At 43.8% G+C, this 144,179-nt stretch overlaps 2 protein-coding genes across 4 annotated transcripts; both read right to left on the bottom strand.

Moving 5' to 3' along the window:
- Positions 1 to 1,423: 1,423 nt before the first annotated feature.
- rassf10a (Ras association domain family member 10a) lies at positions 1,424 to 7,230 on the bottom strand. The gene has a single exon (XM_074631481.1). The coding sequence runs from the start codon at positions 6,823 to 6,825 to the stop codon at positions 5,347 to 5,349; it is 1,479 nt and encodes a 492-aa protein (XP_074487582.1). The 5' UTR covers positions 6,826 to 7,230; the 3' UTR covers positions 1,424 to 5,346.
- Positions 7,231 to 21,207: 13,977 nt separating this feature from the next.
- On the bottom strand, positions 21,208 to 94,494 carry LOC141765487 (transcriptional enhancer factor TEF-1-like). 3 transcript variants are annotated; one of them, XM_074631485.1, is made up of 12 exons: positions 94,242 to 94,494; positions 72,713 to 73,207; positions 63,797 to 63,861; positions 61,772 to 61,834; positions 52,766 to 52,897; positions 52,620 to 52,669; positions 47,529 to 47,590; positions 43,177 to 43,304; positions 37,679 to 37,852; positions 24,379 to 24,519; positions 22,870 to 23,022; positions 21,208 to 22,112 (listed from the first exon to the last, which is right to left on the bottom strand). In XM_074631485.1, the coding sequence occupies exons 2-12, from the start codon at positions 72,915 to 72,917 to the stop codon at positions 21,999 to 22,001; spliced, it is 1,287 nt and encodes a 428-aa protein (XP_074487586.1). In that variant the 5' UTR covers positions 72,918 to 73,207; positions 94,242 to 94,494; the 3' UTR covers positions 21,208 to 21,998. The 3 variants fall into 3 exon arrangements, with proteins under 3 accessions (XP_074487586.1, XP_074487587.1, XP_074487585.1); XM_074631486.1 differs by lacking the exon at positions 72,713 to 73,207; XM_074631484.1 differs by lacking the exons at positions 61,772 to 61,834; positions 63,797 to 63,861; positions 72,713 to 73,207; positions 94,242 to 94,494 and adding an exon at positions 56,223 to 58,928.
- Between the last annotated feature and the right edge of the window lie 49,685 nt (positions 94,495 to 144,179).

Here is a 144,179-nt window from a genome sequence, read left to right on the forward strand (position 1 = left end):
TGAACACGAGACATGAATGAACAGCTGATTGCAAAGTGAAAGTGAAATGTAACGCACAGGACACAAACAGCGGTCTACTGGATGAAAGCCTTGTGTTTATTAGGCCCATCTACCTCACCTCCCACCCTACCGCTGTGTCGCTTTCGCTCTTTAAACTACATCACCACAATGACTCCCGCCGCATTTTCCTTGTGCGTTTACTGTTGCCGTGGATGGGTTTAAATTGTAGCTAATGGAATGCCCAGTACGTCACATGAAAGCAGTGACTTATGCGGCAATATCAAATGCAGACGGCCATGACAAAGCCATGCTATTTGTTGACCTGGGAATGGGGACTGGCTCGGCTGCCGCTCTGCACTGCGGCAGTTGAAGTTGATAACGCGGTCCGGACCTACCCACCCTCCGGTTCCCCCTCAGGTAAACACAGTCAGCTCTGTTAACGCTGTTAGCACCGTTAGCTGCGTGTGTAGCAGCTGCATGTTGAGAGCTGTGTGGAGGCAACAGATATAATATGCTCTGAATTTCAACTTTAGCACCTTTAAGTATATCCAGTCTAAACACACTGGAATAGCCTGCAGAACAATTGGCATGAACATTTAGAGTTGTAGAATATAAAGTTTATATTGTAAACTCTTCCTAACCCCGATACAATGGAGGTGAATGGAGCACGACCATTACAGACTTCGCTGTAAAACCCCTGAAAACTGTCCACAGTGAGTTATGACATTTATCCAGAGTCACCTGGACAGTGGTTCTGAAAAGGGATGTTAAATATTTGAATTGTCATTTATCATTGCTGCGACTGCTAAAAACTAGATTCCATTCACTTTCATTAAAGAGGACCTATTGTGCTTATTCTCAGGTTCATACTTGTATTTTAAGTTTCTACTAGAACATGTTTACATGGTTTAAAGTTCAAAAACGCTTTTATTTTCTCATACCGAGTTGGTGAAAATATGTTTTTTTGTAATTTGGGTGAACTAACCCTTTAAGACGCCACCTGAGGAACATGTGGAGGTATGTGTTACTAAATGGTAACTTGAGCTGTATAGCTTTGGCACTGTACATCCAGGTCTCTGTTTCATCCTGTCATAATTAATGCTCCTGCATTAATTATGACAGGATGAAACAGAGACATGCTAGAGCGATCAGGAAGCAGCAATTAAACACAACTATGCATGGCGAGTATGACAGGATAACACTATACACACTATACAAAAACACACACTTTTCACTGTCAGGCTGAGAGGTATGCAAACTATCTTTACATTCAGAAACCACACATGAAAACTATGTGTGGAAAAGATGTTTAGCCGCAGGGGGAAATCGTCTCTTAACTGAGGTGTGAGAACACTGAGATGCTCACACGTAAAAATGCTCTGACATGTCGGTCACGCCAAATAAAGCCACACTACAAGGTAAATCGTTTTTTCTCTTTATTTCAACACTAACAGTCATGTGTAATAATGTGCTAACTGGCATTACGATGCAGCCACAGTGCATCTGAGTACTCTTGCTGATCTACAGCCATCTGAATTGAATTGACCTTCTTGGGATCAATAAAGTTGTCTGAATCTGAATCTGAATCTGAATCTAGCAGGCTGAATGTCGTGGACTGAGAGTCCCAAACTGTCCCTGATCAAGCAACATAAATTAGCTACACACAGATCATTTGGGTATTTGGATACAGCTAACAGCTAGCTCCACAGAAACAGCATCATCAGTCTCTTCTAGGTGTTACAAGGTTATTCATTCTCACCGTTTTACACTTAGACAAAGTCAACCATGTCAAATTTGACATCAAAACAGCGTGACAAAAATACAGAGATTTAGTTGAAGGACAATCACAAAATAATGTATTCTGGTAGCTTCTGTTTTATTTTCTGTTGCTTATTGTCTATGCAGTCCCTGGAAGAGCGTACCAGGAAGCACAGCTTCTGCTGCTTTGCAGCCACTTTTTCCAGGATGTAAAAAGTGAACTGAGGCTTAAAATAGTTTCCCGTAATGTCACAGCGTTCAGCGTTCAGAGATACAGGGACTGTGGGATTAGTGAATGGGTCATTTCTCCCAAAAGCATCTTAAAATCCAATCTTACAGGTGTTTGTACTCAGATGGACTCAAATGTACAGGCCTGGCAACATTGTGAAGATTTAGATAAACGGATGTGTTTCTAAAGAAGTGTTTTTGTTACACTGGACATGAGAATAACTTCATCATCAAGTGAGTTATGTATGAAAAGCCAAGGAGGCCAAAACACGAGGCTTCTGATGTAAATTTGATGTGTTTTTGGTAGGGCTGTCAATCGATTCAAATATTGAATCGAGATTAATCGCGTGATGGTCCATAGTTAATCGCAATTAATTGTGAATTAATCGCACATTTTTTATCTGTTCAAAATGTACCTTAAAGGGAGATTTGTCAAGTATTTAATACTAAAAAATGCTTGCTTTATGCAAATGTATGTATATATTTGGTATTAGAAATCATTAACAACACATGTCAGTGTGCTGACTTGACTATGACTTGCCCCAAATTGCATGTGATTATCATAAAGTGGGCATGTCTGTAAAGGGGAGACTCGTGGGTACCCATAGAACCAGTATGTCAAATAAAAGCACTGAAGGGTAGCTTATGCGGCGATATCAAATGCAGACGGCCGTGACAAAGCGTCAGAGGTCCAGGGACCCCTTTGAAAATGGCCATGAGAGTTTTTCCTCGCCAAAAAGTTTGGAGCGTTATTTATCCTCCTTCACGATTAGCTGGTATGACATGGTTGGTACCGATGGATTCATCACGTTTTTTTAGTTTCATATGATACCAGTATTTTCACTCTAGCTTTAAAACTGAACCTGTTACAAACTAAAAATCGCAAATTGCGTTAATGCGTTAAAACAATTAGTGGCAGTAAAACAAATCTGTGTTATTAACGCGTTAACTTTGACAGCCCTAGTTTTTGATCTTCCTGGCTTTCCGTAGCTTGTTAAATACTTTTGTTAAATAGACAAGAAACAGAAACATATAATCTGAACCATAGACTACCAAACTGTAGATATCTAATGTGCAGTTTGTTTTTTCTTACACAATAACTTGTACCATCTGATAAAGCGTCCTGCTGATGGAGGAAATGAACGCTTGAGCTTTTCTTGTTTGCTTATTGATTATGGGTGAGTGAGATGCTTTTCAAGGAAACAAGCGACCATCAGAACAACCAAACTAATGTTAAATGTACTTGTCGTGAGGACAATACTCCAAAGTTTTCTAACAGAAAGCCTGCATTGTCAACTGTAAGTCTGGGGTTTGAAAGAAGTCGGCATCTGGGAGGCAGGAAGGGTCTGATTAAAGATCCAGTTGCATTATGGGAAATGTAGCATCTGGTGTTTTTGGAGCTTGACCCATAAGAGGAACTAAAAATCAGGATATCTCAGTCTGTGCTGCTTGAATTTCAACCATTCTTTATTTAATCTGTCTTTTGTGAGTCCATCACATTAACGTAAGTAAAACACAAAATTGTTGCTGTGCCCCTTTAAACAAGTGCCAAAACACATTTGCTTTTATGTCTTTATGGCTGTTTCACCAGGAAGATACCGCACTGAATCCTCTTTTTACCTGCTTTAAACCAGTGGTTCCCAACCGGGAGTTCAGGACCCCCCAAGGTGGAAAAAATATAATCTGAGGAATCGTGCAACACAGTCTCACAGCAGTTCGTGAAATAGTCACAACATTTTTTTTCTATTTGATTCATGTACATAGACACCAATTTAATTTTTTTTCCGTGACGCTCAGCACAACTTTCAACAACGTATTTTTCGCACGTTTTCCTACAAATGTCCAGCAACACGTGACGCACGTTTCAATTTCCCCTTCAGTCTTTTCAAAATAAAACCACTTAGTTAGGTTTAGGAATAGACCGACTTGGTTAGGTTTAGGCAGCAAACTACTTAGTTAGGTTTAGGAAAAGATTGTGGTTTGGGTTAAAATAACTCCAGAAGTGCCGTAATTTTAAATAAACTTTGTCTTGTGGTTTCACACGGGACATGAGATGGGCCAAAGTCCTGTGTTTTTTACCCACCATCCACCCCAACGTTCTCCCTACGCGGCGTTTGCCGCTCTTTGTACTTTCCGGTTCACAATTACGTAGATTACATCCGAATTGACTTCATGCGGACCATCATGAAAAATTTTTTTAATTTGTGTCTATGTACACAAATCAATACATTACATTTTGTGACTATTTCACAAACTGCTGTTCGGCTGAATCGTGAGATGATTAAAAAGTTGGGAGCAAAATAACAAAACAAATAATAATAATAGCAATTATACCCAGATTATTTTGTTATTTTTAGTCCTCTTCATGGTAGACACAAGTATTCCAATTAAACCATCTGGTCAATAAATCACTTGAAATACTCACAGCTCATAGAAATATGCAACAGTTGATGAGGGGTTGTGAGTTGACTTTGTGTTGTTTTTAAGGGTCAAAGGCCAAAAAGGTTTGGAACCACTTCCAGAAACAACAATGAAACAGCCACAGAAGAGCTGCCATGACAAGAAATGAGGATGTTTCATGTTTAAATCCAACCTATGCAAGTTGACCAGTACAGGACCGAGTACTAGCTCTCTTTATGTTAAATAAATAGAACTTTTTGTGCTTTAAGGACAGACACTATTTATACTGAAAACAATATGCAGTGATCTTCTTTGCTTAGCCAGCCCAGCAGGATAGGGATCAGTGTTTGATTGGCTAGGATTTCTGTAAATTCCAATCTTATTTTGAAGAGGCTGAGATGAACTCATCCCACCTTTGCATTTGTTTGATTGAAAGAGCTTTCCTAGCATGTTTGTAGCTGACCTAGCAGCACGTTACTGTGATGACCTGTCTGTTTATGGCCATTAGGCCTACTTACAGAGTACAACACTCAGCCTTACCTTTCTGTGGCTTTGGCAAAAAGTTAGACTGCATCCTGACAAAAGCTGGCTGTGATTAACTCTTTGTAAACCTGTGATCAAGTTTACCTTAAAGTTAGTTTCTTGTTGGAGACTACAGATTATAAGTGGCTAGGCTATTTCTCTTAATAAGTGGTGCTTTGTTGACTCTCCATGACTCTGGAGGTCAAAGGTCAGCTATGAAGCAACATGGCCTATAAAACCTCTCTAAGCATGCTATCCCTCCTAGCTTATTGTGCAACTACATATAGGAGTTATTGCTATAGAATGACAGTATCTGTACTGATGTGCATTTTGGGTAGGGAAGAACACCTCCCAGTATTGCCAACACTGATTCTCTGCCCCTGAGTTTGTGGCTTGCAACTGCATTAAAAGTCCAACATGCTTCTAAACAAAGTGAGTCTACACCAGGGACTCACACACAGGTGGGTTGTCAGAGTCCTGGCTGTGCATGGAGCTCAGGCCTGTGTCCGAGTCCTCATCATTTGTATTGCAGGCCTTGGACAGACCTCTGGCCTGCTCCACCCAGACACTACTCTTCTCTGCCGAGGCCGGCTCAGCCTCAGCGCTCCCTGCACCTAGCTCTGCCTTACCATCATCAGTCAGTGTGGCGTTCACCTGCTCTATCTCCATGGTCTCGACTTTGGCCAGTAGGTCCAGAAGTTCACTCTCCCTGGTCTCCCAGAGCGCCAAACTCAGGTCCAAGTCCCCCCTGAGGGCGTCCATGTCCGTCTTCAGCCGCAGGCCGATGTACAGACTGGTGTCCAGCTGCGTTTTGATCCTCTCCTCCTCCAGCGCGAACTCCTTCTCAGACAAACTTTCCACATCTGCTTCCACAGCTGGAGCACCAGACGCTGTCAGGCACATCTCCTCCGCGACGCTGTCTGTGTCCGTCGCCGCTTCCGCTTCCGCTCCTCTCTCGTCCCGCCGCCGCTTCATCCACCGCCGGTTGAGCTCCTCCTGGATCTCCCCGGTGATGCTCTCCACGAGCGCCTCGCGCTCCGTCAGCTCCTCCTGCAGCCGTACCACCTCCTCGCACCGGCGCGCGTACTCCTCGAACTGCGCCACCGCCTCTGCTGTGCAGCGCGCGTCCTGGCGCTCCGCTTTGCGCTTCCAGTCTGAAGGAGCCTCCGAGGACGAGTCCACCATGTATGTGTCCTGCACATAGTTCACCCCGTGTCTCTTGATGCGGTCCAAGTGCACTTTGGCCTCGTAGCGCTCGATCTCCCGGTCCAGCTCCTTGATCCGGTGGATCTGCTGGCGGATGGTGTGGTCCTGGGAGATCACCAGGTGGACCAGCGTCTCCATCTTCTCCACGGAGCCCTTATCTTTACAAACAGCCTGCTCTTTCTTTTTGTTCATCTTATCCAGCTTCCTGAAAGCCTTCCTGACGATGCGCCTCTGTTTGTCCTGGGACAGATTAGCGGCAGCGGCCGCGGCGGTCCAGCAGGTCCTGGCGGTGCCCTTCAGCCCCCCGCCCGGACCGCCGCTCTCCCGGCTCTGGACCACCCGGGCCTCGGCGCTGCGGGGCCCGTTGTTGGGCAGCGAAGCTTCGTTCTTCACCAGGACGAAGCGGACATTGTCCTGCTCGTCCCCCCAGGCGCTCCACAGCCGGAGGACTTTGGTCTTGTTGGGTAAAATCCTCTCGAAGCCTCTCCATTTCTCCACCACGCAGTAGGACTGCGGGGAGCCGGACAGCATCGCCGCCGAGGCGCCCTGCTGCAGGTTCTGGTCTTCCAGCAGAACTTTGACCACGTCGGCGCAGGTAGTTCGCTTCGTCAGCCCGGAGACCAGCTTCTCCTCCCGGCAGACCCACACGGAGATCTTCCCCTCCTCCGGCTCCAGCTCCAGCTCCAGCTCCAGCTCCAGCTCCAGCTCCATCTCCGGTTCTCTCCGGTTCTCAGACAAACAACTCAAGTTTAGTGGCAACTCAGAAAGTAAAGAGGACCAAATAAATCTTTCTCACTTCATCTGAAGTTCACTGCAGACCTGATGAGTCCTTTAGACTGAGAGACACACTGAAGCTAGACATGAGTGAAGCAACCGATCCTCCGCTTCCCACGTTATCGCGCTCAGTCCGAAGAACCTTCTAACGCATTGAAGGGCTGAGTTGTCCTCAGAAAAAGGACATCCAGTCTGTCCCCGGGCTGCCTGCCGGGACATCCTCTCCCTGTCCCCGGCACACTGATCTCTCTCAGCCCCGCGCACTGCTCCAGAGACAAGAGGAGCGTCCTCTGTCCTCTGCGTCAGGACAGGCGGCTCTCTGCGGAGTGAGGGACTAAACAGGAGGCTGCTGTACGGCTGGCTGGGACCGGGGACACGCCTCTCTCTCTCTCTCTCTCTCTCTCTCTCTCTCTCTCTCTCTCTCTCTCTCTCTCTCTCTCTCTCTCTCTCTGGACTGAGATAGTGAAACAAACAGTCTTTGTTGAGATTGACGTCAGTATGAAGGAAACTCCTCTTAAATATATAATATATATATATATATATATATATATTATATATATTAATGAGACACATTGTTTATTTGCAAAATTCAAGTGTTCATTTTAATCTGACAGTTTGTGTTTTAATCTCTTCCATTTCCACACTCATCACATCCTTTCACCCCTGTAACTCTCTCTCTCACACTTCTTCATCTGCCTGGCTGCACTTATTTGTTAATAAAAGTGTAAATGGTAGTGAAACTGACTAAACACTTCAAGCCAACAATAGCAGGGACCTATTGTTTATTTATATTATAATAAATACAGTTATTTATGAGAATAAAGATCTTAAGTTTTGTCTTGAAACCATGGTGATGTCTGGTGTGTGTTGTGGTTTAGGGTTCTAGGGGGTTGACCCCTATCCTTAACCCTATTCTATTATAATATTGTAATATTGTAATTCAGCGCAATTTTGAGGTACTTGTACTTTAATTGAGTATTTTCATTTGATTCTACTTTATACTTCTATTCCACCACATTTCATGGGCATATTGTAGGCCTACTTTTTACTCCACTATATTTTGTCTGACATTACTATTTTATATTTAGTTATGTTCATATTTAAGCCCTATATTTTAACTGCACTGCCTTAAATTATCATTTTACTTTGATTGTGTGATTGAGCATGTTGAAGGAACCAGAGACCAAAGGTTTTCATCAATGACTGCTTTGCTGGAATTGACAAATGATAAATAATTAACCTTGAACCTTGTGCAGTATATGGACTGCTATGGGATATAAAGTACCCAACTGTAACTGCACCACAACATGCTATGTGTGATAATAAACTGCATAATGATATTTAAGTGCATTTTCATGGTAATGCTTTTAGTTCAAGTTGTTTTACATTGCTTATTAAAGCTATATAACTATAACTATTACTATTACTATTACTATTAATCAGATTTAGTACCCAGGGAAAAAACCCTGCATCTGATTCAAATTCTGTACATTGCTAAAGCCGTTGAGAAGAGCACAGACTAAAACAGAAATACACAAACCTCTCATGTGAAATAACCCAAACTGTTGTAACATTGCCATTGTTCATTTAGGACCCCATTGCTCATAGTAAAAAGCTGATTTAGAAAAAAAAGGTTTAAGGGCCGAAAGATTCCAGTAAGTTTTCAACCTTTCGGTATAAATATACTTTAGTTAGCGCAACAGGTAAAGGATGTACCTTTTTCTTTCTGGGAGGGGGGTTATGGCCTCGCCATAGAAAGAGTTAAACTCTGGTCAAAACTGGTCAACACATTATCATCCCAACTAAAAGTCATAGTATAGTATACTTTACTATGTATACTATGGCGCCACTTTTTTAACGCCATATGGAACTTTAGAATTAGGCAACAAAACCATTAACTATAGTGGTTTTGTTGCCTAATTCTAAAGTGCGATGGAAGTTTAGTAAAGAACTACATGGTTGGGTTTAAAACTGCTACGTTTGAACAGTGAAAATGATGCTGGACGTTGTGAACACGGGACATGAACAAACAGCTGATTGCAACGTGACACACGGGACACGAACAGCGGTCTCCTGGATGAAAGCCTTGTGTTTGTTGGACCCATCCAGTGTGTCTCTTTCGCTCTTTAAAGGTCACCTATTATGCAAAATGCACTTTTCCATGTCTTTTAAACATCAATATCTGTCCCCAGTGTGTCTACAGGCCACCATAAAAGACCATCCTCTCTCTTTTTCTCCTCCTCCGTTTGTCCGGAAATGGGTGCAGAAAAAAAATTCGCTTTTTTCCTTGACGTCATTTGAGAAATGCAAGCCATGTAAGGGTTTCCTGGTCGAACCAGAGAGAACCTTCAGTAGCTGACCCCGCCCCACAGCGCGTCACTGTCTCTCCTCCTCAACCGAACTTGAGCAAAGTAGCTCCTACTTCTGCAAGAACCAGCAGAACCGTCTTCATGTACTCCCATCATCTAAATATAACATGTTCATTCACAAAGGCTTTATGTAATTACACTGTTTAAACAGATGATATTTATATATTATATATATTTGATGTCATGCATGTAGCAGAGTACAGGTAGTAAATAGTGACTTGTAAGCAACACAACACATTTCTGTTTCACAGTCAAACTTTATTTGAGTAGACAGATGACAATATTAATTATTCACAGCATTTGTAATCATCCCACCTGCAGTTATGTTAACATGGTACAGGAGAAAGTCTTCAGCTCTGGTAAACTATGGTAAGCTAAGCTCCGGTGGTCTGTAGTCATGGTAACACAGAGACAGCTACTACTGTAAATAATATACCATTACTCTGATCTTCCATACATTTATCTTTTAGCAGAAATAATGAACTGACTACTGTTTCACATCTTCTATTTTCCACCCTGATGGTCGCTGTGTTTACACACCGTGTCATAGCGGTAGCATGTAGCTAACCCGTTAGCATGTAGCTACATGCTAACGGGTTAGCTACATGCTAACGGGTTAGCTCTGTATCTCCATGTAAACAGAGCTAACCCGTTAGCATGTAGCTACATGCTAACGGGTTAGCTCTGTATCTCCCATCTGCCCACAGCTGTCTGCTCTCAGCTGTCTGCTCTCCTCTGGGATGATTCTGTCGGTCATTTCTCACAGATGGATCTGTAAAGACAGACGTAAAACAGAGTGTATGTTTACGGTTTACAGAGTTGATGCATAAGGTAAACACTGAGTTAACTAACAGAGATATAAATAGTATTATTTACCTGAGAGAAACCGTCAGGAAAACCTGGAATCTGGACCGCAGATGTTCATCATGTGTCGCCGATTTCTGATCAGATTCCTCCGGTAACGTGCGCTGGGTGAAGTTTCTGGTTTATAAACTTTAAAGTGGTTTATAAGCTCTATTCTAGCTCCTCTCTCTCCACTCCTCTCTCTCCCTGCTCTCAGGCCGCGAGGGGGGCGGGGAGGGTGACGCTGTGTTGTTGAGGACATTTGATTGACAGAAAACGCTGACCAATCAGAGCAGAGTGGGAGGAGACAGAGGCTACAGACACAGAAATCAGCACTTTTGGAAATGGGCTGAAACAGAGGTTATAGAGACATGCTGGAATGCATGATCTGATTGTTTTTTTGAAAAAAAAACTTCAGAGACATGGTTTGGAGGTGTCTGAGACCTATAATTACTAGTTTAAATGGAGTATAATATGTGACCTTTAAACTACGTCACCGGTGCACTTTCTTGGAGCGTTTACTGTTACCGCGGATGAGTTTACATTCTAACGGGACGCCCTGGTTCATTTTTTACTGCCGCTAAAGGGTACCCTGTGCGGCAGTACCAAACATGACAAAGCCTCTGTATTTAACTTCCTGGGAATGAGAACGGGCTGAACTGGTTCCTCGTAGTATATTTGTGATTTCCCCCTTGAATTTCTAAACTAAATTTATGTTTGAGTAGTCATATTTTCACAGGATTGAGCACATTTCTTGTTGCTGCAGTTCTGTGGACGTATTTAATCGTATTTTTTCATGACGTGCCACACAAAGTAGAACTAATGAGTCCAGGTTACAAGCCAAGAAGAAGCACAGACTAAAGCTAAAGCACAGATAAAGCTCTTACTCAGCAGCAGTGTTACACTGCAGTATGCATTGTTATACAGTTTCATCTTCATAATCCCCACGCAGCTGAAAGTCTCTGTATGCTAAAGCTCAGCTGGATTGATCATAAAGCAGAAAGAAATCCATCTATTACACCCTGCAGTGTCTGACCCCGTCATCTGTCAGGCCAGAATGTGGTCACTGAAACTCTTTAAAGGATTTATTTGCATTAAAAGTGTTTTGGTGAGTGTTGAGTATTCCATTAATGGCAAGTGTTCATCCCCAGCAGCCAGCATTAGTGTGTTGCGTACTCTAACCTTTCAGGCCACGTTTGTTGATAAAATAATGACATAGAAAACCATCTGGGAATGTGAACACACACTAATGCATGTGTGTGCACATATCAGACACAAACACAGTATTATTCACAGCACCATGTGCACCCCCGTTCGGGGCATGCATCACAAACACACTGGATCTGGGTAAAGAGGATTGTCTGTGCTGCGTCTGAGGCTTTTTCTTATCTTTGATCTCATTTCCTGTGAGGTCATCACATCTGTCTGGCCTGCAGACGTATTATTGGTTGTCAAGGGTTTGGTACTTCTGGTGTTACCACGAGGCAAGTCTGACTAAATGTAGCATGTACTGTCTGTCGTTGTTTAAAGGGACTATTTGTAACTTTCAGAAATGCTTCTTAACAGCCGGGAAATCAACGAAAGTCAGCGTCGAGCTCGCGCTTGCTCGCTCTAAATATACCTGAACGAGCATCGCTCAAAACAGTGAGGCGACACAAGTCAGCTAAAAGCACAATATCACTCTATATTTCAGCTGCTTGGCAGTAATGTTAGCTGACCAGACGAAGGTCTCTCCATGAATCAGTGCTGATCCTAGTGTTGGCTTTTCCTGCCTCAGCGCAGGCTGATGCAGCGGAGCTCTGCAGCGTGTCTCCCTGCTCTCTCCGCCCGCAGCCGGAGAGAACAGGAAGACACCGGCACCCGGTCGGTAACGAGATGGTAACGTTACTCGCTGAGGAGCTCCGTCACTTCACAAGACACGGGAAACCTCTGTTGGTCTGGAGGAGCTGCAGCAGTTATTTCTGCACAAACGTCCACTAGATATTCTCAGAGCTAAACTAACTCTTCTGCAGTGTGTAGTGAGCGCGCGTTCACGTCTAGAGGTGGAGCGAGACAGCGAGGACGCGCGCGCATTCTGAGTGAAGGAGAGCAGGCAGAGGAGGAGAGGCAGCGGCCACACGTGAACGCGCATATGCGAACGCACATGTGTGGCGACCCGCTACATTTATACGCTTAAAAAGTTACAAATAGTCCCTTTAATAGTAGATGGAAGTATTACGTGAGTGTTTCGCCTCTTTGCCTCTTTGTGATTGAAAACATGCATCCATCAAATATACAGAGATTTAGTAATAATTGCCTTATCTTAATAGCAAATAAATATGAATGATTGAGGCTGTTTATGCACATACGTGTGCATGAAAGTGATGCTTTAAGTTGATCATGCCATGAATAGAAATGTAGAGCTTGGGGTTTAATTCTTTGGGTATGGCTCCCTCTGGTGTTCATAAAGGAAACGACATCATTGGAGTCCCATTCACCTGCCGAAGCCCTCCGTGTGGCTCATTTATACAACATTCATTTAAAACAAAATCATTTGACAGTTTTTCTCAGTTGCTTTGGCAAATTTTCATAAATGCATTTCTTGTTGCTTCCATAGAGAATTGAAAGGTCTAATTTACTTCAGCTGACCAAGTAGGGTAGTCTTAGTAGTTAAATGGGTTACATTGCTTCTCTGAGACATGTTTAGTTTGGCAGTCGCTGAATAAATCCTCACATGCAAATATATGTGAGCCAACTGTCCGACCCAGTCTCACATCAATATGTGTAATAGCTACGATGGTCCACGGCTCAATAGATTGCTGCATGGATGACGTATTTTTGTAGGCCAACCCAGACCGCGCCCTAATAACACTACTTTAGGAGCAACGGAATTCAGACAATGGCTGGCTTTACCACAGTTTTCAGTTTTATTCTCATAAATTTACGGCTTTATAATCTCACAGAGCTTTTTCTCGTAAATCTGCATCTTTAATCTCAGAGAATATCGAAGTTTTTTTCTCATAAATTTACGATTTAAATCTCAAAAGGGTATTTCTTGGAATATTATCCCCCTCCCCGGCACCGTAATTTTTATTTTATTTTTCCTAAAATGGCCCAAATCGTACATACTAGATACTATGACTAATTTATAACTTTTTTATGACTTTATTTACTTACTTTTTTAATAACTTTTTTTATGACTTATGACTTCTATGACTTTTTAATAATTGTTTATGACACTATACTATGACTATTTTCATGACTTTTTTTTTATGACATATTATACTATGCCTTTTTTATTTTTACGACCTACTATGTCGTACCGTCCACAGTATGTGAGGACACGGGACTGTGTGAGGACATGGTGGTCTGCAGTACGGGGGCCCCATAGGGAACGGTCCTGGCTCCGTTCCTCTTCACCCTCTACACTGCAGACTTCTCCCACAACTCACCTACCTGTCACCTGCACAAGTTCTCTGACCACTCTGCAACAGTCGGCCTCATCACAGAGGGGGACGACAGGGAGTACAGAGAACTGAATCAGGACTTTGTGGACCGGTGCCAGCAGAACCGCCTCCAGCTCAACAAAACAAAAGAGCTGGTGGTGGATCTCTGCAGGCGCACACACTCCCCCCCGACACCGGTGAACAAGTACCTGGGTGTTCACCTGAACACTAAACTGGACTGGACTGTCAACTCAACGGCACTTTACAGGAAAGGCCAGACTGCTCTGGCCTTTCCTGTAAAGTGCCGTTGAGTTGACCTCAGGAGACTGAGGTCTTTTAGAGTGCAGGGGGCTCTCCTGAAGACCTTCTATGACACGCTGGTGGCATCATACATTTTTTACGGAGTGGTCTGCTGGGGCAGCAGCATCTCGGCTGCAGACAGGAAGAGACTCGATAGAGTGATCAGGAAGGCCAGCTCTGTCCTGGGATGCCTCCTGGACCCAGTAGAGGTGGTGGGAGAGAGGACTGCTCCCACTTACACACCAAAAACTGATATAACTGAATAACTGCACCACTGTGGATAGTACACCGACTGTCTATCAGTACTACTCCGGTGTAACTTCAATTCATACTGTGCAATACTTTCAGGTGGAATTTCATTCCAATCACTGTGCAATATCATTTTTCCACTTGTATAATTGTGTTAATAGTCTGGTAATAGTCAATACTGTTTATATTGTTCCTATTTTTATATTTCCTTCTATTTAAATTGTTTATATTTTGTTTCACTTTTGTTTTGCTTATTTTTTTACTGTGTTGTATCTTGCTTTTTGTTTTTTACCGATGCTTCTTGTTTTTTTTCACTATTCCCTGTGCTGCTGTACACTGCAAATTTCCCCACTGTGGGACTAATAAAGGAGTATCTTATCTTATTTTATCTTATGACATTTTCTTTGACTTATACTATGACTTCTTTTTATTTTTTTGACATACTATAATATGACTTTTCTTTGACATTGTTGACATTTTGTTATTTTTTGACATGCTATACTAGGACTTTTTATTTTTTCAAAATATTATTATTATTACTTTTTTCATTTTTTCGAAATGCTATACTATGACTTTTTTTTATTTTTCGATATGCTATATTTTTACTTTTTTAATTTTTTTGTGATAATATAATATAGCTTTTTCTCGAAACTTTATATATAGAGTAGTCTTTAGACCTTACTCTATAGTTTAGAGACCCAACAAGAGATCCCACCAAGAGCATTGCATTGGTATGCGCTGTGGCCAGGAAGAACCGGGCTCTGGGTGGGCGGCCATCTGCCTCAACCCGTTGGGTTGAGAGAGGGGGGGGGGGATGCGCAGCAACTACAATAATAGCACAGCAGCTGTAAGAACTAATAACAAAAATCAATAGCAGTGGATGTAAAAGAGTGATAATACAACTATCGGAATTAATAGCTGTAATAATAATAGAAATATAACTAATAATAATAATAATAAAAGGCTGGTAATAATGATGGTAGCAGTGGGTGTCAAGCAGGAAGCAGACGAGGCAGCAGATGTAACCCCAATCCAGGTGCAACCCCGATCCAGGTGTAACCCCAATCCATGGATACCTGCGAGATGACAAAGCACAAAGACTTCGGGGAAGAAATCGAGTTAGTAACATGCATGAATGCGACATGAATATATACAAAAGGAGAAAGGAGCTCAGTGTGTCATAGGAAGTCCCCCAGCAGTCTAGGCCTATAGCAGCAGAACTAGGGGCTGGTCCAAGGCAGCCTGAGCCAGACTTGGGCCAGCCCTAACTATAAGCTTTATCAAAGAGGAAAGTCTTAAGCCTACTCTTAAATGTGGAGAGGGTGTCTGCCTCGTGGACTGAATTGAATTGAATTGTCTACTATACCATTCATTATTTATTTTTGACATACTATAATAATACTTTTTTTATTTTTTCGACATACTATATTATGATTTTTTTTTTTTTTTTTCAATATACTTTACTATGACTTTTTTTTTTCCGACATACTACAATATGACTTTTTATGAAATAATATACTATGCCTTTTTTTACAACATACTATACTATGACTATTTTTACAATTTTTTTATGACTATTTTATGACATACTATACTATCACTATTTCTTTATGATTTTTTATTACATACTATACTATAACGTATTTATGACTATGATATGATCATTTATATATAATTCACTGACTTTTTTAAGACTTACTATAGTATCACTTTTTTATGATATAAAAAGGTCATATGATATTATGACCTTTTAATAACATTTTTGACATATTATACCAAGACTATTTTATGACTTTTTATGACTCAAGACCACTTAAACCGAGATTCAAGTCATGACTAAGACCAGAGACCAAGATAACACTAAGACTTTGAGGGGTTGAGACCAAGTCAAGACTAAGACCAGAACAGTGCATGACACATTTACGATACAATGTGGAACATGCAAACCATAGGCACTCCTCAAACTGATCTGAAAGATCCACAATCCCATAAAAACATCAAATAATCAAAAGAGGTGAATTTTACTTGGGGGGTTTTCCTGTTTTTTTATGAACAATCAAAGTAATGTTGTTAACAAATAAATAAGACACTCAGCGTCATTGGTCTTTAATTTAAATCCTGAGACCAAGGCTGAGTTAAAATGCTGTTGATTCCAAGACGACCTTCAAAAAGTGGTGTTGACCGTTCTTGAGACCTAGACCGATCATTGCTCTCAGCTGACTCCGTGGATAGAGACTTCAGACTCACATTGGACATTATCGTTAATGCGGACTAATGAATAAAGACAAAGGTCACAGTTTGGGTCACAGTTTGGAACTGACCATTTATTTAAACTGAATAGCATATGCGTACAAAGTCTCTACAAAGCTAGAAAATATCTAACATACTTTTAGCCATGAGGGGAAAAAAAGATCAGACCCTGTGCAGTACCAGTAGACAACAACCACTAGCTTTAAGATTTTCCTAAATGTACTCTCTTCTTCGCAAAATAGGATAAATATTAGAATATCAAAGATATACACAACATCTGTAATAAACGTTATTGTCACCTTTATATAAAGCACCTTATCAAAAACCCTCAGTGCACATACAGATGTGCTGCACATGCACCGGAGCGAAAAGATTCAAGGCCATTTTGGAATTGATTACAGACAGGATTTCTGTGCCAAACTTGGTTCGGAAAAGAAGATAAATATCCAACTTGCACATATGAGACAACATTAACACAGACGACGATGACTCGGAAACCTTTTGAATAACCTTTAGGCAACACGTATACACTGCTCTGTGTGACTTTATAACTGTGAGCACATTCTCTTGTTGATTATAATGAGCGCACATTTAACAGTAAATCCCTAAAGTTGAGTCCTGGTTAGGTTTAACAGATATCTGGGGTTTCCTGTGGCCTTCTCATATGGCTTCTTCACTCTGCCAACCAAGATGATAAGAGGTGTCCATATTTGATAAGGTCAAATAAAAAAATGTCTTTAAAGACAAAAACATATTAATGCACACTCTTCTAAACACAAGGTTTTTTAACCCTACTTACGTTACTTTCTGTTTATATAGTTTTACAGTGTAGCCCATGAGCTACAGATTCATAGTCCTTTTCCTTGAAACTATTTTTTGGCAGAAGCTTGTACTCTAGCTTGTAATAAATCCCTTCTCCTTTTGTGTCACATGATGGCCGTCTTTGGTAAGCAGGTGGTAGATAATGTCCAGACAGAGGGTCATTATGGCAAACTCAGCCCCTTTGAGGCTGTGTGTTGGGTTCTCATGTACATGTTACATTAGTACTGTGCTGTGAAGGTCTGGTAGTCCGCCTGCAAACAACAAGCCACTGTAGTGTGAGACAAAACGTTGGGAAAGTTGAAGGCAGGGGAATTTTCCCAACAGAATGATTCACCAGTGTGTTGAAAGGATTGTTGGACAGGTGTCTGTAACCCTGAGAGACGCCCACAGCAGTCTTAAGACAACTAGAGTCAAAATATAGTGCTTTTGGACAATGGCAAATCGTAACATTCTTTAACACCAATGTAGAAGACTGATGGTCGTTCCACACCAGTCAGATATGAGTCATCGTTAAAGGGGAACATGGCCTAGTAAAGTTCAATCAATCCTTGTGACCATGAGCTCTTCTCTCTCAAAGCCAGAAGCCAGAGAAGTAAGTGTCAAACTTGAGATGTCATCGGGTATAAAGTGTGGAGCTGCTCCATAGACAATGAATTGAAGACTGATTTCATGGACCTTTTTTAAACCCAAATTAGCTTTATTCTATTGTAGTGCTCTCTCAGTTGTGAAGCAGAACATGTTATCATATACTCAGAATTAGGGCTGTCAAAGTTAACGCCATAATAACGCAAATTTGTTTTAACACCACTAATTTCTTTAACGCTAACGCAATCGATCTTTTGAAGGTTGTAGCGGCTCAGTTTTAAAGCTAGAGTAAAGATACTGGTATCATATGAAACTAAAAAACCTGATGAATCTAATGTCATACTAGCTGAAGGAGGTTAAATAATGCTCCAAACTTACACTAAATGTTGTCGAGGAAAAACTGTCATGGCCAACTTCAAAGGGGATCCTTGACCTCTGACCTCCAGATCAGTGAATGTAAATGGGTTCTATGGGTACCCACGAGTCTCCCCTTTACAGACATGCTCACTTTATGATAATCGCATGCAGTTTGGGGCAAGTCATAGTCAAGTCAGCACACTGACACACTGACAGCTGTTGTTGCCTGTTGGGCTGCAGTTTGACATGTTATGATTGGAGCATATTGTTTTATGCTAAATGCAGTACCTGTGAGGGTTTCTGGACAATATCTGTCATTGATTTGTGTTGTTAATTGATTTCCAATAATAAATATATACATACATTTGCATAAAGCAGCATATTTGTCTACTCCCATGTTGATAAGAGGATTAAATACTTGACAAATCTCCCTTTAAGGTCATTTAGAACAGATAAAAATGTGAATAATTTGCGATTAATCACGGTTAATCATGGACAATCATGTGATTAATCGCGGTTGAATATTTTAATCGATTGACAGCCCTACCCAGAACATTCCCCTGAGTACTCTCAGTGTCATCTAGAACATCTCTCCCAATTCATTGTCTATGGAGCACTTCCACACTTTATACCCTATAACATCACAATCACAAGTTTGAGTTTTAGCTCTCTAGTTTTGGGTTTGGGAGAGAGTTGTTCATGTTACGTCTTGGACTGTCTTAGACCATAGGAATAAAATGTGTGGATTTTGAATATGGGCGTAGTTCCCCTTTAACACCAAATATTTAACAGCTGGCCAGTTTCATTTCAGTTGGTAAAATGCTAATACATGCCCTAAACACAAACTGAATTTGCAATGTCTTCTCTGCAAATAACTGAGTATTCTGGACACCACGTAGCATCCCAGCCGGTCACACAGGAAACATGTGATAATCAGCATAACGTATTCTTCATGCTGGTTCATTGTTCTTCAATATGTTCTCCAGATCTTTTCAATTATCTGACAGCAGCGATATGAAGTCTTCTCTAGCAGTAACAAGTCCAAGTTGTGTTTCATAAATGAGGCACCAGACAATACCTAGTGAGCAAGCGGTTTCAGCATCAATCTGTCACACATACATGTAATACACATGTAAATGGTGCTTTAAAAATGAAGTGAACAAGAATGTGTCTCATTAACATCCTGTGGGAGATAAGAACACCTGACTGTCTACAAAGTACAACAAGAAACAGCCATTAAATATGGAATTTGGATAATTAGCTCTCAGACACTGGAGCATGTGATACCTAATTATGCATTTCTATTCACTAAAATGCCTTTCTGTACACCATTTACAACACCAAATTATCAGGACTTTCATGAAACCGATTAGAAATGTCCACTGCTGTTCCCAACCAAAGGCACTTCATGCTGCCGAGCATGACACAGACGAACCACCGATCATCACCTGCTACAGTACACTTCATCAACAGTTTTTGGTTTTGGATTCATCAATGACTTTAATTCTGACATTAATATCATCTAACTGGAAGAAACAAGTCCTGGACTGATTAAAGGGAACTGTGTCTTAAACCACTTTTCTCCAAATGAAAACGTGTCACGGCTTCTGGTCAGCACAATCTTCAATTGCAATATGGGCGTAATAACGTTTCAGGCTTGAACACGTTTGTCAATATGGACATGTTAAAGCTCATGTTAGCTGGTGCAAGAATATGGAACTACGCTAAATTGAATTTGCAAAGTGAAACCTGATCAGAAAATTCATAGGTTTGTTTAATACAATTCCTTCCTGTTGTTGTATAGTTTAAAGATGCACAGTGCTTCCCAATGGACTGACCACAATATATTTGATATTTAAAAGTTATAATCCTTAAGATTTTCAAATAAAAAAACATTTTATGGTATATTTTTCCAGCAATAGCCATTAAATGTAAATTCTGTAATTACTAGGGCTGTCAAAGTTAACTAAATAACGCGTTAATGCAAATTAATTTTAACACCACTGACGTTAAGGCATTAACACAATCGATCAAATCACAATCGATCTTAAGTTTCGGAGGTTGTAGCGGCGAGTTTCAAAATTAGAGAGAAGATACTGGTATCATCTGAAACTAGTAAACCTGATGAATCCATCGGTACCAACCATGTCATACTAGCTGGTCATGAAGGAGGTTAAATAACGCTCCAAACTTACACTAAATGTTGGCGAGGAAAAACTGTCATGGTCATTTTCAAAGAGGTCCCTTGACCTCTGACCTCCAGATCAGTGAATGTAAAGTCTCCCCTTTACAGACATGCCCACTTTATGATAATCACATGCAGTTTGGGTCAAGTCATAGTCAAGTCAGCTGTTGTTGCCTGTTGGGCTGCAGTTTGCCATGTTATGATTGGAGCATATTGTTTTATGGTAAATGCAGTACCTGTGAGGGTTTCTGGACAATATCTGTGATTGTTTTGTGTTGTTAATTGATTTCCAATAATAAATATATACATACATTTGCATAAAGCAGCATATTTGTCTACTCCCATGTTGATAAGAGGATTAAATACTTGACAAATCTCCATTTATTACATTTTTCATTACATTTTGAACAGATAAAAAAATGTGGTATTAATTTGCTATTAATTGTGATTAAATATTTGAATCGATTGAAAGCCCTAGTAATTACCTCTCCACATGGTAGTTTTGGTTGTAATTGACGAGATCCGCCATTCCTGTGCTGGATTCAAACTGTCTCACAGGACACATGAATGTAATCCAGCCACTCTCCTACAGCTTTATCAGAGCAGTGTTAAGTTTTTACTAATGCTAACCCAACATTTCCTACTGCTGCCGCTTCATATTGAAAGCATTCAACTGCTTAAACATGGAGCGGCTTTTATTGTGAAGCACTGGCAGGAAGCGTTTGTCACTAAGGCCAAAACAGCCAGAAGGGAAATCATAAGGATTATTGTTTTAACATGCTTACTTCTTTATTTCTTTATTTCTTTATTCAATCTTGATGAAGAGTCACTTGTTGCACGAAAAGGTACCTGAATTGTTCAATTTCACTTATACGTTCTTATTAACATACATTTTAGATAGTGTTCCTGGAATTAAAATATAGTCTATAAGCTATTCTTTTTTTTTTTTTTTTAAAGAAAACATACAAAAAGGTAGAAATTTGATTTCTTTTCTTTGGGAACAAACCTCTTTTTGTGCAAGAATGCAGCTCACACAACTTGCAGTGGCTATCTGTACAAAACCACCTCTCTACTGTGCTATATGAGAATGCAGTGGTGTTATTGATGATACACAGGGTCTGACCTTCAGTGTCCGTCAGTATGTTGGCAGATAACACACACACTTGTCACATGGGTGGGTGGGTGGGGGGGGGGTGAGATACTTTTTTTTTCATCCCTTGGTTACTTTCCCAAAAGCGCATGACAGAAGTACCGCTTTAATTTCCAACTACAGAAAACTAGAACTTTCCTGGGAGAAAGAAGGGAAGAAACCAATTAGCAGTAGACGTGACATCTCCAGGTGATATCCCAGTCAAGATGTTTGTGGGAAAACCACCCAGGTCCATTCTGGTGTGTTTCATCATGCTTTTTACAGCTAATGAACATCTGATATTGGGGTTGGAGTTATGTGTGGAAATACTCCTGCTGAGGCGGATTCTGCAGCATTCTGCATCACATCTGATGTTAAATTAAAAATGATCCAATTATTGTTGAAAACGAAGCCATTTTCTTCTTCACTAAGTCGAGTTGTTTGGCTGAAAGACACTTTTGCAGAATTCAGTTTTTAGACAGTTTACCTCCAATGTCACCGTTAATCACCAAGCAAAGGCCATGTGTGTGTGTGTGTGTGTGAGTGTGTGTGTGTGTGTGTGTGTGTGTGTGTGTGTGTGTGCGTGTGTGTGTGTGTTATTCTTTGACAAGTCGATAGATGTGGTGCTGAGCTCCGTGCTCATTGTTGGACACTTCAAACACACACGCCATACACAGCAAGGTCTCCTGAGTGTCTCTGTTGCTCACAACCTGGACACACACACACACACACACACACACACACACACACACACACACACAGAGGAAAGAAAGAATAAAAAAGTTAGGTGTTAAAATGTATCTACATCTACAAAAAAAAAGGTTTTGCCAAGATAATCTTTGGAAGTTACTTACATTTTGTTTTTCATCTGTGAAACAGGTAAAAAAGGTTTTGCCAGGATCATTTTTCTAAGTTACTTTTTATTCATCTGTGAAAACAAGTGAAACAAAGTTTTTGTAGTTGTTGTAATGAACTCATTTTGGCCACAAGAGGCTGAAATGCACCACTATGCCGTGCACTAAATAGGAATAAAAGCATTCATGTTTTCCCCAACGGCAGATCAGCCCAGATTAAAAGACATTTAAGCCAAAAGAAAGACATGACATGTTACATAACTTGCTAACACACAATATATGTTCCTTTTGTTTAGAGTGCATGGAGAAATTAAAACTCACCTGGAAGAAAACATGAATGCTTTTAGTCCTATTTAGGACTTAGTGGTTATGTAGTAGTGGTGCACTTCAGCCTCCTGTGGCCAAAATTAGTATTACAACAACAAACACTTCCTGGCAAAACCTTTTCCCACCTGTTCTTAAGTCATAAACACAGGAGAGGAAACAACTTAGATCAGACTTAGAAAATAGATCACCACAATAGTTTTTTCCTTACTTGCCTCTCAGGGCTTCCTAAACATACACAAAAAAAAACGGTTTATTCATACATTCACACACAGACTGACTGACTCACCAGCAGAATAGTGAAGTTCTCCAGCACACTGTTCATCATGTATTTCTCAGGCAGGTGTTTGAGCTTGTGGATGAAGTTGATCATGTATTCACACATTGGAGAGCGACTGATTCTGTAGATGAAGCGCCCGTTTTCAAACCTTGCATACTCCGTCTGAGAGAGAGAGAAATCTGTTACCATTACTAAATGAAATGTGATAACTGACCACTAAAGGGGAACTCCAAATCCTTTTTTTAGTAAAGATCAGTTTACTAGTCATGAGCTAATCCTGTGAAAACCGTGATGTCTTCTGTGGCTCTGAATGTGTCAGGCCTCACAAAGTAACCCTAATGATGTCATCAGGATTGATATGTTTACACATTTAGAACAGGTACAAAATAGAACAATGGAGTTGGTAAGAAAGACGTGACTTTCCAAAGTAGGAAGGGTCTGATGGCGCAGCAAACTTCTCGCGCGGTACAGTTACATACAAGGTCAATGCAAAGAGGCAAATGGACGCAAATTCACGCTGGGAGACGCAAATGGTGCGAGGCAAACGCGCGAAATTCACGTCATTTGAGAAATTCACGTCATTTGAGAAATTCACGTGACGCTGTGTCGAAAGCCTATCAGCGTTGAGATTGTCCTCACTGACGTCCTGACGTTGATGAATCAGAAATGGAGGAAATAAATCTTATATGTGTCTGTGGTCACCCAGAGCTACGATAGTACCTCATATCTGTACAGAGATCGGACCAAACTCTGTGTAGAACCCACAGACGGTCTGTGGTAGAAACAACAACGTCTCTAGAAGACTTTATGTTGAGTGCTGATGGAGCAGCTGCATAGTCTGGCACTGATCCATCCAAACTCCATTCAGAAAACAAGCATTTTAAAAGTTGTCTGCTTGTTGTCATGGTAACAGACCTGACAAAGCATGAATTCAGACATTTTACTAATCAGCATCATTACGTAGTTATTTCAGCATCCTTTTGATCTGTTTATTGATATTAAATCACAGCACAATCTGTTTATTTTGGGTTCATACCGCAGTAGAGACGTGTGGCTGCTAGATACAGTCAGTGTGATGTCACTGTACGTGAATACAGCTCGTCGCTGGGTGATGTTATGAACCCAGACACGACAGCGTTTGGTTTTCTGACATATCTGGGACTTCCTCAACATGTACAAAGCAGCAACAGTGGTTATTTATTCCATGGTTGATGGAGGAAAAGTTGTTGGTATCCATGGAGACAAGCTCCTCCTCTAATCTTCTCTTCTCTCCAGCGTGTCTAGTGCGAATGAACACAAGCGGTCCAACTTGGGCGAATAAAGCGAGGCGAAATTCGCTTCGCTTTTGGTGTGAATGCAACATGACAAAGTAAAGGTATCAAAGTGCATTATGGGTAGGGGTACAGTGCTTTTTTGGAGTGTGTCCCATATGACGGACTAAAAGTCAGGATATCTATACTAAATGACTTGAGTACTTTTTATTAGACAGTGTCTGAAGGACTCTCAAGACATCCTCACCTCCACCTTCTCGACCACCTGCTTGCCGAAAGAGCAGACCTTGGTGGAGCAGGTGATGGTCATGTTCTCCGAGCTCTCATACTGGCTGGTGACACCGTAGAAGGCTGCTGGGTCGTCCTGCACATTATAAGTCAGGTCCGCCTGGCAACCACAGAGCGAAAAAACATTCCATTACCACCTTTAATGAGTAAGTAGAAATGTCACTGGTCAAAATCCAACAGTCAAATCTATCGACACTCCCAGAAATTTGAGAGCAAACATGAAAAGGAGAACTTTCTGCCACCAAAGTGAGCTAACAGTGCCCTCTGCTGGTAGCTGTCATCACTTGTTACCTTATTATTTGCTGCATGGGCAGCAAATAATAATCTCCCTACAGGAGAGAAAATCTCCGAAGGACCCCCTCATAATCGTAACACAGATTAAACATATGGTTAGTATCATTTGGACTCTTAGATGCATTGGAACTGTTTGTATTCTAAAAGTAAATCATTTAAACCTGTTTCATAGTGATATATAGAGCTGCAACGATTAATCGATTAGTTCTCAACTATTAAATTAATCGACAACTATTTTCATAATCCATTTATCTATTTGGATAAATAAAAAAAAAAAAAGTCAAAATTCTCTGATTGCAGCTTCTTAAATGTGAATATTTTCTGGTTTCTTTCCTCCTCTATGACAGTAAACTGAATATCTTTGAGTTGTGGACAAAACAAGACATTTAGGATGTCATCTTAGGCTTTGGGAAACACTGATCCACATTTTTCACCATTTTCTGACATTTTATAGACCAAACAACTAATCAATTAATCCAGAAAATAATCCACAGATTATCAACAATGAAGATAATCGTTAGTTGCTGCCCTAGTGAAAAACAGAAACATTTAAGTTTGAATCACGTTAATACCACGTACTCAACTGGACAGCATTTATAGTCTACATTTCAAGTAACTGATCTTAAAAGCTTTCAGAACATGAACAGTAACAAGACTGGCATAGTCCTGATAAATCCAGATGTTTAAACTCACCAGTGGAAAACTGACTGACTGAGAGTTTCTATTGGCGTAATGGACACAATATGCTTGTTTTAATGGTCAACATCTGTAGATATGCACTTTTTAATGATACAGCAAAATTTTATAACTCATAGCAAATGATTTGGCGGTCTGCCTGACAGAGTGCCAGCGAGAATCACTGACATAGATTGTCTGCACATAAGATGCATTAACTTGTATGTTTTCAACTGCTTTACTTTAAAGGTCACATATTATACTCCATTTAAACTAGTTATTATAGGTCTCAGACACCTCCAAACCATGTCTCTGAAGTTTTTTTTTTCAAAAAAACAATCAGATCATGCATTCCAGCATGTCTCTATAACCTCTGTTTCAGCCCATTTCCAAAAGTGCTGATTTCTGTGTCTGTAGCTTTAAAGGTCTCATATTATGCTCATTTCCAGGTTCATAGATGTATTTTAATGTTGCACTAGAACATGTTTACATGCTGCAATGTTCAAAAAACCCTTTATTCTTCTCATACTGCAGCCTGAGTCTGCCTGCCTCAGAGCCTAATTCAGCCTCTGTCTGAAAAGCCCTGATTCACAGCCTGTCTCCTCCCACTCTGCTCTGATTGGTCAGCGTTTTCTGTCAATCAAACATCCTCAACAACACAGCGTCACCCTCCCCGCCCCCCTCACAATCTGAGAGCAGGGAGAGTGAAGCAGAAGAGTAAAATAAACTACTTTAAAGTTTATAAACCAGAAACTTCACCCAGCGCACGTTACCGGAGGAATCTGATCAGAAATCGGCCAGCCCCCTCACACCATAAGTCCCATCGATTAGAAATTTGACAGACATGTGCTGCTGAATGTGATCTACAAAAAAGTCTCTTGGACCACGAAAGTCCACTGACTAGATTTTCCGCCATGTTGAATTCTTTGAAAAACACATTTTTGACATCTCCTCCTAAACCGTAGGTCTGATTGCTGGCATATTTTCTGCGAATCATTATTGGACCAGGCTCATCAAAAGTTGGATAAAGCTTGTTGATATGTCATTGTGTTGTGAAGTTATTGACCAATTCATTTTTAAGGGGTGGGCTCAGCACATCAATAGACCTAACTTCACAAGCCTTTGGCCCATCGTCTCCAAACTTGCAGCATACGTTCACAAGAGTAGCTGAAACATCCGCTGAAAGTTTCATTGAAATCGGCGACTAGGGGGGCGCTTTGAGCGCGAAAGGCTATAACCCGCGAAATGCCGCTTGCGGCTTTAATTAGGGCCCGAGCACCGACAAAGTCGGTCCGAGGACCTATTGTATTTCAAATGATTATTAGGGCCCGAGCACCGACAAAGTCGGTCCGAGGACCTATTGTATTTCAAATGATTATTAGGGCCCGAGCACCGACAAAGTCGGTCCGAGGACCTATTGTATTTCAAATGATTATTAGGGCCCGAGCACCGACAAAGTCGGTCCGAGGACCTATTGTATTTCAAATGATTATTATTAGGGCCCGAGCACCGACAAAGTCGGTCCGAGGACCTATTGTATTTCAAATGATTATTATTAGGGCCCGAGCACCGACAAAGTCGGTCCGAGGACCTATTGTATTTCAAATGATTATTATTCTTATTATTCTTATTATTCATCCTTGTCTTTGCGCCTAAAAATGAGGTGCTTGGGATAATGAACGCGTTTTCAAATTTTGCACACGTGTCAGACGTGCGTGAAATAAATATCTGATATGGGTTTCGTACTCGGGTGTGGCAAATTGGCTCGCTAGCGCCCCCTATTGAGTAGCCCCGACGACACGTTTCCCCTAAATTTACGAAATTTGGTACCATGTATATAATATGTACCATGACGAGACGTAAATAAAACCCTCTTGGAGGTATACCGTAAACCAAACCGGAAGTCGGCCATGTTGGATTTTATGGCGTTTTTTACCATTTCCAGGGGCTGTACTTTAACGAACTCCTCCTAGAGATTTAACCCGATCAACTTCAAATTTGGTCAGTAGTATCTTAAGACCTTTGGGATGAAAAGTTGCTCAAAGATCAAAAAGTTATCGAACTATGTTGCCGTGGCGTGGCGGCGAATAAGCGCCTTTCGCCAAGAAACAGGAAGTTGTTGTAACTTTGTCGTACATTAACCTATATGCTCCAAATTTCTCATGCCTGATAAAGGTCCATGTCTGACAACATCCATATGCAAATTTTGACTCACAGTCATAGCGCCACCTAGTGGTAACAGGAAATATCATGTTTTACACATTGATGTACACTGCCTCAGAAATTAATCAGATCTACCTGAAACTTGGTCAGTAGTATCTTAAGACCTTTGGGATGAAAACTTATCAAAAGATCAAAAAGTTATCGAACCATGTTGCCGTGGCGTGGCGGCGAAAAAGCTTCTTCGCCAAAAAACAGGAAGTTGTTGTAACTTTGTCGTACATAGTCCAATCTGCTCCAAACTTCACAAGCTGGATAATGGACCAGGCCTGAAGACATATATGTGGTATTATGCGTGATAGTCATAGCGCCCCCTACAGGAAACCGGAAATGGTTGTAACCCTCTCCTAAATTTATGAAATTTGGTGAAACAATGAAACAAAACACTGCCTGGGAAAAACTCTACATAAAAATACAATTTAAAATGAATATAATCTTTTCTTGTGGGTTAATCCGTGAGAAAAATACTAAGAACATATGAAGAAATACAAATCTTGTAACCTCCAATGATGAAATAAAACTTTTCCTTCGGCGGTTGGTTAGCTCAGTTTTAGCTCAGTCGGTAGAGCGAGCGCCTTAGACGCGGGGGATCGGGGTTCGAATCCGGCCTGTGGTCCTTTCCTCATGTCATTTCTCTCTCTCCTCCTTTCCAACACTCTATCCACTGTCCTATCAATAAAATACTTAAAAAATCACCCCAAAAAATAATAACTTTAAAACTTTTCCTTCTAACTTTTCCATATATATATATATATATATATATATATATATATATATATATATATATATATATAATATATACAATGTAAAGTTATATAAAAGTTAATGTCATGACGTTAATTGTAATATGTATAGTAAAAACACATCACGACAAGGACACATATTAGATTTGATATTAAAAGATCAAAAAGTTATCGAACCATGTTGCCGTGGCGTGGTGGCGAAAAAGCTTCTTCGCCAAAAACCAGGAGGCTGTTGTTACTTGACTTTACATAGTCCAATCTGCTCCAAACTTCACAAGCTGGATAATGGACCAGGCCTGAAGACATATATGTGGTATTATGCGTGATAGTCATAGCGCCCCCTACAGGAAACAGGAAGTTGTTGTAAATTGGCTGTACATTGTCCAATCTTCCCCAAATTTGACATGTTTTATAAGAGTCTTGCCCTGAAGACATGTACGTGCCCCGACGTGCGCGTTCCCCCGACGTGCGCGCATGGGCGAGGGCCCGATCATCGCTGCTTGCAGCTTTAATAAATATTGTCATCTGTCAACTCAAATAAAGTTTGACTGTGAAACAGAAATGTGTTGTGTTGCTTACAAGTCACTATTTACTACCTGTACTCTGCTACATGCATGACATCAAATATATATAATATATAAATATCATCTGTTTAAACAGTGTAATTACATAAAGCCTTTGTGAAAGAACATGTTATATTTAGATGATGGGAGTACATGAAGCCTGTTCTGCTGGTTCTTGCAGACTAACAGTAGGAGCTACTTTGCTCAAGTTCGGTTGAGGAGGAGAGACAGTGACGCGCTGTGGGGCGGGGTCAGCTACTGAAGGTTCTGCTCTGGTTCGACCAGGAAACCCTTATATGGCTAATTCTCAAACGACGTCAGAAGAAAAGAAAAGCTGCGCAGCGTTTTTCGACACCCATTTCCGGACAAACGGAGCAGGAGAAAAAGAGAGAGGATGGTCTTTTATGATACTATGGTGACTTGTAGACACACTGGGGACAGATATTGATGTTTAAAAGACATGGAAAAGTGCATTTTGCATAATAGGTGACCTTTAAAGGGACTGTTTGTAAGAATCAGAAATGTCTTGTTAACAGCGACACCTGTGGCCGTTAAGTCAACGAAAGTCAGCGTCGGACTCGCACTTGCTCGCTCTACATAGACATGAAGGAGCATCGCTCAAAACAGTGAGGCGACACACGTCAGCTAAAAGCACAATATCACTCTATATTTCAGCTGCTTGGCAGTAATGTTAGCTGACCAGATGAAGGTCTCTCCATGAATCACTGCTGATCCTAGTGTTGGCTTTTCCTGCTTCAGCCTCCCGACCGCGGCCGGAGGGAACAGGGGAGACACCGGAGTTTTGGTCGGAGACGATAACGTTTCTCTCTGCGGAGCCCCGTCACTTCACAAGACACGGGAAACCTCTGTTGGTCTGGAGGAGCTGCAGCAGTTATTTCTGCACAAAATTCCACTGTATATTCACTAGATATTCTCAGAGCTACGAAGTCTTCTGCAGTGTATAGTGTGCGCGCATGCACGTGAGGTGGAGCGAGCTGAGTGAAGGCAAGCAGGCAGAGGAGCAGAGTACAGCAGAGACTCCGGTCCTGGAGACCAAAGCTACGGTCTCCCCCGCGTCCTCCGACCGCGGCCAACACTGTTTAACAGACGGGTTTCACTAGATACAACCAAGAGGTTTTGGTGCTTCCGTGTAGTTCTTATCTGAACAGCGTAGCCACACTCGAGCGTGCTTATGGGAGCGCGCATGGGACACCGACTCGGATGATTTATACGTGTAAGAAGTTACAAACAGTCCCTTTAAAGGTTGGCTCACACAAATTACAAAGAAATATGCCACTTGCAGTAGTTGGTAGTTGGAAGCATCAGTCTTCGAGATTTCTGCCTCCACCCCAATACGACGGTTGGAACTACTTTCTACTGGAGAAATAGTCCCAATGGAAACTTTCCAAAGAGAGGTCTGTAGATTATCAAAACAGGGATTCTGATCCTGGAAAATATTTTCATTCTTTTTCTCCATATTGTAATTTTACTAGTGTTAGGTGTTTCTGTCTGCTTTGAACAAACAACATCTATTCACTGTCTGTCTGTCCTGGAGGAGGATCTCTCCACTGTTTATTCCTATTTTTCCCAAAGTCAAGGATGTTTTTGAATTGCGAGTCTAAAATGTACAATAAAGCCAGCATGACTGACCTCGTGGTGGGCAGCTGCTTGTAAAAGGGGTGAACTTAGTTTTCATTGCTGTGAGCACAGACAGTATATAAAGATGGACGACACGTCTCCACTTCCTCCCGCTGTACAGAAGTGAAGTTAAAATGTCCCAGATACGGGGGCTGCCATCTTGAGACTTTGACGTCTTTTGGAGCCAGAGTCTGCGTAGTAGTGATCAGGCGGTGGATCCGCGGTATCGAGGTAACCAAACATATTCGCTCCCTCTCTGAGATTTCTGCCTCCTCCCCAACACATTGAGGGGGAACAGGGTTCTGTTGGTGGTGATCACAGCCATAGACTATATAGAAAGATGGAAGCTCCTCAAAAGTGAAGCCAAACCATCTGGATGGCCCCCTGGTGGCTGGCTGCAGTATAGCTCATAACGTCCTCCTCCACGTTAGCAGATTTTTCTGATAACTTTGTTTTAATTAGTTATTTGATTCTATAAAAAGGGGGTGATATGTCATGATTGGCAGCTGTGAGTCTCTCTCGCTGACAAGCTGCGGCCGACCAAAACTCCGGTGTCTCCCCTGTTCACTCCGGCCGCGGTCGGGAGGCTGAAGCAGGAAAAGCCAACACTAGGATCAGCAGTGATTCATGGAGAGACCTTCGTCTGGTCAAACCAATCGTGAGCCGAGAACGGCCGCAGCTTGTCAGCGAGAGAGACTCACAGCTGCCAATCATGACATATCACCCCCTTTTTATAGAATCAAATAACTAATTAAAACAAAGTTATCAGAAAAATCTGCTAACGTGGAGGAGGACGTTATGAGCTATACTGCAGCCAGCCACCAGGGGGCCATCCAGATGGTTTGGCTTCACTTTTGAGGAGCTTCCATCTTTCTATATAGTCTATGGCTGATTTCAAAACCGCATACTATACTACTGATTTGGCCAAAATGTAGTATGTAGTATGCAGTATGCGAACAAAAGCAAAATCTCCAGTATGCCAGAAATACCCGGATGACGTACTGATTTGGAAAAATTCTCCAGTATGCATCGGACCAGTCTATCTCGCCTACTGTATCCCACAATGCAAAGCGCCGGAACAGCACAGTCTACGGTTACAACAACAGCAGCCAAAAGCTGCTCTTTTTTTACGTTTTCTGTAGCCATTTCAACACTAAATTCACTTCTGAAAGTTTTTGAGGCAAGAAATTAACTGTGTAGATTATTAATATCGGCAGTTTTACGAAGTTAGATGGCGAATCGAACATTTGTTCCACCGTTGTCGGAGTTTAGAAGCTCCACAGAATACCGTGACAGCCAGCGAGCGCCTGCCCGGGTCGCTGCCAGCAAGCCGAGTAGTCACGCTCAGAGACCGCTATGAGCTGCTGGAGCTCTCTAGAGACCGGTCTGTAGACGAGAGGCTTTGATTTCCTTGTTGACGGATAGTTTGTTTAAATATCACAACACAGATGTCCATTATAAATTAACAGGAACCTGTGTTTATTTGCCTTTTTTCGAGTTAAAAAGCTCCACAATCACCCGCGGGCGTAGCTCGCTGGAGAGCCGGCCAGTGACGCTCACAGAGCGGCTGCAGAGCAGCAGAGTGGCGAGGGAAGATGAGAGGAGAGGAAGAGGAGAGAGAAGAGGAGAGGGAAAGAGCAGCTTCTGACGGGGCAGAGAGGTTCCTGATGAGACAACATGACACTTTTTTAACATTTCTCTAATATCTGGAGGGAGATCAGTCCTTTTGCTGTAACTGAAAAAGCAGTTTGAGTAAAGTAAACGTTGTGGATGAATGTTTTATATTTCCCGTCTCTCCTCGTTGATGATCCTGTTTGTCGGACTTCTTTATGAGCTGTCAGAATAAATAGTTTAAACCTGCAGTATCTTATAAAGTAAACAAGCACAACATAAACAACAAAATCAAAGTTGTATTTTTTGATAATATTGTAATAGTGGTACAAGTTAGTTTTTTTGTCCTGTGCTTTAAGAGCTGGTTTGAAGGCTTAAGCCTCGTCTAGCATACTGCTAAATACATCACTTTAACTGTCACATACTGCATACTACTGAGGAACGCAGTATACAGTATGTACTGTATACTGCATACTGCGCTCCTCAGTAGTATGCAGTATGCGGTTTCGAAAACAGCCTATGGCTGTGATCACCACCAACAGAACCCTGTTCCCCCTCAATGTGTTGGGGAGGAGGCAGAAATCTCAGAGAGGGAGCGAATATGTTTTGTTGCAATAGCTGTATTTTTATCCAAACCTTTGTTTATGCTTAATGTAACTTTTGCAAATATATACAAACATCCATCCATCCATCTGCAACCGCTTATCCCGTTAGGGATCGCGGGGGGGCTGGAGCCGATCCCAGCCGACATTGGGCGAAGGCGGGGTACACCCTGGACAGGTCGCCAGTCCATCACAGGGCTGACACATAGAGACAGACAACCATTCACACTCACATTCACACCTACGGGCAATTTAGAGTCAACAATTAACCTAACCTGCATGTCTTTGGACTGTGGGAGGAAACCGGAGTACCCGGAGAAAACATGCAAACTCCACACAGAAGGGCCCCAAGCCAGATTTGAACCTGCAACCCTCTAGCTGTGAGGCGCCAGTGCTAACCACTGCACCATATATATACAAACAGTGAGATACTAATCTACTTTATGAAAATACTGCAAGATACAACAGGGCGAAAAACAATATTCTTGTGTCACTGAAGCAATGAGAACATGCTGCACCTGGATTACAGGCTGAGCAAAGTGGAGAAGGGTTTGTACTATTTGTAATGAGTTCTCTAAGGAGCACTGTGTGTCTCACACACACACACACACACACACACACACACACACACACACATCAAACTGTGCTCTATTAAAGCAGCAGATTATCAGAAACATGCTCCATTGTGGTAGATCAGAGAGCTTTTTAATTAAATTCAGAGAGAAGGCTCTCTACGTGACACACACACACACACACACACACACACACACACTTTGTTTATTGTCATGCTACAAGCACATCTCATCTTTTCTACATGTATTGTATACTGAAGCCACTTCACTGGCCTGCAGGCTTCGGTCCTCTCCTGCATGATTCTACTGTCGACAACATCACAGCTACATTCAATTCTATTTTGTTCAGCTTTTTAGCTATTCTTTAATATCCATTTTAACCGTTTAACCGATAGTGTTAATCGGTTAAAATTCTTAATGTCAGTTAACATCAAACGATTATTATTAACATTATTACAACATTACAACAACATTAACAACAACAACAAATTTCACCTGCCCAAACTTTTTTTTACCTGTTTTCACAGATGGAAAAACAGTAACTTAGAAAAGTTATCCTGACAAAAACAGATTTTTTTTTTCTCACTTGTCTTTTGGGGCTTCTGTACTTTTCGCTTGTAACATTAAAAGTGAAACATACCGTTTACAAATATGAACAATAAAGCCTAACTCTTGCTAACCTTTGTCTTGCTGGTCCAGGTACAGTGTAGTATGAGACTGATCTTAAATTTTTTTCCTGTCACACTTGTAACGCTTGGGCTAACTAGTTCTACACTGCAATACAAGAAGTGTCTCTTTACAAAGATCATTAAAGGGACTGTTTGTAACTTTTTAAGCGTATAAATGTTCCGGGTCAGGACACATGCGCGCTCGCATATGCGCGCTTGCGTGTGGCTGGCGTCCCTGCTCCTCCTCTGCTTGCCTTCACTCAGACAGAGCGCGCATTCTCGCGTACTTGCTCCACCTCTAGACGTGAACGTGCGCACACTCCACACTACAGAAGAGTTAGTTTAGCTCTGAGAATATCTAGTGAATGTTCAGTAGACGTTTGTGCAGAAATAACTGCTGCAGCTCCTTCAGACCAACAGAGGTTTCCCGTGTCTTGTGAAGTGACGGGACTCTGCAGAGAGACACATTATCGTTTCGTTACCGACCGGGTGCCGGTGTCTCCCTGTTCACTCCGGCTGCGGGCGGAGAGAGACGAGTTTATCGCTGTGGAGCCCCGCTGCTGAAGCCTGCGCTGAGGCAGGAGAAGCAAACACAGTATCAGCAGTGATTCATGGAGAGACCTTCGTCTGGTCAGCTAACATTACTGCCGAGCAGCTGAAATATAGAGTGATATTGTGGTTTTGAGCGATGCTCGTTCATGTCTATGTAGAGCGAGCAAGCGCTGACTTTAGTTGATTTCACGGCCACAGGTGTCGCTGTAAACAAGCATTTCTGAAAGTTACAAATAGTCCCTTTAACTGGTGAGGATGTTGACTTTCTGCCTGTGACATGCAGCTTTTAGCACCATATCATGAATATAGCCATCAACAATCAAAATTTGTTTTTGTTTTAAAACAAGTCATGGAGCCAATGTTAGCTTAATGAGATATATTGTGTTTCGCAAGTTATGTCAGTTAAAACACTGAAATGAGTATTACAACAACAAACACTGAGAAAAATGATCATGACAACAAATACATTTCACCTGCCAAACCGTTTTTTTTCACCTGATATTTTTTTTTCTCGCTTGCCTCTCAGGGCTTCCATACTTTCGCATGTAACATTAAAGGTGAAACATATCGTTTACAAATACGGACAATAAAGCCTGATCTTTTTTTCTTCCATTTTTCTTATCATACTTATAACGCTTGGACTAACTAATTCTACACTGCAATACAATAACTGTCTCTTTATTTCCACGTCCTACACAGTTGAGGATGCTGATTTTGGGGCACCATATCATGAATGTAGCCATCTACTTCCATTTTAAGACTGTTTTACAGGGTTTTTTGTTTTAAAACAAGTCAGCTGGAAATAAAATCTGCTAGTCACATCTGTCCTTTCACTCGGCAAATTGACCACCACCAGTTAGAAATGAGAAGCTGCTCTTCTGTCTGACATCAAGGACCCTTTGTTTCAAAGATTACTGTGAATTTGGAGTGGTAAATCTACCACCGTTATCATGGTAAACTGTGCAAAAACGGGAAGTTTGGCAGACATACAAAACAGTAACTTGGGGCATTGAAGTCCCTGACCAATTTGGAAGATCATAATAAAATCTGTCTTGTCACATGTCACCCACTTGAGACCCAGTCTGAAATTAGTTTGAGACTCTTTTGAGTCTCACACTCAAGTTTCTTTATCCGATTCGTTTGAGTTTATCACAAGTCTGATGAAAAATCACATATATGTTTCTTGTGTAAATTCTCTTGACGTTGTCTGTGATTGTTTTGCCCTTGTTGTGAAGCACCTTGAGATTTTGCTGTATTTTAAAGTGTGCTATATAAATTAAATTCATTATTATATTATTATTATCACAAGTCTGATGAATCACTAACTGTCAGCATTACTCTGATGGAAAAGAAATGTGTGATGCGTTCTATTGCTGTGATTTTTGAAAGTCCTTCGGTATACTGCAGCTCTGAGGAAGAACAGTAAAGTGAGACAGACATGCACGCACACACATACAGGTGGAGTCGGGGCAACCTGTGAGTCAGGAGGTGAGCAGGTGTTCAAACAAAGAGACTGTGCTTTCATCAGCCCACCACCTCCATATCCCAGGTGGAAAGACAGAACACACACACACACACACACACACACACACACACACACACACACACACACACCTGTAAGTAGAGACAAAGACATGGTACTGGGTGGAAAAATACAGAAAACAGTGAGGTGCATCCTAGCTCACTGATTAGGGCTGTGTATTGGCAAGAATCTGACGATTCGTATCACAATACAGGGGATACGATTCAATATATTACGATATATTGCGATACTGCAAGCAAGAAGATATATTGCGATTTTTTAAAATCTAATATTAGGAAAACTGCCATAGGATAAAAAAATACACCATATGCATAAAATCTCAGTGATTTTTGTTTATGATTTTATGCAATCAGAACAGCGGGATTTGCATTTATCAGAGTCCCTGTAACATCCCACATCATAGCACTACTTTGAGAGGACACATGTTTTCACTGAGTTAATCTTTGCATGTAAACTTAGTTAGTTAAAAATCAATACAGTGTTTTTTAGAATCAATACAGTATCCCAAAACAAAACATCTCAACATTTGATATTTCCGATATTTTCTTACACCCCTATCACTGATGACCAAACATTTTAAAAACTAAATTCAGAAGAACAATTGAAAATATCGGAAATATCAAATGTTGGGATGTTTTGTTTTGGGATACTGTATTGATGTATGCCAGATGGAAAATTCCAGACACTATCTGAGGCTTTAATTGTTTTGGATGAATGTGAAGTAGGGCTTCCCACAATTAAATGAGCATGATCCACTGCGATATTGACGCTTGTGTGCTCTGCTCATAGAAAACTCTGCAGCATAAATCAAGCGTTTCCTATACTAACAGCTTCGTCAGTCAGCGCCGATTGAAGCCGGACAGTTTTCAGCAGGCTCATATATATCCAGTTTTTTGCCGGTCACACACACATGTGCAAGTCCAAAATAAGCCGCGGAGGAACAACCATAAAAACATTTGGATCAACTAACTTAATCAGACACTTCTTATATTGTAATTCATTCCCATGATGCTGCTCAGAGTAATCACAGGGACCGGCTCGTCTGTTGATAACATTATGGTGTAATCAAACTCTGCTCAATAAAAATAAGTATTGGGCGATGGTAAATTATAACACTATCACGATGTGTTCAAATGCAATCTTGTAAAATGTAGTTTTTGACGAGAAACTTGAATAAATCCAGTAGTTTGAAGGAGATGTTTTCACAGCGATATAAAATAGATAATAGAGAGAGAATTATGACCTGTTTAACTTCATAACGCTAGCTCTAAGCAGCTTAGAATACATCATTAGAATCGAATAAGATAACATTACGTTTTTGGTGGTTGGAATGTAGCACGACATGGGAGTGAAAGCAGCGCTCTGTTTATTCAGATGTGAAATTGCAATAAAAACATTTTGCCCCTAAAATCTATGAAAAATCGTGATAAATAATCGTGATCTCAATATTGATCAAAATAATTGTGATTACCATTTTGGCCATAATTGTGCAGCCCTAATGTGAAGCTGGTATAAAGAGGAAATAAAAAGAAAACAACCTCCCACGTAAACAGGAAATAGGTAAGTGTGTCTGCTCACCCAGAACTTGATCAGGTAGAAAGAGTTTTGCGGGCCCTTGCCAAACAGCTCCTTGAGGCCGCCCTTCTTTTCGGGGAACTTGTCGTAGATCTGCCTGATGTCCACACACTCCAGCAGGGGGTCGCTGTAGCTCGGGCTGCTCTGGCTGATGTTCACAAACAGGTGCTTGTTGTACTGAGGGGAGGGGAAACTGAATTAGACAAGGATGGAGGCAGAGAAAGTGTAGACAGACAGAAAACAGCTGATCTCACCCTGGGTTAAACAACAGCAAAAGGAAGACTGACAGAGACGACACAGAGTTTTGGCCATATCAAACAGATGGTGTAAGTGCTGTTGCATAAATGTGTTCATAATACATAATTAATAATTGACTCCATAAGTTCATGCAATAAATAAATAAATTATTAATTTGATTTAAAGTAAAAAAAAATTATATGATGTGATACAAATTATTTGTCTCATACAGTGCAAAATGTGTAACAGGTAGAAGGGTCGTAGCCACTAGTACATCGGTCAGTCAGTGTGTTTTACGTTCCGCCCCAGAACTAATGTTCTCTGTGTAGTACCCCTACGACAGAATTTGTTGAGGCACTGTAAACAATCCAACGTGAGTGAAGGAGCGGATGCCTCTCTCGGGGCTCTGTAATGTGTTTAAAATGATAATTATCCAAGAACCTCTTTTCATGACAAGCAGCCAACGAGGTATTTTTTTCTACCTGTAAAATGCACTTTAATTCATGTTCGCACCAATTTTGTATTTTCCTTTGTTTTCATACTATGTTAAGTGTAATTTGTTGATATATGTTCATTCATAGTTTTCCCAGCATGAGTAAAGCGTGAATAAGGCGTGAGTAAGGCATGAGTAAGGCATGAGTAAGGCGTGAGTAAGGCGAGAGTAAGGCATGAGTAAGGCATGAGTAAGGCGTGAGTAAGGCGTGAGTAAGGCGAGAGTAAGGCATGAGTAAGGCATGAATAAGGCGTGAATAAGGTGTGAGTAAGACGTGAGTAAGGCGTGAGTAAGGCGTGAATAAGGCGTGAGTAAGGCATGAGTAAGGCGTGAGTAAGGCGTGAATAAGGTGTGAGTAAGACGTGAGTAAGACGTGAGTAAGACGTGAGTAAGACGTGAGTAAGGTGTGAGTAAAGTGGTGGGCACACATCCAACTTCAGGAGCGCATGGCGGCTGCGTCGCGTGGTGGCTGCGTGATGCACGCGTCTGGTGTTCACACTAGCTGCGTGTCGGCTGCGTGTCGGCTGCGTTTCTGCTGCTGCTGTCAGCCCTTTCTTTCTACATAGAGTTTGCCTTTTAATGGTCATGATAAATGTGATTTATATTTATTTTAGACAGAGAAAGGTAAAGAAACTTGTGGTAATTTGTAAATAATAGTAATAATCCACAATTAAAACTCCGCACTATATTCCTTCATGGAGCTCTCCAAGTCACTCTGTGTTCTAGAACACTGTCCGGCACATATTTCTGAATAAAAGCCTCGTGTTAACAAATGAAGGAATTCTGTGCAAAGAAAAAACGCTTGAGGGCCTTTATTTCGAAATGAAAGCAGGAAGTGTTGATTTAAACCCCAAACTTTATCAATTCATGGAGCTCTCCAAGTCACTGCAAGTTCCACAGCACTGAGTGCTCATATTTCAGAATAAAAGCCTCATGTTTACAAATGAAGGAATTCGGTCCATAGAAAAAACACCTGAGGGCTTTTATTTTGAAATGAAAGCAGGAAGTGTTTATTTAAACATCTCCGTAACATATTCTACAGATAGACTCGAAACTGTAGTAAAGTCTTGCTGGTATGATGTCAATATACGGTAAATAGATCACCTTCACTGTCTGTGACATATTCTACTGATGTCTAGACATGTAAACTGTACTAATGTTGCTGGTATGATAATAATATACAGTCAATAGATCACTTTCACTGTCTGTCGCTGCTGTGAGACGCGCGCGGCTCGCGTGAAAAATAGGCGAGCCCTCTATTCTATAAAATAGACACGCGTCTCATGCGGGCAGTGTGGCCACTCTAACCTGTTAACATGGACGCCGAAATGAAAAACAACACGCCACGCAGCTCCTGACATTGGTAGTGTGTCCACCACTTAATGCGTGAGTAAGGCAAGAGTAAGGCAAGAGTAAGGCGTGAATAAGGCGTGAGTAAGGCAAGAGTAAGGCAAGAGTAAGGCGTGAATAAGGCGTGAGTAAGGCAAGAGTAAGGCAAGAGTAAGGCGTGAGTAAGGCGTGAGTAAGGTGTGAGTAAGGCGTGAGTAAAGCGTGAATAAGGTGTGAGTAAGGCTTGAGTAAGGCGTAAGTAAGGCATGAGTAAGGTGTGAGTAAGGCGTAAGTAAGGCATGAGTAAGGCTTGAGTAAGGCGTGAGTAAGGCGTGAGTAAGGCGTAAGTAAGGCATGAGTAAGGTGTGAGTAAGGCGTGAGTAAAGCGTGAGTAAGGTGTGAGTAAGGCGTGAGTAAGGCGTGAGTAAAGCGTGAGTAAGGTGTGAGTAAGGCGTGAGTAAAGCGTGAGTAAGGTATGAGTAAGGCGTGAGTAAGGCCTGGAATCATCAGAGAAAAATCGTGCTGAAGCAATAAATGTCTGTTTCAAAGAAGCGACCTGTGTTTGTGTTGTTGTGCAGAGAGCTACCGATGGTTTGTTGCTCTTTTGGACAGGAATCCAACAGGGAAACATTAGTCAAGAGACCACACAGGTTGTAATGCTGTGTCCTCACATCTCAGAAATTAAAGGTACAGTGTGTGGGATTTGGCAACATCTAGTGGTGTAGTGGCAGATTGCAACAAACTGAGTAACCCTTTGCTCACTCCTCCCTTTCCAAGACTGCTGTAATGTGAGCCGCTGAGTGTAAAACCGTGGTAACGCCATCCATACCATAACAGCACAACTTAAGGAGCAACAGAAGTCAGGTGGCGGCTGGCGATACCACGGTTCTACACTCTGCAGCTCACGTTACCGCAGTTTCACAAGTGTGTCGGAGAACTACGGTGGCCTTCAGGTAACATAAAAAAACATGGAAGTCTCTCTCTAGAGCCAGAGTTTGGTTTGTCTGTTCTGGGCTACTGTAGAAACATGGAGGAGCAACTAGGAGGACTCTGCGAAGAGGACCTGCTTCCTATGTAGATATGAAGGACTCATTCTAAGCTTACCAAAACACAATTCTTAGATTCAGATGATTATACACTAATGAAAACATAGTTATGAATATTATATTCCATTTCTGCTAATAGATTCCCCACACATTGTTCCTTTAAAAGTGTCCCATGAAGTTTTTGACCACTAGTGGTAGTATGGAGCAATGTTTTTATAATGTTTTGTTTGTATCTCATACTCTACTAGCACACACATAGGTATGCAAATTTACACCCACGAGCATGCAGATAAATGAATACAGATTCCCGCCTATGGCTTCATGTCATTCCACTAATAAGAAATGCAGCAATGCACCAGCAAGGGCTGGGAAGAAGAAGCCTGCTAACTAACAAACACTGATGTGAGCAATAGGGGAGGAACAGTATGTGTATTCGTCCCGAACCGTCCCTTATGCGACAGTGTTTCGGTACACTCTGTGACCCAAACAGCTGTTTATGTCTCCTACTCGCACGCCCGGAACAGAAATTCTAGAAGGCAGGTTACCTGGAAAGTTTTGGCAGTGCACCAGTTGTTGTCTATCAGCTGTAGCAGCGCTGTAGCATGTTAGTCGGCTTAGCCCGGTTAGCCTGGTTAGCCAAACTCAATGGACATTGATTTTAATTGTATGCCAACATTTGTTTGTTTACAAGAAACTCCACACAGTATCTTTAACCTGGGGAGTAAAATGTTATTGTAACTGATAGAAATGGTGACCAAAATTACAAAACTAGACCCAGGTTCAGGGCTGATTGATTTAATTGATGCTTTCTCGTGAAGATTGTGAGTTTTTGTCGAAACATTGATTTAATTGCAATGTTGAAATTGCAATTTGAAAGAGTGCAGTTTTATATTACAAGAGCAACAATTAGAATTATAACATACATTATTAACAATGTCTTAACAAGCTGTAGGTTAAGACAGTGGTTCCCAATAAAGCGATTCAGTGTATTAAATGAGTTGGTCTTTTTTTAATCAACTATCTTCAGTGTGTGTCTCTCTGTGTGTGCAGCAAGAGGAAGAGCAAACCGTTTTTCGACTGCATAGAAAATATTGTTTTTGAAAGGCTAAATGCCAACAAATATGGATTGAAGCAAAATATTTTGTTAGATAAAAACATGAATTTTGGAAATAATTAAACCTATCTTTTTTCCAAAAATTTTGACTTTTGGACTTTACAATGCTCTGGAGTAATTGGAAATGTTTGGATCACACGAGTCGGAAACAATCCTACGCAGTCTGAAATCTATTTCTACAAATAGTATAATACTAATAATATTAATGTAGCCTGATTCACACTGTGCAGAAATACCGGGTTAATAACAGAATGTGGCCTACTAAGTAGCAAAAAAAATCATCTTTTAAAATTGTTTTTTATACAAACTTTTGTATAAATTATCCAGTAACAGTGTTATTATGATTTCAGTTATACATGTGCAATCTGTGATCTTTGAGGGGGTCCCGGACCCCAGGTTGGGAACCACTGGGTTAAGACATCAAATAAAGCCTTATTATGTCAAATAAAACACTATTATAATAATGTATTACTGAATCTGAGGAGAAGCAACAAGCTACTTCTTTATCTGACCAGATTTTTCACAAAAATCCTGATGAGATATTTGTCTCAAATCGTTCAGCATTACCTACTCGGGTTATAAAATACTTATCTGAATTTTCCAACAATTATCATGCTTGAAAACAGTATTCATCTTTGTCTTTGCCTACCATTTAAGCAAAATTATACATTTTCATTGCAGTGAGGCCCTGATTTACAGTAATGTAAGTTATGCAGGAAATGTGACACCTTTTGACAACAGTCTATTTCAAAGTCAACATTGAACAGTTCGAGGTTTCTAACTGTCCAAACAGTTGCAACAAGATGAATGCCAGCTGTCTGTGAACCCAAGGTAGAAAAATGAGAGTGAGTCCACAGTGTGGCAGCATGACAGATAGACTGAGCAGACGGAGAGATAGAGCTTCACAAAGGTTATTCAGACTAGGATACACACAAAGGGATCTAACGCTGTTCTCTGCTGTGGGGTTATCTGTCATCTCTGTTTATGGGACAATAGGGTGTGCTTATTGTAGACTGGTGCTGTGTGTGTGTGTGTGTGTGTGTGTGTGTGTGTGTGTGTGTGTGTGTGTGTGTGTGTGTGTGTGTGTGTGCGTGTGTGTGTGTGTGCGCGTGTGTGTGCGTGTGTGTGTTTGTGTGTGTGTGTGTGTGTGTGTGTGTGTGTGTGTGTGTGTGTGTGTGTGTGTGTGCGTGCGTGCGTGCGTGCGTGCGTGCGTGCGTGCGTGCGTGCGTGCGTGCGTGCGTGCGTGCGTGCGTGCGTGCGTGCGTGCGTGTGTCGTACTCACTGCCTCCTGGTCCCTCTGTGTCTCCAGGAAAGATGAAAACTCTACCAGTCGTAGTTTGGTGGTGCCGATGGAGCGACCCTGCCAGGCTGGCTCTCTGTGTGTTTGGGCTGCAGTGGGAGGCTCGTAGCCTAGACAACACACGCATGTTTACTTAGCTCACTTTTGGGGACATTACACAGGCTTACATTCATTTGCTGGATACTAATCCGAGCCATAGCCATAACCCAAACCTTAACAACTGACCCAAAAATAAGCGTTTTCCAAATCGTGGACACAGCTTTTGTCCCAATTTTACAAACTGTCCCCATTTAACTGGTCTTTAGTCTAAAATGTGTCCCTGTAGGGAGCCTAAGTCAGGAACACACACACACAGCTGTGTACTTCTATCTTTGTGAAGACACGCAGGCCAGAACGTACGTGGTAGTTGGCCGTTGGCTGTAGTCTTTGCGGTGTGTTCCAGTGTAACTTTTTGGCCGAGACAAAGAGGACGTGAGGCGACTCAACTGGTGGCCTTCGTCACAGCTAGTTCTTTGATGTCAGGTTGGTGTGTCTAGGCCATTTCCCTAACCTTAACCATCACAACTAAATGAATGACCCCAACCCTTACCCTAACCCTAACCTAAACCTAATTCCATGTTTCTTTTATTTGCACTAACAGTGGTTGATTTTATTCTATTATATTGTATTTATATTTCATCTATCTTTTACAAATTCCACCTTCTATTTATTTAGGCTGCTGTTTTAACATTTTTCTTTTAAAGAAAGGTGCTGAGTAGCCAATATTTCATGGGAGTCTTACAGCCCTTTTTTTAAACCAATCTCTCCTCTGTCCCTCTTGAGCTAGTGGACCCAACTGATTTTAGGGATTTCAGAAAACATTATATTTTTTTTTATTATGGCATTTTAAAGTATTTGACCTACCTGTCAAATAGTGCACCTCGTAGCACTCAATAAGAGTGCTGCGTTTAACCAAAACCTAATCTAGACCTAATTCCAACCTGAACCTTAAAACCAAGACTGAACCCTCAAACAGGCCTTTGAATGTCTGTCCGAGGTGAGGACCGGCTAAAATGTTCTCACTTTCCAAAAATGTCCTCACTCTGAAGGTCTAAAACTCAAATTGGTCCTCACAAAGATAGCTGTACAAGTACACACACACACACACACACACACACACACACACACACACACACACACCTCACTTAACCTCACTTCCCCACTGCCATCATGTACAATCAGGGTTAGCAGTAATGCTAACATTATTCTTTGCTACAAACGTGTAAAATGTATGCCATTACTGGAGTCTCCTGGACAAAGCCTGACTGAGGTGAAGGTGCAGCACTGAAAGGCAGTCAACAAAAGTAGATCTAAAGGGGACAGTGACACAATGAATTCTCTTGGGTGCTGACTCAAAACTCCATTTACAAATGGACTTGGACTTGGACTTATATAGCGCTTTTCTAGTCTTCCGACCACTCAAAGCGCTTTACACTACATGTCAGTATTCACCCATTCACACACACATTCATACACTGATGGCAGAGGCTACTAAGGTGCCAACTTTGCCCATCAGGATTTAATCTAAATACTCATTCACACACCGATGGCTATGCCTCCGGGAGCAATTTTTGGGGTTAAGTGTCTTGCTCAAGGACACATCGACATGTGACCCGGAGCAGCCGGGGATCGAACCACCGACCTTCCGATTGGTGGACAACCTGCTCTACCCTCTGAGCCACAGCCGCCACAAAAGCTTCTCTCCTCTTGTCATTTGGTCTCATGGTTTCAGAACTGACAACTGACATCACATTCAACATTTTGTGGAAGCTAGAAAGTTCGCTGACGAGCTTCAGCTCGGAAAGTGAAAGCTAGTTAGCCTAGCCTGCTAACATGAGCACTCTAGACCCACTAGAACCAGATACCAGCTTACTATTTTAAACTAGCTTGTGACTGTTTCCCATTAGATGTTACTGGTAACACTTTATAATAACCATCATTAATATATGGCAAATTGATAGTTAATTATATTTAGTTAATAGTTATTTTACTGTTAACAAACAATGAAATGATAATGTTTACTAATCAATAGTAATGCTATAATTCATGTTATTTTAACAATTTATTGTGGCACACATTATAACATTGTATATACTATATACTGTATATATCTAAGCATAAGATATTATTTTTATGAACTTTAAAGAAATTGTTAATCTTAAGCTGTTATGATTTGATGCTGGATAAAAATAAAGTGAATTGAATTACATAGATAGATATTTGCTAATAGTTAATAATTGGTTTGTAAACCATCTATAAACATTATTTGGATGGCTATTATAAAGTTGCAACTGATCATTATAATACTTTGTTAAAAGGTTAATAATTATATTTTTATATAATATATAATATAATAAAGCATCTATAAACATTATTTAGATAGATAGTTAATACTTTGTCAATGGTTAATAATTGGTTAGTAAAATGGTTAAAGGTTTACAAATCATTTGGTAATCACTAAGCCTTCGGACACACCAGGAACTTCAGGAGCGTGTGGCGGCTGCGTTGCGTGGTGGCTGCATTGCGTGGTGCCTGTGTTGTGGCTGCGTGATACACGCGTCAGGCTGTATTTCAGCTGCATTTCAGCTGCATGTCTGCTGCGTTTCTGCTGCTGCTGTCAGCCCTTTCTTTCTACATAGATTTTGCCTTTTAATGGCCATTTCATTTCATTATAAATATCATTTATATTTATTTTAGACAGAGAAAGGTTAAGAAACGTGTGGTAATTTGTAAATAATAGTAATAAACCACAATTAAAACTCCGTACTATATTCATTCATGGAGCTCTCCAAGTCACTGCATGTTCTAGAACACTGTCCGGCACATATTTCAGAATAAAAGCCTTGTGTTAACAAATGAAGGAATTCTGTCCACAGAAAAAACACTTGAAGGCTTTTATTTCTAAATGAAAGCAGGAAGTGTTGATTTAAAAATAAGTCTTTATCACTTTTTTTCATCTCCGTAACATATTCTACAGATAGACCTCGAAACTGTAGTAAAGTCTTGCTGGTATGAAGTTAATATACAGTCAATAGATCACTTTCACTGTCTGTGACATATTCTACAGATGTCTAGACATGTAAACTGTAGTAATCTTGCTGGTATGATGTCCATATACAGTCAATAGATCACTTTCACTGTCTGTTGTTGCTGTGAGACGTGCGCGGCACGCGGCAAAAATAGACGAGACCTTTATTCTCTAGAAGAGACGCAGCTGAGACGCGCGTGAGACGCAGTGTGGCTGCTCTAAGCTGTTAACAGGGAGGCCGAAATAAAAAACAACAGGTAACGCAGCCGCCACATGCTCGTGACGTTCCCTGTGTGTCTGGGCGCTAATACTTATTAGTATATAAAATGGTATAATGTGCAACTATTAATAAATAGTTTACTAATGTAATCAAAATGCAATTGTTATTGTTTCTTCTATATTGTATCAGCTATGAAACAATATAGAATATATAAACTAATTATTTCATATTACACAAACTAATGATAAAATAACATAAATTATAGCATTACTAATAATTAGTAAACATTATAATTACCATTTCATTGTCTGTTTACAGAAAAGTAAGTATTAACTAAGTTTAATTAACTATCAATTTACCATTTATAAATGATGGTTATTATACCGTCAAGCATACTCAGAGCTGTGTTTGTCCAAAATCATATAAAGGAGGGGGCTAGGCTCTCCCAAGGGTCCAATTGTGGTGATGGCAAATGACCAAAATTTACAGCAACAGGTAGTCCTGATTTGAATCACTGGGTAATGTAAGTATGTCATAGAGTAATACATACGGAGTCCTATATCACATATGGGACTAAGCAACGTCTAACGAAATCCATCCCAGTGCTGGTTAACTGCCTGCCACCAATCAAATGACAGCAAATTACAGAAGGCTACGGACAATTTCCATCGAAACTCAAAATTCACACTAATGTAGGAGGCGGTATCACAAAAAAACAATTTTTGTTGTTGTTGGTAATCATTTTTTTAAAGAGTAAACCAAGGAAATGATACATATGCTAATGTCTTAGCAAACATGTATGTTAATTTGAGTTTAAAGGTTTTAGAGTAGATACTGTAAGAAGTAAGGCAACGATATTCATTACAAGTGATGTAAGAAAAGTTGGATGGACACCTTTTCTCTTTTGACCTCTTCACAAGTCATACCTCAGGGTGCACTGGAGACCCGGTTATCCACCCTGTAGAGAGCCAGTGGCCTAAATGGCAGGAGAGAGGACCGCCTGTTCGCTTTACAGAAAGGACATAATTTTACTGTGGGCTCTCTCACCTGAGATTGTGGTGGTCCCTGCTGTCTGCACAGAGTAGGCTTGCTGAGAGAACGGCTTGATGCTGAGAGAGACGGAGAGACACAGACATACGGACAGGAGAGCATTAAAAAGACTGAAAGAAGAAGAGACACAGTAGGGCCAGTCACATTGTTCCTCATTATACAGAGAGGAATTCTGTTCTGGGGCTTTTATGAACAGTAGCATGAGCACAGAGGTCAAGAGCATCTCTGAGTTCAGTAAAAGCTATACCAGCCTTATTTACTACCATTATCATCATCATCACATGGTCATGTAACAGCACCTGGCAATGAAATGAAAAAGGTTTGAACTTGTAGCACAATGATCCCCACGAGCCACTAGCCATGTGAACAGACACTAATGTAGAGTTATGGAAACAGCAGGTATTTTAGAATCTATGTTCACCTAATTTGAAACTCTCTATATGGTATTATTTGGCAGAGGGCTGAACCAATTGCTTCAAAGTTTCGACCGTTGCCATGGTAATCGACCTCCAAATCAGTACTCAAATGCTATGTTTCATTTTATAATATAAACAGTATATACTGTATTAAGGCTGGGAAAATTCACCTATCTCCCGATCAATATGCATTGCGATTTTTAAGTATTACAATTTGATATTGCGATTTATTGTGAAATGTAGTCAGAGATGTTCATTCATTCAAAGCCTTTCGCTCCTTTGTGGAGCATAGGCCGTTGACCACAGTCCGCCAGAGTCTTTTGTCCTGGGCTTTCCTCTCCAGTTGTTTCCATGTCAGCCCGCTCTGTGTGATGTCCGTGTCAAGGTCCCTGCGCCAGGTGTTCTTGGGCCGGCCTCTCCTTCTTTTGCCTTGTGGGTTGCATCTAAGGGCCTGCCTGGTGATGCTGGTACCGGGTTTCCGGAGTGTATGGCCAATCCATCCCCATCTCCTTCTCCTGATCTCTTCTTCAACAGGTTTTTGACCTGTTCTTTGCCAAAGATCATTGTTACTGATGGTATCCGGCCAGTGGATGTTTAAGATGCGCCTCAGGCAGTTGTTTATGAATGTTTGTACTTTTGTTGTTGTGGTCTTTGTTGTCCTCCACGTCTCTGAACCATAGAGGAGTATTGGTTTAATGTTGGAGTTGAAGAGTCTGAGCTTTGTCCGCCGGCTGATTTCTTTGGAGCTCCAGATGTTCTTTAGTTGTATGAATGAAGCCCTTGCCTTGCCGATTCTGGCTCTGACATCTGCATCCGTTCCGCCCTGTTTATTGATGACACTACCGAGGTATGTAAAGGCTTCTACTTCTTCCAGTGCTGTTCCCTCCAAGGTCACTGAGTCTTCACTGGTTGTGTTGACCTTGAGGACTTTACTTTTTCCTTTATGGATGTTGAGGCCTATTTGTGATGATGTGTCTGCCAGTATTATTGTCTTTTCTTGCATCTGTTGTCGGCTGTGAGACAGCAAAGCCAGGTCATCAGCAAAGTCTAAGTCGTCCAGCTGTGTTGTGAGTGTCCACTGGATCCCGTTTCTCCTCTGTGCTGTTGTGGTCTTCATTATCCAATCGATAACCGTGAGGCAGAGGAAAGGGGACAGTAGACAGCCTTGCCTGACGCCGGTCTTCACTTGGAAGCTTCTGGTGAGCTGTCCTCCATGGATAACTCTGCAGGTCATCCCTGCGTAAGAGTTCCTGATTATGTTGACCATTTTTTCTGGAATGCCATGGTATCAAAGCAGTTTCCAGAGGATGCTTCTGTCAATGCTATCAAATGCCTTCTCATAGTCTATGAAGTTGATGTATAGCGGAGAATTCCATTCCAATGACTATTCAACTATGATGCGGAGAGTTGCGATCTGGTCCACGCATGATCTATTCTGCCGAAAGCCTGCTTGCTGGTCTCTTAGCAGTGGGTCCACAGCTTTCTTTATTCGTTCCAGGAGAATTCTGTTGAATATCTTTCCTGGCACTGAGAGAAGCATGATTCCTCTGTAGTTAGAGCATTTGCTCAGGTCTCCTTTCTTGGGGAGCTTGACCAGATAGCCCTCTTGCCAGTCTGTTGGTACTTCCTCCTTCTCCCAGATCTTCTGAAACAGTGGGTGCAGCATCTCTACGAAGGTGTCCATGTCTGCCTTCAGCGCCTCTGCCGGAATGTTGTCTGGTCCTGCTGCCTTGTTGTTCCTCAATTGTGTGATGGCCTTTTTAATTTCCAGCTTGGTGGGTTTTCCGCAGTTGATGGGCAAATCCGTCTCCGCAGGTTGAATGTCTGGAGGGTTAGGTGGTGTAGGTCTGTTCAGAAGTTCTTCAAAGTGTTCTGCCCATCTCTCCTGTTGTTGCTCTAGTTCTGTGATCGTCTTCCCTTCCTTGTCTTTCACTGGTCGATCTGTCTGTCTGGTCTTGCTGGACAGCTTCTTGGTGGTGTCGTACAGCTCTTTCATGTTTCCCTTTGCTGCCGCCTCTTCTGCTTCTTTAGCCAGGCTGTCGATGTAATTTCTCTTGTCCTTCTTCGCACTTTTCTTTACCTTTCTGTTGACCTCTGTGTATTCTTGTTGGGCTTTTGCCTTGGTTGTTCTTGTACGACAGTTGTTAATCTCTGCCTTCTTCTGTCTTCTCTCTTCTATCTTGTGTAGAGTTTCTGCTGATATCCACTCTTTCTGCTGGCACTTCTTTAGTCCGATTACTTCCTGACATGTTGTTGTGACGGCCTCTCTTATCTTTTCCCATTGGTCTTGCATGTCTTCTTCCATGCCCAGATCTTGCAATACCTGGAATCTGTTCTTCAGAGTCAGCGTGTACTCCTCCCTTTTCTGTGTCTCTTCCAAAAGGCGGACGTTGAACTTCTGTCTCTTTGTTGTTGTTTCCATCCAGTGCTTCTTCAGTTTCAGCTTCAGAGTGGCAACTAGCAGGTGGTGATCTGATGCTATGTCTGCTCCTCTCCTCACCCGTAGGTCCTGAAGTGATCTCCTGAACTTCCTGGTTATACAGAAGTGGTCGATCTGGTTCTCTGTCACGCCATCCGGTGATATCCAGGTCGCTTTATGAATCCTCTTGTGTTGAAAGACGCTTCCACCTATGACTAGGTTGTTCAGGGCACAGGTGTCTGCAAATCTCTCTCCATTCTTACTCATCTCTCCCAAACCCTGCTTGCCCATTACTTCTTCGTAGCCTGTGTTGTCTCTTCCGATCTTTGCATTGAAGTCCCCCATGAGAATACTGATGTCTTTTCCCTTTATCTGTTCCAGGATGCTCTGCAGTCTGTTATAAAAGTCATCCTTATTTTCATCGTTGCTGTCGTTTGTTGGTGCGTAACACTGTATCACATTCATCTTGATCTTCTGCTTTTTAGTTCTAAAAGAAGCTGTTATGATTCTTGGACCATGTGCTTCCCATCCAATCAGGGCTCTCTGTGCTGTTCTTGATAGAAGAAGACCGACTCCCTCTGTGTGCGGGGCTTTGTCTTCTTCATGGCCCGAGTAGAGTAGCAGCTCTCCTGTCATCAGTCTTTGTTGTCCCGATTGAATCCATCTTGTCTCACTGATTCCCAACAGGTCTAGGTTGTATCTATTCATTTCTGCTGCTGCTTGCATGGTCTTTCCGGTCTCATACATGGTCCTAACGTTCCACGTTCCAATCCGGATGTCTCTGGTTGACAGAAGGGGTTTCGGCTCTGTGACTTCCTTGACTTTGTGGCTTTCATCACACAGTGTCATATTTCCTCTTGATGAGGAACCCTCCTCTACCAGGTTTTGATTCTGTCTTTCTGTTGTCAACGTTTCTGTAGCGTATAGGTTTTTTACAAGTTGGGGTTGCTAACCCCAAGCCTAACCTTCCACCATTTCTGGCTTCTGGTAAGTTTTGGAGTTGGTTTGTTAGTCCTCTCCCCTAACTTATTGTCTTCCAGGTAGTGGATTACAGTCTCATACCACGTGAGGCCAGACAGGCTTTGGGTCGTGTACAAGCTGTCTCGGCACGTCAAGCCCAACCAACTCCTGCTACTGTGTAGTGAAAGCTGCAACTAAGGCGAGCATTCCATACCAGCAGCACGAGACAGAGTCAGAGATGTCCTGAACTCAAATATATCAGTCATTGTCAGGAATTATATATATTATATTTTTTCCAGCAACCCAAATATCAAAGAATAATCACATTTCCCTCACAGATTAGTGGTATCGATAACATTTCCTGTCCGTGACAGAGTTAGCATGCAGCTTTAGCTCTGCGCTGTCTAGCTCTGCTTTTCCTGTCAATGTGTGAAACCCAAAGTGTTTCCATCCTTTACTGGATGTGTAGTGTTTACCACGCTGGATTAACATGGGAGGGTGCAGGTCGTATCCACGCTGACCCTCCAACGTTTTAGACTTTCTGAGGTTTGTTTTGGTTGACGGATACGGAACGGATATGGTGTCACGTTACTCAGACTACAACAATAAAAGGAGTAACTACCTTCTACCTCTGCATAGACTCAAATGAAGCAAATATATTTATTCTGGCATTAAAAAATCTATATCAAAATCGAAAAAGAAAAAATTGCAATCGATTTTTTTTCCTCACTCCTAATAAGTATGTAATAATAATGTATAAATCCCAAAATAGCACATGAAACAAGGAATAATTCCACAATATTACTCATATTCAACTTTAATTATGATTAGTTATTCTCAGACGAATATCACTGTTTGTTGTGTGTAGAAGTGCGACAGCATAATAGAGACAGATAATAATAGAGCATAGGGATGACCATCATATACTTCTATCATCATGTTCTAAACCCTTATTCTCTTTCACTATTTATCTGAGTTAATTAATTCATGTTTATTTCTGATTTATGACTAGAACAACTCGACACACAGTGCTGAGCTGCCTCTCAAATTAATCTTCAGGTTCCAGCTGTCAGATGATGTACACCACTTCTATGTGACATCTACTGTTGACCTGCTATCTCCCCCTAAAGACCCCCTGGACCTTGTACCTCCCTACAGACCCCCTGGACCCTGTACCTCCCTAAAGACCTCCTGTACCCCACCAAAAAAAGACAAAAAAGGGTCTATGAAGAATAGGGTTGGAGTGTAAGAGGTTAAAAAATGAAGGTAGAGTAGGAGGTGAGTGTGACTTACTCTTCTGTGGTGGAGCTAGACTGTCCTCCAGGAATCATGCCCTGCCACAACTGAAAATAAACACACACACATTCATACACTGGACTGAGGGTGCAAACCATGAATGCAATACAATGTGTGTGTGTGTGTGTGCGTGTGTGTGTTACCTGTGCATTGCTGGGGAAGCTGGCCCGCACTATTCCAGGCAGGAGCTTGCTGTGTATGGCGGTGGCTGAAACGATCTGAGCCGAGGACATGGAGGAGATGCTCTGCAGAGCCTTCTCCTTGGCATTCTGGTCCTGCACGGCAACAAACACACACACATCATCATCATCATCATCATCATCTTCATCATCATCATCATCATGAACACACATTCTGGCCCTACACAATCCAAACCCAAAGTGAAAGCAGACATCACTCAGTCATGAAATTCCAAAAATGAAGAAGAAGAATTGGAATTGTCTTGAGTAATTTAAAATCCAAGAGAAAACCAAAGGCCTGAAAGGGAAAAATCCTAATAGTTGTCATTTTCCTCCTAGTTGTCATTATCTGACTGGTTGTGATCAGATTGGCGCCTGCTGCTTCTTTCGAGATCACACAAATTAACACAATAACAACAACACAATTTGACACCTGCCCAATATAGAGAGCTCATTTTCTAACCACACAACACTGTGGAAAGTAGCACAGGCACTTTAGACACTTTGTTTAAACATTTTAATCAGGGCTGTCAATCGATTCAAATATTTATTGTGATTAATGGCATGATTGTCCATAGTTATCCATCCATCCATCCATCTTCAACCGCTTATCCGGGATCGGGTCGCGGGGGCAACAGCTCCAGCAGGGGACCCCAAACTTCCCTTTCCCGGGCCACATTAACCAGCTCTGACTGGGGGATCCCGAGGCGTTCCCAGGCCAGAGAAGAGATATAATCTCTCCACCTAGTCCTGGGTCTTCCCCGTGGTCTCCTCCCAGCTGGTCGTGCCTGGAACACCTCCCAAGGGAGGCGCCCAGGAGGCATCCATGCTAGATGCCCGAACCACCTCAACTGGCTCCTTTCGACGCAAAGGAGCAAGGACTCTACTCCGAGTCCCTCACGGATGACTGAGCTTCTTACCCTATCTCTAAGGGAGACGCCAGCCACCCTCCTGAGGAAACCCATTTCGGCCGCTTGCACCTGCGACCTCGTTCTTTCGGTCATGACCCAACCCTCATGACCATAGGTGAGAGTAGGAACGAAGATTGAACGGTAGATCGAGAGCTTTGCCTTCCGGCTCAGCTCTCTTTTCGTCACAATGGTGCGGTAAAGCGAATGCAATACCGCCCCTGCTGCTCCGATTCTCCGACCAATCTCACGTTCCATCGTCCCCTCACTCGCGAACAAGACCCCGAGATACTTGAACTCCTTCACTTGGGGTAAGGACTCATTCCCTACCCGGAGTAGGCAATCCATCGGTTTCCTGCTGAGAACCATGGCCTCAGATTTAGAGGTGCTGATCCTCATCCCGACTGCGTCACACTCGGCTGCGAACCGATCCAGTGAGTGCTGGAGGTCGCAGACCGATGATGCCAACAGGACCACATCATCTGCAAAAAGCAGCGATGCGATCCCCAGCACACCGAACTGCAAACCCTCCTCCCCCCGACTACGCCTCGATATCCTGTCCATGAATATCACGAACAGGATTGGTGACAAGGTGCAGCCCTGGCGGAGGCCAACCCCCACTGGAAACGAGTCTGACTTGTTGCCGAGGATCCGAACACAGCTCTCGCTTTGAGCGTACAGGGATTGGATGGCCCTGAGAAGTGCCCGCCTCACCCCATACTCCCGCAGCACCCCCCACAGTATCTCCCGGGGGACCCGGTCATACGCCTTCTCCAAGTCCACAAAACACATGTAGACTGGATGGGCATACTCTCAGGCCCCCTCCAGGATCCTTGCGAGAGTGAAGAGCTGGTCCGTTGTTCCACGGCCAGGACGGAATCCGCATTGTTCCTCTTCGATCTGAGGTTCGACTATCGGCCGAACCCTCCTTTCCAGCACCTTGGAGTAGACTTTACCAGGGAGGCTGAGTAGTGTGATACCCCTGTAATTGGCACACACTCTCTGGTCCCCCTTTTTGAAAAGGGGAACCACCACCCCGGTCTGCCACTCCTTAGGCACTGTCACCGACTTCCACGCGGTGTTGAAGAGACGTGTCATCCAAGACAGCCCCTCCCCACCCAGAGCCTTCAGCATTTCTGGACGGATCTCCTCAATCCCCGGGGCTTTGCCACTGTGGAGTTGTTTGACTACCTCAGTGACTTCCACCAGGGTAATTGATGATGGTCCCCCATCAGCTTCCAGCTCTGCCTCTACAATAGAGGGCGTATTGGTCGGATTCAGAAGTTCCTCAAAGTGCTCCTTCCACCGCCCGATTACCTCCTCAGTTGAGGTCAACAGTGTCCCATCCTTACTGTACACAGCTTGGATGGTTCCCCGTTTCCCCCTCCTGAGGTGCCGGATGGTTTTCCAGAAACACTTTGGTGCCGACCGAAAGTCCTTCTCCATGGCTGCTCCGAACTCCTCTTACACCCGCTGCTTTGCCTCCGTCACGGCAGTGGCTGCTGCTCTTCGGGCCCGTCGGTACCCTGCAACTGCCTCCGGAGACCTCCGAGATAACATATCCCGGAAGGCCTCCTTCTTCAGTCGGACGGCTTCCCTGACCACCGGTGTCCACCACGGTGTTCGAGGGTTGCCGCCCCTTGAGGCACCTAAGACCTTAAAACCACAGCTCACTGCCGCAGCTTCAGCAATGGAAGCTTTGAACATTGCCCACTCGGGTTCAATGCCCCCAACCTCCACAGGGATGCCAGAAAAGCTCCGCCGGAGGTGTGAGTTGAAGATCTCTCGGACAGGGGCCTCCTCCAGACGTTCCCAGTTCACCCTCACTACGCATTTGGGCTTACCAGGTCTGTCCAGAGTCTTCCCCCACCCTCTGACCCAACTCACCACCAGATGGTGATCAGTTGACAGCTCCGCCCCTCTCTTCACCCGAGTGTCCAAAACATGCGGCATCAGATCAGACGATACGATTACAAAATCGATCATCGACCTTCGGCCTAGGGTGCTCTGGTACCACGTACACTTATGAGCATCCTTATGTTCAAACATGGTGTTGGTTATGGACAGTCCATGACTAGCACAGAACTCCAATAACAAACGACCACTCGGGTTTAGATCAGGGAGGCCGTTCCTCCCAATCACGCCACTCCAGGTGTCTCCATCGTTGCCCACGTGCGCGTTGAAGTCTCCCAGCAGAACTATGGAGTCCCCTACTGGAGCCCCATACAGGACTCCATTCAGGGTCTCCAAGAAGGCTGAATACTCCGAACTGCTGTTTGGTGCATACGCACAAACATCAGAGTTTTCCCCCCCATAACCCGAAGGCGTAGGGAGGCGACCCTCTCGTCCACCGGGGTAAACTCCAACATAGCGGCACTCAGCCGGGGATTTGTGAGTATCCCCACACCCGCCCGGCGCCTCACACCATGGGCAACTCCAGAGAAGAATAGAGTCCAACCCCTATCCAAGAGTACGGTTCCAGAACTGAGGCTGTGCGTAGAGGTAAGCCCTACCAGATCCAACTGATAGCGCTCCACCTCCCGCACAAGCTCCGGCTCCTTCCCCCACAGAGAGGTGACGTTCCACGTCCCCAGAGCCAGCCTCTGCCGCCCGGGTCCAGTCCGTCGAGGTCCCTGGCCTTCACCGCCACCCGTGTGGCAGCGCACCCGACCCAAGCGGTTCTTCCCGCAGGTGGTGAGCCCACAGGATGGAGAGGAGGGGGGTGCCACGTTGCTTCTTCGGGGTATCCCCGGCCAGGCTCCGTGGCAAGCCCGGCCACCAGGCGCTCGCTGACGGGCCCTCCGTCTGGGCCTGGCTCCAGACGTGGGCCCCGGGCTTCCTCCGGGCCGGGTAACTCCTCCTCTGCCTCGTGTCGTCATTGGGGTGTGTCCATAGTTAATCATGATTAATCATAAATTAATTGCACATTTTGTATCTGTTCTAAATGAACCTTAAAAGGGAGATTTGTCAAGTATTTAATCCTCTTATCAACATGGGAGTGGGAAAATATGCTGCTTTATGCAAATGTATGTATATATTTATTATTGGAAATCAATTAACAACACAAAACAATGACAGATGTTGTCCAGAAACCCTCACAGGTACTGCATTTAGCATAAAACAATATGCTCCAATCATAACATGGCAAACTGCAGCCCAACAGGCAACAACAGCTGTCAGTGTGTCAGTGTGCTGACTTGACTATGACTTGCCCCAAACTGCATGTGATTATCATAAAGTGGGCATGTCTGTAAAGGGGAGACTCGTGGGTACCCAGAGAACCCATTTACATTCACACATCTGGAGGTCAGAGGTCAAGGGACCGCTTTGAAAATAGACATGACAGTTTTTCCTCGCCAAAATTTAGCGTAAGTTTGGTGCGTTATTTAACCTCCTTCGTGAGATAGTATGACATGGTTGGCACCGATGGATTCATCAGGTTTTATAGTTTCAGATGATACCAGTATCTTCACTCTAGCTTTAAAACTGAGCCGCTAAAACCACTGAAAGTTCAATTGTGTTAATAAGTTAAAGCAAAATTTGCATTAAAGCATTATTATCGCATTAACTTTGACAGCCCTAATTTTAATAGAACTTAAGAACCAAAACTTGCTTTACAGTCAACAAAACACTGATTAAAAATATATTATTTTGTAAGGGGCTTTTGAGGTATGAAACAGGAAACAAAACAATTTACTACAGCTTCAATGCTTAGTTTTGACGATGATCTTGACAATCAGAGCTCCTTAGGCAAAGCAGGGGTAAGGTCCTGCCATCTGTCTGTCATCATCTAGTGTTTAACCTTTCACACAGCAAAAGGTTCCCGCTGGAAGTGGCTCAACTGGCTCACATGGGATTAAAGAGATTGACCTTGTTTTGCTTTTTTATCATCAGCAAAATCTAACATTAACAAGAGTCCAACCATATGTGTTCAGGTCTAAATTACGTGTTTTGCCTAAAACTGTCTCTCAGTGATGAGGCAGAGGATTTAGGGAATATACCTTTCTCTATGGGTAGTTTGGGTGTGGTGGTCTGGATTGTGGCTTGGGAGGAAGTCATAACAACAACATTGGTGAGCACAAAGCCAAATGTGTTTCCCACTGGTCAGAGCTGCTGCCTCAGGGCAAAAAGCTTCGTACAGAAGATTTACAGTAAGTCTGAACATGTGGGCTCATTTGTAACGTCTGAACTCAAAGCAACATGAACCTCAGAGCAGAAAGCAGCTGAATGAAATGGAATTAGAGGCGAATAGCTGGAGAATCACTAATTGGCAGCTTCACTCAAGTTAATTGGCACTGAGAGAAATCTCTCCTCCTACGGGAGGTAATAACATTACAGGAGGTACGGAGATGGGAATCATGCTGGATTTTCATATAAAATACCAAGAACCATATGGGTTTGATAACATCCTTGACCTGAACTCATTTCTTTGAAATGACCAACCCATGTGTTTTGGTTTTAATGGGAAAGCTCTTACATCATGTTCAAATGACCAGAGAGATCGTACAGCGTTTTATAGTGATAAGTCAATCCATTAAAAACACTCTTCGTTATTTTGACAATCAGTTAAAGCAGCGATGGGTAGAAGTTAAGCAAATATGATTAAAAAAGTTATTTTTATAAAACGGTCACTATATTCTGACAGTAGTGCATGAGACAGGTAATCTGAAAACATTATGTTCAATATTCTGTTACGTTAATGCCTATTTCTCTCCTCACATGTTCTCAGAATCATCTTGTAGTGTATTGTTTAGCTGTAAAATGAGAAAGTTTGTGACTTGGCAGCCATGTTGAGATCTGCTGATGAAACACCAAGCACCGCCAACCAGCCGGAGCACAGCCAATAGGAACGCTCTCTCTCTCTCTGAGATGACCTGTGATTGGTCAAAGTCTCCTGTCACTCATTTTCTAAAGCCTGAAAACATAGCCATGAGGAGGAGCAGAAGTCTAGTTTTCTCTCAGAACACTTGAATTACAATATGCTGAAAGGTTCTTATGTTTTTTTTTCCCAATGATGATAAAAACATTCTGCCTACTGAAGCTTTAATCATGTAAGTCATTTACTAAAAGATACGGGTGGTTGTAGGAGCTGTTTTTTTTTTTTTTTTAAAGAACTACACGGTGTCGCAGTTCAGGTTTTAAGTCACCACCGCATGTCCGTCATCATTTAGAACCAGATCCAGGTGTGTGGCAAGGAAACGCAGAGAAGAAATTGTTTTTCAATCACTCGCTCGCTCGCAAGTAACCCATAGGCATTGAATATTTAGTTTGTTTTTGCTTTAGTATTACGTTTTTAAAGATTTTTGATGCATGCATCGATGCACGCCACTCATCCATTCATTCATTCACTCCCCTGCTACCACAGACCTTCAATGAACCCAACTCAACACAAACTACTGCGTTGGAACCAGTTCCGTTCTATAGGCGTCCATTGAGCTTTATTACATGTGTGAAAGCCTAAGCACTGGTGTTAGTTGATGTTTTCCTTTTTGCCTATAAATCCCATGAAAAGACCAAAAGCAAGTTTCTAAGCTCAGGTCACAAATACAAAGTTTAATTTCCTAAAACAGCTGGTCACTATATTATTTAGCCAATGTTACTGAAACAGGGGGAAATAGTGCATTTCTTGGGGACTTTTTTCAGATGCGGATGAATACACATTTGGTGCTGTAGTGAGTATTTGGGGCAGCAGGACAGTGTATGTGGGATTGAGTCAAAGCAGTGTCTGTGGTCATGGTGATGAAGGAACATATCACCCAGTAAAACAGTGCGGCTCATTGATGTCTTTTTGGTAACCCAGTTTGAATGAAAAAATCTCTCTATATATATATATATATATATATATATATATATAGAGAGAGAGAGAGAGAGAGAGAGAGAGAGAGAGAGAGAGTTATTTAACTGTTAACAAACAATGAAATGATGATTAATAATTAGGGCTGTCACAGTTAACGCAATAATAACGCAACGAAAACATTTTTTAACGCCACCAATTTCTTTAACGCATTAACGCAACTTGTGATTTTTACACTGGTATCATATGAAACTAGAAAACCAAATGAATCCATTGTGTGATGAGGCTAAATAGTTAAATAACGCTCCAAACTTGCGCTAAATTTTGGCGAGGAAAAACTGGCATGGTCATTTTCCAAGGGGTCCCTTGACCTCTGACCTCCAGATCAGTGAATGTACATGGGTTCTATGGGTACCCACGAGTCTCCCCTTTACAGACATGCCCACTTTATGATAATCACATGCAGTTTGGGGCAAGTCATAGTCAAGTCAGCACACTGACACACTGACAGCTGTTGTTGCCTGTTGGGCTGCAGTTTGACAATATGAGCATATTGTTTTATGCTAAATGCAGTACCTGTGAGGGTTTCTGGACAATATCTATCATTGTTTTGTGTTGTTCATTGATTTACAATAATAAATATATACATACATTTACATAAAGCAGCATATTTGTCCACTCCCATGTTGATAAGAAGAATAAATACTTGAGAAATCTCCCTTTAAGGTACATTTAGAACAGATAAAAAATGTGTGATTAATTTGTGATTAATCATGATTAACTATGGATAATCATACGATTAATCATGATGAAATATTTAATCGATTGACAGACGTAAAATATAGTGCATATCGATACAATTTCATTCAACTACATGCACTCTTGCCATTGTAGCCACATCCTGTTGTTTTCCAATAACATTTTAAAGAAGACAGCACACACTGTATCATCAATAACACCTTTGTATGTTTGATATACACCGATTCAAATAACCTTTACTATCAATTTTAAGCAACCATCTGTCATTTATTATATGACAGCAAACATCAGTTCCGTCCTCGCTGTGTTTCCATTCGGACTGCTCTTCTCAGAAAACAAGCGCTCCTTTGTTGCTTTACATGTTGTTAATTACAACCAACAGCGAGGGAGAAAAAGAAAGAGGGAGAGAGGGAGGAGGAGATTAATAGACTGAAAGGAGGGTGGAGAGAGTGTAAGAAGAGGGAGGGAAGAGGAGAGGAACAGATGAATGAATGGATGGATAGAAGAGAATGACAGGAAGAAGAGGAGGAGGAGGAGACTAATAAGATACCTCCTAGGATACTGGAGTCACCGTAACAGCCATCCATCCAGCCACAGTGAAGAGTTAACAAGCAGGGGACAAACACTGAATTCAGATTGCTTTTATTCATTATGTGGTGTAGTAGAGATTTATAAATGAGTCCTGTTGCCTCTATAGGCTTCAGGACAGTTCCATTTTCTTAAGTTAAAAAAAGGAAAGAGTGTGTTTCTGTTTTTCTGTCTGTTCATCCATCGGTGAGACTCCTCACTAACCAGCTGCATTTATTCCAAACAAAGTGGACATCACTTCCTGTGCACCTGAGGATTTTTCACAATCCAGTGCTTCAGGGATGATGTATTCTTGTAGGCCAACCAGGAAGTTAGCATCGCCCTGGTTCCCTCCAATAACAGCCAATGGGATTGTTCCATTAGGTTTTGGATTATTGCAGAAAATAAACACACGTTTATGATATTTACTCATTTTGTTCATTAAGATAATCTCCACTATTAAACACAACTTTATGATTTTTGAAGCGTGAATACAATCAGCAGAAGTAAAAAGCTAACGTTAGGCTTTAAACCAACTACACCACCACGGTCACATGAGAGAGAGTAAACACAACGAGGCTGTAAAGGAGGACGAGTCGGCGTGATGACGTTTAGTCTCATTTAGTCACTTGTTAGCAACCAACTTTTTAAGACACATAAAGGCTTCAAAATTCACGAGTGGGATATTTATTGATGTATTTTATGTCGTAGAACAAAACGTTAAAATCTCTTCAGCTTGTGTTAACCACAGACCTGATTTCAGACATCTAACTAAAAACCCATTGACTTCCAGACGAGGGAACAGGAAGGGCTAAAATGCTGACTCACTTCTGGGTTGTAGGACTCATTCCTGTAGCTCTCTATTGAGAAATACCAAACCCTGAGTGTAAAAATGACCTATTACTTCCCCCCCCCCCCCCCCCCCCCCCCGCCCCCCCTTACCTTTAGTTTGGATTGAAATTCCCTGGACTTTCTTCTGGCTAAAACCTGGATATGACTGGATACCTGAGGAGAGGAGGAGAGGAGAGGAGAGGAGAGGAGAGGAGAGGAGAGAGAGAGGAGAGGAGAGGAGAGGAGAGGAGAGGAGAGGAGAGGAGAGGAGAGGAAGGGAGGGGAGGAGAGGAGGAGAGGAGAGGGTAAAAGGAAGGGGGTTTGAAGGGTAGAAAAGAGAGGAGGAAGGACCAAACAGTGAGTTGCCATGGTTATGAAAGGACTATTGCCACACTGGGAGGGCACACACACACACACACACACACACACACACACACACACACACACACACTTACACTCCTCCCCTGACAACAGTGAATAGAGCCATCTATACACATCTTTTGAGAGAGCAAGAAGACACCTGGGAACTCAGATAGGAGGATTACACTACATACAGATGGTGCCCTTAAACCTCAACAGATGTATACATCTCAGAGGGTAAACTCTAGTCTCTCTCTTAATGACACAGACTACTGAAAAGCACAAAAGCCCTCTTATATTTCTAAATGACTTCTGCTGTTTATCAATTACTTAAACTTTATTAAAATAGTCACATACATAAAGGTACATACATAAAACATAACCTATGCTTTTAACCATCCTAACCATTTAGGGTGCAACTTCTTTAGTTCATAGTCTCACTCAAGGACACTTGAGTAGTCGGAACCGGGGATCGAACCGCCATGCTTGTAGCTAAAGGACGACCCGCTCAACCCACTGACCTACAACCACCCCATCACACCCGTTACACATGACCACACCAGCCTGCATGGGTAAAGCATGGCATTAAGTAAGGCTGTCAAAGTTAACACGATAATAACACTTTAGCGCAAATTCGTTTTAACGCCACTAATTTCTTTAACGCATTAACACAACTTGCGAGTTTTAGGTTGTAGCAGGCAGAGTGAAGATACTGGCATCATCTGAAACTATAAAACCTGATGAATACATCGGTACCAACCATTTCATACTAGCTGTCCTTGAAGGAGGTTAAATAACGCTCCAAACTTACACTAAATGTTGGCGAGGAAAAACTGTCATGTCCATTTTCAAAGGGGTCCCTTGACCTCTGACCTCCAGATCAGTGAATGTAAATGGGTTCTATGGGTACCCACGAGTCTCCCCTTTACAGACATGCCCACTTTATGATAATCACATGCAGTTTGGGGCAAGTCATAGTCAAGTCAGCACACTGACACACTGACAGCTGTTGTTGTCTGTTGGGCTGCAGTTTGCCATGTTATGATTGGAGCATATTGTTTTATGCTAAATGCAGTACCTGTGAGGGTTTCTGGACAATATCTGTCATTGTGTTGTGTTGTTAATTGATTTCCAATAATAAATATATACATACATTTGCATAAAGCAGCATATTTGTCCACTCCCATGTTGATAAGAGGATTAAATATTTGACAAATCTCCCTTTAAAGTTCATTTAGAACAGATAAAAAATGTGCAATTAATTTAAGATTAATCACGATTAAGTATTTTAATTGCTTGACAGCCCTAGTTTCTACATGTAGAAATCTTTAGATCAATATGTTTTGAGTGATTATTTAGTAAAGTTTCATAAAAAAAACATTTAATTTATGACACAAGTTCAATACTTTTATCAATTATTATGGTTTATGTACTTGATTAACATTTTAGCTTAAGTTGTACAGATTTTAGAGCTATGAAGCATTTGATACTCTTTTCTGGATTCTGTAAAATAATATCAGTTAACCAGTTTCTTCGTTTAAGACCACCTTTCTTCACTTTCTGCTAATGTAGAAAATGGACACATAAAATCATGTTAAGTGCAGCTTTTGATTGCTTTTATTCTTTAACTGCTTTTATTCTTTCCCCAAACTTCACCACTGACGATTACTGTTCAGCTTTTCAACCATTCTTGTCATCGCTGCATCGCTCTTTCATGATGTCTGTATAATGTGATCTGCTGTGATACTGTAGACAGCATGACACTCCCATTATTACCTGTTTCCTTGTCCGCGTCTTGCCTGTTCGGAGCTTGATGTATCTGGCTATCAGCTCATTTCGACCTGGAGGGAAAAGACACAGAACATACTGGTGAAACACACACACACACACACACACACACACACACACACATACACACTAAACCCTATGTGAACTTTCTTTCTCACTGACAATCATAAGCTGAAGTCATATGACCCTGACAAACAACTTTGTGCCTGATTTAGCGCTGTTGACCCAGCGACCCCGTGACGTGCAGTCTCACATCGTGGCGCTGTAATCACTGATACCCCTGTTGAGCCCTCGGCACACGCACACACACACACACACACACACACACACACACACACACACACACAAAATCACACACGCCACAGCCCTGAATACACATGACCCAACAATACAGGTATTCATGCAGACCGGCCGTCCCCTGATTAAAGGAACCAGCAGGCCAGCTGTACCCATGCTTACACGTGTGCACGTACGCGCACACACACATACACACACGCTTACAATGCTGAATAATTCAACCCATTCAAATGGGAGCACAGCAGACTCAGCATGACCTGGCTAGTATAGATTAGTGAGGGACAGCGGGACAGCGAGACAGAGAGAGAAAAGGAGTAGAAAACCACGGCACGACGTCCACAAAACCTCTGTTCATATACTGTCTGTATAAAACACACTGATAGATACTAGCGCTGGGACCATACACCTGTCTCCTGATTTAATACTATCACGATAAACACACACTAGACCATGGGAACAAGTTGAATCATACACTTCTAGGGACTTTGATTAGGAGAATCTCTAAATGAATCCAGTAAGAATGTTTGATTTAGAGCATGTATCTAAAGTCAAATATATCAGGATCATTGTCAGGAATTATTTATTACATTTATTATCCAGTAACCCAAAAATCAAAGAATAAAGACATTTCCCTCACAGATTAGTGGTATTTTCTTTTTCATTTATAAGGGACATGTAATGTTTTATACTTCTGGTGAATTTAATCCATCAATCTTATTTCCATAGATGTATTTTGTAGATACAGTTCCCTTTGTTAACACCTTATTTTGAAAAGTGGACGTAGTCCCACGTGTCTACTTCCTCTAACTTCTCCAAGGTGGTCTCTAGCTCTCCCATCAGCTCCATTCTCTTTATCCATCCATGGTCAGCTCCATCGGGGCCGTTTCAATGCAGAGAACACAAATGTCAGTATCTGGGTGCTCTACAGTTGTAGCGTCAGCCCATTTGACCACGGAGATGAGAGCGAAGGGCGGCTCCACCGCCACGTTACCGCCATACCATAACGTTTCCTGTCCGTGACAGAGTTAGCATGCAGCTTTAGCTCTGCTCTGTCTAGCTCTGCTTTTCCTGCAATGTGTGAAACCCAAAGTGTTTCCATCCTTTACTGGATGTGTAGTGTTTACCACGCTGGATTTAACATGGGAGGGTGCAGGTCGTATCCACGCTGACCCTCCAACGTTTAAGACTCTCTAGTTTCGGCTCGCTGAGGTTTGTTTTGGTTGACGGATACGGAACGGATATGACGTCACATCACTCAGACTACAACAATAAAAGCGGTAACTTCCTCCTACCTCTGCGTAGACTCAGATGAAGCAAATATATCGATTCTGGCATTAAAAAAAATCATTTCAAAAAAGAAAAAATGAATTTTTTTTCCCACCGCCACTAGATAGTGTTGCACTACATGATCTGAGCAGGTTACATCTTTACAGCCTCAAAATTCGAATTCGGATTATTTTATGAAATTATGTAATTTGACTGTTATTTAATTGATGTAATTTGCTAACAAGCGTGTTTGTGGCTCTGTGGCTTCGTTGGGTTCGTCTCCTGGTGGGTTTTCTGTGGAAAACCAAAGTCAGGCCAGCTGGCCAACTGATGGTCAAGATCAGCACAAAGCCAAACCCCTCTACACACTACCCAAATGGCTCGCAACAATAGCCCTAACTAACTAGCAGATGGTGTGTGTGCATGTGTATGTGCGCGTGTGTGTGTGTGTGTGTGTGTGTGTGTGTGTGTGTGTGTTCTGACCAATCCCATTCTCACTGAGATAGGGAGCTTAGACTGATAACATCTATAGCTCCCCATGCAGGTGTTCTCCTTCTAGCAGTCAAAAGCTGCGACTGACGACAGCACACACGCAAACACACACACACACACACACATACATGTATATACATGCATGAGTGCCAACACACACACACACACACATGCACACATGCACAGAGCCCTGGCTGCTGAGGCTGACATCTGACTCCAGAGGGGCCAGCTGGTCTTTCTAGGAGGCTTAACGGTGAATTATCATCCTTCACTAACCCTGCGGCACACATCCCTCGCCCTCCCTCTTTCTCAAAAACTCTCTCACACACACACACACACACACACTCGCTCCGTCCATCCATCCATGTTCTGGCTGCACCCTTTCTCCCCTCCTCCGTCCCTCTTGTAGTGAATGGGCTTCCCTTCTGCTCCCTCCCTCTTCTCTCTCTCTCTCTCTTTCTTTCTCTCTCTACTTGCCCAGTGAAAGACTTCAAGGCCAAAGTCAGACGATCATTAACCGTGACGAACAGAAGCAACCCCCGTCTCTATCTCCGGGCTGAAGCCACTCTGTGTGCAAGCAGATATTGAGGGAGACGACGCAGAATTCACGTGATGTTGGACCATTCAAGTTAAGATTCAAGAACAAAAAGAAACAAGAAGCAGCCATGTGATAATATGATCAAATCAAAAGGTGACTCAATATACAGTAAATGTGAATACTAAGTCGAGGAAATTCCCCAATTCAGATAGTGATTGAAATGTAAAACTCTCCACAAGGTAACAAGCATGTAAACACACTAGAGACAACATATCGACTGATTTGTCACTTATATAATATATAAAATACTTGTGACAATGAGTCTATCAAAGCTTCCTGTACATTTTTTTGGACTTGGAAATATTTTCTTTTCTGGTCTTTGGAAACACCATTACCGTGGTAGTTTACTGTCACTCCCCACGCTCAGTTAGCAGAGTGATTAGGAACTTCAGCTGCTTTATAGAATAGCTCGAAAACCCTTTCAGAGTAAGTTCAAAGCCTCGCTGAGCGTGCTCGCTAACAAGGCTGCAGTGGAGTAGTGTGTATTGTTGTGTACCCTGGGAAGACCTCAGAGACCACAGGGGCCAAACTCTGGCTCAGAGCCTGGCTTCACTACCGCCGGCTATAGGAGTTTGTGCTTGTTACGATATCGACGGGATCATTTAAGTGTTTTTAAGTGGAAAGCCTCATTTGTTAGGTCTCCATCTGATACAGTGGTGCACCTCCCAAAGACCACCTGTCAATCATACAGCATTCAGCAAGACTTAAGACAGCACTCTTACACAATGTTACACAATGTTACACGGCGTTACACAATGTTACACGGCGTTACACGGCGTTACAAAGCGTTACACTGCGTTACACTGCGTTACACGGCGTTACACAATGTTACACGGCGTTACACAATGTTACACAGCGTTACAAAGCGTTACACTGCGTTACACGGCGCTACAAGGCGTTACACGGCGTTACACGGCGTTACATAGGGTTACACAATGTTATACAATGTTACACAGTGTCACACGGTGTTCGGGCCCACACAGATTACATTACTTGCCCACTGCCCCCACCTTCCTTTTGCTTTATTCATGTTTTTTATTTGATGTTATCAATACATAGTCAGACGGTGGACACTACAAACTGAAAGTGTCTCAGCACAGAGCAGCAGGAGTCAGATTTCACACACAGGATGACAGAGAGTTGACAGACAAGACAAGACCTTTTTACCCCCCAAAAAGACCCTGGTCAGGGTTGTACATGAAAGTACCTTTAAATTAGTACCTTTAGGGGTGGAGTTTGCAAGGATGACCGTCACTGATTGGTGAAACACACACACAGCACCGCTGCTTCAACTGTACCGCTTCATTCATAAAACAAGGAAGTACTCTAGTATCGGTTTATCAATATTACACTCAAATTAATGCTAATGTTGCTGCTGGATGTGTAGCAACAACTTTTTCACCTTTCAGCCCCGATGAAGATGTGATACAATACCAGTAAGAGGAGATTCATTTTCTATTTTCATTGAAAGGGAATATATAGGCATGTTTTGTACAATATGACAACTTTGGATGAAATATTTGAATAAGTCTGTAGGGAAAATGTTTGGGAGATATCTACAGCCTACACTATAGCCATTAGCATTCACAGTGTGTTGTAGCCCTCTGTAATACATCTGTTTTCAACATGTCCCTGATCCACAGCTTAAGAGACAGAGAAGGTTCAATACCAATTAAATGACTTTCATATCTGTCCCGTAGATCCATATGATGTTTCTGTAGGGGACAAAGCCACTGCCCATTACACTGTACCTCTGCTGTACCTTTGCCAAGGATAATAGCGCTCTTATTCACCTTTTCATCCTCTCTCCCTTTTATACACATCCATTTATGATTTTTCTAAGCTTCTCTCCCACTAAGTTCCTCCCAGCACTTTTGCACATTTTCCTTCTTCTTTTCTATTTCAGTCCATTTGCCTGCAGTCAGTGGGGGGTATTTTTAGACCCGCATAGGTGCCCTACCCATCAGATATTACCTCTTTCTTTTCTGAAGGAATACTCACCTGCCACCCATTTTACCGTTAATGTAACGCTCAAGGAAACCACAAAACCACCATTAATAACTCTGGAGTTTTCTTTGAATAGTGAAGAAAATAATGCCAAGTTTTTAAAGTAACCCAAAGGTTATGTGCATTCACAATCTTGAATGGAGAAAGACATAATTGTGCTTTTTTTTCTTGTAAAAAAAAAAATCTATAATGCCTCTCTTTCTCAAATTCAAATGAAACAACATGCATGAACACATGTGAGCCTGTCCTATTCTGTTTGCACCATAAGACAAACATAAGAACAAATTAAGTGCTGTTTCATAATTCTGGTTTGAACAGATGTTCTAGTAACAATTAAACCACCCCGGTCTCTATGCCAAAAGCTGCTCATCCCTTTTACCCATTTCTCCTTCCCTGCTCTGAAAACAGACAGCCCGTTCTCATTGCCAGGACGTAAATTACCAACGCTTTGTCACGCCCTTCGGCGTGTGATACCAACGCACAAGGTCCCCTTTAGCGCCTGTATGAAACGCACCAGGCTTTCAATGACTACAATGCAAACCTATCTGTAAATGCTCAAAGACAGTGCTCAAGGTGATGTAGTTTAAAGAACGAAAAAAGAGACACATAGGTTGGGTGGGAGGGTGGTGGATGAGCCCAACAAACACAAGGCTGTTCGTCTCCCGTGTTTCACTTTCACTTTGCAACCAGGTGTTCTAAGCCCAACCATGTTGTTTTTACCAAAACCTAACTAAGTAGTGCCTGCCCAACAAACTGCCCAAGGTTTCTACCCATTAAAGGGGACTTTTTTCTTGCCACGGTTGCACCTAGTGCACGCTCATAGGGGATCTCTTGTTGGGTCTCTAAATTACAGAGTACAGTCTAGACCTGCTCTATATGAAAAGCATCTTGAAATAACCTACGGAGGTCTGCACTCTACTGAGTGAACTTTTATAGTCTACCAGTTTTTATCGTTGAGCACAGCCTCTTGCTGCTGCTGGAAATGAGGATGATGTGTGTTGCGAGTGAACCAAAACAGTAAAGTTGCAGGTCGTGTAATCAAAACAGTGAGCTAAAAGACGCTAAAAAGTCAAGTCGAGCTGAAAGGAACCGCAAAGTTGAGTAATAAGTCTCGTGGGTTTGTCCCTACAAGCAACACCTTTTACATTCCATATAGTAACACGGACAGCCCTTATATTTATATTAACAATGGGAACATTGTTAATATAAATATAAGGGCTGTCAATTGATTAAAATATGTAATCATGATTAATCATAAATTAATCTCACATTTTTTTATCTGATCAAAATGTACCTTAAAGGGAGATTTGTCAAGTATTTAATACTCTTATCAACATGGGAGTGGACAAATATGCTGCTTTATGTAAATGTATGTATATATTTATTATTGTAAATCAGTTAACACAAAACAATGACAGATATTGTCCAGAAACCCTCACAGGTACTGCATTTAGCATAAAACAATATGCTCCAATCATAACATGTCAAACTGCAGCCCAACAGGCAACAACAGCTGTCAGTGTGTCAGTGTGCTGACTTGACTATGACTTGCCCCCAAACTGCATGTGATTATCATAAAGTGGGCATGTCTGTAAAGGGGAGACTCGTGGGTACCCAGAGAATCCATTTACATTCACTGATCTGGAGGTCAGAGGTCAAGGGACCCCTTTGAAGATGGACATGACAGTTTAGTTTGCCAGTAAGTAGTATTATTTAGCGTCTTTCGTGACAAGCTAGTGTGACATGGATTACTAGTCAGTTTCTCACACTTTTAAAATCCGCTACAACCTAAAAACCGACCTAATGCGTTAAAGAAATTAGTGGCATTAAAATAAATTTGCGTTACGGTGTTATTATCCCTTTAACTTTGACAGCCCTAATAAATACATTGATGCTGTTTTAGTGCAGCTTTAAAGAGATTGGCTGGCCTGTCCAGACCCCTGACCCCGACCCAATCAAACACCTCTGGGATGAACTGAAGCACCGACTGTGAGCCAGGCCACACAGCGTCAGCACCTGACCTCACTGATGCTTCTGTGGCTGGATGGGAAATACTCATCAAGCACAAATGGTTGAAATCTGCGGGTGTCCACATACCTTTGGCCATGTAGTGTGTGTTTCAATCCACCAATGTAAGGCAAGACTTCATCAAGTGTGCACAGGAAGAAAAGTTGTTATTATTATTATTAGGTTAATATCTGGGATTTCATTTAATACTCAGAAAGCTCAAGTAGAATCATAAAGAAATCAGAAAAGTGCACTCTGCATATACAGAGAGAGAGAAAAACAGCAGAGTGAAAGAGAGAGAGAGAGAGAGAGAGGGAGTGAGGGAGGGAGGGAGGGAGGCGCAGCTGGTGGCAGCCAGAGGACCATCTGTTCATCACTCTATTAGTTCACACACACACACATACACACACACACACTCTCTCTCTCAGTGTCATTCTCAGACGCGCTCACATACACATTATGCACCTATAGCACGCCTCTATTTCCTCTCTTACACTCTATCTTTCTTTCCTGTGTCTCTGACAGTCGAGACCCTGTGAGACAGCCCTCACACACAGACGTCTAACCAGTAACTCTCACAGTACAGTCTGACACACCAAAGCCAACATTTCAACAGCTCGCCCAATCACTGGATGTGTTTATAACACTGTGTAGAGATGTGGCATTTTACCACAACACACTGTGAACTTGTGTTGAACAATCACAATTATCCGCACTCTTTAAATATGGTGCATCACTACACAAATACATAAATAAGTGTCCTCCGCTTCTTGTCCTGTCCTCCAGTAACACTTTATAATAACCAGCATTTATAAATGCTACATTGATAGATAATTAAACAAAGTTAATAGTTATTTTACTGTTGACAAACAATGACATAATCAATAATGTTTACTAATTGTTATTAATGCTATAATGTTATGTTTATAAATTCTATATTGTATCATAGCTGATAAGAGATGAGAACAATTACATTTTGATTACATTATTAAAGTATTTAACAATTTATTGTTGCACACATTGTAACATTTCATATACTATATTAAGTATTTGTTAATAATTACCAAATGATTTGTTAACCTTTAAGATATCATTTGTAAAACATGTATAAACATTACATAGATAGATGGACCAGAAACCAATTATTAACCATCGACAAACTAACCATGTAAATAATGTCAATAGATACTTTACAAAATATTTTTTAACCATTTAACAAAGTTTTATAATTATCAGTTGCAACTTTATAATAGCCATCTAAATAATGTTTATACAGTTTACAAACCAATTATTAACTGTTAACAAAGAAAGTGTCACAAATACCTATCTATGTAATGTTTATAGATGTTTTATTAAAGGTAATCATTAACAAACACTTATAGTATATAAAATGTTATAATGTGTGCAACAATAAACTTAAAATAACAGACATTATAGCATTACTAATAATTAGTAAATATTAATTATAATGTCATGGTTTCTTAACAGTAAAATAACTACATTTTAATTAACTATGAATTTACCTTTTATAAATGATGATTATTATAAAGTGTTACCCCAACACTTATAGTACATCACACTTGTGCTGGAAGTTGGTCCTTTAATTGATTAATTGATCTATAAATCAATAACAATGTTGAAAACTGATTAATTGTTGAAGTAATTTACCAGAAAAGTACCAAACATTCACTGGTGTAAGGTTCTCCTGAAAAGTTGCTGCTTTCACTGTTTTATATAATTTAAAGAGGAACTATGATGCTTATTTTCAGGTTCATACTTGTATCTTGAGTTTCTACCAGAACATGTTTACATACTTTAATGTTAAAAACGCTTTACTTTTCTCATACTGGCTGTTCCGCAGCACCACTTTTCACCCTAGGCAAAGTGTGTTACTTGGTGACATCACACCGTTACGGAAGAAAAAGCAGTACTTCAAGCAAGGTGTTTCAGGCAGTTCAGGAGCAGTGTTTCTGTGGGGGATAGTAGCTCCCTTTGGCATGGATTTATAACTTTTCAGACCTTTTACATGCACAAAAAAACTATATAAGACACTAAAGGAGAGGGAAAAAGCACAAACGCATAATAGGTCCCCTTTGAATTGAATATTTTTGGTTTTGGTTGAACCAAACCAAAAAGCTGAAGATGCTATCTTGGCCTTGGTCATTTCTCACTATTTAACTTCCTCAGCGACTCATAACAGTTCACACCCACCGTCTCTCCATCTCCATGTTACTCACCGTACATCTTTCCTTCATCTGACAGTATAATCTTCCTCCTTCCACAGGGCGGGTAGATGGCCAGGGCCTCCTGGAAGCTCTGCTCAATGTCGGGGCTCCAGACCCCCTCAGGGTCCCCGTCCATGGTTTTGTCCCCTCCTGAGTCACTCAGTCTTTCCATGTCGTCCCCTGGACTCTCACTGCCGCTCCAGCTACTGCGTTCCATACCGGCAGCTAACACTAACTCGCCAACGTGTACTCGGCGCTAATGTTAATGTTTGACGCTAAGTAGGTGATGTGATAAAAAGCTAATGGTAACTTCAAGCTGACGTAATACTAATGGCAATAATGAACTCCCAATGAGGACAGCCAGCTACGGACAACTAGAAACTGAATGCTAATGCTAGCTGCTGCTTCAACAATGGTAATCCCAATTGCTAACTACCAATACTAAAGTAGCTGGTAGCCTGTAGACAACTCAGCAAGCTGGTCCAAATCCAACAGACAGCAGGAACCCTAGAAAGAAAAAGAAAAGAAAAAAGACAGAAAATGTAGCTGTGATTAAAGTTTACAATAGAGCGTCCTGGTAGGAGAGTGGTGACAGCGCCCTACAACCGCAACGTCCTGGTAGGAGAGTGGTGACAGCGCCCTACAACCGCAAAGTCCTGGCTTGGATTCCAGCCTTGGACTGTTGCATGTCAAACCCCCTCCCCTTCCAGTCTGCCTCTACACTGTCATCTGTCAAAAATAAAGCTGAAAATGCTCAAAAGAATAATGTAAAGTTGAATACAGAAACCTTACATTGGTGGCTCCCATAGAGAGGTGAAGTCCTGCCCCTTCTGATGGACCACCGTGGGACCTTATTCTGGAAAAATATGAACGGTAGTCAACGGAGAGAGACAAATTATTTTTTGATCCCGTTTGAATTGCGCCACGAATCACACATATAATGTTTATCAGTTTAAAACATCATTTTGCAAGTCAGGAAAGTCTCAGTTTGTTGTAAAACTGTTGAAGTATCAGACTGTGAAAATACGTAGGCTAATTAGAAAGACGACACACCCAAATCATATGTGTGATTCATGGCACAATTCAAAGTAGATCAAATAAATATTTGTCTTTCATCGTTGACTACAGTTCACATTTGTTCTGAAATAAGGTCCCGTGGGGTCCATCTGAAGGGGCATGACTTTGCCTCTCTATATTAGCTCAATGTCACATGGTTCACAAAACTAAAAATAAAACACTTTTACTTTCCAGCAACAAAAGTCAAAGTGAAGAAGTTTACAAGGCAAAGCTATGCTAGGCGCACTTTGGCATGCGAGTTGTAATTACTTTTCAGCCACTAATATAGCATTTAGTGGTCTCGTTCTATATATGCAGTACGTCGTCAGGTTGCACAAAACCAGGAGTCAACCGTTTGAAGTATGGCTGTCAAAATTAACTCGATAATAATGCCTTAACATAAATTTGTTTTAACGGCACTAATTTCTTGAACGCATTAACGTAACTTGTGATATTTAGGTTCAGTTTTAAAGCTAGAGTGAAGATACTGGCATCACATGAAACCTGATGAATCCATCGGTACCAACCATGTCATACTAGCTTGTCATGAAGGAGGTTAAATAACGCTCCAAACTTACGCTAAATTTTGGTGAGGAAAAACTGGCATGGCCATTTTCAAAGAGGTCCTTTGACATTTGACCTCAAAATATAAAATACTTGACAAATCTCCCTTTAAGGTACATTTTGAACAGATAAAAAATGTGTGATTAATTTGCGATTAATCATGATTAACTATGGACAATCATGCTATTAATGCTGATTAAATACTTTAATTGATTGATAGCCCTAGTTTGAAGTCAAAGTCCTTCAACATCCTGAAACTCTGAGCAACAGGTTAAATGTTGGTAAGTCCAGCTTTCTCTGTATAGTGTGCTGCTCACTGCTGTTCAGGAGACGGTTTGGATTCCACTTTTGAATTTTGATTTTCCACTTGCGTTGAACAGACGTGATCACCACAACCCAGAATTTCATTTCAGAAAACAGGGCAAATATAATGGAAATGGACCATTGTCCCCTCTCTGGAGCCCGCTCTGTGAGTCACGCTGATATCAAGTCTGTATTTTTAACCAAGAAAATATTTTCTAGTGCAGCTTTAAGTTCTGATCAACACAATATTGTAGTCCTGTATCCAGCTGCTAGAGGGAAATTATTGCTTCTTTTCATGTAGGAAATTGCCTATTTTGTTAAACCGTTGTGGTAGCCCAACATCAAAATCACATGCACATAAGTGGAGCAAGTGAATGACAGAAAGACAGAGACCGCTACTACACACAGCTACTAGATTTAGGAAGGGAAAAAAGAGAAACTGAAGGGGTTTGCCAGCTGCTTACAATTCTTCTAAAATCCCCCACAGTAAACAGCAGGGTTGGCGTAGTACACACCACACTCACACACCAACATATGCACACACACATAGACCCACACACACAATTACAGTGCCAGCTCCTTGGGCGAACACATGTCATTTTGTCTGGTCTTCTACTGTTCACACTTCCCATGCACTGTCCCTTGCCACAGCCCGCACAAGCCTGCAGTGTGAAGTGTATGTCAGTGTGTGTATACTCTGTGTGTGTGTGTGTGTGTGTGTGTGTGTGTGTGTGTGTGTGTGTGTGTGTGTGTGTGTGTGTGTGGACTAATTTTAACACAATTACACCTGACAGTGTGCACGCGCACACATGCAACTGAAGCCTGTAAAGCAGCAGGCAACATCTTGGACACATTTTAACCCCGTCAGTACACTTGAGCCCAGTTCGATGCTTTTTAACACCTGGGGCAGAAAGCAGCCGTTGGCTTGGACTTCCAGCCGTGTGGAATGAATGAGATCTGCTGCTTTTACTAGAGCCTGTCCTCTGGTTCTCTCTTCATGTTTATTCTATTCACCCTCATTTCCGTTTCCTCTCCAACTAACCCACCCTTGCTTTCTTCCCCTCTTCCCTCCTTCCCTCCCCCAGCAGTTTTCCATTCAAACAAGGATTCATTCATCCAGCAGGCTGTACGGTTCAGCACCAGCAGCCAGATTTGTTTCCTCTACACCGAGTGAGAGTGGGAGTGTGTTTGTGCAACTGTGTGCGCTAAAGTGAAGTATCCTTCTTCACAAGTAACAGAGGCTGTGATCATCTTTCACAATGATGACAATCCAAAGAATCCAATTCTCTGATGTCTATTTATATGCTCAGTATGTTCTCAACAATCAGCATTTCACTGAAATATGGCTTAATATACTACTTGCATTTGACTTTGCTGATTAAAGGAGGTTGATAGCGTGGCATGGTAGTAGAGTCCATACAATGAAACTTTTTAAAGGGGACATATCATGAAAAACTCACTCTTTCCGTGCTTGTGCACATATATTTGGGTTGGAGTGGGTTGTAAGCATGTAAACAGTAGGGATGGGACAATCCACCTATCTCCCGGTTCAATACTATCAGGATACTTTGGTGCTGATTCGATATGTATTGCGATTTTTAAGAATTGCTATTCAATATTCAATATTCAATATTATATTATAGTGATTTTTGTAAACTTTTTAACACTAGACCATGGGAAAAAGATGAATCATACACTTCTGGGGACTTTTACTTTGAAAAATATATCTAAATTAATACATTAAAATGTTTGATTTTCAGCATGTATGTAGTCAGAGATGTCCTAAAGTCAAATATTTCAGGATCATTATCAGGAATTATGTATTACATTTTTTTCAGCAACCCCAAAATCAAAGAATAAAGACATTTCCCTCACAGATTAGTGGTATTTTCCTTTTAATTTATAAGGGACATGTAATGTTTTATACTTCTGGTGAATATAATCCATCAATCTTATTTCCATAGATGTATTTTGTAGATACAGTTCCCTTTGTTAACACCTTATTTTGAAAAGCGGACGTAGTCCCACGTGTCTACTTCCTCTGACTTCTCCAAGGTGGTCTCTAGCTCTCCCGTCAGCTCCGTTCTCTTTATCCATCCACCACCCACAGTAGGCTCCACTACCTGCCCAGCACCTGCCAGACAAAGTAAGCGACCAGCTGGAGAACATAGTGGAGTATTTAGCAGACAGACAGATTTTCCTCAGAAGTTGGCGGAGACCAAAATAGAGCTAAAAGGAGAGTCAATATTGGAGTTACGTTCATTCAATACAGTCTCACAGCAGTTTGTGAAATAATCACAAAATCATATCTATTTGATTCGTGTACACAGACACAAATTTTCATTTTTTTTTCGTGACACTCAGCACGACTTTCAAGAACGGATTTTTAGTACTTTTTCCTACGAATGTCCAGCAACACGTGACACACGTGTCAATGTCCATTCCAGTCTTTTCAAAATAAAACTACTTAGTTAGGTTTAGGAAAATATCGGCTTGGTTAGGTTTAGGCGACAGAACTACTTAGTTAGTTTTAGGAGAAGATGGTGGTTTGGGTTAAAATAACTCCAGAAGTGCCTTAACCCAAGTATAGAAGTTACGTGACAAATAAATCAACACTGACTTCTGGTTTCACACGGGACATGAACGCCGGTCTCCTGGGCCAAAGTCCTGTATTTTTAGACCCACCCATCCATCCCTACCTTCTCCCTTCGCATTCGCCGCTCTCAATACTTTCCGGTTCACAATTACGTGGATTACACACAAATTGATTTTGTGCTGACAGTCACGAAAAAAATGCGAACACATGAATTAATACATTCAATTCTGTGACTATTTCCTGAACTGCTGTGCGACTGGGCTGGTTCATCAGAGGGACAGAAACATGACTCTAAGTCAGTGTTAATGTTGCCCCATGCCTGCTGGATGTGTAAATAGGCAATCTTTTGCTAACGTGTGATATGTTTTCAGCCTCAGCCGCCCCAAAGAGCCAAAATATTAATTAATGAATCAATGACATGAATTTGGGTTCTTTGTCACAAACAATGCAGATTCAACAGAGACTTTGTGTGCATGAGGGTCTTGATCTACTTCCTCTTGAGTCAGTTATTGCATGTGAATCACACAAAACATTACTTTGAGCACAAAAGCAGTACTGCACATTCAAATCATGCTTTAAGGTTTCCCTCTGAAAGAACTAACAGGAGAAAGGAGAATTTCTTCTTTGCGTGATCTGAAAATTTCTGCACTTTACTTCAGAAGCATTCACAAAACATTTGACCTCTTTGAAGGCAGAATGCTGAAGCAATGGCAATGAACCACCTACATTTAGATTCAATGGGACTTCAATTCCTGCAGCAACATTTCGTCTCCATTGTATCTACAGCAGCCTTCCAACACCAAACTCAGCCCGGGTAGCTGCTAGTATTCCACTTCAATGCTCTGCATGAGGGTGCTATTAAACAACCATGTGATGTCATAGTGGACATGATTGTTTTTCATTTAAAACAAAGTAAAACGAATATAAAACGAAACTGGAAGAAAATCCATGCAATGCAATGACATGTCAAAATATCTGCTGTGAAAAGGGCCTATTGGGTGAGAAGTGGGGTACACCCATCGCCAGTCAATCACAGAGCTGACACATAGAAAAGGACAAACATTCACACGAGGATGTGGCCATATTGAAATTCACCAACTGACAATATTGCTTTAAGAAAAACTATATAATAGTTACAGTTTTTCTCAATTGTTTACACACAAATACTGGTACTTGACACACAATGACCACAACATGTAACTCATGCACCAACCCCCTGAACCAATTCTGCTAAACTACAAGCACAATTCCTGCTTTACACTCAAATTGCAGTTCTAAAACACACTTTTTTGAAAACACTACACACAATTCTCTGCATTTGGCACAATTTTCATGAAGAAAATCTCGTTTTCACAAGGAACACACTGTCATTCAAAATTCTAAAGTCAATTGCCCTACTATGCACACTGACTCATCACATGGGCAAACACCTGTCACACAGTGTAACAATTAGCAATCAGTTGATGCTTTTCATGGCCGGATTTGACATGCTAAGCGATATTTCCCCCGCTGCTTGGCCAGGGAAAACATTGCTTGTGATGTGGATGAGGTGCTGTGGCCAGACCGAAACAGAAGAGAGGATGCAGCATAGTTTTTTTTTTCGTTTTTTTTTACTGTAACTGTATACAGTAAATTCTTCTGTTGTTTTGTATGTAGACCACTGTATGTGCAACTTTGTGTTGGTTGGGATGTACACTGTGTACATTGTTTTTGTGGGGAAAATAAAATATATTTGTTACCGTGTATTTGTGTATTCTGAGTATAAAAACAATATTCTAAAATATTTTACAACACACTTATGTATGTACTGTCTGTAGTAAGTGTAACACTGAACAAAAAAAAGGCCTGAGTCATTATGATGAATGGAGAAGAAGTGTTTTCCATTCATCATAGTGTTTTACATTGAGCACATCAGTGTTCAACTGGTTCTTATAAATGTCTATTCATATGATGGTTTGTGTGTGTCATTTGAAAACAAAATACCATTTTGAGAAGAAATTACATTGTTTTGAATGTAAAGTTTAATTTTGCAGGAGAATTGAGGGGTTTTGCCCATTGTGTGTGTGTTTTTTTGATTTGTGTGTAGAGTTCTGAGAGTATGAGGCATGCTTTCAGAAAATGTGTGTAAACAATCGAGAAAAACTGTAAAAAAAAACAAGCTGAAGAGCGATACACAAAGATATAAATATGTATAAACTGGAGATGCAGGTGTTGCAGTACAAAGAAGTGGCTACAAAGGCTGTCTCAGGTCTCTGTCTCTCTCTCGCTAACGTTACAGGCCGCCTGGCTGGCGGAAACGGAGCATCTTGTCACCAACAAGAGCAGAGAAGAGCAGAGAAGAGAAGAGAAGAGAAGAGAAGAGAAGAGAAGAGAAGAGAAGAGAAGAGAAGAGAAGAGAAGAGAAGAGAAGAGAAGAGAAGAGAAGACAAGAGAAGAGCAGAAGAGAGCAGAGAAGAGAAGAGCAGGGCAGAGAAGAGCAGAAGAGAGCAGAGAAGAGCAGGGAAGATGCAGAGCAGAGCAGAGAAGAGCAGGCAGAGCAGGGCAGAGCAGGGCAGGGCAGTGCAGAGCAGGGCAGAGCAGAGAAGAGTAGGACAGGGCAGGGCAGAGAAGAGCAGGGCAGAACAACAGAGAAGAGCAGAGCAGAGCAGAGCAGAACAACAGAGAAGAGCAGAGCAGAGCAAAACAACAGAGAAGAGCAGACAGAGCAGAGCAGAGCAGAACAACAGAGAAGAGCAGAGAAGAGCAGAGAAGAGAAGAGGTTTCATGGTTAACAGAAGAATCCCAGTGAGGCTCAAGAGATGTTAGCATGAGAGGGGCCCAGCAGCAGATGGACACTGGAGAGAGACATTAGTCACACAACAATCAACTGTGACTGGGCGACTCCTCTGCACCCCGGGTGCCCCTCCTCTCCTCCTCTCCTCCTCTCCTCCTCCTCCTCCTCCTCCTCTCTGTCACCAGGCAGGCCTGGGCCTACTTCAGCCAGGACAGCAGGCTTCATGGTGTCAGTGCCAGCCCTCAGAGGAGAACACACACAGGGCATACAGCCACAGCCCTGCAGCTGCCTTGGACTCTCATGCTCTCCCTCTGTGTCGCCTTTCTTCCTCTCTCGCTCCTTTCTTACACCACTTACTGGCTTCCACCGCATGCCAACTAACATGTATGCATTTGTGAGCATGCAATGTGCACGGCTCTCAGCCTCCATATTCTTAAAAGCAGGCCATTGAGGTTGTAATGAAATGTAATGCAACTGATGTGTGTGCACGCATTACCAGAGGGTCTTAGGTGTGTGTGCGTGTGTGTGTGTGTGTGTCAGCAGGGGGTCCTGTTGGTGGACAAGTTGAATGTGTTATCACAGGCTAGTCAGTTCCTTTCACTCATTCTTCTATTGGACCACTCAACGGCATCTGTTTTAACTGCTTCCAACATGTGCACACACACGCACACAGGTTTTATACAAGAGGATTTTCTCATAATCCTCAAAGCAAACATTGTTCCACTTTACAATGTGTTGCCATGTTTCAATGTTCCCTTCCAGCTATAATTGAATTATTTATTATCTGAGGTAATATTTCTTGTTTATTTTAGTTAGTTTGGGTTTTTTTCTTTTTCATCCGGGTCCAACACTCATTTTTTACTTGTGTGCAAAGGCGACTAAAGTGTTAGATATGTCAACAGATTCATTTATCTTGCCACTTTAACAGCCTCCACAGCAGACACATAATTTGCACCTCATGTTATTCAAACAGTCTGAATGGATTCAAGTATATTTCAGCCAGAGCTGATGTACCGTCTGCCCCTGACCTTCACACTGGTCACTATGGGAACAAATAGAACATACTGTATATACATGCTAACTAATTATCCTTTTTTTTACTATACACATTTTTGCAGTATTCGGGTTGAATAGAACTTTTTATATGTGAATTACTCTGTTTCATGTTTTTGATATGTATTTACAACACATATTCCCAGTACATATATACAGTAATTATGGACTGTGCTTGGTCCAATTGTAAAAAGGATCCTGGCTGCGTGAGAGCTACGGCTTCAAAGCATTACTGTACAGTGATACATGGGATTAATCCATGGTACAAGAGGTTGGTAGTCTCAAACATGCAATGAATGACTTGTGGCTGTTATCTCCCATCCAAATCACAAACAGTAAAAAACATGGATATAGCATCTGTGACATAACCAACTGGGTTAGGTTCATGTATAAATATTAGGGCTGTTAAAGTTAGCACGATAATAGCGTGTTAACGCACATTTGTTTTAACGCCACTATTTTCACGCATTAACACAACTTGTGATTTTTAGGTTTTAAAGCTAGAGTGAAGATACTGGTATCATAGTAAACTATAACACCTGATGAATCCATCGGTACCAACCATGTCATACTAGCTGGTCATGAAGGAGGTTAAATAACGCTACAAACTTATACTAAATGTTGGCGAGGAAAAACTGTCATGTCCATTTTCAAAGGGGTCCCTTGACCTCTGACCTCCAGATCAGTGAATGTAAATGGGTTCTATGGGTACCCACGAGTCTCCCCTTTACAGACATGCCTACTTTATGATAATCACATGCAGTTTGGGTCAAGTCATAGTCAAGTCAGCACACTGACACACTGACAGCTGTTGTTGCCTGTTGGGCTGCAGTTTGCCATGTTATGATTGGAGCATATTGTTTTATGCTAAATGCAGTACCTGTGAGGGTTTCTGGACAATATCTGTCATTGATTTGTGTTGTTAATTGATTTACAATAATAAATATATACATACATTTGCATAAAGCAGCATATTTGTCCACTCCCATGTTGATAAGAGGATTAAATACTTGACTAATCTCCCTTTAAGGGACATTTAGAACAGATAAAAAATGTGTGATTAATTTGTGATTAACTATGGACAGTATTTTAATCAATTGACAGCCCTAATAAATATACATTAGGTTCTTGTATAAATATGAATATACTTTGAGTTTTAAAAATCCCCTATGGAGTAGGCCAGGCTGGTCTCAGCTTATTGAAGTTCCATCTGTATGTGTGTGTACTGTATGTGTGTGTACTGTATGTGTGTGTACTGTATGTGTGTGGACTGTATGTGTGTGTACTGTATGTGTGTGTACTGTATGTGTATGTACTGTATGTGTATGTACTGTATGTGTGTGTACTGTATGCGTGTGGACTGTATGTGTGTGTACTGTATGTCACAGAGAAATGGTTTGAGCTGACGTAGGAACTGTCTCCATAGTTTCATTTTTCACTGTAAAATGTCCCGCTTATTTAGGGGTGTAAGAAAATATCTATACACTTCATATCGCAAAATTATGTTTTTTGATACTGTATCGATTCTCAAAAACACTGTCGATTTTGAATGAACAGTTAGCATGCAGAGATTCATGGCAGACAGCAGCTCAGAATGCACAAAAAGTAGTGTTATGATGTTGGATGTTACAGGGACATTGCAGATCCCACTGTTGTGATTATATAAAGAGTTAACTTGTTTTACTCTGATTTTATGGTGGTGTGTTCTTTATACTATGACAGTTTTCCTAAAATTCGATTTTTTAAAAATCGTAATATATCGTCTTATTTACAGTATTGCAACATATGGAATTATAACCCGTGTATCATGATACAAGTCGTAGTCTTCAGACCTACGCTTCATATGTATCATGGTCACAGTTCCCTGTCAAGATTGTTTATCTTATGTGATTATGAGAAGAAGAAGAACATTACTACTGGCTGATATTTTGTTGTATGTACATTGTTATATTGTTACTGGATTTAAAAAAAACTCCCAAATATAAAGATTAGTATCAGCCTCAAAAGTCCAGTATCGGTTGGGTTTAGGGATGTTAATAATAGTTATACGTAAAATAATAATTAACAGTTTAACCCTTAACTGACAATAAAAACTTTGACCGATTAATGAATCATTAATCACTAATCAATTAATCAGTTAAACGAAGCTTAGCAAAACTCAGAGGAGCAGCTTGTCACTAGGGATGCACTGATACCGATACCGACTCAAACAGCTAGATCGGGTATCGTGACAATGGAGCTGATCTATTCTATTCTATTTTTATATATTATATACATTATATACTGGAATTTTAATTTAAGTTTTGAACAACTTATTTCTGCATTAAAAAGGTTAAACTTCAATTGTAATTCCTGTTCATTTTGAAGATTTTTGTATCATTTTAATAATAAATAACAATTCAGTAATAATAAATACGTATTTATTTGTTAGGAAAATAATGTTTAAGTCAAGCCTGTCACTTCCACACAGTGAGGCATACAGCTTATTGATTAAACACTGGTATCAGATCGGTACTCGGCATCGGCCGATACCCAAAGCCCAGGTATCACTATCGGAGTGGTTTCTAACCCCCTTCACTTTAATCAGCAGGTGGCCAGCTGTAGTAGGAACTTGGCTTGTGTCATAAAGAGTGAGCTACACACCTCTGATTGTGGCTTCAGTAATGCATCCTCAATGCATTATAGGTGCATTCACACCTGCATGCAGTGGTATCTACTCATGATCCACACTTCTTACTCTTAGGTAAGAAGTGTTCATGACCAGATGGAAACACAAGTCAAGAAGCAGAAAAAGAAATGCTTTCTCACAAGGCTCCATAACCAGCGACCGTGTGACACTCAGAACACAGTTTGGTTTCAGCTGAATCTGGACTGAACTGTAGGGAGTGCAACTCCAATCTGTCCAACTCCTCAAACAACGATACGGGATGGTGGACTTTATCAGAACACAATCAACAGGCTTCATACCGCTTTAATTAGTATGGCACACATGTTCAAAGTTATGCTTGTTATGGTTATTGAACCTGGTTGTTTTTATGGATTAAATATATGATTGGTCAGATTGCACAAATACTTTCCATGCAGACTGGGCTGATCTCTTGTGCCTCCATTTCTACAGCAGACTTTAATCGGTTCTGTAACTCCATTAGGCGTGATTTTTGTCTTGGCGCTGACGCACGTCTCTGCTTTATAATTCAGATGGTCACGATTTCAATTAATCCATTACTGATAAATTCATCTTGCACAATGCCGGGGAAAAAAATAATCACCTTTATGAAAGTCTGGAGTTGGTTTGATTAGTTCTGACCCGATTTCATGTTTAAAAAACAAAGACTGATATTCATTTGGGCCAAATGGAAAAGCAGCATCAGTGAAACGAAACCAGCAAAGCTTCTTTTATTTCTCCTCTGCGCTAATACACACTTGAGAAAGACAGAGAAAGTGAGAGAGACTTGCATTATGAGTGGTGAAGAGGCAGTGATTCACAGCATGCACTCCTCATTATTTCACCGTCTCCTCTCACAGAGGCATTACCATTTATGCACACACACAGTAATTGGTTACAGATTGCACACTGATACAGTGAAGTGCTTATTTCCTCCTGGATGTGATGGTAAAAGCTTTAGCTTAGCAGCTCCTCTCTCTGTTCCCCATCCCTATCTGTTATTCCTCTTCTTCCACCAGTTTCTGCTGAGTCAGACCGAGCCATTATGTGGACTCTTCCTGGGGGGGGGGGGGGGGTTCACCGTCACACGCAGATCGTCACACACACATACACATATGCACACACACTGAAGACAATATCCTCCACCAGTAGAAAGAGAGGCCTGGGGAGGTTGCAGCAACACCAACACCATTTAATAAGTGTGAACTCAGGAGCATTGTGAGCATTGTGCCGAGACAGAAACCACATGAGTGTTTATGTGTATGTGTGCGTTCATGTTTGAGACTTATTCCTCACCTAGTAAAGGAACATTGTATGGTTGCATGAATGTGAAGAGAGTACAGTGAACTCAATCTATCCATCTCTCCGCCACAATTTCAGCTAATCTACAGCTAACATATGCTCTGCTCTCGGCCACACTGTTCACAACACACACACACACACACACACACACACATACACACACACACACACACAAAATGAATTAGCCCCTGAACTGTGTTTTCCATCTGTGGTCCATTAAAACGTGGGTATTGCTTTATTTAGACCGATGCAGGTTAGCAGGCAGAGAGTGCGGCGGCTGTGCATCTCATGCTGCTGTGCATCCCATGCTGCTGTGGAATGGCTTATTTAAGGATAGAACTGGCTTTACAAGATTTATAGGAATTCAAAGGCAACAAACTAGTCAGATTATCTAAACATATTTAATCTGAGGTAAAAAAAAAAAAAAAAAGTAAGCGAACCCAAAATGTTGGTCACAACTACAGTGAGTATTGTAGGTGACGTAGGTCATATACCAGGTTTCCACCAAAGGTTCCTGGGACTTGTGGTCCCTGGAACTACTTTTCAGGGAACTAAAAGGTTCCTTCAGTTCCACTGTTGTCTGCATTTCTGCAGTCTAAAGACCTACAAAGATTAGGTAAATCTGTCCTAAAATGGTCCTAAATTGATACTAGAGTACTTCCTCGTTTATGAATGAAGTGGTACACGAGTTGAAACAGCGCCACTGTGTGTGTGTGTGTGTGTGTGTGTGTGCCCAACCAGGGCCTTTTAGGGAGCAAAAAGGCCCCGTAAAATGTCCCCTGAACTTAAAGTAGACCCTGGTCCCTGCGGTCGAAACGCAAAGAGTTCCTCAAAAAGGTTCTTAGTTCTGGGGGAAAGTTCCTGTGGTGGAAACGGGGCTTTAATTGTACCAGGAAGTCGGTCTGTAAAATGTAGCCCCTTTCACACAACCTGTTCAAGGCGGTAGTTTTGCGGCATTTTTCCACCTCGCCGTTCTGTATAAAAGGTACAGACACGGAATGGGGGGGACAGAGTTGTCCCGCCGTTAAGCCACAAAGCCGGAAGTCACAAAGCCGACTAGACGACTGTGTAAATGGGCCAGCTGGTATGTCGAGACTACACACACACACACACACACACACACACACACACACACACACACACACACAAGCAAGAATCTGGCAATACAATACGTATCATGATACGGGGGTTATGAAAACCTGCATATACACACTCATTTTGGTGGAAAAAGGGTATATGTAGCCTAAGTTTTGCTAAACCGTAGCCACTGTATTGTGTTTTACTAAATAATGGTGAATGGTAAAATGTAGTATAACTGCTGAATAAGTTAATACGAGTCATTAAACTGGCAGACATCAGCTAAACATAAGTTAAAGAGTTAGCTGCTACAGGTCATACATACAAACCAGATGAGGCTGTAGCAGGGAAACCTCTGGGTGTGTTTCATTAGTTATAAACGATTCAACTTTTAATGTGTAAGACTGACTCTAGTTGAAGATGGATGGTGTGAATATGTTCTGCTGTCATTCACAGGTACTAATAATAATAATAATAATAATAATAATAACTAAAGTACCATGAAATGTTACAGGCTCTAGGAAAAAGAGAAGCTGTTCAATTTGTCATTCAGTTGGTGTCAACATGGCCGTTATTTAGCTATTTGTGAATAATGCCTCACTATCTCCACTGAGTGTAGAGACGTTATCAGAGAACTACAGAACAAACAGTGAGTATCACTGCCAGGCCTGCTGAAGACAAAACCCGAGGTCGTGAGCACAACAGCAGGGAAACACTGTGAGAGTATCAGAGAGCAGAGTGAGCTGTTCCACTGAAGACTGTTTATCGGCTCAATTCCTCCAACCGGGAAAGTAAGCAGTAGTAGCTGAAAGCTAGACTTCCAGCTCCCTTCCTGCTGAGGACAGGAAACATGAGGTTGATTCAGACTTCCCATGACGGGTTAGCTGCTCTCCTCTATTTATCTGCTAGGAGGGATGTGACGATGAGGAAATGTTCCCACCGGTTAATAAACTCGTGACAACACCGGTGTTACAGATTACACCAGACATTTTACCAGAACAGATGACGGTCAACATGTGTAGCATGCTGACTCTGATCTTTACCGTCGGATGGCGGTGTGTCTGACTTCTCTGGTCCAGCTTTCGCTGCGGGGGCGCAGGTTTCCACCCGGCTGTGCCCGCTCCGTCCTCTGCATGCTGATTATCTCATTAACGTTACATAACGTTCATAACAACATAACAACCCTTATAGCATTAGGTTTCAATCTGAAGTATTGCTAAATGGGCGCTTTTGCTTTTCGTTTTGCATCATGTTGTCTGTCAACTCTCTCTCTGAGCTGAGACTCTGTATGGATGCATTCACTGTCAGTTTGTAGCGTCCGTCCGTATTGATAACACCGCGCTGATACACCAAAATGAACTAAATGGGTTTTAGATCTGTAAAAAAATAAGCATAATGACGGTGGGGGCGGTGGGTATGTAATGTAATCGGTGTGTAACACCGGTAACACCAACTACCGCGACAAGCCTACCTGCTAGGTGCTAAAAACCTGTCCATGCTAATGCAGATAACCTTGAAAATGCTCTTAAAGGAATACTTCACCCCAAAAGGATCATTTGTATATCGATTATTCACCCTGTTACCTTCAATTCCTCCACATTGAACAGACAATCCAAAAACAGGAAAAAGTCTTGATGAATTGAGATAAATGGGGGCCGCATTTAACAACAGCAAAACTAGATCATACAAACTCTCTCTCTCTCTTTATTCAAACTCTTAAAAGTGTGTTGAATAGTAAGGTCTTAGCAAAAATGTAGGTGAATCAGTTTTTGGATTCTCCGTTCACCGTGGAGGCATGCGAGAGAAACAACGTTTTCTTCACACATTCGAGGTAACACAAGGTGAGTAAAGGGCTTTGAACACTACGAGAGAAACCGTGCACACTGAGTCCAATGTTTTATTATTCTATTCGTTAAGAAAATTCGCAATACAAGATAAATAGCAACCAGACAGCTAGTCCCAAACAGGGCTAATGAATAAATGACATTAGCAAGAAGCTATCAATTGGCTGCCGAGAGCACAACCACCACTGTCTAATCTTTCCTACATCCTTTGTTCTGCACCCATCCCCGATTCCACAGTGCATGTTTATCACATGCCATTTAGGATGATGACGCTTGCACCAACGATGGCTCTGAGGGGTCAAACAGTCCTCTTGTGGCTTTTGATGGATGCAAAAAACGCAGAAAATCAACCCTGTTTCGAAAACTTCAATGATGAAAGTTTGGTAGTCGGTGCGTAAACGTGACTGACACAACGAGAGATCATATTCATGTTTAACAGGCGACAACTTCAGACAGATTATACATATCTGGAGGGAGTGTGGTTGAGTGGAATGCTAACGGTGACTCCTCTGTCTGTTCAGGGTAAAGCTCTGTTTCCTCAGACAGACACATCAAATATACAGTACTTCTTTTTCAGTTTTTCAATTTCACAAAAAATTATGGGAACTTACTTGTGTTTATTTTAAATACTAAAACTGAACACACACGCACACACGCACACACACACACACACACACACACACACACACAAACACACACAAACACACACACACAAAGGTTTAAAGATCAGAGAGAGATTTGATTCAGCAGAGAGCTTGCTGACTCTGTATCCGTGGTTGTAAGGTTGAGATGCTGACCAACAGAGTTCCTCCTCTCCTGTCCACACTATGCAGTTCACTAATCTATTCACACTACATAATATTATTAATACATGTACAGTATTAGAAAAGTTAGTGTGGATTAGGGAATGGACGGTATTTTGATATAGTTTATTGATATAGCCTACTAAGGCCACCATCTCAATCTGCCTCTTGTGGTATGGAGCCAGTTCCTTCTTTTACTGACTTCTACTGTCTTTTCAGTTTATATAGCATTTCAACGGTCAAAGTGTATCAATTTGCTGTGTGTGTGTGTGTGTGTGTGTGTGTGTGTCTTTGCACGCTGTGCATCTCAGCTTTTATAAAACTTCTTTGTGTAGCTGAAAAACCTGTACACTGCAGAGAATAAATAATAAGAGAGATATTAATTAATCAATAACATATATAGATCCCGCTTTGTAAATATTGATTTAGTCCTTTTATGTTTTTCCCTTCACGTACACACATCATGATGTAGCATAGATGACTATCTGGTTGCAGAGTCACCTGTCTGGTAAAACCATTCTTATCATTAGCAAAATATGCTGATAGTAGAGGTGGGGGGGGGAAATCAATTCTCCTATGTCGAGTATGAATCGATATATTTGTTTCATTTAAGTCTATGTGGAGGTAGAAGGAAGTTACTGCTTTTATTGTTGTAGTCTGAGTAACGTGACGTAATTTCCGCTCCGTATCCGTCAACCAAAACAAACCACAAACCACAACTTTTACTATTTTCTAATAAAAGCTGTATGTATTTGCCATTAATCGTTGTGTACTTGTTTATATCCATAATGAATTTATCCCTGATTCCCTTACTAGAAAGACTTTGAGGAATCCTGACCTGCTCTGTCCAGTATCACATATTTATTTCACAGTCACACTGACTGAATTATTAGCAAAAAAGTTACTGTATCAATTTCAAATCATTGAATCGTATCGCTCTAGATGAGCCAGATATCGTCCTTGAATCGTATCGGAACCATGGAAATCGTACCATATCGCTGTAAAAACGTATCGTTACACCCCTAATTTGTATCAGTGTGCACACGAGAGAGAGACGGACAGACTGACAGGGACGAGGAGAGACGGACAGACTGACGGGGACGAGGAGAGACGGACAGACTGACGGGTACGAGGAGAGACGGACAGACTGACGGGGACGAGGAGAGACGGGGAGCCCAGGCAGTCGGATAAGCCAGCACAGGCTCCACAGCCTCCTGCAGCCAGAAACCAGCTCCCCCCCCCCCCGACACCCCCACCCCACCCAGGAGGATGCCCATTGTTCCCCCATCCCCTAAACAAAGCCTGCCCCCCCAAACCCACCCTCCCTTTGCCACCTCCCCCTATTGCCCCCCCCCCCCCCCCCCCCCCCCCCCTCACAACCGACTCACTCACCCCCCACACACTCAGCATTGTTGCTCTAATAAACCGGCTCCGCTCCCTAAATATCATTACATACGAGTCCAATGCTTCCCTTCTTAACACGCTGTAGTTTCTATAGTTTCTATCCTCTGAACACAGTGACTGAATGTCTCCGTATCATCTGTAGTTTCTATAGTTTCTATCCTCTGAACACAGTGACTGAATGTCTCCGTATCATCTGTAGTTTCTATAGTTTCTATCCTCTTAACACAGTGACTGAATGTCTCTGTATCATCTGTAGTCTCTATAGTTTCTATCCTCTGAACACAGTGACTGAATGTCTCTGTATCATCTGTAGTCTCTATAGTTTCTATCCTCTGAACACAGTGACTGAATGTCTCCGTATCATCTGTAGTTTCTATAGTTTCTATCCTCTGAACACAGTGACTGAATGTATCCGTATCATCTGTAGTCTCTATAGTTTCTATCCTCTGAACACAGTGACTGAATGTCTCTGTATCCATCTGTAGTTTCTATAGTTTCTATCCTCTGAACACAGTGACTGAATGTCTCTGTATCATCTGTAGTTTCTATAGTTTCTATCCTCTGAACACAGTGACTGAATGTCTCTGTATCCATCTGTAGTCTCTATAGTTTCTATCCTCTGAACACAGTGACTGAATGTCTCTGTATCCATCTGTAGTTTCTATAGTTTCTATCCTCTGAACACAGTGACTGAATGTCTCTGTATCATCTGTAGTTTCTATAGTTTCTATCCTCTGAACACAGTGACTGAATGTCTCCGTATCATCTGTAGTTTCTATAGTTTCTATCCTCTGAACACAGTGACTGAATGTATCCGTATCATCTGTAGTCTCTATAGTTTCTATCCTCTGAACACAGTGACTGAATGTCTCTGTATCATCTGTAGTTTCTATAGTTTCTATCCTCTGAACACAGTGACTGAATGTATCCGTATTCATCTGTAGTCTCTATAGTTTCTATCCTCTGAACACAGTGACTGAATGTCTCCGTATCATCTGTAGTTTCTATAGTTTCTATCCTCTGAACACAGTGACTGAATGTATCCGTATTCATCTTGCTACATGCTAAACGCCGCTTACTTTCTACTGAGCACAACATGCCAAAACTCACGACATCTAAGAGCAATACATTGAATTTTTTTCTCCCAAAATGCAGCAGCTGATATGATTTAAACAGACAGGACAGGGAAGAGGACTGCAGGGACACATGAGTTGATTTTGGTTAGCATCAAAAGAGTAAAAATCTCCAACAGACACCTCAATAACTCCGACGTCTTCGCAGCCAGAAGCTTCCCATCATTTCCAGGATTCACTGTATCACCTGTTGATTCACCCAAACCCTGAACCTACAATTTACACCTCAAACTTACTCTGCTAAAGAAATCCTCATCATCTGAATACAAATGAACAGAGTGGGACAACACCTGGACAACACCTGGACGACATCTGGACGTCACAAGACAAGAAGATTATTCCTCCTGATCCCGACTCCGTAGAAACCTGTGTGCTCCCGTCTAGAAATGAGACGACAGATGAAAGAAGGAGGAGGAGGAAGGCAGCGACTCACAGCTCCACCATACTCTAACAGCACTGCTGAAGTACGTCAACACACACACACACACACACACACACACACACACACACACACATGCGCACGTACACAGCAGTTGTGGCAAAAGCACACAGAGGCCATATGGAGCGTCCTCATCCACCGACGCCTGTTGCTGCCTCAACAATAGGCCTGCCTGGCCTGGACAGCAAGAGGCAAACACACACAAATGTGTGCACACACACCCACCCACACACACACACACACACACACACACACCAAATGGTCGTTAGTCAGTCAGTCTGCGTTGCTGAGGCCCAGAACAAACGCCTGGATTTGCATTCTGCGCCTCCCTTCGTCCTCCTCCTCCTCCCCTCTCTCTCTCACTCACACACACACACACTTCCCCGGTCTCTACAGGTGCACGGAGCACTCAAAACAGATGTCAACGGACTGGAGAGGGAGAGGGAGATTGGGGGGGTGAGACGACGGGAGGCTGTTTGCTCAGGGTGACTGACAAAGCTTTGTACACTCGCAGGCCTAGACACAGCAAAGACAATGACACACACACGCACACCTCCTTCCTCTGTTACACTTGCAGGTCGGCCTGATTCATCATTTTGAAACACTTTAAAAGAGCAAAAAGTGAGAATAAAAAGTGCAATTTGCTCCCAAATCGAGATTTAAACATTTTAAAGACGGATTTAAAAAATGTTAAAAACAAATTTGTCTCCACATTTGCAGGAGAAATGACATCATAGATATTGTTGCTGGTGTGGAGCATCACTACATCACATTTATCAATATTGTACAGCCAGCTGCACTATACATGGACTAAAACAACAAAATATGAAGTTAGAAATTTAATAAAACCCTTAAAATAATTTTAGATTTTCCTTTTTTTCCCTGTTATTTTAACACACTGTGTTCACTCACACACTGATGGTTTGGTTGCAGTGGTATACCTAAAATCAGTCAGTTGATAGACAGACAATTAATCAGCAACCATATTGGTCATTGATTAATTAATTTTTTAAGCAAAAATGCTGAAAATCCTCTGGTTCCAGTTTGTCAGGTGTATGTCTGAGTGTTGATTGATTGAACTACATTAAAGGACACAGCTTTGGGCTCTGAGCAATTAGAACTACAGATGTTAGGGAAAAAAACAAAAAACAATTGATCGATTAATTGTGAAAATAATGTAAAGATTACATTGTTACCTTGACTAAAGAAAACATCTATCTCCACAATGTTCATCTTCATCAGAAGTAATGCAGCTACTAGCTTTCATCCTACAGGCTGTCATGTTCTCCAATAATCACATTGTGGTTTGTCCTGCATCGCCACAGACCTCCTGCTATAAAGGACAAGAGCGGCTCTTTAATCAATATTTAAAAAGGAAATACCCAACACGACTATAAGCCCATATCAGTGGGCTTATATATTGTATATTATAGGCTATACTGCGGCGGGTTTCAAAGACTGTGATAAATACAGATCCCACTGTTCTGACTGCATAAAAAAAGTCTACTTATTATACTCAGATTTTATGCATGTGGTGGTGTTCTTTATACTTTATATATATATATATATATCACCTTACCTACAGTATGTCAATATATTGAATTGTAACCCGTGTGTCATGATGCTATCTGATCGTCAGATTATTGCCAGTACACAGCCCTAGCACCAACACACACCTAAAACAGATATGATTTGAGCTATTAGAATATGAAATGATGGTTGAACTGTCTGGAATCATTAGAAAGAAAAGAAAATTATATTATCAGAAAAGCATGAAATGCCCGTTACTCAGACTGTATATGAGAGAGGAGTCAGCCTGGAGAAGGTGAGGAAACTCTGATTAAACTCATAGAAATGAGTTGTAAATCCTGAACATTAGTATTTGTTCTTTGAGATGAAGAGGAGGAGGAAATGGTGAACAATCCCAGCAGCAGCCTGTGTGCTCGTGTTCTCATTGAGCATATAATGTGCTCTGTCCACTGGGTAAACACTGACTGTGTGCGCGTTATCAGCCTATGGCCTGTTCCTGTGACTGGGGCCTGCCTGTGTCGGCAAAGAGAAAAGCCGCCGATGCAACAAGTCTCCCATTCACTCCCAGCTTTGTTAAGCTGCCTCCCGGCGCGGCGCGGTGCTGAGCGGCGCGGCAGCCACCAGCGCTACATGGAGGGCAATTCAGGAGCGCAACTCTGATGGACAAACATCCGACAGCAGCTATTTCAGTACACGAGAGAAACAAGTGATAGGGTTGTTGTTTGGTGTCGGGAGAGAGGGAGATCAAAGTGGAGTGAAAGCACATCGTTCTCTCTGAAGCCCTCCCGGTAAAGCATTCAGAAGCTTCTTAGACTTGTTTAACATCTATGGGGGGGTTCAGTGGCTCCATTTCGCTCGCGATGTCAACCAAATGGTTTGAATTTCATCTCCATTGATCACTTCAGGGTTTTAGAAACAAGCGAAACGTCCAAGGTGCTTCAGACGCGCAGGCTGCAGGCTGGAGGGAGGGTGGGGGGGGACTCCTCCTTGGGAACTTACCTCGATTCATACGCCTCTTTATGGAATAATTCCCACACTTTTCCACGGATCGGAGTCGCTACAGCATCGGGAAGCACTCCGCCAACTCCAGAGTGTCCTCGCGGTTTGGGTTTGGTGAAGGATCGGGCGCGCTGAGTGCGTAAAATGCGCAGCGTCTCTCCAAGGATGCGAAATATGCGCGGAATGGGAGCAGGAATGAAATGAACGCAGTGGACTGAGTTGAACGGGGCGGGGTGAGAGGGACTGGCGTCACCCTGGATGGATGAAATAGAGTGAGTGAGAGATGGGAGGATGGGTGGAGGAAAAAAAAGAGAAAGAAAGAGAGCTTTGGGGGAAGGGGAAGGGGAAGGGGCCGGACTGGATGGGTTCTGCCTTCAACAACAAAAGAAAAGTCTATTCAGTGGAGGAGGAGAATGGCTCCAGATAAAACACAGACGAGCAGCTGACAACCAACCAAAGAAGGTGTAAAAACAAAAAGACACTGACTATATCTTTGTACGAGTTACATTTCAAACTGTTGATGCCAAATACAATTTAAGACAAAAAATAAAAGTAAAAATAAAAAAGTTGGATTTTCAATATATGATATGTGACTTTTTAAAGAAGAAAAACATTCTTCTTACAAATTAAAGGTTTAATTCATAAGCAATAAAATGAACACTTGCTCAATTCAATACAGCCTTACTGGGTCTGGTATGACCAATAGCTTATGGTGGCTAATGTTAGCAAACTTCAGATAGCTATTGTTGTGTAACTGACATCAGAGAACATATATTGATAAGAAGTGAAAGTCAGTTGATTGTTCCATTGTAACATCAGCGCCCAGCAGCAGAGCTACGCCTCCGCCATTTTGGACTGAAGGCGACTACCAGACGCCAGTAAAACGTCCTCCTATAAAGTGCTGTATAAAAGTAAAACTAAATTATTTCTGTTCTATTGTCATATTGAATGTCTCTACTGAAATGTCCTGTGTTGAACAATAAAATATTATAAATATTCATACTATTATAACTATTTACTGATTTAATTATTAAACTTTTAGCCCGGCTGCTTCCCAGAGGAGCAGAAAGTGAGCGATGGACATAAATGGAAGTTCGAAAAATCCAGCACACAGATTCTGAGATCAATCTCAAACTTTTTCATGTCAAGGATCAAAAATGTAATCCAATAGACCACAGACCATGGATGTAGAAGAGGGTCCAATAAACCACAGACAATGGATATAGAAGAGGGTCCAATAGACCGCAGATCATGGATGTAGAAGAGGGTCCAACAGACCACAGACCATGGATGTAGAAGAGGGTCCAATAGACCACAGACCATGGATGTAGAAGAGGGTCCAATAGACCACAGACCATGGCTGTAGAAGAGGGTCCAATAGACCACAGACCATGGATGTAGAAGAGGGTCCAGTAGACCACAGACCATGGATGTAGAAAAGGGTCCAATAGACCACAGACCATGGATGTAGAAGAGGGTCCAACAGACAACAGACCATGGATGTAGAAGAGGGTCCAATAGACCACAGACCATGGATGTAGAAGAGGGTCCAATAGACCACAGACCATGGATGTAGAAGAGGGTCCAATAGACCACAGACCATGGATGTAGAAGAGGGTCCAATAGACCACAGACCATGGCTGTAGAAGAGGGTCCAATAGACCACAGACTATGGATGTAGAAGAGGTTCCAACAGACCATGGATGTAGAAAGGGCCCAATAGACCACAGACTATGGATGTAGAAGAGGGTCCAACAGACCATGGGTGTAGAAGAGGGTCCAACAGACCAAAGACCATGGATGTAGAAGAGGGTCCAATATACCACAGACAATGGATATAGAAGAGGGTCCAATAGACCGCAGACCATGGATGTAGAAGAGGGTCCAAAAGACCATAGATGTAGAAAAGGGTCCAATAGACCACAGACTATGGATGTAGAAGAGGGTCCAACAGATAAAAGACCATGGATGTAGAAGAGGGTCCAACAGACCAAAGACTATGGATGTAGAAGAGGGTCCAATAGACCACAGACCATGGATGTAGAAGAGGGTCCAATATACCACAGACCATGGGTGTAGAAGAGGGTCCAATATACCACATACCATGGATGTAGAAGAGGGTCCAAAAGACCAAAGACCATGGATATAGAAGAGGGTCCAACAGACCAAAGACCATGGATGTAGAAGAGGGTCCAATAGACCACAGACCATGGATGTAGAAAAGGGTCCAATATACCACAGACCATGGGTGTAGAAGAGGGTCCAATATACCACATACCTTGAATGTAGAAGAGGGTCCAATAGACCACAGACCGTGGATGTATAAGAGGGTCCAATAGACCACAGACCATGGATGTAGAAGAGGGTCCAATAGACTACAGACCGTGCATGTAGAAGAGGTTCCAATAGGCCACAGACCACGGATGTAGAAGAGGGTCCAATAGACCACAGACCATGGATGTAGAAGAGGGTCCAATAGAACAGAGACCATGGATGTAGAAGAGGGTCCAACAGACCACTGGCCATGGATGTAGAAGAGGGTCCAATAGACCACAGACCATGGATGTAGAAGAGGGTCCAACAGACCACAGACCATGGATGTAGAAGAGGGTCCAATAGACCACAGACCATGGATGTAGAAGAGGGTCCAATAGACCACAGACCATGGATGTAGAAGAGGGTCCAATAAACCACAGACCATGGATGTAGAAGACGGTCCAACAGACCACAGACCATGGATGTACAAGAGGGTCCAATAGACCACAGACCATGAATGTAGAAGACGGTCCAATTGACCACAGACCATGGATGTAGAAGACGGTCCAATTGACCACAGACCATGGATGTAGAAGAGGGTCCATTAAACCACAGACCATGGATGTAGAAGAGGGTCCAATAGACCAAAGACCATGGATGTAGAAGAGGTTCCAACAGACCATGGATGTAGAAAGGGCCCAATAGACCACAGACTATGGATGTAGAAGAGGGTCCAACAGACCATGGATGTAGAAGAGGGTCCAAAAGACCACAGACCGTGGATGTATAAGAGGGTCCAACAGACCACAGACCATTGATGTAGAAGAGGGTCCAATAGACCACAGACCATGGATGTAGAAGAGGGTCCAATAGACCACAGACCATGGATGTAGAAGAGGGTCCAATAGACCACAGACCATGGATGTAGAAGAGGGTCCAGTAGACCACAGACCATGGATGTAGAAAAGCGTCCAATAGACCACAGACCATGGATGTAGAAGAGGGTCCAATAGACCACAGACCATGGATGTAGAAGAGGGTCCAATAGACCACAGACCATGGATGTAGAACAGGGTCCAACAGACCACAGACCATGGATGTAGAAGAGGGTCCAATAGACCACAGACCATGGATGTAGAAGAGGGTCCAATAAACCACAGACCATGGATGTAGAAGAGGGTCCAATAGACCTCAGACCATGGATGTAAAAGCGGGTCCAATAGACCACAGACCATGGATGTAGAAGAGGGTCTAATAGACCACAGACCATGGATATAGAAGAGGGTCCAATAGACCACAGACCATGGCTGTAGAAGAGGGTCCAATAGACCACAGACCATGGATGTAGAAGAGGTTCCAACAGACCATGGATGTAGAAAGGGCCCAATAGACCACACACTATGGATGTAGAAGAGGGTCCAACAGACCATGGGTGTAGAAGAGGGTCCAACAGACCAAAGACCATGGATGTAGAAGAGGGTCCAACAGACCAAAGACCATGGATGTAGAAGAGGGTCCAACAGACCAAAGACTATGGATGTAGAAGAGGGTCCAATAGACCACAGACCATGGAAGTAGAAAAGGGTCCAATATACCACAGACCATGGGTGTAGAAGAGGGTCCAATATACCACATACCATGGATGTAGAAGAGGGTCCAAAAGACCAAAGACCATGGATATAGAAGAGGGTCCAACAGACCAAAGACCATGGATGTAGAAGAGGGTTCAATAGACCACAGACCATGGATGTAGAAGAGGGTCCAATATACCACAGACCATGGGTGTAGAAGAGGGTCCAATATACCACATACCTTGAATGTAGAAGAGGGTCCAATAGACCACAGACCGTGGTTGTATAAGAGGGTCCAATAGACCACAGACCATGGATGTAGAAGAGGGTCCAATAGACTACAGACTGTGCATGTAGAAGAGGGTCCAATAGGCCACAGACCACGGATGTAGAAGAGGGTCCAATAGACCACAGACCATGGATGTAGAAGAGGGTCCAATAGAACACAGACCATGGATGTAGAAGAGGGTCCAACAGACCACAGACCATGGATGTAGAAGAGGGTCCAATAGACCACAGACCATGGATGTAGAAGAGGGTCCAACAGACCACAGACCATGGATGTAGAAGAGGGTCCAATAGACCACAGACCATGGATGTAGAAGACGGTCCAACAGACCACAGACCATGGATGTACAAGAGGGTCCAATAGACCACAGACCATGGATGTAGAAGACGGTCCAATTGACCACAGACCATGGATGTAGAAGACGGTCCAATTGACCACAGACCATGGATGTAGAAGAGGGTCCAATAAACCACAGACCATGGATGTAGAAGAGGGTCCAATAGACCAAAGACCATGGATGTAGAAGAGGTTCCAACAGACCATGGATGTAGAAAGGGCCCAATAGACCACAGACCATGGATGTAGAAGAGGGTCCAGTATACCACATACCATGGATGTAGAAGAGGGTCCAATAGACCATAGACCGTGGATGTATAAGAGGGTCCAATAGACCACAGACCATGGATGTAGAAGAGGGTCCAATAAACCACAGACAATGGATATAGAAGATGGTCCAATAGACCGCAGACCATGGATGTAGAAGAGGGTCCAACAGACCACAGACCATGGATGTAGAAGAGGGTACAATAGACCACAGACCATGGATGTAGAAGAGGGTCCAATAGACCACAGACCATGGCTGTAGAAGAGGGTCCAATAGACCACAGACCATGGATGTAGAAGAGGGTCCAGTAGACCACAGACCATGGATGTAGAAAAGGGTCCAATAGACCACAGACCATGGCTGTAGAAGGGGGTCCAATAGACCACAGACCATGGATGTAGAAGAGGTTCCAACAGACCATGGATGTAGAAAGGGCCCAATAGACCACAGACTATGGATGTAGAAGAGGGTCCAACAGACCAAAGACCATGGATGTAGAAGAGGGTCCAATATACCACAGACCATGGGTCTAGAAGAGGGTCCAATATACCACATACCATGGATGTAGAAGAGGGTCCAAAAGACCAAAGACCATGGATATAGAAGAGGGTCCAACAGACCAAAGACCATGGATGTAGAAGAGGGTCCAATAGACCACAGACCATGGATGTAGAAGAGGGTCCAATATACCACAGACCATGGGTGTAGAAGAGGGTCCAATATACCACATACCTTGAATGTAGAAGAGGGTCCAATAGACCACAGACCGTGGATGTATAAGAGGGTCCAATAGACCACAGACCATGGATGTAGAAGAGGGTCCCATAGACAACAGACTGTGCATGTAGAAGAGGGTCCAATAGGCCATAGACCACGGATGTAGAAGAGGGTCCAATAGACCACAGACTATGGATGTAGAAGAGGGTCCAATAGACCACAGACCATGGATGTAGAAGAGGGTCCAATATACCACAGACCATGGGTGTAGAAGAGGGTCCAATATACCACATACCATGGATGTAGAAGAGGGTCCAAAAGACCAAAGACCATGGATATAGAAGAGGGTCCAACAGACCAAAGACCATGGATGTAGAAGAGGGTCCAATAGACCACAGACCATGGATGTAGAAAAGGGTCCAATATACCACAGACCATGGGTGTAGAAGAGGGTCCAATATACCACATACCTTGAATGTAGAAGAGGGTCCAATAGACCACAGACCGTGGATGTATAAGAGGGTCCAATAGACCACAGACCATGGATGTAGAAGAGGGTCCAATAGACTACAGACCGTGCATGTAGAAGAGGTTCCAATAGGCCACAGACCACGGATGTAGAAGAGGGTCCAATAGACCACAGACCATGGATGTAGAAGAGGGTCCAATAGAACAGAGACCATGGATGTAGAAGAGGGTCCAACAGACCACTGGCCATGGATGTAGAAGAGGGTCCAATAGACCACAGACCATGGATGTAGAAGAGGGTCCAACAGACCACAGACCATGGATGTAGAAGAGGGTCCAATAGACCACAGACCATGGATGTAGAAGAGGGTCCAATAGACCACAGACCATGGATGTAGAAGAGGGTCCAATAAACCACAGACCATGGATGTAGAAGACGGTCCAACAGACCACAGACCATGGATGTACAAGAGGGTCCAATAGACCACAGACCATGAATGTAGAAGACGGTCCAATTGACCACAGACCATGGATGTAGAAGACGGTCCAATTGACCACAGACCATGGATGTAGAAGAGGGTCCATTAAACCACAGACCATGGATGTAGAAGAGGGTCCAATAGACCAAAGACCATGGATGTAGAAGAGGTTCCAACAGACCATGGATGTAGAAAGGGCCCAATAGACCACAGACTATGGATGTAGAAGAGGGTCCAACAGACCATGGATGTAGAAGAGGGTCCAATAGACCACAGACCGTGGATGTATAAGAGGGTCCAACAGACCACAGACCATTGATGTAGAAGAGGGTCCAATAGACCACAGACCATGGATGTAGAAGAGGGTCCAATAGACCACAGACCATGGATGTAGAAGAGGGTCCAATAGACCACAGACCATGGATGTAGAAGAGGGTCCAGTAGACCACAGACCATGGATGTAGAAAAGCGTCCAATAGACCACAGACCATGGATGTAGAAGAGGGTCCAACAGACCAAAGACCATGGATGTAGAAGAGGGCCCAACAGACCAAAGACCATGGATGTAGAAGAGGGTCCAACAGACCAAAGACTATGGATGTAGAAGAGGGTCCAATAGACCAGAGACCATGGATGTAGAAGAGGGTCCAATATACCACAGACCATGGGTGTAGAAGAGGGTCCAATATACCACATACCATGGATGTAGAAGAGGGTCCAAAAGACCAAAGACCATGAATATAGAAGAGGGTCCAACAGACCAAAGACCATGGATGTAGAAGAGGGTCCAATAGACCACAGATCATGGATGTGAAAGAGGGTCCAATATACCACACACCATGGGTGTAGAAGAGGGTCCAATATACCACATACCATGGATGTAGAAGAGGGTCCAAAAGACCAAAGACTATGGATATAGAAGAGGGTCCAACAGACCAAAGACCATGGATGTAGAAGAGGGTCCAATAGACCACTGGCCATGGATGTAGAAGAGGGTCCAATAGACCACAGACCATGGATGTAGAAGAGGGTCCAACAGACCACAGACCATGGATGTAGAAGAGGGTCCAATAGACCACAGACCATGGATGTAGAAGAGGGTCCAATAGACCACAGACCATGGATGTAGAAGAGGGTCCAACAGACAACAGACCATGGATGTAGAAGAGGGTCCAATAGAGCACAGACCATGGATGTAGAAGAGGGTCCAACAGACCACAGACCATGGATTTAGAAGAGGGTCCAATAGACCACAGACCATGGATGTAGAAGAGGGTCCAATAGACCACAGACCATGGATGTAGAAGAGGGTCCAATAGACCACAGACCATGGATGTAGAAGAGGGTCCAACAGACAACAGACCATGGATGTAGAAGAGGGTCCAATAGAGCACAGACCATGGATTTAGAAGAGGGTCCAACAGACCACAGACCATGGATGTAGAAGAGGGTCCAATAGACCACAGACCATGGATGTAGAAGAGGGTCCAACAGACAACAGACCATGGATGTAGAAGAGGGTCCAATAGAGCACAGATCATGGATGTAGAAGAGGTTCCAACAGACCATGAATGTAGAAAGGGCCCAATAGACCACAGACTATGGATGTAGAAGAGGGTCCAACAGACCATGGATGTAGAAGAGGGTCCAATAGACCATAGACCGTGGATGTATAAGAGGGTCCAACAGACCACAGACCATGGATGTAGAAGAGGGTCCAGTATACCAAATAACATGGGTGTAGAAGAGGGTCCAATAGACCATAGACCGTGGATGTATAAGAGGGTCCAATAGACCACAGACCATGGATGTAGAAGAGGGTCCAACAGACCATGGATGTAGAAAGGGCCCAATAGACCACACACTATGGATGTAGAAGAGGGTCCAACAGACCATGGGTGTAGAAGAGGGTCCAACAGACCAAAGACCATGGATGTAGAAGAGGGTCCAACAGACCAAAGACCATGGATGTAGAAGAGGGTCCAACAGACCAAAGACTATGGATGTAGAAGAGGGTCCAATAGACCACAGACCATGGATGTAGAAGAGGGTCCAATATACCACAGACCATGGATGTAGAAGAGGGTCCAAAAGACCAAAGACCATGGATATAGAAGAGGGTCCAACAGACCAAAGACCATGGATGTAGAAGAGGGTCCAATAGACCACAGACCATGGATGTAGAAGAGGGTCCAATATACCACAGACCATGGGTGTAGAAGAGGGTCCAATATACCACATACCTTGAATGTAGAAGAGGGTCCAATAGACCACAGACCGTGGATGTATAAGAGGGTCCAATAGACCAAAGACCATGGATGTAGAAGAGGGTCCAATAGACTACAGACTGTGCATGTAGAAGAGGGTCCAATAGGCCACAGACCACGGATGTAGAAGAGGGTCCAATAGACCACAGACCATGGATGTAGAAGAGGGTCCAATAGAACACAGACCATGGATGTAGAAGAGGGTCCAACAGACCACAGACCATGGATGTAGAAGAGGGTCCAATAGACCACAGACCATGGATGTAGAAGAGGGTCCAACAGACCACAGACCATGGATGTAGAAGAGGGTCCAATAGACCACAGACCATGGATGTAGAAGACGGTCCAACAGACCACAGACCATGGATGTACAAGAGGGTCCAATAGACCACAGACCATGGATGTAGAAGACGGTCCAATTGACCACAGACCATGGATGTAGAAGACGGTCCAATTGACCACAGACCATGGATGTAGAAGAGGGTCCAATAAACCACAGACCATGGATGTAGAAGAGGGTCCAATAGACCAAAGACCATGGATGTAGAAGAGGTTCCAACAGACCATGGATGTAGAAAGGGCCCAATAGACCACAGACCATGGATGTAGAAGAGGGTCCAGTATACCACATACCATGGATGTAGAAGAGGGTCCAATAGACCATAGACCGTGGATGTATAAGAGGGTCCAATAGACCACAGACCATGGATGTAGAAGAGGGTCCAATAAACCACAGACCATGGATGTAGAAGAGGGTACAATAGACCACAGACCATGGATGTAGAAGAGGGTCCAGTAGACCACAGACCATGGATGTAGAAAAGGGTCCAATAGACCACAGACCATGGATGTAGAAGAGGGTCCAACAGACAACAGATCATGGATATAGAAGAGGGTCCAATAGACCACAGACCATGGCTGTAGAAGAGGGTCCAATAGACCACAGACCATGGATGTAGAAGAGGTTCCAACAGACCATGGATGTAGAAAGGGCCCAATAGACCACAGACTATGGATGTAGAAGAGGGTCCAACAGACCAAAGACCATGGATGTAGAAGAGGGTCCAATATACCACAGACCATGGGTCTAGAAGAGGGTCCAATATACCACATACCATGGATGTAGAAGAGGGTCCAAAAGACCAAAGACCATGGATATAGAAGAGGGTCCAACAGACCAAAGACCATGGATGTAGAAGAGGGTCCAATAGACCACAGACCATGGATGTAGAAGAGGGTCCAATATACCACAGACCATGGGTGTAGAAGAGGGTCCAATATACCACATACCTTGAATGTAGAAGAGGGTCCAATAGACCACAGACCATGGATGTAGAAGAGGGTCCAATAGACTACAGACTGTGCATGTAGAAGAGGGTCCAATAGGCCACAGACCACGGATGTAGAAGAGGGTCCAATAGACCACAGACCATGGATGTAGAAGAGGGTCGAATAGAACACAGACCATGGATGTAGAAGAGGGTCCAACAGACCACAGACCATGGATGTAGAAGAGGGTCCAATAGACCACAGACCATGGATGTAGAAGAGGGTCCAACAGACCACAGACCATGGATGTAGAAGAGGGTCCAATAGACCACAGACCATGGATGTAGAAGACGGTCCAACAGACCACAGACCATGGATGTACAAGAGGGTCCAATAGACCACAGACCATGGATGTAGAAGACGGTCCAATTGACCACAGACCATGGATGTAGAAGACGGTCCAATTGACCACAGACCATGGATGTAGAACAGGGTCCAATAAACCACAGACCATGGATGTAGAAGAGGGTCCAATAGACCAAAGACCATGGATGTAGAAGAGGTTCCAACAGACCATGGATGTAGAAAGGGCCCAATAGACCACAGACCATGGATGTAGAAGAGGGTCCAGTATACCACATACCATGGATGTAGAAGAGGGTCCAATAGACCATAGACCGTGGATGTATAAGAGGGTCCAATAGACCACAGACCATGGATGTAGAAGAGGGTCCAATAAACCACAGACAATGGATATAGAAGATGGTCCAATAGACCGCAGACCATGGATGTAGAAGAGGGTCCAACAGACCACAGACCATGGATGTAGAAGAGGGTCCAATAGACTACAGACTGTGCATGTAGAAGAGGGTCCAATAGGCCACAGACCAAGGATGTAGAAGAGGGTCCAATAGACCACAGACCATGGATGTAGAAGAGGGTCGAATAGAACACAGACCATGGATGTAGAAGAGGGTCCAACAGACCACAGACCATGGATGTAGAAGAGGGTCCAATAGACCACAGACCATGGATGTAGAAGAGGGTCCAACAGACCACAGACCATGGATGTAGAAGAGGGTCCAATAGACCACAGACCATGGATGTAGAAGACGGTCCAACAGACCACAGACCATGGATGTACAAGAGGGTCCAATAGACCACAGACCATGGATGTAGAAGACGGTCCAATTGACCACAGACCATGGATGTAGAAGACGGTCCAATTGACCACAGACCATGGATGTAGAACAGGGTCCAATAAACCACAGACCATGGATGTAGAAGAGGGTCCAATAGACCAAAGACCATGGATGTAGAAGAGGTTCCAACAGACCATGGATGTAGAAAGGGCCCAATAGACCACAGACCATGGATGTAGAAGAGGGTCCAGTATACCACATACCATGGATGTAGAAGAGGGTCCAATAGACCATAGACCGTGGATGTATAAGAGGGTCCAATAGACCACAGACCATGGATGTAGAAGAGGGTCCAATAAACCACAGACAATGGATATAGAAGATGGTCCAATAGACCGCAGACCATGGATGTAGAAGAGGGTCCAACAGACCACAGACCATGGATGTAGAAGAGGGCCCAACAGACCAAAGACCATGGATGTAGAAGAGGGTCCAACAGACCAAAGACTATGGATGTAGAAGAGGGTCCAATAGACCAGAGACCATGGATGTAGAAGAGGGTCCAATATACCACAGACCATGGGTGTAGAAGAGGGTCCAATATACCACATACCATGGATGTAGAAGAGGGTCCAAAAGACCAAAGACCATGAATATAGAAGAGGGTCCAACAGACCAAAGACCATGGATGTAGAAGAGGGTCCAATAGACCACAGACCATGGATGTGAAAGAGGGTCCAATATACCACACACCATGGGTGTAGAAGAGGGTCCAATATACCACATACCATGGATGTAGAAGAGGGTCCAAAAGACCAAAGACTATGGATATAGAAGAGGGTCCAATAGACCACAGACCACGGATGTAGAAGAGGATCCAATAGACCACAGACCATGGATGTAGAAGAGGGTCCAATAGACCACTGGCCATGGATGTAGAAGAGGGTCCAATAGACCACAGACCATGGATGTAGAAGAGGGTCCAACAGACCACAGACCATGGATGTAGAAGAGGGTCCAATAGACCACAGACCATGGATGTAGAAGAGGGTCCAATAGACCACAGACCATGGATGTAGAAGAGGGTCCAACAGACAACAGACCATGGATGTAGAAGAGGGTCCAATAGAGCACAGACCATGGATGTAGAAGAGGGTCCAACAGACCACAGACCATGGATGTAGAAGAGGGTCCAATAGACCACAGACCATGGATGTAGAAGAGGGTCCAATAGACCACAGACCATGGATGTAGAAGAGGGTCCAATAGACCACAGACCATGGATGTAGAAGAGGGTCCAACAGACAACAGACCATGGATGTAGAAGAGGGTCCAATAGAGCACAGACCATGGATTTAGAAGAGGGTCCAACAGACCGCAGACCATGGATGTAGAAGAGGGTCCAATAGACCACAGACCATGGATGTAGAAGAGGGTCCAACAGACAACAGACCATGGATGTAGAAGAGGGTCCAATAGAGCACAGACCATGGATGTAGAAGAGGTTCCAACAGACCATGAATGTAGAAAGGGCCCAATAGACCACAGACTATGGATGTAGAAGAGGGTCCAACAGACCATGGATGTAGAAGAGGGTCCAATAGACCATAGACCGTGGATGTATAAGAGGGTCCAACAGACCACAGACCATGGATGTAGAAGAGGGTCCAGTATACCAAATAACATGGATGTAGAAGAGGGTCCAATAGACCATAGACCGTGGATGTATAAGATGGTCCAATAGACCACAGACCATGGATGTAGAAGAGGGTCCAATAAACCACAAACAATGGATATAGAAGAGGGTCCAATAGACCGCAGACCATGGATGTAGAAGAGGGTCCAACAGACCATAGACCATGGATGTAGAAGAGGGTCCAACAGACCACAGACCATGGATGTAGAAGAGGGTCCAACAGACCATAGAACATGGATGTAGAAGACGGTCCAATTGACCACAGACCATGGATGTAGAAGAGGGTCCAATAAACCACAGACCATGGATGTAGAAGAGGGTCCAATAGACCAAAGACCATGGATGTAGAAGAGGTTCCAACAGACCATGGATGTAGAAAGGGCCCAATAGACCACAGACCATGGATGTAGAAGAGGGTCCAGTATACCACATACCATGGATGTAGAAGAGGGTCCAATAGACCATAGACCGTGGATGTATAAGAGGGTCCAATAGACCACAGACCATGGATGTAGAAGAGGGTCCAATAAACCACAGACAATGGATATAGAAGATGGTCCAATAGACCGCAGACCATGGATGTAGAAGAGGGTCCAACAGACCACAGACCATGGATGTAGAAGAGGGTCCAATAGACTACAGACTGTGCATGTAGAAGAGGGTCCAATAGGCCACAGACCACGGATGTAGAAGAGGGTCCAATAGACCACAGACCATGGATGTAGAAGAGGGTCGAATAGAACACAGACCATGGATGTAGAAGAGGGTCCAACAGACCACAGACCATGGATGTAGAAGAGGGTCCAATAGACCACAGACCATGGATGTAGAAGAGGGTCCAACAGACCACAGACCATGGATGTACAAGAGGGTCCAATAGACCACAGACCATGGATGTAGAAGACGGTCCAATTGACCACAGACCATGGATGTAGAAGACGGTCCAATTGACCACAGACCATAGATGTAGAACAGGGTCCAATAAACCACAGACCATGGATGTAGAAGAGGGTCCAATAGACCAAAGACCATGGATGTAGAAGAGGTTCCAACAGACCATGGATGTAGAAAGGGCCCAATAGACCACAGACCATGGATGTAGAAGAGGGTCCAGTATACCACATACCATGGATGTAGAAGAGGGTCCAATAGACCATAGACCGTGGATGTATAAGAGGGTCCAATAGACCACAGACCATGGATGTAGAAGAGGGTCCAATAAACCACAGACAATGGATATAGAAGATGGTCCAATAGACCGCAGACCATGGATGTAGAAGAGGGTCCAACAGACCACAGACCATGGATGTAGAAGAGGGTACAATAGACCACAGACCATGGATGTAGAAGAGGGTCCAATAGACCACAGACCATGGCTGTAGAAGAGGGTCCAATAGACCACAGACCATGGATGTAGAAGAGGGTCCAGTAGACCACAGACCATGGATGTAGAAAAGGGTCCAATAGACCACAGACCATGGATGTAGAAGAGGGTCCAACAGACAACAGACCATGGATATAGAAGAGGGTCCAATAGACCACAGACCATGGCTGTAGAAGAGGGTCCAATAGACCACAGACCATGGATGTAGAAGAGGTTCCAACAGACCATGGATGTAGAAAGGGCCCAATAGACCACAGACTATGGATGTAGAAGAGGGTCCAACAGACCAAAGACCATGGATGTAGAAGAGGGTCCAATATACCACAGACCATGGGTCTAGAAGAGGGTCCAATATACCACATACCATGGATGTAGAAGAGGGTCCAAAAGACCAAAGACCATGGATATAGAAGAGGGTCCAACAGACCAAAGACCATGGATGTAGAAGAGGGTCCAATAGACCACAGACCATGGATGTAGAAGAGGGTCCAATATACCACAGACCATGGGTGTAGAAGAGGGTCCAATATACCACATACCTTGAATGTAGAAGAGGGTCCAATAGACCACAGACCGTGGATGTATAAGAGGGTCCAATAGACCACAGACCATGGATGTAGAAGAGGGTCCCATAGACTACAGACTGTGCATGTAGAAGAGGGTCCAATAGGCCATAGACCACGGATGTAGAAGAGGGTCCAATAGACCACAGACCATGGATGTAGAAGAGGGTCCAATAGAACACAGACCATGGATGTAGAAGAGGGTCCAACAGACCACAGACCATGGATGTAGAAGAGGGTCCAATAGACCACAGACCATGGATGTAGAAGAGGGTCCAACAGACCACAGACCATGGATGTAGAAGAGGGTCCAATAGACCACAGACCATGGATGTATAAGAGGGTCCAATAGACCACAGACCATGGATGTAGAAGTAGGTCCAACAGACAACAGACCATGGATGTAGAAGAGGGTCCAATAGACCACAGACCATGGATGTATAAGAGGGTCCAATAGACCACAGACCATGGATGTAGAAGTAGGTCCAACAGACAACAGACCATGGATGTAGAAAAGGGTCCAATAGACCACAGACCATGGATGTAGAAGAGGGTCCAACAGACAACAGATCATGGATATAGAAGAGGGTCCAATAGACCACAGACCATGGCTGTAGAAGAGGGTCCAATAGACCACAGACCATGGATGTAGAAGAGGTTCCAACAGACCATGGATGTAGAAAGGGCCCAATAGACCACAGACTATGGATGTAGAAGAGGGTCCAACAGACCAAAGACCATGGATGTAGAAGAGGGTCCAATATACCACAGACCATGGGTCTAGAAGAGGGTCCAATATACCACATACCATGGATGTAGAAGAGGGTCCAAAAGACCAAAGACCATGGATATAGAAGAGGGTCCAACAGACCAAAGACCATGGATGTAGAAGAGGGTCCAATAGACCACAGACCATGGATGTAGAAGAGGGTCCAATATACCACAGACCATGGGTGTAGAAGAGGGTCCAATATACCACATACCTTGAATGTAGAAGAGGGTCCAATAGACCACAGACCATGGATGTAGAAGAGGGTCCAATAGACTACAGACTGTGCATGTAGAAGAGGGTCCAATAGGCCACAGACCACGGATGTAGAAGAGGGTCCAATAGACCACAGACCATGGATGTAGAAGAGGGTCGAATAGAACACAGACCATGGATGTAGAAGAGGGTCCAACAGACCACAGACCATGGATGTAGAAGAGGGTCCAATAGACCACAGACCATGGATGTAGAAGAGGGTCCAACAGACCACAGACCATGGATGTAGAAGAGGGTCCAATAGACCACAGACCATGGATGTAGAAGACGGTCCAACAGACCACAGACCATGGATGTACAAGAGGGTCCAATAGACCACAGACCATGGATGTAGAAGACGGTCCAATTGACCACAGACCATGGATGTAGAAGACGGTCCAATTGACCACAGACCATGGATGTAGAACAGGGTCCAATAAACCACAGACCATGGATGTAGAAGAGGGTCCAATAGACCAAAGACCATGGATGTAGAAGAGGTTCCAACAGACCATGGATGTAGAAAGGGCCCAATAGACCACAGACCATGGATGTAGAAGAGGGTCCAGTATACCACATACCATGGATGTAGAAGAGGGTCCAATAGACCATAGACCGTGGATGTATAAGAGGGTCCAATAGACCACAGACCATGGATGTAGAAGAGGGTCCAATAAACCACAGACAATGGATATAGAAGATGGTCCAATAGACCGCAGACCATGGATGTAGAAGAGGGTCCAACAGACCACAGACCATGGATGTAGAAGAGGGTCCAATAGACTACAGACTGTGCATGTAGAAGAGGGTCCAATAGGCCACAGACCAAGGATGTAGAAGAGGGTCCAATAGACCACAGACCATGGATGTAGAAGAGGGTCGAATAGAACACAGACCATGGATGTAGAAGAGGGTCCAACAGACCACAGACCATGGATGTAGAAGAGGGTCCAATAGACCACAGACCATGGATGTAGAAGAGGGTCCAACAGACCACAGACCATGGATGTAGAAGAGGGTCCAATAGACCACAGACCATGGATGTAGAAGACGGTCCAACAGACCACAGACCATGGATGTACAAGAGGGTCCAATAGACCACAGACCATGGATGTAGAAGACGGTCCAATTGACCACAGACCATGGATGTAGAAGACGGTCCAATTGACCACAGACCATGGATGTAGAACAGGGTCCAATAAACCACAGACCATGGATGTAGAAGAGGGTCCAATAGACCAAAGACCATGGATGTAGAAGAGGTTCCAACAGACCATGGATGTAGAAAGGGCCCAATAGACCACAGACCATGGATGTAGAAGAGGGTCCAGTATACCACATACCATGGATGTAGAAGAGGGTCCAATAGACCATAGACCGTGGATGTATAAGAGGGTCCAATAGACCACAGACCATGGATGTAGAAGAGGGTCCAATAAACCACAGACAATGGATATAGAAGATGGTCCAATAGACCGCAGACCATGGATGTAGAAGAGGGTCCAACAGACCACAGACCATGGATGTAGAAGAGGGCCCAACAGACCAAAGACCATGGATGTAGAAGAGGGTCCAACAGACCAAAGACTATGGATGTAGAAGAGGGTCCAATAGACCAGAGACCATGGATGTAGAAGAGGGTCCAATATACCACAGACCATGGGTGTAGAAGAGGGTCCAATATACCACATACCATGGATGTAGAAGAGGGTCCAAAAGACCAAAGACCATGAATATAGAAGAGGGTCCAACAGACCAAAGACCATGGATGTAGAAGAGGGTCCAATAGACCACAGACCATGGATGTGAAAGAGGGTCCAATATACCACACACCATGGGTGTAGAAGAGGGTCCAATATACCACATACCATGGATGTAGAAGAGGGTCCAAAAGACCAAAGACTATGGATATAGAAGAGGGTCCAATAGACCACAGACCACGGATGTAGAAGAGGATCCAATAGACCACAGACCATGGATGTAGAAGAGGGTCCAATAGACCACTGGCCATGGATGTAGAAGAGGGTCCAATAGACCACAGACCATGGATGTAGAAGAGGGTCCAACAGACCACAGACCATGGATGTAGAAGAGGGTCCAATAGACCACAGACCATGGATGTAGAAGAGGGTCCAATAGACCACAGACCATGGATGTAGAAGAGGGTCCAACAGACAACAGACCATGGATGTAGAAGAGGGTCCAATAGAGCACAGACCATGGATGTAGAAGAGGGTCCAACAGACCACAGACCATGGATGTAGAAGAGGGTCCAATAGACCACAGACCATGGATGTAGAAGAGGGTCCAATAGACCACAGACCATGGATGTAGAAGAGGGTCCAATAGACCACAGACCATGGATGTAGAAGAGGGTCCAACAGACAACAGACCATGGATGTAGAAGAGGGTCCAATAGAGCACAGACCATGGATTTAGAAGAGGGTCCAACAGACCGCAGACCATGGATGTAGAAGAGGGTCCAATAGACCACAGACCATGGATGTAGAAGAGGGTCCAACAGACAACAGACCATGGATGTAGAAGAGGGTCCAATAGAGCACAGACCATGGATGTAGAAGAGGTTCCAACAGACCATGAATGTAGAAAGGGCCCAATAGACCACAGACTATGGATGTAGAAGAGGGTCCAACAGACCATGGATGTAGAAGAGGGTCCAATAGACCATAGACCGTGGATGTATAAGAGGGTCCAACAGACCACAGACCATGGATGTAGAAGAGGGTCCAGTATACCAAATAACATGGATGTAGAAGAGGGTCCAATAGACCATAGACCGTGGATGTATAAGATGGTCCAATAGACCACAGACCATGGATGTAGAAGAGGGTCCAATAAACCACAAACAATGGATATAGAAGAGGGTCCAATAGACCGCAGACCATGGATGTAGAAGAGGGTCCAACAGACCATAGACCATGGATGTAGAAGAGGGTCCAACAGACCACAGACCATGGATGTAGAAGAGGGTCCAACAGACCATAGACCATGGATGTAGAAGACGGTCCAATTGACCACAGACCATGGATGTAGAAGAGGGTCCAATAAACCACAGACCATGGATGTAGAAGAGGGTCCAATAGACCAAAGACCATGGATGTAGAAGAGGTTCCAACAGACCATGGATGTAGAAAGGGCCCAATAGACCACAGACCATGGATGTAGAAGAGGGTCCAGTATACCACATACCATGGATGTAGAAGAGGGTCCAATAGACCATAGACCGTGGATGTATAAGAGGGTCCAATAGACCACAGACCATGGATGTAGAAGAGGGTCCAATAAACCACAGACAATGGATATAGAAGATGGTCCAATAGACCGCAGACCATGGATGTAGAAGAGGGTCCAACAGACCACAGACCATGGATGTAGAAGAGGGTCCAATAGACTACAGACTGTGCATGTAGAAGAGGGTCCAATAGGCCACAGACCACGGATGTAGAAGAGGGTCCAATAGACCACAGACCATGGATGTAGAAGAGGGTCGAATAGAACACAGACCATGGATGTAGAAGAGGGTCCAACAGACCACAGACCATGGATGTAGAAGAGGGTCCAATAGACCACAGACCATGGATGTAGAAGAGGGTCCAACAGACCACAGACCATGGATGTACAAGAGGGTCCAATAGACCACAGACCATGGATGTAGAAGACGGTCCAATTGACCACAGACCATGGATGTAGAAGACGGTCCAATTGACCACAGACCATAGATGTAGAACAGGGTCCAATAAACCACAGACCATGGATGTAGAAGAGGGTCCAATAGACCAAAGACCATGGATGTAGAAGAGGTTCCAACAGACCATGGATGTAGAAAGGGCCCAATAGACCACAGACCATGGATGTAGAAGAGGGTCCAGTATACCACATACCATGGATGTAGAAGAGGGTCCAATAGACCATAGACCGTGGATGTATAAGAGGGTCCAATAGACCACAGACCATGGATGTAGAAGAGGGTCCAATAAACCACAGACAATGGATATAGAAGATGGTCCAATAGACCGCAGACCATGGATGTAGAAGAGGGTCCAACAGACCACAGACCATGGATGTAGAAGAGGGTACAATAGACCACAGACCATGGATGTAGAAGAGGGTCCAATAGACCACAGACCATGGCTGTAGAAGAGGGTCCAATAGACCACAGACCATGGATGTAGAAGAGGGTCCAGTAGACCACAGACCATGGATGTAGAAAAGGGTCCAATAGACCACAGACCATGGATGTAGAAGAGGGTCCAACAGACAACAGACCATGGATATAGAAGAGGGTCCAATAGACCACAGACCATGGCTGTAGAAGAGGGTCCAATAGACCACAGACCATGGATGTAGAAGAGGTTCCAACAGACCATGGATGTAGAAAGGGCCCAATAGACCACAGACTATGGATGTAGAAGAGGGTCCAACAGACCAAAGACCATGGATGTAGAAGAGGGTCCAATATACCACAGACCATGGGTCTAGAAGAGGGTCCAATATACCACATACCATGGATGTAGAAGAGGGTCCAAAAGACCAAAGACCATGGATATAGAAGAGGGTCCAACAGACCAAAGACCATGGATGTAGAAGAGGGTCCAATAGACCACAGACCATGGATGTAGAAGAGGGTCCAATATACCACAGACCATGGGTGTAGAAGAGGGTCCAATATACCACATACCTTGAATGTAGAAGAGGGTCCAATAGACCACAGACCGTGGATGTATAAGAGGGTCCAATAGACCACAGACCATGGATGTAGAAGAGGGTCCCATAGACTACAGACTGTGCATGTAGAAGAGGGTCCAATAGGCCATAGACCACGGATGTAGAAGAGGGTCCAATAGACCACAGACCATGGATGTAGAAGAGGGTCCAATAGAACACAGACCATGGATGTAGAAGAGGGTCCAACAGACCACAGACCATGGATGTAGAAGAGGGTCCAATAGACCACAGACCATGGATGTAGAAGAGGGTCCAACAGACCACAGACCATGGATGTAGAAGAGGGTCCAATAGACCACAGACCATGGATGTATAAGAGGGTCCAATAGACCACAGACCATGGATGTAGAAGTAGGTACAACAGACAACAGACCATGGATGTAGAAGAGGGTCCAATAGACCACAGACCATGGATGTAGAAGACGGTCCAACAGACCACAGACCATGGATGTACAAGAGGGTCCAATAGACCACAGACCATGGATGTAGAAGACGGTCCAATTGACCACAGACCATGGATGTAGAAGACGGTCCAATTGACCACAGACCATGGATGTAGAAGAGGGTCCAATAAACCACAGACCATGGATGTAGAAGAGGGTCCAATAGACCAAAGACCATGGATGTAGAAGAGGTTCCAACAGACCATGGATCTAGAAAGGGCCCAATAGACCACAGACCATGGATGTAGAAGAGGGTCCAGTATACCACCTACCATGGATGTAGAAGAGGGTCCAATAGACCATAGACCGTGGATGTATAAGAGTGTCCAATAGACCACAGACCATGGATGTAGAAGAGGGTCCAATAGACCGCAGACCATGGATGTAGAAGAGGGTCCAACAGACCACAGACCATGGATGTAGAAGAGGGTACAATAGACCACAGACCATGGATGTAGAAGAGGGTCCAATAGACCACAGACCATGGCTGTAGAAGAGGGTCCAATAGACCACAGACCATGGATGTAGAAGAGGGTCCAGTAGACCACAGACCATGGATGTAGAAAAGGGTCCAATAGACCACAGACCATGGATGTAGGAGAGGGTCCAACAGACAACAGACCATGGATATAGAAGAGGGTCCAATAGACCACAGACCATGGCTGTAGAAGAGGGTCCAATAGACCACAGACCATGGATGTAGTAGAGGTTCCAACAGACCATGGATGTAGAAAGGGCCCAATAGACCACAGACTATGGATGTAGAAGAGGGTCCAACAGACCAAAGACCATGGATGTAGAAGAGGGCCCAACAGACCAAAGACCATGGATGTAGAAGAGGGTCCAACAGACCAAAGACTATGGATGTAGAAGAGGGTCCAATAGACCAGAGACCATGGATGTAGAAGAGGGTCCAATATACCACAGACCATGGGTGTAGAAGAGGGTCCAATATACCACATACCATGGATGTAGAAGAGGGTCCAACAGACCACAGACCATGGATGTAGAAGAGGGTCCAATAGACCACAGACCATGGATGTAGAAGAGGGTCCAATAGACCACAGACCATGGATGTAGAAGAGGGTCCAACAGACAACAGACCATGGATGTAGAAGAGGGTCCAATAGAGCACAGACCATGGATGTAGAAGAGGGTCCAACAGACCACAGACCATGGATGTAGAAGAGGGTCCAATAGACCACAGACCATGGATGTAGAAGAGGGTCCAATAGACCACAGACCATGGATGTAGAAGAGGGTCCAATAGACCACAGACCATGGATGTAGAAGAGGGTCCAACAGACAACAGACCATGGATGTAGAAGAGGGTCCAATAGAGCACAGACCATGGATTTAGAAGAGGGTCCAACAGACCACAGACCATGGATGTAGAAGAGGGTCCAATAGACCACAGACCATGGATGTAGAAGAGGGTCCAACAGACAACAGACCATGGATGTAGAAGAGGGTCCAATAGAGCACAGACCATGGATGTAGAAGAGGTTCCAACAGACCATGAATGTAGAAAGGGCCCAATAGACCACAGACTATGGATGTAGAAGAGGGTCCAACAGACCATGGATGTAGAAGAGGGTCCAATAGACCATAGACCGTGGATGTATAAGAGGGTCCAACAGACCACAGACCATGGATGTAGAAGAGGGTCCAGTATACCAAATAACATGGATGTAGAAGAGGGTCCAATAGACCATAGACCGTGGATGTATAAGAGGGTCCAATAGACCACAGACCATGGATGTAGAAGAGGGTCCAATAAACCACAAACAATGGATATAGAAGAGGGTCCAATAGACCGCAGACCATGGATGTAGAAGAGGGTCCAACAGACCATAGACCATGGATGTAGAAGAGGGTCCAACAGACCACAGACCATGGATGTAGAAGAGGGTCCAACAGACCATAGACCATGGATGTAGAAGACGGTCCAATTGACCACAGACCATGGATGTAGAAGAGGGTCCAATAAACCACAGACCATGGATGTAGAAGAGGGTCCAATAGACCAAAGACCATGGATGTAGAAGAGGTTCCAACAGACCATGGATGTAGAAAGGGCCCAATAGACCACAGACCATGGATGTAGAAGAGGGTCCAGTATACCACATACCATGGATGTAGAAGAGGGTCCAATAGACCATAGACCGTGGATGTATAAGAGGGTCCAACAGACCACAGACCATGGATGTAGAAGAGGGTCCAATAGACCACAGACCATGGATGTAGAAGAGGGTCCAACAGACAACAGACCATGGATGTAGAAGAGGGTTCAATAGAGCACAGACCATGGATGTAGAAGAGGTTCCAACAGACCATGAATGTAGAAAGGGCCCAATAGACCACAGACTATGGATGTAGAAGAGGGTCCAACAGACCATGGATGTAGAAGAGGGTCCAATAGACCATAGACCGTGGATGTATAAGAGGGTCCAACAGACCACAGACCATGGATGTAGAAGAGGGTCCAGTATACCACATAACATGGATGTAGAAGAGGGTCCAATAGACCATAGACCGTGGATGTATAAGAGGGTCCAATAGACCACAGACCATGGATGTAGAAGAGGGTCCAATAAACCACAAACAATGGATATAGAAGAGGGTCCAATAGACCGCAGATCATGGATGTAGAAGAGGGTCCAACAGACCATAGACCATGGATGTAGAAGAGGGTCCAACAGACGACAGACAATGGATGTAGAAGAGGGTCCAACAGACCATAGACCATGGATGTAGAAGACGGTCCAATTGACCACAGACCATGGATGTAGAAGAGGGTCCAATAAACCACAGACCATGGATGTAGAAGAGGGTCCAATAGACCAAAGACCATGGATGTAGAAGAGGTTCCAACAGACCATGGATGTAGAAAGGGCCCAATAGACCACAGACCATGGATGTAGAAGAGGGTCCAGTATACCACATACCTTGAATGTAGAAGAGGGTCCAATAGACCACAGACCGTGGATGTATAAGAGGGTCCAATAGACCACAGACCATGGATGTAGAAGAGGGTCCAATAGACTACAGACTGTGCATGTAGAAGAGGGTCCAATAGGCCACAGACCATGGATGTAGAAGAGGGTCCAATAGACCACTGGCCATGGATGTAGAAGAGGGTCCAATAGACCACAGACCATGGATGTAGAAGAGGGTCCAACAGACCACAGACCATGGATGTAGAAGAGGGTCCAATAGACCACAGACCATGGATGTAGAAGAGGGTCCAATAGACCACAGACCATGGATGTAGAAGAGGGTCCAACAGACAACAGACCATGGATGTAGAAGAGGGTCCAATAGAGCACAGACCATGGATGTAGAAGAGGGTCCAACAGACCACAGACCATGGATGTAGAAGAGGGTCCAATAGACCACAGACCATGGATGTAGAAGAGGGTCCAATAGACCACAGACCATGGATGTAGAAGAGGGTCCAATAGACCACAGACCATGGATGTAGAAGAGGGTCCAACAGACAACAGACCATGGATGTAGAAGAGGGTCCAATAGAGCACAGACCATGGATTTAGAAGAGGGTCCAACAGACCGCAGACCATGGATGTAGAAGAGGGTCCAATAGACCACAGACCATGGATGTAGAAGAGGGTCCAACAGACAACAGACCATGGATGTAGAAGAGGGTCCAATAGAGCACAGACCATGGATGTAGAAGAGGTTCCAACAGACCATGAATGTAGAAAGGGCCCAATAGACCACAGACTATGGATGTAGAAGAGGGTCCAACAGACCATGGATGTAGAAGAGGGTCCAATAGACCATAGACCGTGGATGTATAAGAGGGTCCAACAGACCACAGACCATGGATGTAGAAGAGGGTCCAGTATACCAAATAACATGGATGTAGAAGAGGGTCCAATAGACCATAGACCGTGGATGTATAAGATGGTCCAATAGACCACAGACCATGGATGTAGAAGAGGGTCCAATAAACCACAAACAATGGATATAGAAGAGGGTCCAATAGACCGCAGACCATGGATGTAGAAGAGGGTCCAACAGACCATAGACCATGGATGTAGAAGAGGGTCCAACAGACCACAGACCATGGATGTAGAAGAGGGTCCAACAGACCATAGACCATGGATGTAGAAGACGGTCCAATTGACCACAGACCATGGATGTAGAAGAGGGTCCAATAAACCACAGACCATGGATGTAGAAGAGGGTCCAATAGACCAAAGACCATGGATGTAGAAGAGGTTCCAACAGACCATGGATGTAGAAAGGGCCCAATAGACCACAGACCATGGATGTAGAAGAGGGTCCAGTATACCACATACCATGGATGTAGAAGAGGGTCCAATAGACCATAGACCGTGGATGTATAAGAGGGTCCAATAGACCACAGACCATGGATGTAGAAGAGGGTCCAATAAACCACAGAAAATGGATATAGAAGATGGTCCAATAGACCGCAGACCATGGATGTAGAAGAGGGTCCAACAGACCACAGACCATGGATGTAGAAGAGGGTCCAATAGACTACAGACTGTGCATGTAGAAGAGGGTCCAATAGGCCACAGACCACGGATGTAGAAGAGGGTCCAATAGACCACAGACCATGGATGTAGAAGAGGGTCGAATAGAACACAGACCATGGATGTAGAAGAGGGTCCAACAGACCACAGACCATGGATGTAGAAGAGGGTCCAATAGACCACAGACCATGGATGTAGAAGAGGGTCCAACAGACCACAGACCATGGATGTAGAAGAGGGTCCAATAGACCACAGACCATGGATGTAGAAGACGGTCCAACAGACCACAGACCATGGATGTACAAGAGGGTCCAATAGACCACAGACCATGGATGTAGAAGACGGTCCAATTGACCACAGACCATGGATGTAGAAGACGGTCCAATTGACCACAGACCATAGATGTAGAACAGGGTCCAATAAACCACAGACCATGGATGTAGAAGAGGGTCCAATAGACCAAAGACCATGGATGTAGAAGAGGTTCCAACAGACCATGGATGTAGAAAGGGCCCAATAGACCACAGACCATGGATGTAGAAGAGGGTCCAGTATACCACATACCATGGATGTAGAAGAGGGTCCAATAGACCATAGACCGTGGATGTATAAGAGGGTCCAATAGACCACAGACCATGGATGTAGAAGAGGGTCCAATAAACCACAGACAATGGATATAGAAGATGGTCCAATAGACCGCAGACCATGGATGTAGAAGAGGGTCCAACAGACCACAGACCATGGATGTAGAAGAGGGTACAATAGACCACAGACCATGGATGTAGAAGAGGGTCCAATAGACCACAGACCATGGCTGTAGAAGAGGGTCCAATAGACCACAGACCATGGATGTAGAAGAGGGTCCAGTAGACCACAGACCATGGATGTAGAAAAGGGTCCAATAGACCACAGACCATGGATGTAGAAGAGGGTCCAACAGACAACAGACCATGGATATAGAAGAGGGTCCAATAGACCACAGACCATGGCTGTAGAAGAGGGTCCAATAGACCACAGACCATGGATGTAGAAGAGGTTCCAACAGACCATGGATGTAGAAAGGGCCCAATAGACCACAGACTATGGATGTAGAAGAGGGTCCAACAGACCAAAGACCATGGATGTAGAAGAGGGTCCAATATACCACAGACCATGGGTCTAGAAGAGGGTCCAATATACCACATACCATGGATGTAGAAGAGGGTCCAAAAGACCAAAGACCATGGATATAGAAGAGGGTCCAACAGACCAAAGACCATGGATGTAGAAGAGGGTCCAATAGACCACAGACCATGGATGTAGAAGAGGGTCCAATATACCACAGACCATGGGTGTAGAAGAGGGTCCAATATACCACATACCTTGAATGTAGAAGAGGGTCCAATAGACCACAGACCGTGGATGTATAAGAGGGTCCAATAGACCACAGACCATGGATGTAGAAGAGGGTCCCATAGACTACAGACTGTGCATGTAGAAGAGGGTCCAATAGGCCATAGACCACGGATGTAGAAGAGGGTCCAATAGACCACAGACCATGGATGTAGAAGAGGGTCCAATAGAACACAGACCATGGATGTAGAAGAGGGTCCAACAGACCACAGACCATGGATGTAGAAGAGGGTCCAATAGACCACAGACCATGGATGTAGAAGAGGGTCCAACAGACCACAGACCATGGATGTAGAAGAGGGTCCAATAGACCACAGACCATGGATGTATAAGAGGGTCCAATAGACCACAGACCATGGATGTAGAAGTAGGTCCAACAGACAACAGACCATGGATGTAGAAGAGGGTCCAATAGACCACAGACCATGGATGTAGAAGACGGTCCAACAGACCACAGACCATGGATGTACAAGAGGGTCCAATAGACCACAGACCATGGATGTAGAAGACGGTCCAATTGACCACAGACCATGGATGTAGAAGACGGTCCAATTGACCACAGACCATGGATGTAGAAGAGGGTCCAATAAACCACAGACCATGGATGTAGAAGAGGGTCCAATAGACCAAAGACCATGGATGTAGAAGAGGTTCCAACAGACCATGGATCTAGAAAGGGCCCAATAGACCACAGACCATGGATGTAGAAGAGGGTCCAGTATACCACCTACCATGGATGTAGAAGAGGGTCCAATAGACCATAGACCGTGGATGTATAAGAGTGTCCAATAGACCACAGACCATGGATGTAGAAGAGGGTCCAATAGACCGCAGACCATGGATGTAGAAGAGGGTCCAACAGACCACAGACCATGGATGTAGAAGAGGGTACAATAGACCACAGACCATGGATGTAGAAGAGGGTCCAATAGACCACAGACCATGGCTGTAGAAGAGGGTCCAATAGACCACAGACCATGGATGTAGAAGAGGGTCCAGTAGACCACAGACCATGGATGTAGAAAAGGGTCCAATAGACCACAGACCATGGATGTAGGAGAGGGTCCAACAGACAACAGACCATGGATATAGAAGAGGGTCCAATAGACCACAGACCATGGCTGTAGAAGAGGGTCCAATAGACCACAGACCATGGATGTAGTAGAGGTTCCAACAGACCATGGATGTAGAAAGGGCCCAATAGACCACAGACTATGGATGTAGAAGAGGGTCCAACAGACCAAAGACCATGGATGTAGAAGAGGGCCCAACAGACCAAAGACCATGGATGTAGAAGAGGGTCCAACAGACCAAAGACTATGGATGTAGAAGAGGGTCCAATAGACCAGAGACCATGGATGTAGAAGAGGGTCCAATATACCACAGACCATGGGTGTAGAAGAGGGTCCAATATACCACATACCATGGATGTAGAAGAGGGTCCAACAGACCACAGACCATGGATGTAGAAGAGGGTCCAATAGACCACAGACCATGGATGTAGAAGAGGGTCCAATAGACCACAGACCATGGATGTAGAAGAGGGTCCAACAGACAACAGACCATGGATGTAGAAGAGGGTCCAATAGAGCACAGACCATGGATGTAGAAGAGGGTCCAACAGACCACAGACCATGGATGTAGAAGAGGGTCCAATAGACCACAGACCATGGATGTAGAAGAGGGTCCAATAGACCACAGACCATGGATGTAGAAGAGGGTCCAATAGACCACAGACCATGGATGTAGAAGAGGGTCCAACAGACAACAGACCATGGATGTAGAAGAGGGTCCAATAGAGCACAGACCATGGATTTAGAAGAGGGTCCAACAGACCACAGACCATGGATGTAGAAGAGGGTCCAATAGACCACAGACCATGGATGTAGAAGAGGGTCCAACAGACAACAGACCATGGATGTAGAAGAGGGTCCAATAGAGCACAGACCATGGATGTAGAAGAGGTTCCAACAGACCATGAATGTAGAAAGGGCCCAATAGACCACAGACTATGGATGTAGAAGAGGGTCCAACAGACCATGGATGTAGAAGAGGGTCCAATAGACCATAGACCGTGGATGTATAAGAGGGTCCAACAGACCACAGACCATGGATGTAGAAGAGGGTCCAGTATACCAAATAACATGGATGTAGAAGAGGGTCCAATAGACCATAGACCGTGGATGTATAAGAGGGTCCAATAGACCACAGACCATGGATGTAGAAGAGGGTCCAATAAACCACAAACAATGGATATAGAAGAGGGTCCAATAGACCGCAGACCATGGATGTAGAAGAGGGTCCAACAGACCATAGACCATGGATGTAGAAGAGGGTCCAACAGACCACAGACCATGGATGTAGAAGAGGGTCCAACAGACCATAGACCATGGATGTAGAAGACGGTCCAATTGACCACAGACCATGGATGTAGAAGAGGGTCCAATAAACCACAGACCATGGATGTAGAAGAGGGTCCAATAGACCAAAGACCATGGATGTAGAAGAGGTTCCAACAGACCATGGATGTAGAAAGGGCCCAATAGACCACAGACCATGGATGTAGAAGAGGGTCCAGTATACCACATACCATGGATGTAGAAGAGGGTCCAATAGACCATAGACCGTGGATGTATAAGAGGGTCCAACAGACCACAGACCATGGATGTAGAAGAGGGTCCAATAGACCACAGACCATGGATGTAGAAGAGGGTCCAACAGACAACAGACCATGGATGTAGAAGAGGGTTCAATAGAGCACAGACCATGGATGTAGAAGAGGTTCCAACAGACCATGAATGTAGAAAGGGCCCAATAGACCACAGACTATGGATGTAGAAGAGGGTCCAACAGACCATGGATGTAGAAGAGGGTCCAATAGACCATAGACCGTGGATGTATAAGAGGGTCCAACAGACCACAGACCATGGATGTAGAAGAGGGTCCAGTATACCACATAACATGGATGTAGAAGAGGGTCCAATAGACCATAGACCGTGGATGTATAAGAGGGTCCAATAGACCACAGACCATGGATGTAGAAGAGGGTCCAATAAACCACAAACAATGGATATAGAAGAGGGTCCAATAGACCGCAGATCATGGATGTAGAAGAGGGTCCAACAGACCATAGACCATGGATGTAGAAGAGGGTCCAACAGACGACAGACAATGGATGTAGAAGAGGGTCCAACAGACCATAGACCATGGATGTAGAAGACGGTCCAATTGACCACAGACCATGGATGTAGAAGAGGGTCCAATAAACCACAGACCATGGATGTAGAAGAGGGTCCAATAGACCAAAGACCATGGATGTAGAAGAGGTTCCAACAGACCATGGATGTAGAAAGGGCCCAATAGACCACAGACCATGGATGTAGAAGAGGGTCCAGTATACCACATACCTTGAATGTAGAAGAGGGTCCAATAGACCACAGACCGTGGATGTATAAGAGGGTCCAATAGACCACAGACCATGGATGTAGAAGAGGGTCCAATAGACTACAGACTGTGCATGTAGAAGAGGGTCCAATAGGCCACAGACCACGGATGTAGAAGAGGGTCCAATAGACCACAGACCATGGATGTAGAAGAGGGTCGAATAGAACACAGACCATGGATGTAGAAGAGGGTCCAACAGACCACAGACCATGGATGTAGAAGAGGGTCCAATAGACCACAGACCATGGATGTAGAAGAGGGTCCAATAGACCACAGACCATGGAGGTAGAAGAGGGTCCAATAGACCACAGACCATGGATGTAGAATAGGGTCCAACAGACAACAGACCATGGATGTAGAAGAGGGTCCAATAAACCACAGACAATGGATATAGAAGAGGGTCCAATAGACCACAGACCATGGATGTAGAAGACGGTCCAACAGACCACAGACCATGGATGTACAAGAGGGTCCAATAGACCACAGACCATGGATGTAGAAGACGGTCCAATTGACCACAGACCATGGATGTAGAAGACGGTCCAATTGACCACAGACCATGGATGTAGAAGAGGGTCCAATAAACCACAGACCATGGATATAGAAGAGGGTCCAATAGACCGCAGACCATGGATGTAGAAGAGGGTCCAATAGACCACAGACCATGAATGTAGAAGAGGGTCCAATAGACCACAGACCATGGATATAGAAGAGGGTCCAATAGACTACAGACCGTGCATGTAGAAGAGGGTCCAATAGGCCACAGACCACGGATGTAGAAGAGGGTCCAATATACCACAGACCATGGGTGTAGAAGAGGGTCCAATAGACCACAGACCATGGATGTAGAAGAGGGTCCAACAGACCACTGGCCATGGATGTAGAAGAGGGTCCAATAGACCACAGACCATGGATGTAGAAGAGGGTCCAATAGACCACAGACCATGGATGTAGAAGAGGGTCCAATAGACCACAGACCATGGAGGTAGAAGAGGGTCCAATAGACCACAGACCATGGATGTAGAAGAGGGTCCAACAGACAACAGACCATGGATGTAGAAGAGGGTCCAATAAACCACAGACAATGGATATAGAAGAGGGTCCAATAGACCGCAGACCATGGATATAGAAGAGGGTCCAGTAGACCACAGACCATGGATGTAGAAAAGGGTCCAATAGACCACAGACCATGGATGTAGAAGAGGGTCCAACAGACCACAGACCATGGTTGTAGAAGAGGGTCCAATAGACCACAGACCATGGATGTAGAAGAGGGTCCAATAGACCACAGACCATGGATGTAGAAGAGGGTCCAATAGACCACAGACCATGGATGTAGAAGAGGGTCCAACAGACCACAGACCATGGATGTAGAAGAGGGTCCAACAGACCACAGACCATGGATGTAGAAGAGGGTCCAATAGACCACAGACCATGGATGTAGAAGACGGTCCAACAGACCACAGACCATGGATGTACAAGAGGGTCCAATAGACCACAGACCATGGATGTAGAAGACGGTCCAATTGACCACAGACCATGGATGTAGAAGACGGTCCAATTGACCACAGACCATGGATGTAGAAGAGGGTCCAATAAACCACAGACCATGGATGTAGAAGAGGGTCCAATAGACCTCAGACCATGGATGTAGAAGAGGGTCCAATAGACCACAGACCATGGATGTAGAAGAGGGTCCAATAGACTACAGACCGTGCATGTAGAAGAGGGTCCAATAGGCCACAGACCACGGATGTAGAAGAGGGTCCAATAGACCACAGACCATGGATGTAGAAGAGGGTCCAATAGGCCACAGACCATGGCTGTAGAAGAGGGTCCAATAGACCACAGACCATGGATGTAGAAGAGGTTCCAACAGACCATGGATGTAGAAAGGGTCCAATAGACCACAGACCATGGATGTAGAAGAGGGTCCAATATACCACAGACCATGGGTGTAGAAGAGGGTCCAATATACCACATACCATGGATGTAGAAGAGGGTCCAAAAGACCAAAGACCATGGATATAGAAGAGGGTCCAACAGACCAAAGACCATGGATGTAAAAGAGGGTCCAATAGACCACAGACCATGGATGTAGAAGAGGGTCCAATATACCACAGACCATGGGTGTAGAAGAGGGTCCAATATACCACATACCTTGAATGTAGAAGAGGGTCCAATAGACCACAGACCATGGATGTAGAAGAGGGTCCAATAGAACACAGACCATGGATGTAGAAGAGGGTCCAACAGACCACTGGCCGTGGATGTAGAAGAGGGTCCAACAGACCACAGACCATGGATGTAGAAGAGGGTCCAATAGACCACAGACCATGGATGTAGAAAAGGGTCCAACAGACCATAGACCATGGATGTAGAAGAGGGTCCAATAGACCACAGACCATGGATGTAGAAGAGAGTCTAATAGACCATGGATGTAGAAAAGGGTCCAATAGACCACAGACCATGGCTGTAGAACAGGGTCCAATAGACCACAGACCATGGATGTAGAAGAGGGTCCAATAGAACACAGACCATGGATGTAGAAGAGGGTCCAATAGACCACAGACCATGGATGTAGAAGAGGGTCCAATAGACCACAGACCATGGATGTAGAAGAGGGTCCAATAGACCACAGACCATGGCTGTAGAAGAGGGTCCAATAGACCACAGACCATGGATGTAGAAGAGGTTCCAACAGACCATGGATGTAGAAAGGGTCCAATAGACCACAGACCATGGATGTAGAAGAGGGTCCAATATACCACAGACCATGGGTGTAGAAGAGGGTCCAATATACCACATACCATGGATGTAGAAGAGGGTCCAAAAGACCAAAGACCATGGATATAGAAGAGGGTCCAACAGACCAAAGACCATGGATGTAAAAGAGGGTCCAATAGACCACAGACCATGGATGTAGAAGAGGGTCCAATATACCACAGACCATGGGTGTAGAAGAGGGTCCAATATACCACATACCTTGAATGTAGAAGAGGGTCCAATAGACCACAGACCATGGATGTAGAAGAGGGTCCAATAGAACACAGACCATGGATGTAGAAGAGGGTCCAACAGACCACTGGCCATGGATGTAGAAGAGGGTCCAATAGACCACAGACCATGGATGTAGAAGAGGGTCCAATAGACCACAGACCATGGATGTAGAAGAGGGTCCAATAGACCACAGACCATGGATGTAGAAGAGGGTCCAATAGACCACAGACCATGGATGTAGAAGAGGGTCCAACAGACAACAGACCATGGATGTAGAAGAGGGTCCAATAAACCACAGACAATGGATATAGAAGAGGGTCCAATAGACCGCAGACCATGGATATAGAAAAGGGTCCAGTAAACCACAGACCATGGATGTAGAAAAGGGTCCAATAGACCACAGACCATGGATGTAGAAGGGGGTCCAACAGACCACAGACCATGGTTGTAGAAGAGGGTCCAATAGACCACAGACCATGGATGTAGAAGAGGGTCCAATAGACCACAGACCATGGATGTAGAAGAGGGTCCAATAGACCACAGACCATGGATGTAGAAGAGGGTCCAACAGACCACAGACCATGGATGTAGAAGAGGGTCCAATAGACCACAGACCATGGATGTAGAAGAGGGTCCAATAGACCACAGACCATGGATGTAGAAGACGGTCCAACAGACCACAGACCATGGATGTACAAGAGGGTCCAATAGACCACAGACCATGGATTTAGAAGACGGTCCAATTGACCACAGACCATGGATGTAGAAGACGGTCCAATTGACCACAGACCATGGATGTAGAAGAGGGTCCAATAAACCACAGACCATGGATATAGAAGAGGGTCCAATAGACCGCACACCATGGATGTAGAAGAGGGTCCAATAGACCACAGACCATGAATGTAGAAGAGGGTCCAATAGACCACAGACCATGGATATAGAAGAGGGTCCAATAGACTACAGACCGTGCATGTAGAAGAGGGTCCAATAGGCCACAGACCACGGATGTAGAAGAGGGTCCAATAGACCACAGACCATGGATGTAGAAGAGGGTCCAATAGACCACAGACCATGGCTGTAGAAGAGGGTCCAATAGACCACAGACCATGGATGTAGAAGAGGTTCCAACAGACCATGGATGTAGAAAGGGTCCAATAGACCACAGACCATGGATGTAGAAGAGGGTCCAATATACCACAGAACTTGGGTGTAGAAGAGGGTCCAATAGACCACAGACCATGGATGTAGAAGAGGGTCCAACAGACCACTGGCCATGGATGTAGAAGAGGGTCCAATAGACCACAGACCATGGAAGTAGAAGAGGGTCCAATAGACCACAGACCATGGATGTAGAAGAGGGTCCAATAGACCACAGACCATGGAGGTAGAAGACGGTCCAATAGACCACAGACCATGGATGTAGAAGAGGGTCCAACAGACAACAGACCATGGATGTAGAAGAGGGTCCAATAAACCACAGACAATGGATATAGAAGAGGGTCCAATAGACCGCAGACCATGGATATAGAAGAGGGTCCAGTAGACCACAGACCATGGATGTAGAAAAGGGTCCAATAGACCACAGACCATGGATGTAGAAGAGGGTCCAACAGACCACAGACCATGGTTGTAGAAGAGGGTCCAATAGACCACAGACCATGGATGTAGAAGAGGGTCCAATAGACCACAGACCATGGATGTAGAAGAGGGTCCAATAGACCACAGACCATGGATGTAGAAGAGGGTCCAACAGACCACAGACCATGGATGTAGAAGAGGGTCCAATAGACCACAGACCATGGATGTAGAAGAGGGTCCAACAGACCACAGACCATGGATGTAGAAGAGGGTCCAATAGACCACAGACCATGGATGTAGAAGACGGTCCAACAGACCACAGACCATGGATGTACAAGAGGGTCCAATAGACCACAGACCATGGATGTAGAAGACGGTCCAATTGACCACAGACCATGGATGTAGAAGACGGTCCAATTGACCACAGACCATGGATGTAGAAGAGGGTCCAATAAACCACAGACCATGGATGTAGAAGAGGGTCCAATAGACCTCAGACCATGGATGTAGAAGAGGGTCCAATAGACCACAGACCATGGATGTAGAAGAGGGTCTAATAGACCACAGACCATGGATATAGAAGAGGGTCCAATAGACCGCAGACCATGGATGTAGAAGAGGGTCCAATAGACCACAGACCATGGATGTAGAAGAGGGTCCAATAGACCACAGACCATGGATGTAGGAGAGGGTCCAACAAACCACAGACCTTGGATGTAGAAGAGGGTCCAATAGAGCACAGACCATGGATGTAGAAGAGGGTCCAATAGACCACAGACCATGGATGTAGAAGAGGGTCCAATAGACCACAGACCATGGATGTAGAAGAGGGTCCAACAGACCATGGATGTAGAAAAGGGTCCAACAGACCACAGACCATGGATGTAGAAGAGGGTCCAATAGACCACAGACCATGGACGTAGAAGAGGGTCCAATAGACCACAGACCATGGATGTAGAAGAGGGTCCAATAGACCGCAGACCATGGATGTAGAAGAGGGTCCAATAGACCACAGACCATGGATGTAGAAGAGGGTCCAATAGACCACAGACCATCGATGTAGAAGAGGGTCCAATAGACTACAGACCGTGCATGTAGAAGAGGGTCCAATAGGCCACAGACCACGGATGTAGAAGAGGGTCCAATAGACCACAGACCATGGATGTAGGAGAGGGTCCAACAATCACAAACCGTGGATATAGAAGAGGGTCCAATAGAGCACAGACCATGGATATAGAAGAGGGTCCAATAGAGCACAGACCATGGATGTAGAAGAGGGTCCAATAGACCACAGACCATGGATGTAGAAGAGGGTCCAACAGACCATGGATGTAGAAAAGGGTCCAACAGACCATAGACCATGGATGTAGAAGAGGGTCCAATAGACCACAGACCATGGATGTAGAAGAGAGTCTAATAGACCATGGATGTAGAAAAGGGTCCAATAGACCACAGACCATGGATGTAGAAGAGGGTCCAATAGACCACAGACCATGGATGTAAAAGAGGGACCAATAGACCACAGACCCTGGATGTAGAAGAGGGTCCAATAGACCACAGACCATGGATGTAGAAGAAGGTCCAATAGATCACAGACTATGGATGTAGAAGAGGGACCAATAGACCACAGACACTGGTTGTAGAAGAGGGTCCAATAGACCACAGACCATGGATGTAGAAGAGGGTCCAACAGACCACAGACCATGGATGTAGAAGAGGGTCCAACAGACCACAGACCATGCATGTAGAAGAGGGTCCAACAGACCACAGACCATGGATGTAGAAGAGGGTCCAATAGAGCACAGACCCTAGATGTAGAAGAGGGTCCACTAGACCACAGACCATGGATGTAGAAGAGGGTCCAATAGAACACAGACCATGGATGTAGAAGAGGGTCCAACAGACCACAGGCCATGGATGTACAAGAGGATCCAATAGACCACAGACCATGGATGTAGAAGAGGGTCCAATAGACCACAGACCATGGATGTAGGAGAGGGTCCAACAAATCACAGACCGTGGATGTAGAAGAGGGTCCAATAGTGCACAGACCATGGATGTAGAAGAGGGTCCAATAGAGCACAGACCATGGATGTAGAAGAGGGTCCAATAGACCACAGACCATGGATGTAGAAGAGGGTCCAACAGACCATGGATGTAGAAAAGGGTCCAACAGAGCACAGACCATGGATGTAGAAGAGGGTCCAATAGACCACAGACCATGGATGTAGAAGAGGGTCTAATAGACCATGGATGTAGAAAAGGGTCCAACAGACCACAGAACATGGATGTAGAAGAGGGTCCAATAGACCACAGACCATCGATGTAGAAGAGGGACCAATGGACCACAGACCATGGATGTAGAAGAGGGTCCAATAGACTACAGACCATGGATGTAGAAGAGGGACCAATAGACCACAGACCATGGATGTAGAAGAGGGACCAATAGACCACAGACCCTGGATGTAGAAGAGGGTCCAATAGACCACAGACCATTGATGTAGAAGAGGGACCAATAGACCACAGACCATGGATGTAGAAGAGGTTCCAATAGACCACAGACCATGGATGTAGAAGAGGGTCCAATAGACCACAGACCATGGATGTAGGAGAGGGTCCAACAAACCACAGACCGTGGATGTAGAAGAGGGTCCAATAGACCACAGACCATGGATGTAGAAGAGGGTCCAACAGACCATGGATGTAGAAAAGGGTCCAACAGACCACAGACCATGGATGTAGAAGAGGGTCCAATAGACCACAGACCATGGATGTAGAAGAGGGTCCAATAGACCGCAGACCATGGATGTAGAAGAGGGTCCAATAGACCACAGACCATGGATGTAGAAGAGGGTCCAATAGACCACAGACCATGGCTGTAGAAGAGGGTCCAATAGACCACAGACCATGGATGTAGAAGAGGTTCCAACAGACCATGGATGTAGAAAGGGTCCAATAGACCACAGACCATGGATGTAGAAGAGGGTCCAATATACCACAGACCATGGGTGAAGAAGAGGGTCCAATATACCACATACCATGGATGTAGAAGAGGGTCCAAAAGACCAAAGACCATGGATATAGAAGAGGGTCCAACAGACCAAAGACCATGGATGTAAAAGAGGGTCCAATAGACCACAGACCATGGATGTAGAAGAGGGTCCAATATACCACAGACCATGGGTGTAGAAGAGGGTCCAATATACCACATACCTTGAATGTAGAAGAGGGTCCAATAGACCACAGACCATGGATGTAGAAGAGGGTCCAATAGAACACAGACCATGGATGTAGAAGAGGGTCCAACAGACCACTGGCCATGGATGTAGAAGAGGGTCCAATAGACCACAGACCATGGATGTAGAAGAGGGTCCAATATACCACAGACCATGGGTGTAGAAGAGGGTCCAATATACCACATACCATGGATGTAGAAGAGGGTCCAAAAGACCAAAGACCATGGATATAGAAGAGGGTCCAACAGACCAAAGACCATGGATGTAAAAGAGGGTCCAATAGACCACAGACCATGGATGTAGAAGAGGGTCCAATATACCACAGACCATGGGTGTAGAAGAGGGTCCAATATACCACATACCTTGAATGTAGAAGAGGGTCCAATAGACCACAGACCATGGATGTAGAAGAGGGTCCAATAGAACACAGACCATGGATGTAGAAGAGGGTCCAACAGACCACTGGCCGTGGATGTAGAAGAGGGTCCAACAGACCACAGACCATGGATGTAGAAGAGGGTCCAATAGACCACAGACCATGGATGTAGAAAAGGGTCCAACAGACCATAGACCATGGATGTAGAAGAGGGTCCAATAGACCACAGACCATGGATGTAGAAGAGAGTCTAATAGACCATGGATGTAGAAAAGGGTCCAATAGACCACAGACCATGGCTGTAGAAGAGAGTCCAATAGACCACAGACCATGGATGTAGAAGAGGGTCCAGTAGACCACAGACCATGGATGTAGAAAATTTTCCAATAGACCACAGACCATGGATGTAGAAGAGGGTCCAACAGACAACAGACCATGGATGTAGAAGAGGGTCCAATAGACCACAGACCATGGATGTAGAAGAGGGTCCAATAGACCACAGACCATGGATGTAGAAGAGGGTCCAATAGACCACAGACCATGGATGTAGAAGAGGGTCCAATAGACCACAGACCATGGCTGTAGAAGAGGGTCCAATAGACCACAGACCATGGATGTAGAAGAGGTTCCAACAGACCATGGATGTAGAAAGGGTCCAATAGACCACAGACCATGGATGTAGAAGAGGGTCCAATATACCACAGACCATGGGTGTAGAAGAGGGTCCAATATACCACATACCATGGATGTAGAAGAGGGTCCAAAAGACCAAAGACCATGGATATAGAAGAGGGTCCAACAGACCAAAGACCATGGATGTAAAAGAGGGTCCAATAGACCACAGACCATGGATGTAGAAGAGGGTCCAATATACCACAGACCATGGGTGTAGAAGAGGGTCCAATATACCACATACCTTGAATGTAGAAGAGGGTCCAATAGACCACAGACCATGGTTGTAGAAGAGGGTCCAATAGAACACAGACCATGGATGTAGAAGAGGGTCCAACAGACCACTGGCCATGGATGTAGAAGAGGGTCCAATAGACCACAGACCATGGATGTAGAAGAGGGTCCAATAGACCACAGACCATGGATGTAGAAGAGGGTCCAATAGACCACAGACCATGGATGTAGAAGAGGGTCCAATAGACCACAGACCATGGATGTAGAAGAGGGTCCAACAAACAACAGACCATGGATGTAGAAGAGGGTCCAATAAACCACAGACAATGGATATAGAAGAGGGTCCAATAGACCGCAGACCATGGATATAGAAGAGGGTCCAGTAGACCACAGACCATGGATGTAGAAAAGGGTCCAATAGACCACAGACCATGGATGTAGAGGAGGGTCCAACAGACCACAGACCATGGTATTAGAAGAGGGTCCAATAGACCACAGACCATGGATGTAGAAGAGGGTCCAATAGACCACAGACCATGGATGTAGAAGAGGGTCCAATAGACCACAGACCATGGATGTAGAAGAGGGTCCAACAGACCACAGACCATGGATGTAGAAGAGGGTCCAATAGTCCACAGACCATGGATGTAGAAGAGGGTCCAACAGACCACAGACCATGGATGTAGAAGAGGGTCCAATAGACCACAGACCATGGATGTAGAAGACGGTCCAACAGACCACAGACCATGGATGTACAAGAGGGTCCAATAGACCACAGACCATGGATGTAGAAGACGGTCCAATTGACCACAGACCATGGATGTAGAAGACTGTCCAATTGACCACAGACCATGGATGTAGAAGAGGGTCCAATAAACCACAGACCATGGATGTAGAAGAGGGTCTAATAGACCACAGACCATGGATATAGAAGAGGGTCCAATAGACCGCAGACCATGGATGTAGAAGAGGGTCCAATAGACCACAGACCATGGATGTAGGAGAGGGTCCAACAAACCACAGACCGTGGATGTAGAAGAGGGTCCAATAGAGCACAGACCATGGATGTAGAAGAGGGTCCAATAGAGCACAGACCATGGATGTAGAAGAGGGTCCAATAGACCACAGACCATGGATGTAGAAGAGGGTCCAACAGACCACAGACCATGGATGTAGAAGAGGGTCCAATAGACCACAGACCATGGACGTAGAAGAGGGTCCAATAGACCACAGACCATGGATGTAGAAGAGGGTCCAATAGACCACAGACCATGGACGTAGAAGAGGGTCCAATAGACCACAGACCATGGACGTAGAAGAGGGTCCAATAGACCACAGACCATGGATGTAGAAGAGGGTCCAATAGACCGCAGACCATGGATGTAGAAGAGGGTCCAATAGACCACAGACCATGGATGTAGAAGAGGGTCCAATAGACCACAGACCATGGATGTAGAGGAGGGTCCAATAGACTACAGACCGTGCATGTAGAAGAGGGTCCAATAGGCCACAGACCACGGATGTAGAAGAGGGTCCAATAGACCACAGACCATGGATGTAGAAGAGGGTCCAATAGACCACAGACCATGGCTGTAGAAGAGGGTCCAATAGACCACAGACCATGGATGTAGAAGAGGTTCCAACAGACCATGGATGTAGAAAGGGTCCAATAGACCACAGACCATGGATGTAGAAGAGGGTCCAATATACCACAGACCATGGGTGTAGAAGAGGGTCCAATATACCACATACCATGGATGTAGAAGAGGGTCCAAAAGACCAAAGACCATGGATATAGAAGAGGGTCCAACAGACCAAAGACCATGGATGTAAAAGAGGGTCCAATAGACCACAGACCATGGATGTAGAAGAGGGTCCAATATACCACAGACCATGGGTGTAGAAGAGGGTCCAATATACCACATACCTTGAATGTAGAAGAGGGTCCAATAGACCACAGACCATGGATGTAGAAGAGGGTCCAATAGAACACAGACCATGGATGTAGAAGAGGGTCCAACAGACCACTGGCCGTGGATGTAGAAGAGGGTCCAACAGACCACAGACCATGGATGTAGAAGAGGGTCCAATAGACCACAGACCATGGATGTAGAAAAGGGTCCAACAGACCATAGACCATGGATGTAGAAGAGGGTCCAATAGACCACAGACCATGGATGTAGAAGAGAGTCTAATAGACCATGGATGTAGAAAAGGGTCCAATAGACCACAGACCATGGCTGTAGAAGAGGGTCCAATAGACCACAGACCATGGATGTAGAAGAGGGTCCAGTAGACCACAGACCATGGATGTAGAAAATTTTCCAATAGACCACAGACCATGGATGTAGAAGAGGGTCCAACAGACAACAGACCATGGATGTAGAAGAGGGTCCAATAGACCACAGACCATGGATGTAGAAGAGGGTCCAATAGACCACAGACCATGGATGTAGAAGAGGGTCCAATAGACCACAGACCATGGATGTAGAAGAGGGTCCAATAGACCACAGACCATGGCTGTAGAAGAGGGTCCAATAGACCACAGACCATGGATGTAGAAGAGGTTCCAACAGACCATGGATGTAGAAAGGGTCCAATAGACCACAGACCATGGATGTAGAAGAGGGTCCAATATACCACAGACCATGGGTGTAGAAGAGGGTCCAATATACCACATACCATGGATGTAGAAGAGGGTCCAAAAGACCAAAGACCATGGATATAGAAGAGGGTCCAACAGACCAAAGACCATGGATGTAAAAGAGGGTCCAATAGACCACAGACCATGGATGTAGAAGAGGGTCCAATATACCACAGACCATGGGTGTAGAAGAGGGTCCAATATACCACATACCTTGAATGTAGAAGAGGGTCCAATAGACCACAGACCATGGATGTAGAAGAGGGTCCAATAGAACACAGACCATGGATGTAGAAGAGGGTCCAATAGACCACAGACCATGGATGTAGAAGAGGGTCCAATAGACCACAGACCATGGATGTAGAAGAGGGTCCAATAGACCACAGACCATGGATGTAGAAGAGGGTCCAACAGACAACAGACCATGGATGTAGAAGAGGGTCCAATAAACCACAGACAATGGATATAGAAGAGGGTACAATAGACCGCAGACCATGGATGTAGAAAAGGGTCCAATAGACCACAGACCATGGATGTAGAAGAGGGTCCAACAGACCACAGACCATGGTTGTAGAAGAGGGTCCAATAGACCACAGACCATGGATGTAGAAGAGGGTCCAATAGACCACAGACCATGGATGTAGAAGAGGGTCCAATAGACCACAACCCATGGATGTAGAAGAGGGTCCAACAGACCACAGACCATGGATGTAGAAGAGGGTCCAATAGACCACAGACCATGGATGTAGAAGAGGGTCCAACAGACCACAGACCATGGATGTAGAAGAGGGTCCAATAGACCACAGACCATGGATGTAGAAGACGGTCCAACAGACCACAGACCATGGATGTACAAGAGGGTCCAATAGACCACAGACCATGGATGTAGAAGACGGTCCAATTGACCACAGACCATGGATGTAGAAGACGGTCCAATTGACCACAGACCATGGATGTAGAAGAGGGTCCAATAAACCACAGACCATGGATGTAGAAGAGGGTCCAATAGACCTCAGACCATGGATGTAGAAGAGGGTCCAATAGACCACAGACCATGGATGTAGAAGAGGGTCCAATAGACTACAGACCGTGCATGTAGAAGAGGGTCCAATAGGCCACAGACCACGGATGTAGAAGAGGGTCCAATAGACCACAGACCATGGATGTAGAAGAGGGTCCAATAGACCACAGACCATGGCTGTAGAAGAGGGTCCAATAGACCACAGACCATGGATGTAGAAGAGGTTCCAACAGACCATGGATGTAGAAAGGGTCCAATAGACCACAGACCATGGATGTAGAAGAGGGTCCAATATACCACAGACCATGGGTGTAGAAGAGGGTCCAATATACCACATACCATGGATGTAGAAGAGGGTCCAAAAGACCAAAGACCATGGATACAGAAGAGGGTCCAACAGACCAAAGACCATGGATGTAAAAGAGGGTCCAATAGACCACAGACCATGGATGTAGAAGAGGGTCCAATATACCACAGACCATGGGTGTAGAAGAGGGTCCAATATACCACATACCTTGAATGTAGAAGAGGGTCCAATAGACCACAGACCATGGATGTAGAAGAGGGTCCAATAGAACACAGACCATGGATGTAGAAGAGGGTCCAACAGACCACTGGCCGTGGATGTAGAAGAGGGTCCAACAGACCACAGACCATGGATGTAGAAGAGGGTCCAATAGACCACAGACCATGGATGTAGAAAAGGGTCCAACAGACCATAGACCATGGATGTAGAAGAGGGTCCAATAGACCACAGACCATGGATGTAGAAGAGAGTCTAATAGACCATGGATGTAGAAAAGGGTCCAATAGACCACAGACCATGGCTGTAGAAGAGGGTCCAATAGACCACAGACCATGGATGTAGAAGAGGGTCCAATAGAACACAGACCATGGATGTAGAAGAGGGTCCAATAGACCACAGACCATGGATGTAGAAGAGGGTCCAATAGACCACAGACCATGGATGTAGAAGAGGGTCCAATAGACCACAGACCATGGCTGTAGAAGAGGGTCCAATAGACCACAGACCATGGATGTAGAAGAGGTTCCAACAGACCATGGATGTAGAAAGGGTCCAATAGACCACAGACCATGGATGTAGAAGAGGGTCCAATATACCACAGACCATGGGTGTAGAAGAGGGTCCAATATACCACATACCATGGATGTAGAAGAGGGTCCAAAAGACCAAAGACCATGGATATAGAAGAGGGTCCAACAGACCAAAGACCATGGATGTAAAAGAGGGTCCAATAGACCACAGACCATGGATGTAGAAGAGGGTCCAATATACCACAGACCATGGGTGTAGAAGAGGGTCCAATATACCACATACCTTGAATGTAGAAGAGGGTCCAATAGACCACAGACCATGGATGTAGAAGAGGGTCCAATAGAACACAGACCATGGATGTAGAAGAGGGTCCAACAGACCACTGGCCATGGATGTAGAAGAGGGTCCAATAGACCACAGACCATGGATGTAGAAGAGGGTCCAATAGACCACAGACCATGGATGTAGAAGAGGGTCCAATAGACCACAGACCATGGATGTAGAAGAGGGTCCAATAGACCACAGACCATGGATGTAGAAGAGGGTCCAACAGACAACAGACCATGGATGTAGAAGAGGGTCCAATAAACCACAGACAATGGATATAGAAGAGGGTCCAATAGACCGCAGACCATGGATATAGAAAAGGGTCCAGTAAACCACAGACCATGGATGTAGAAAAGGGTCCAATAGACCACAGACCATGGATGTAGAAGAGGGTCCAACAGACCACAGACCATGGTTGTAGAAGAGGGTCCAATAGACCACAGACCATGGATGTAGAAGAGGGTCCAATAGACCACAGACCATGGATGTAGAAGAGGGTCCAATAGACCACAGACCATGGATGTAGAAGAGGGTCCAACAGACCACAGACCATGGATGTAGAAGAGGGTCCAATAGACCACAGACCATGGATGTAGAAGAGGGTCCAATAGACCACAGACCATGGATGTAGAAGACGGTCCAACAGACCACAGACCATGGATGTACAAGAGGGTCCAATAGACCACAGACCATGGATGTAGAAGACGGTCCAATTGACCACAGACCATGGATGTAGAAGACGGTCCAATTGACCACAGACCATGGATGTAGAAGAGGGTCCAATAAACCACAGACCATGGATATAGAAGAGGGTCCAATAGACCGCAGACCATGGATGTAGAAGAGGGTCCAATAGACCACAGACCATGAATGTAGAAGAGGGTCCAATAGACCACAGACCATGGATATAGAAGAGGGTCCAATAGACTACAGACCGTGCATGTAGAAGAGGGTCCAATAGGCCACAGACCACGGATGTAGAAGAGGGTCCAATAGACCACAGACCATGGATGTAGAAGAGGTTCCAACAGACCATGGATGTAGAAAGGGTCCAATAGACCACAGACCATGGATGTAGAAGAGGGTCCAATAGACCACAGACCATGGAGGTAGAAGAGGGTCCAATAGACCACAGACCATGGATGTAGAAGAGGGTCCAACAGACAACAGACCATGGATGTAGAAGAGGGTCCAATAAACCACAGACAATGGATATAGAAGAGGGTCCAATAGACCGCAGACCATGGATATAGAAGAGGGTCCAGTAGACCACAGACCATGGATGTAGAAAAGGGTCCAATAGACCACAGACCATGGATGTAGAAGAGGGTCCAACAGACCACAGACCATGGTTGTAGAAGAGGGTCCAATAGACCATAGACCATGGATGTAGAAGAGGGTCCAATAGACCACAGACCATGGATGTAGAAGAGGGTCCAATAGACCACAGACCATGGATGTAGAAGAGGGTCCAACAGACCACAGACCATGGATGTAGAAGAGGGTCCAATAGACCACAGACCATGGATGTAGAAGAGGGTCCAACAGACCACAGACCATGGATGTAGAAGAGGGTCCAATAGACCACAGACCATGGATGTAGAAGACGGTCCAACAGACCACAGACCATGGATGTACAAGAGGGTCCAATAGACCACAGACCATGGATGTAGAAGACGGTCCAATTGACCACAGACCATGGATGTAGAAGACGGTCCAATTGACCACAGACCATGGATGTAGAAGAGGGTCCAATAAACCACAGACCATGGATGTAGAAGAGGGTCCAATAGACCTCAGACCATGGATGTAGAAGAGGGTCCAATAGACCACAGACCATGGATGTAGAAGAGGGTCTAATAGACCACAGACCATGGATATAGAAGAGGGTCCAATAGACCGCAGACCATGGATGTAGAAGAGGGTCCAATAGACCACAGACCATGGATGTAGAAGAGGGTCCAATAGACCACAGACCATGGATGTAGGAGAGGGTCCAACAAACCACAGACCGTGGATGTAGAAGAGGGTCCAATAGAGCACAGACCATGGATGTAGAAGAGGGTCCAATAGACCACAGACCATGGATGTAGAAGAGGGTCCAATAGACCACAGACCATGGATGTAGAAGAGGGTCCAACAGACCATGGATGTAGAAAAGGGTCCAACAGACCACAGACCATGGATGTAGAAGAGGGTCCAATAGACCACAGACCATGGACGTAGAAGAGGGTCCAATAGACCACAGACCATGGATGTAGAAGAGGGTCCAATAGACCGCAGACCATGGATGTAGAAGAGGGTCCAATAGACCACAGACCATGGATGTAGAAGAGGGTCCAATAGACCACAGACCATCGATGTAGAAGAGGGTCCAATAGACTACAGACCGTGCATGTAGAAGAGGGTCCAATAGGCCACAGACCTCGGATGTAGAAGAGGGTCCAATAGACCACAGACCATGGATGTAGGAGAGGGTCCAACAATCACAAACCGTGGATATAGAAGAGGGTCCAATAGAGCACAGACCATGGATATAGAAGAGGGTCCAATAGAGCACAGACCATGGATGTAGAAGAGGGTCCAATAGACCACAGACCATGGATGTAGAAGAGGGTCCAACAGACCATGGATGTAGAAAAGGGTCCAACAGACCATAGACCATGGATGTAGAAGAGGGTCCAATAGACCACAGACCATGGATGTAGAAGAGGGTCCAATAGACCACAGACCATGGATGTAAAAGAGGGACCAATAGACCACAGACCCTGGATGTAGAAGAGGGTCCAATAGACCACAGACCATGGATGTAGAAGAAGGTCCAATAGATCACAGACTATGGATGTAGAAGAGGGACCAATAGACCACAGACACTGGTTGTAGAAGAGGGTCCAATAGACCACAGACCATGGATGTAGAAGAGGGTCCAACAGACCACAGACCATGGATGTAGAAGAGGGTCCAACAGACCACAGACCATGCATGTAGAAGAGGGTCCAACAGACCACAGACCATGGATGTAGAAGAGGGTCCAATAGAGCACAGACCCTAGATGTAGAAGAGGGTCCACTAGACCACAGACCATGGATGTAGAAGAGGGTCCAATAGAACACAGACCATGGATGTAGAAGAGGGTCCAACAGACCACAGGCCATGGATGTACAAGAGGATCCAATAGACCACAGACCATGGATGTAGAAGAGGGTCCAATAGACCACAGACCATGGATGTAGGAGAGGGTCCAACAAATCACAGACCGTGGATGTAGAAGAGGGTCCAATAGTGCACAGACCATGGATGTAGAAGAGGGTCCAATAGAGCACAGACCATGGATGTAGAAGAGGGTCCAATAGACCACAGACCATGGATGTAGAAGAGGGTCCAACAGACCATGGATGTAGAAAAGGGTCCAACAGAGCACAGACCATGGATGTAGTAGAGGGTCCAATAGACCACAGACCATGGATGTAGAAGAGGGTCTAATAGACCATGGATGTAGAAAAGGGTCCAACAGACCACAGAACATGGATGTAGAAGAGGGTCCAATAGACCACAGACCATCGATGTAGAAGAGGGACCAATGGACCACAGACCATGGATGTAGAAGAGGGTCCAATAGACTACAGACCATGGATGTAGAAGAGGGACCAATAGACCACAGACCATGGATGTAGAAGAGGGACCAATAGACCACAGACCCTGGATGTAGAAGAGGGTCCAATAGACCACAGACCATTAATGTAGAAGAGGGACCAATAGACCACAGACCATGGATGTAGAAGAGGTTCCAATAGACCACAGACCATGGATGTAGAAGAGGGTCCAATAGACCACAGACCATGGATGTAGGAGAGGGTCCAACAAACCACAGACCGTGGATGTAGAAGAGGGTCCAATAGACCACAGACCATGGATGTAGAAGAGGGTCCAACAGACCATGGATGTAGAAAAGGGTCCAACAGACCACAGACCATGGATGTAGAAGAGGGTCCAATAGACCACAGACCATGGATGTAGAAGAGGGTCCAATAGACCGCAGACCATGGATGTAGAAGAGGGTCCAATAGACCACAGACCATGGATGTAGAAGAGGGTCCAATAGACCACAGACCATGGCTGTAGAAGAGGGTCCAATAGACCACAGACCATGGATGTAGAAGAGGTTCCAACAGACCATGGATGTAGAAAGGGTCCAATAGACCACAGACCATGGATGTAGAAGAGGGTCCAATATACCACAGACCATGGGTGTAGAAGAGGGTCCAATATACCACATACCATGGATGTAGAAGAGGGTCCAAAAGACCAAAGACCATGGATATAGAAGAGGGTCCAACAGACCAAAGACCATGGATGTAAAAGAGGGTCCAATAGACCACAGACCATGGATGTAGAAGAGGGTCCAATATACCACAGACCATGGGTGTAGAAGAGGGTCCAATATACCACATACCTTGAATGTAGAAGAGGGTCCAATAGACCACAGACCATGGATGTAGAAGAGGGTCCAATAGAACACAGACCATGGATGTAGAAGAGGGTCCAACAGACCACTGGCCATGGATGTAGAAGAGGGTCCAATAGACCACAGACCATGGATGTAGAAGAGGGTCCAATAGACCACAGACCATGGATGTAGAAGAGGGTCCAATAGACCACAGACCATGGATGTAGAAGAGGGTCCAATAGACCACAGACCATGGATGTAGAAGAGGGTCCAACAAACAACAGACCATGGATGTAGAAGAGGGTCCAATAAACCACAGACAATGGATATAGAAGAGGGTCCAATAGACCGCAGACCATGGATATAGAAGAGGGTCCAGTAGACCACAGACCATGGATGTAGAAAAGGGTCCAATAGACCACAGACCATGGATGTAGAGGAGGGTCCAACAGACCACAGACCATGGTATTAGAAGAGGGTCCAATAGACCACAGACCATGGATGTAGAAGAGGGTCCAATAGACCACAGACCATGGATGTAGAAGAGGGTCCAATAGACCACAGACCATGGATGTAGAAGAGGGTCCAACAGACCACAGACCATGGATGTAGAAGAGGGTCCAATAGTCCACAGACCATGGATGTAGAAGAGGGTCCAACAGACCACAGACCATGGATGTAGAAGAGGGTCCAATAGACCACAGACCATGGATGTAGAAGACGGTCCAACAGACCACAGACCATGGATGTACAAGAGGGTCCAATAGACCACAGACCATGGATGTAGAAGACGGTCCAATTGACCACAGACCATGGATGTAGAAGACTGTCCAATTGACCACAGACCATGGATGTAGAAGAGGGTCCAATAAACCACAGACCATGGATGTAGAAGAGGGTCTAATAGACCACAGACCATGGATATAGAAGAGGGTCCAATAGACCGCAGACCATGGATGTAGAAGAGGGTCCAATAGACCACAGACCATGGATGTAGGAGAGGGTCCAACAAACCACAGACCGTGGATGTAGAATAGGGTCCAATAGAGCACAGACCATGGATGTAGAA

The sequence above is a fragment of the Sebastes fasciatus genome, chromosome 4 (genome assembly GCF_043250625.1).
Source record: "Sebastes fasciatus isolate fSebFas1 chromosome 4, fSebFas1.pri, whole genome shotgun sequence".
In the NCBI taxonomy this organism is placed as follows: Eukaryota; Metazoa; Chordata; class Actinopteri; order Perciformes; family Sebastidae; genus Sebastes; species Sebastes fasciatus.

Excerpts from the sequence above, each read along its gene's own strand:
- rassf10a (XM_074631481.1), bottom strand. The coding sequence starts at position 6,825 with ATGGAGCTGGAGCTGGAGCTGGAGCTGGAGCTGGAGCTGGAGCCGGAG.
- LOC141765487 (XM_074631484.1), bottom strand. The coding sequence starts at position 56,612 with ATGATTAACTATGGACACACCCCAATGACGACACGAGGCAGAGGAGGA. Across the intron at positions 52,898-56,222 it reads AGCGCTATCAGTTGGATCTG|GACCAGAATGCCAAGGAGAA; the intron begins GTAGGGCTTACC and ends GTTGCCGTGCAG. Across the intron at positions 37,853-43,176 it reads CACAGAGGGACCAGGAGGCA|TACAACAAGCACCTGTTTGT; the intron begins GTGAGTACGACA and ends CCCTCCCCTCAG.